At 31.5% G+C, this 124,990-nt stretch overlaps 4 protein-coding genes, 1 long non-coding RNA gene and 1 other non-coding gene across 6 annotated transcripts; 3 read left to right on the forward strand and 3 right to left on the reverse strand.

The window, feature by feature from the left end:
- Positions 1-1,409: 1,409 nt before the first annotated feature.
- On the reverse strand, positions 1,410-29,628 carry LOC134716139 (armadillo-like helical domain-containing protein 3). The gene is made up of 27 exons (XM_063578930.1): positions 29,531-29,628; positions 27,951-28,062; positions 27,064-27,120; positions 25,650-25,715; positions 24,481-24,561; positions 23,599-23,706; positions 23,069-23,161; positions 22,313-22,387; positions 21,141-21,227; positions 20,537-20,593; positions 20,160-20,203; positions 14,545-14,605; positions 13,376-13,422; positions 12,775-12,850; positions 12,269-12,344; positions 11,543-11,644; positions 10,746-10,804; positions 10,287-10,352; positions 9,752-9,821; positions 9,099-9,159; positions 8,577-8,665; positions 7,861-7,946; positions 7,273-7,399; positions 6,143-6,218; positions 5,929-6,007; positions 5,033-5,149; positions 1,410-3,554 (listed from the first exon to the last, which is right to left on the reverse strand). Exons 2-27 carry the CDS (start codon positions 28,056-28,058, stop codon positions 3,462-3,464), a joined length of 2,061 nt encoding a protein of 686 aa, XP_063435000.1. The 5' UTR covers positions 28,059-28,062; positions 29,531-29,628; the 3' UTR covers positions 1,410-3,461.
- On the reverse strand, positions 13,691-13,796 carry LOC134717370 (small nucleolar RNA U13). The gene has a single exon (XR_010107300.1). It is a non-coding gene; the product is annotated as a small nucleolar RNA U13 (small nucleolar RNA).
- Positions 29,629-29,785: 157 nt separating the features above from the next.
- Positions 29,786-64,959, forward strand: LOC134716140 (LRP2-binding protein-like). Its single transcript, XM_063578931.1, has 8 exons — positions 29,786-29,904; positions 39,113-39,328; positions 40,110-40,223; positions 42,134-42,279; positions 58,163-58,320; positions 59,123-59,294; positions 62,362-62,527; positions 63,158-64,959. Exons 2-8 carry the CDS (start codon positions 39,113-39,115, stop codon positions 63,221-63,223), a joined length of 1,038 nt encoding a protein of 345 aa, XP_063435001.1. The 5' UTR covers positions 29,786-29,904; the 3' UTR covers positions 63,224-64,959.
- On the forward strand, positions 33,688-36,736 carry LOC134716856 (uncharacterized). Its single transcript, XM_063579867.1, has 2 exons — positions 33,688-36,132; positions 36,716-36,736. Exons 1-2 carry the CDS (start codon positions 33,688-33,690, stop codon positions 36,734-36,736), a joined length of 2,466 nt encoding a protein of 821 aa, XP_063435937.1.
- A 20,825-nt stretch (positions 64,960-85,784) lies between the features above and the next one.
- Positions 85,785-100,198, reverse strand: LOC134714241 (uncharacterized). Its single transcript, XM_063575483.1, has 4 exons — positions 100,166-100,198; positions 88,699-88,796; positions 86,913-87,001; positions 85,785-86,192 (listed from the first exon to the last, which is right to left on the reverse strand). Exons 2-4 carry the CDS (start codon positions 88,748-88,750, stop codon positions 85,986-85,988), a joined length of 348 nt encoding a protein of 115 aa, XP_063431553.1. The 5' UTR covers positions 88,751-88,796; positions 100,166-100,198; the 3' UTR covers positions 85,785-85,985.
- A 14,182-nt stretch (positions 100,199-114,380) lies between these two features.
- On the forward strand, positions 114,381-117,363 carry LOC134716142 (uncharacterized). Its single transcript, XR_010106832.1, has 3 exons — positions 114,381-114,504; positions 115,702-115,773; positions 117,279-117,363. It is a non-coding gene; the product is annotated as an uncharacterized LOC134716142 (long non-coding RNA).
- The last annotated feature ends 7,627 nt before the right edge of the window (positions 117,364-124,990 follow it).

Raw genomic sequence — 124,990 nt, forward strand, 5'->3', positions numbered from 1 at the left:
CTTTGTTGAATTTATAAGCAAGAAAAAATCCAAGTACTTAACATTTTTTTATGAAAGTGGTGTAATAAAATCATCTGGCAATAGAAATTATGGAACTTCAGTCAAAGGTTTCAGAGCATTTGATTTACAAGGATATGCTTCAAATGCAAAGTATACAATTAATCTGTTGCATTCAAGATTTGGTGTGAACTATTTCAATGTTATTGATGGACCATCTAATAGTTTGTACTTGTTTGCCTTTGTAACTATTTTGATATGAGCGTCACTGGTGAGTCTTATGTATACGAAACGTGCATCTGTCGTATTAATTATAATTCTCATACCTTTGATAACTTTTGAAATTGAATATTTTTTTGCTGAGGCTATTGATATCAATAAAGATAAACTAGCTAATGAACATCAACCCCTGTTTGTACCTGGAGACACAATCATTATGGACAATTGTGCTTTTCACCATACACATATAGTCAACACTAACTTACCTCATCTGCTAAGACCAGCTGGAATTACCAACTATATCAACTCCCTTACCACCCTTGCCAGACACAATATAAAACATATTCCATTTTAATTCAAAATTTTCGTAACTAAAAATAAAATAACATTTGGAACAAGGGGGCAGCGAAAAAAGTCATCAGTTATAATGTATTGTAATGAGTCCTTTTAAACTGTTCATATGAATGTACAATAAATAAATGGGTTATGGATTTTTTTTCTTCTTAAAAGAAGGCATATCAAACAAGCATCAATTATTTGGTTGTTTTTTTAAAACAAATTCTTATTAAAAAATTTCTTCTCCCTGAATCATATTTTTTTTTTCTTCTTCAATGTTTTTCAGTAATAACTATAACCCCTCCCTCAGAATTTAATGGTTTTTCCCTTAATAACATAAATTTCAATAATTTTATACATGTTGATATGACGTTTAATACTTCAATATGTACTTTCTATATGTTCATTAACTTCAAGTACATTTACAATATATACTTTCTGAGACACAGACCTAATCAAGATATAATTACCGACTACTGATCCATGAAAATGAGGTCAGGGTACCATGAATCTTACTGGACAGACATGCACACCTTTAAATCAATCCATAAACCTAAAATAGTTTTCAAATAGTATCTGAGAAATACCTTAACACAAAAATCTAATCTTGACCATGTAATTGAGTTGAGCAATATCATCCCTTTCTAAATATTACCACTTTTTTGTGATTTTTCTACTCTTTTTCTTTCTACTTAAAAATTTTAAGAGATCTTAAAATCCATGAAATAAAATTGAGAATGGAAAAGGGGAATGTGCCAAAATGACAACAACCTGACCACGGAACAGACAACAGCAGAATGTCACCAATAGGTCTTCAATGAATGTATGTGGATGGGGTATTATATTCAAAAACAGTGTAGTAATAAAGACATTTATTTCCAAATAACACATTGCATCTTTTAATATTAACATCAATCCTCTAACCAAACAACAAGTAGGTACCTATATATATAACAACAATATTATAACATAAATAAGATTATTTATACATCTAAACAATACTAACCAATAGCATACAAACATTTAGCTATCAATCACTGTGAATTCAGAATTTTTTGTGTGCATTTGTTATGGTGATTGTCAAACAATGGACACAAATGCCATATTTATTACGATAATTTCAGAAAAATGATGCATATAAATGTAAACAATGCATTCATCATATAAAATGCACATTTTAATTGTGTGATATCTATCACGTCACTATTTATTAAAGTATCACAAAATGTCTAAATAAACAGAATTTTCAACTATCAGTTCTTCCATATGACTAGTATATCAATTTGCAGTTACCCTTTTAAATTATTCTTATGATTTGTGTCACTTATATATCATGATACTTTGAATTCACAAACTCATCCCAATCAACATCTGATATTCAACAAGTTTTATAAATAATAATAGGTCTCTTACTTTAAATATCTATTATCATGTGTTAACAAAAAATATACAATGTCATACTCACAAAATAATGGAGTATTGCTCACTCTTTGTCTGAAATTCTGATTAAGGAACTATTTATATGGTGAAATTCTCACTAAGGAATTATAAATTTGGAGACAATAGCTGAGTTAATATTTACATGGGGACAGGGGTGATCAATAGCCTTGATTACCCTGTAGGGTTACCCATGCATGGTCATTACTGACTGAAGTAAAAAAGCATCCCATAGTAAGGTCATAATTGAGAACATGATGTATAGAAAATAAAATAAATATGATAGATGCCACATGTCTACATCAAATTTGTCTACATATTTGTAATAACACACATTGTTTAATACAAATAACTTTTTGTTTACCCCTGGCAAGCACAGGAAACAATGATAAAACATAACTTGTTATAAACCCACAGTAAACAGGTAATTAAGGAACATAAACTAAGGAAAATGAACTAAACTTAGTAATTAGTAAGAAAGGTAAAAAATTCCCACGATATCTTCACTAAAATGTCAGAAATAAGGTTAAAAGATAACAGACATGAGCAAAATGAATAGACATATATGAGACAGCACCCAATTATGACATATCAAACCTGACACAAACAGACAACTAATTATATGACAAATGCCACAAGTAAAATATGAATGCATTGTTTTTAATGGAAATAGTGTCACTGGATGGTCAACTTGCTTGTTATCATTGTACACATCTGGTGAACTAAGTTAAATAACCTGTCCTCTTTAAACTGGTCAGTCCAAAATTTTTATTTTGTAACTTCAACAGTGAAATGGGGTTAACGTTATACTGCATCATCTAACTTTTTCTTAACTTTCATTTTCCAAAAAATCAAATGATAAGTTTGATTGTTTGCGTATGATGTCAATTTCATCAAACTTGGTAACATCATAGTTATCATTTTTTATTAGTGGGGGAAGTTCAAGAAACATGGAGAAAACTACTGATGTTTGGAATAATAAACCTTGGCAATCCAAGTCATTTCAGTCAAAAGAAGTGACCTGTATAGTTGCAGAAGTATCTAAAAAGAAATGAAGACAGAAACAAATTGTTTTTTTTCTTCATAATTGCTTTTAGAGAAACAACAACATTTTGCAATGATATTGTGTACCCAGATATTATCAAAGAGATAATTGTATCAGTCTAGTATATCTGTACTAATCCCAATCAAACTTTACACACCAATTACAATCTGATCTTAAATTATCTTATCCTTTCTGATTTGTGCTATTCTCAACTATTTTACATCATAAATATTTTAGGGACAGGGCTAAAGTTCATTATTTACGCCTTCTAATAACCAACAACTAACTAATGCCTACAGTTTTGTTATCTTAAAAAGGAACACATCTGAAAGACTAGCAGAATAAATCATACATTATTATGGCTGTGTTCATATATTTGAAGGTATTATATTGCATTAATATGGCTTGGTTCCTGAAATTCAGTAATTCATGTAATGGAAGACAGGCTATGAAGAACTTCTGTCTGTGTAGTCCAGATACTGTTTGTTGTTTTCCTTACTTCTACAGTGATTGATCTGACCTACAAAAGAAAATACAAATTGATTAATATAGATACAAGAAAAGAGCAGATATTTATTTCTTTAACTGCTGTCCACAGAATATTTTTAAAAACAAGAATGTGTCCTAAGTACACAATTGCCCTATCCACGCTATCATTTTCTATGTTCAGTGGACTGTGAAAATGAGGTAAAATCTCTAATTTGAAATTTAGATTGAAATCAGAAATATCATATCATAAGGAACATGTGTACTAAGTTTCAAGTTGATTGGACTTCAACTTCATCAAATACTACCTGGACCAAAAACTTTAACCTACCCGAACAAAAACTTTAACCTGGAGTGGGAAGAACGGACAGACAAACTGATGGATGAACGAATAGACATATACACAGACCAGAAAACACAATGCCTATAAATTGGGCATAATAACATATCATACTATTGTAATGAGGATTCCAATTTTATAATTTATCGTCAAGTTCATTTTTAGATAAGAAATGAAATAAGCTAAAATTATTGAGAGGTTATGGAAAAAAATAAGGATTCAGAGCATCTGACAAAAATTCCTTAAAGTCATCTCATTCCTACATCCTTAATAGTTGAACATCAATCTGAATCTTGACTTTTATAGTCTTCAATAATGTTTTTCAGGTAGTGATTATCCAAATCACATGGCTATGTGTTTGATATTTATGACATTTTTAATGAGTATGTGGTATAGGCTTGGCTCATTGTTGAAGGCTGTATGGTGACCTATAGCTGAGAATTTCTATGTCATTTGGACTCTTGTGGAGAGTTGTCTCATTGGCAATCATACCACATCTTCTTTTTTATATTCTATACATTTGTATATCAAATTGATACAGTTTTAATTAAACACTGTTACATTTGTTTTTAAATCGTTAAGCAGTTCCATGTTCTGAATGCCTAAATATATGATCAAATTATGCATACTTTCCCTTAACATGCAGATGGGACAACATCCCTAATGTGCCTCGAAATGAGGAACTCAAAAGTCACGTGTAAAGAAAAAATCTCTGTGTAGTGATATTGGACATGTTTCTATTTTTAACAAATGACTGAACTTAATTATTTGTGGTGATTAGGAAAGTAGAAGAACATAGAATAAATGTGTAAAAACTATGAAGCTATTGAATGTGTTCAAAGTATTAAATTTTCAAAGAACTTATTGTGTTAAAAAGGGGATATTTTACCACAAGGAGCTGCATCACAAAAGGATGTTCGGGGTTTGCTAATTTACGGAAAAAGTAATCTCACTTCGTACCCCTAAAATTTAACCACATATGTGAAAATGTCACAGCTTCGAAACGAGCTATCATACATATCCAAGTTTACGATATGGACTGAGCTACAGGAAAAAACGTTACCATTATCGCCTATGTAAAAACAATTAAAGATATTGAGCCAGATATCTTAAATGGAAATTTCTAATTTTTGCATTTTATTGCTGAATTGAATTGGCTACAAGAAAGTTACCAGCTGTGTAAAGTATCCCATTTCTCTTGGTTTCTCTGAATATCTATCAAACTGATCTAAGTTGTCCTGTAGTTTCAATGTCAAGGTATCATAGTTAGCTCTAACTACTTCTAACACCTGCAAACATAAAGTAGACAGTACTAGAATGTGCTTACTAGATTCTTATGATGTCCAAATGTTCAATAAAAGAAGTTTTATACCAAAATTTAAATTTATTTTGGTAACTTAAATTAGAGACTATAAATGAGGTAATCCTAAATAAAATATTTTACACTAATTTTCAATGCAATTTGAATGAAAATTATGTAGAAATAAAGTTTTAATGTTATTTAATATTAAATAAGTTCTCAGATTCTCAGATATTTTCATTGAAAAAAACCGGGGTACCTAATTCAATTTCATGCATTTATCAGACAACAATTATAGGTAAATGATTGATATGAAATATAGCAATATATTTTCAAAAATCCCTGTGAAAATAACAAAAATATTATCAATGATTTTTGTGATTATCCTGTTACTAACACACACATCCTGGAACTTACATTCAAACTTACAAAAATTGTGAGTTTTGTGATTATCCTGTTACTATCACACACATCCTGGAACTTACATTTAGAATTACAAAAATTGTAAGCTGTTCTTGCTTCTCATGTAGCATTTGGAGTTATCTCCCTTATTCCTGTGGCAGAAAATTCAAATATCTGGATATGTATTTAGGTTTGTCAAAAATTGAACCGGCAAAAGGATTTTTCTTGATCATGCAATTTTGTTTGGCCATATATTTTATTCAGAGCTAGTTTCCCTGTAATGCTTCTGGCATATTAATAAGGACGTCAGTATATTAGGCCCAATAAATTATGTACACAAGTTGTTAGACCTGAATAATAACATACCTGTTCTTCAGTTAAGGAAGACAATTGTTTGGCTGCAGACCAGGCATCTACTTTTGGAGTGAAGTGATTGACAATGGCCCTGTAAATATACAACTGGTTAGTATAAAATCACAAAAATAAATGCCCTATAACTGGCTAGAAAGTGCTTGACTTGACACAAATATGTTGGTTCACTTTAGTAAATAAAATATAACCTATAAGTATTTTAACCTACCTTATATTAACTAGATGATTTGTCAGTCTAGCAGCAGAATCTTTACTCTCACCATCATTGGTTGTGTAACGAAGAGCTATAACAAGGGAAATAAATATTATCATTCAGTTTCAAATTCACATTGGTAAAATTACAAAACCTTAACAGTTCAACTCAAACAGTGCTGTTTGATAGCTAATCATCTAAACTCATATAGTAAGGTGACATATGACATATGCCATATTCTTAATACATTGATTGTAATGGGGGTTTGAAAGTATTTTTATTAAAATTTGATCAACAGTGGTTATTTTAGGCAGTTAGCCTTAACAAATATATAAAATAATCAACTAAAATTTTATGAATGGCAGGGGTAAAATAAATGTGCCTTCTATTCCAAACGCCTACATTTATTTTAGGAAATAGCCCACCTGTTGACGCTCCCCTTCCCCCCTCCCCTATTCCTGTCAATTATTTTCATCATCATAGAAATCACACTTCTTTTGGGACAGTAACTTGTTCTTCTAGTTACAGGTGTTTGTTACATGAGCTGACTTGATCCTTAACTAAAAGGAATGTAATAAACGTCTGTACAATGTAACATAAGAATAGCAATGGGTCCCAAAGGTGATCCAATGAAAAGGGGAAGACCAGAAGATCAATTCAAAGGGAGGTAATCTAATGAGCTTCTTTGAGAAGAGGGTAATTGACAGTTTCTCTTATTTTAACTAACAGTTGTTCTAACTAACAGTTGTTTTAACTAACAGGTATTTTAAATAACAGTTATTTTAACTAACAGGTAGTTTAACTAACAGTTATTTTAACTAACAGGTATTTTAACTAAGTTATTTTAACTAACAGAACTTTCCTGGACCAGTTGATAATCAATTGAGGTTTCTTGTTCTTGCTCCTTAAAAATTGAGTAATGACACCAAATTTTATTGCTGTCATTGAATTTTCTCTTTTAGACATTATGGAATAATTAAAAAGATTCTACTGCTGAATCTCGCATGATACAATATTTATTTACTCTATGCAGATGTTTATTCTTATGATTCCATACTTCATTTTTATACTTTATTTAGTTGTAACAGAGGTGATCAGCATACTCATTCCGTGAAATAAGCTCATATTTTATCAGAAAAACTCACCCATTGAATAAATATTATCAAATACTTGATGCATTCTTATAATTTCATAATACAGTTCATCATAGCTGTTTGGGTTTGGCAGAAATGTGTCTCCATATGTGATGAAGGTGTTAAAAATATTCATTATCTGTAATGGAACAAAACATAAATTACTACACAATGGCTGTACTTTGAATAAAATTTTGAAAAAAAAACAAAAAAAGAATATAAATAGACAGCTGGATTCTTTAAGTCCAGTAACCAATATCATACAAGTTATATTATGACAAAAGGTGAAATAAGAAAGAACTAGGAAAGTATTCTGTTTCTCTCATTGTTTAAGACTGTATATTTGTATATAATTGCTTACATCCACTTTATTTGAACTCTTGTGGACAATTGTCTTATTGACAATCATATCACATCTACTTACTTTATACTGTTTGCTTGCACTTGAATTATTTCACATTTGGTCTACAAGGAATTTCATGGATAAAAGATGAATATCAAAGACATGGAAGGGCTGGACAAATGCTCCTACAAAGTTTGTAATATTGAATAATAATCTTAGGCTGGGATGAATTATCAATTAGATTCAAACATATTTACCTTAGAACTCAGATGGAATATATTGTTCTGTCTCTTTACCAGACTGCCTTCATTTGACAGAATGAACTTCAGTAAGTTAATCAAAGCTGTAAAATCAAAGAAGAATTTCTAAATTGACTGCAGAGATAGTACATGTGTATATAGTGTCAAGGAACAGTTATCTGTGTTTTCCTTTACTTTATATTGATCATTGTTATCACTAATTGATTGTTTTGTATAAATCTTTAATTTTCTATAGAAAAAGAGAAGTATATTTAAGTAAATTTTTCTAAGTCTAAGGACGATAACTCTTCATAAAATCATTAGACTGGAGCAGAATTTGAACTTGATAATTTGTAATTTGTCATGATAAAACTATATACCGATTTTTTAATCAATATCTTCAAGCATGACGAAAAAAGTGCTGAAAACTTTAATATAATTTGAGTGACGAAAAAAAAGGGAAAAAAGATTTGCGGGACAGACAGAGTTATTTCTCCCTGTCCAATTCAATTGTTAAACTTAATATAAAGTGCACAGAAGAATTTCATAACTGTTGTGTGTAGTGTTGTTTGTATATGCATTTTTTTTCTTACCTTTTCTAAACTGGTAATCTTCATTAAAAATTAAAACATATGAAAAATAGTTCAAGCAGACATCACATTTGAAGAATTTGAAGGATTCCTCCTATAAAACATTATATTGTCAATACCATAGAGGTAAACAAAATATCTTACCAGTCCATAACTCTTTCCATGGATACTGAATTCTGACTCTACATTTCTTCTGGTAACACAGCACCCTATGTGTAATCCCTAAACATTTTCTGTCAATACAAACAAACATATCAATACAACAATCAACTCTATACCAAACTTAGAGTCAAACTGGCACTAAATAAACTAAAAAAATCGCATCTGACTGCTTAAAAAATCATTTGCTATTTAATTTTTTTTTTACTGATTTAAAATGCAAGTGATGAGTAATTTATTTTCCATTACAAGATTATAGAATTTTTATGCACTTGCATTAACATGCACAAATTATCCATAATACATACATAATAAAAGAGATGCAAGAAAACTGTCAAGGACTTCTCTATGTGAAATTAGAGCTATTATGACAATATGACCTTCTTAAAATTGCCCTAGTTGTTTTCCAAAGCATTTCATATTGACTAGAAGTTGATTGCTTGTAGTCCATTTGCAAAAAATTTAATGTGTATTCAAGAAAAGAGGAAAAGTGACTTTATTACTTACAGATATAATTCTAATGGAAATGTTTTCATCATGTGACTCATTATAAATTCAACCATTAAATCTGAAATATAAAATTAAAAAAGATGTTATACTATATACTTTAATAAAATGGGAAGGAAAGGGGATAACACATGTTCAAAGTTTAAAGTATAACAACTGATTTCGTGCACCATAAAATCATTGTTTCTGATCAACTGTAAATTAATGAATTAGTCTGAGTTCTGAGGTTGGATCATTTTCTGAAAATTTTCTATGATCTCTTCTGATGTCATTTCAAAATTGATTAAATTATACCATCTTTTTTTTTTTACACATATAGTTATAACAAAATACTGAACTTTCCACTAATTGCAGTTCCAAACAATGTCAAGGACTTATTCATTTCACTTTTTTTCATCATTAGCATGATCCTATCAAACGTAAGATATGTGGTTAAATTGCCAACAAGACCCACCCCATCGTAAACAAGGAACATGGACATAAAACCATTTTAGTATAGATTTAAAGATTCTATTGGTGTTAGTATAGAGGAAAGAAACCAAGTTAAAGAAGACTTCAACTTGAAGAATCAATTGGCAATGCAATACATTGAAAATATAAATGAATGTCAATGTTTTTATGAAGCAGACATAATGAACCTACAGTAAACTAACCTAATACTGCACATACTAATGGTCTTGATGAAATATCCTTCTCTACTTTCATTTTCCTATGTCTCATGGGCTACAAAGAAGTCAAATCATATGAAGCTATTCAACATAATAAAAATAATTTTGATAATAGTGATTCTTTTAAATATGTTTCCAAATCATCATACATTGTTAATAAATTTTCAAACTTTTTGTATGGATGTAATTTTAGACCACAAGTTGTATCCTTGATTTGAAGGAACAGTCACTTTAATTATCTTGATGTATTGATTCAAATAACTTTAATTATTAATACTTATTATATCAACTATCATTTAGGAGCTTTAAATCAGTCTGCTGGTTTTCTCTTTTGAATTGTTTTACATTTTGTCATTCAAGGGTCTATAAAATTTTCTCACTGTGTTGAATGCACATTGGTGGCCTTCGGCTGTTGTCTGCTCTTTGGTCAGTTTGTTGTCTCTTTGACATATTCCCCATTTCCATTCTCAATTTTACATGTGTACAGAAAACTATTATAAACCATTATTAAATAACATACCATTCTGTGTAAAGGAACTCTGAAGTTCATATTGATGTCATGCATCAGTGAATTAGCATACTGGTCCTAAAAAACAATATTGTAAGATTAATAGTTTAACATGACATACAGTCTGTTTATGCTGTCATAGAAATAATTGTGGTGAATGGGGATATTTGAAGATACTTTACAACTGAAATTTGCTACAAATAGTTGGCCCCTGGATGATGCTGATTTTACTCAAGAAATCTTCAATAAGATCTTAAAAATTTAGATAAATCTATTCGTTAATCTTTAGTTTTTTTAATCTATTCTGTAGCCTCAAATGTTGACATCACTTTTCAACATATTAATTATCGTCAAATTTTCATATACATCATACATGGTAAATTCATAATAAAATAAACCCATATTTTGGTATTTTATATATTAGACCAAGGATTATTTTCTATTATGATTTTAAACTATACCCTAACTTACCTCAGATATACAAGTTAAAATAATTAAACATAGTTTGGCATTGTTGTGTTGTGTTTCATCTGCAATGAAGAAAAAATCAAATAAAAAGATCATGACACAAGCACTTAAAGATACTTTTCTATTTATATTCTTTGGCATTCCATTTGCATTAATGTTACATAATTTGGAAGGAATTTTTGTATTTGCTTATGGTAAACAATGGCTGATGCACTTTTGGACAGATGGTACTTCAAATAGAATCTTTAATATGAGAAGTGTGATAACTGTAACAATAATGAAATACAGGAAATATTAATGATAGTGTTAAGATAAGAGTTTGAGGTAAAATAACTGGCACAATGACTCTTTCATGAACTTTGGAATGATTCAGTCTGAGTAAATTTAGTGGCGGCCAAAGTATGTAAGGTAAATCACAATTGACATTTAAGGTTTTTGCTCCTCTGGCAAGCATATTTTGTGGTTTTTTTTATGGCTTCTTAGGTTGACAAATGTGAAGTTTTTTATTCTGTTATGCATCTAATACTAAGTATTAATGATAAGCTTAAAGTCTGATGGTCCAGACACTTGCATATAGTGTGTTGATGCTAGGGGTAATTTTCAGGAAGAAGCATTCAAAATACCATTTATAAACACTGGGGGAAACATACTCAGGCCATTTAAAGAGCGCTATTTCTACTGCAACATATTGTGGAATGATTTGCCAGCCAGCAAGTATGTTGAAAAGTTTTTTTTATTGTTGACACGTTCTGATATCACTGAAAATCAAATAAAATGAAGTCTAAATAAGTAATTCTGACCTTTGGTATCTTGGAGGACTACAGAACTATATTCCAGGAATGTAACCAGTAAATTTGTGGGCTGACATGTTGGTTCTAACAATGCAGGATCTGTTTTGGGCACTAAAAAGATAAAGAGATATTCAATAAAAAAAGGTAAAAGATCGGAAAAACAAAGATCATATATTTAGCAATTTCTTATACATTTTAAACCATCTCTTCATAAAAATATGTAGTTCCAATTTATTAAATGATTTAAACTGAATAAAAACTGAATACTATAACTTCAGAAATTATTGCGAAAAATGCAACAGGGTTGTCATCCCAATAATAAAAACTTGCATTTGGAATTTTTTTATATGAATCAAACAGGATTCTTCTGATTATCGAAAAAAATTAAAATCGCATTCAAGTCTAAAATGACAAAATCGCAATAATAAATGCATACAATAATTTCTGAATTTACAGTACAAAATATATCTAATTTTTTAGACACAACTCACTGAACACTCAGAAATCCTTTATAAATACTGTAATGAATATACCCAATCCCAACATTTAGGTGAACATATTTTAAAGACTACCCAGAATGCTTTAGATACTGAAAGGTAATATACATTGAAGGTTCAGCAACCATGTTAAGTTCCTATTCTTTAAATGTCTAAAACTTTCATATGACTTTTACTACACTAATTAAGAACTTTTTGCATAATGGAATTCTTGATTATAATAGATATAACAACCTACCTTGATTGAGTAAAGGATTTCCAGGTGAGAGTACAGGTGATGATGGGGGTGTGGCAGGTGTTGATGGGGTATGAGTCTGAAAGAGGAAAACAATAGATAAATAGTACAGCAATATTTCAAGGACTTTGAAGTTAAATTGTTTAGAATAATTATATGCTGCAACAGAACTGTAATTATATTTCAAAGCTGGTACAATGAACAGTTGTTCAACCTACAGGGTCTCTCAGTTTGCTCAAATGTCATTGTCATTGGGATCATTACCCAAAAGGCTAGGATAATATAATACAATTCCTGAACTGATCTGATAGATGATAAATTTTGCATTTCAAAAATTTATATCTACACTTGCTTTTCCAACTCCAGAAACTATTTGATTTAGTTACACAAATGAAAATTATCTTTAGAGATCATAATTTACAAAGGATGTCAGATTGTTCTAAAAATAAGTAATGTGATCAGTTCACCAAAACTGACATCAACTATTGTCTGATCTATGATTAACTTACATGAGTAAGAGCTGTAATGAAATTTCTGTTGAGATGAATAGCTTCATACAATGCCAGTAATATTGAGTCATTTGACCTGCAATAAATACAATTATTTATGGACAATCTGTTATAAGATATTTCATATACATGTACATCTATAATTTATATGTTTTAACATATAAAAAATAATGTGTGAAAGATGTTGACAAACAGGAAATAAACATTGTACACAAATTCGGCAGGGAATATTTCATCTCAATGATTAGGTTCCAACATACTTTTGCTCTTTTGATAATGCTTGAACAGTATCCTAATCTTAAAAGTATCAGATCCCTTTGATGTGACATTCAAATAACATTCAGAATCACCTTCCTGTTTTGTGTGGACAGTTTCAGTGTTTATGATTTCCTGACAGCCCATTATATCTAGGTCTGACCTTGACGCTAATTTTATTAGATTTCTCAGTCCTAAAATAATCATTTTCATATCAATGGTTTAAACTGCTTTCTTAACTTACATGTACTTCCTTCAAGATAACAAGCAACATAATTGTTCTTAACCGACTGACCCTATATTTTTTTTTATCAAGAAACCCTGAAACACATTCTTTTTGTCTTACCTAACTGCAGCAATTTGCTTTTCATCTGCTACAAACATGTTGCCAACCTAAAATAAATGTTTTAAAATATAATTATATTTTACCACAATTGTGCAGCAAGTGTACCTTAAAAACAATTTGTTTGCATATTGTAATTTCTATTCAAACTATTCAACTCAGTCAAGTGGATAGTTTACTATGGAAATATATAATAGTGTAAAGTTGCTAAGCATAGAATAAGCTATAAGATTTTTTTCAACTAGTTAAGGGAAATGGGCTGAAGACTTTAAAATTAGTTTATTAAGAAGTGCTGCACTTTGTAATGTTTCCTTGGTTATTCAGATGGGGAACATGCCTTCTGCGTAACAAGTTAGAAGGAGACATGTCTCATGCAGTCACATGATTACCCTATTCATCATTATGTATAAACCAGGAAGGCCATTACAAATCAGCAAATGTTTGAAAATATTATCTATACTTAGCACATATCTTACTGAAATAGGTGGAGAATAAACTAACAACTAGCTAAAAACTTTAAAAAATAACTACAAACTTTAGAAAGTTATATTTTTCTATAAAATAGAGATATTTTAAAGTAATTAATACAATTATTTTTGAGGTTTTGACTTGAAAATTCAATTTATTCCTTTTTTTGAAAATAAATCAAAGGGAGATAATTAATGTTTAAAAATTGATGTTTGACAAAGATTGTACATATAAACAAGGAATTGTATGTTTAAATATACAATTCTTTGGTATAAATTAGATCAAATATCAAAAATATTATCTATTTTCAGTGATAACAGAAATGTTCAACAATATTAATACTGGTTCCTCCTTCTTTTTAATGAAAAAAACCCACTTAAAATAGATTTAAATTTAAAATTATGTTTTGTGTTGTTGTTGCTATTAATAGCACATTTGATTATGTCCAAGCTCAAAATTAAACTGCTAGTAATATAAAAATAACTTGTATAAAATTGCATTTTATATGATGTTTAGTTAAACCTATTCTGCCCTGCTATCATATGGCTATTGAACATTTTCTTTCACTAGTTAGTAATTCAAATTATAAATAACAAATAGCAGCAAAAATTTGTAGTTGTGTTGAAGCATTATTTGAAACTAAGTAAAATAGAATATTTAAGCATACCCACTGTTCACAGAGTAAAATAGAATTATATACCCACCATTGAGGCTAATGCTGAAAACCATCCTCCTTGTGGCTCTATGTTCCGTACAGCAAAACTCCTGCAGAAGTAACAAAATTATCTTGGGACTTACGTTTTTGTTACTGTCTGTCCACTATTTCACTCTCTACTCATTCCCCTCAATCAGATGGTGTTTTAACTTATTTTAAATGCAAAATAATTCGGTTCAATAGCTTTAAGAAAAACTCATAAAAGATTTAAATATCTGCAAAAATTAAAGATTACCCTCCTTAAAAAATGGTCTTTTCTCTTGCATGTCTAGTTCTTAATTAACTCTTGTTGAAATCTTATGTCCCTCCTAAGATAGAAAACTCATACAAATGGATCTCTAATCACTGAGTCAATTGGCCCCTGAACACAGTTATTTTGTAATGCAATGCTTTTGGATAATAAAACTCAAATTAAAAAAAATTGCACCTGCTCTATCTCAAAAAGATTTTCACAGTGTAGTGTACTTCTATCGGGACAATTAATTACCAGTAATATCAAAATTATAGAAAAGTCTACCACCTTTAATTTCAAAATATGGACAACTCTATGTTAAGGGGGTCTGAAATTCAGTTTCACAGCTTCAGACATACCAATTTTTTGCCTTTTTTAACCTGTACCAAATTACTACTATATATAAAGATTCTGCAGCAAAATATTTTTAACCTGTAATTTCATCCCGTAACTTTATATTTCATGCATAATATATCAAGAAATAAAACAGGACAGTGTATGAAAAAAAATTGCAAGTTACACATTGTTCACACTAGGGCTTATATTTGTAGACAACAAAAACCAAACAACGATTACTCCTCGGACCAATTACAGAATTGGCAAATAGACTATATATAGCTACCAGTATTAAATGGCCTCAGTTCAACTAAGTTTTTTTATTTCAAATTCTTACGAAGTTATTTGCATATCATAACATCTGCTGGATAATAGGAAAGGATTTGCCTTTATCCAATCACTTTGTTATAATGTATATATATAGTTTGAACAATGAAATTATTTAACTGAATAAATGAATGAGTGTATAAAAAGAAAAAAAAAACATTGTAAATCTATGACAATGAATATCTGTTAAAAGTTTTATCCTTGTAATATCAAAATCAATATACAAAATAATGGCAAAAAATAATTCAAAACTCTCAACAAAGTCAATATCAATCGATCAATATATCATCAAATAATTCTAGTCATTTAAATGTTTACCTGTTATTTATAAACAAGTATGACCTTGTAAGCTGACATTTTGAAATAAAAAATCTTTTATACATCTAAATTCTAAAGCTGAAGTTACATTTTATTCAATGAAAGGTATGTGGTTGATAGAAAAATACCCGGTCATTTTATTTGGACAATAAAGACATTTACCTAATGATTCTTGATGATTGATAACAAGAATGTTTTGTTATTTACAAAATAATAGTACTTTCCCATTGATTCTATGTAATTGGATATTTTATGATTATGCAGCTTACATTGAATTGTCATATAGTATAATCCATTGTTTCAGACGTCTTGTTTTTTTCTTTTCAATACAGGGTAAAATATTTTGCCACATAACACCATTTTTTTAATTTCTTATAAGACTTCAATAGCTCAGTTACCACAATTTAAGCAGATCCTAGATTTCTTTTCCTTTAATTTGAGGCAGAAAAAATACCAATGCAATGTATAAGTCCAGGTCAGCATTTTCCCCTCTGTTTTTTAAAATTAAATTAAATACTGTAAATTCAGAAATTATTGTGTGCATTTAACAGTATCTCAGAAAGGATAAGGCTCCATAACCTATCAATATTTTAAGCTTAATTGTTTCTGCATTAGTGAACTTCTGACTTATAGTATCAATTTTAAATTTTTGATTTTTTTAATTTCACCTAAGTTCATAAGAAGATTAATGTATTATGATAGCCAATGTGACTTCTATCAATCAAAGTTCAATTGATATGGATTTAATCAACTTTAGGTCTTCATACAGCCTCCTATAATGATGTGGAGGCATCAACCAATAAACTGTAAAGAGATCATAAGCCAAAATTTTGCATAAGTCCACAAAAACCCTGGCTGTTTTGGCTGGATGAGTGTTAAAATATTCCTGGCAAAGCACATTTTAAACATAATTCCTTTTTAAACTTTTGAACTTGGATTTTTTAAGAATCAGAATTAAAACAAAACTGGTGAATATGAAATCTGTTCTACAATGGCCTAAAAAAGTTTGAAGCTAAAACTGCCTAAATCCACCACTGACAACAATCTAAAATCACCATAATACCTTGAACGTGTATGCATACTTTGGCAAAATTTTGCGGTTGCAAGTAAGAAAAACATATATACACAGAAATATTAAATAATGATAAAAAATAGTAAACTATCCTTTCACTTGAACCAGTATTTCTATCTTTCATTGAGAAAAAATCTAACCTGGACTGTTTCCTTGACCGTGCAATGATGAAATAACCAACCCAACCTCGGGTAGGGCACTTTCATGTACTTTGTGGGAAAGTGAGTTAAGGATGTTTTTGAACTTCGATTATCACAAAAATGTTTATGAAACCACAATGTAACAATTGCCTTTACTTTAAAAACAGCCTATAATATTTGTCGTCAAATGCCTCACCGCGTTCGAAACCTTCTTTTGAAGTATATTTATAGAACTAAAAGAAACCATCCATCAGTTGATTTGTAATCACGTTGATTCTGTTTAACATGTTTAACTGTTTTATAAATATACTTAGATATAGGAAGATGTGGTGTGAGTGCCAATGAGACAACTCTCCATCCAAATAACAATTTATAAAAGTAAACCATTAAACAGATGGAATGCAACAACATTAATATGGTAGCCTCAACAGATACTTTTATTAAGCTTAGGACAATCCATACTTTGCAAATTTGAGGGGGAGTGCATGCCCACCTTGCCCTGCCTAAATCTGTCCCTGGTACCATATAAAACATTGTCTCTAAGGTGACGTTCAGAGGGAGTGTGTTGGGCAGGGGAGGGGGCTTTTTCAATATCTTTAACTTGTAGTTATATTTCATAGCAACAATTAAATCTAAACCATGAAGACCTAGTTACAAGAGTTTTAAAAATAACCTATTTTTGTATGTTTAGGTCATGGCATCTTACATAAACAAGATGAAAATGAATATCGAGGAACAGATAAAGCTGAACATAATCACATGTATATGTGAGACCATTTGTCTTATGGATGGAAGAGTTATACTCGGTGAAGGAATCGGTTATGTTAACCTACTTACTGCCGATGGCAAATTTATTAAAAAGTTACCTATACCTGATGAAGCCTGGAGTACCACACAGATCAATCAAGACACTATTGCACTAACTTTTCCTCAAAAGAAAGTCATAAAGTTCTTCAACATGGAGAATGAAAAAGTTACCAAAGTTATCCCATTTGACAAACCATGTAATGGACTATCTTTCTCAAATAATTCTTTGGCTGTAGGTTTGGGTAAAGATGAAATCTGTATCATAGACTTGGATGGAAATACACTTAAGACAATAGAAATCGTGAGTACATCAGGACCAGAATACCTTGTTTACCGTGATGACAGAGTTATCTTTAGTGATTTTGAAGGCAAAACAGTATCCTGTTTTGATGAATCTGGTCAACAGATCTGGACATTTGACCAGGATTTAGAAGGACCAGCAGGACTTTGTATAGATACCTATGGTAATGCCATAGTAGTAGACTATTACGCTCGCAGAATAATAGTAATATCAAAAGATGGACAGGAAAGTAAAGTACTTGTTAGCGAAGAAGAGGATGGACTAAAAGAACTCAGATGTGTTTGTTTAAAAAATAATGAGTCTAAAGGTTATATTTGTCTGAACAATAGTGCTACAAACTTGGCAAAGTTCAGTTTATCTTATGAATAAAATTGGTTATGATAATATTTAGGTATATATAATGGAAAACAGGAATAAAAGTGCACTAACAAACAAATAAAGGATCCAAGTACTTGTTACAGCCAGTGAACAGCAAAAGAAAATATAAATTATTCTCTTTCCATCTTTCCATCAATTTCCTGATGGAACAACAGAACATGAAGTTTGGACAACATAATAACACTAGAACATTATGTTGTTAGCACATATTGTAAACAAGAAAGTTCCATTCTGATTCAACTTGATGCTCAGTGCTCCATTCTAACTGATTAACTTTGTATCATAGTTTTAAGGAGTAAAGAAAACCATTTACTTGTCATTGGGTTTCTTGAGTTTTTTTATTATGTGATTTTATGGAAAATCTATTACTGAAAATAAATGAGTAATGTGTCCATGGGACACAGATATACGGCACAACATGTAAAAAAAACCTCCCCCTTTTTTACAAAATACTCAGTCACTCAAAAATGAAATTTTGAATCATCATCAAAAAGTATACAGATCTTAAGATTAATATAACAAAGACATGTGTAAAGTTTGTAGCAATAATCATAAATCGATTTTGAGATATGGCGCGACATGTAAAAAAAACCTCCCCCTTTTTTACAAAATACTCAATAACTCAAAAATGAAATTTTGAATCATCACCAAAAAGTATACAGATATTCAGATTAATATAACTAAGAAGTGTTTTAAGTTTTAAGCCATAATCAAGAATCATTTTTAATACAGTGCGGCATGTGAAAAAAACACACTACTGTTTTAGTTACAAAGTGCCGTAAATCAAAAAGTTTAAATCTAATTTTCACCAAAAAGTATACAGATCATTTGACCATCATAAGAAACAACCATATTAAGTTTCATGAAATTTGGATAAGTCTTTCTCAAGTTACGGAGCCGGACAAACGGACAGACAGACGGACGGACAGACACCGGACATGTGTATACCATAATACGTCCCGTCGAAATTTTGACGGGCGTATAAAAATGTTTGGATAGGGACTTTTTTCTGAGTAAATTTTTTTGTTATTTAACTTTTTACATGTCAATAATACAACACATTCAAAGTATGAACCATGACTGAATAAGGGGGAGAAAAAACACTCTCCATGGAAATGAGATGAGCCATATATCACTGGCCCTCCAATAATAGTTCCCCTTTACCTAACCTTACCACAAACTTATACATCTAAACTAAAAAAAAGTTTCAATGTCAATAGAACATGACCGAGGGCACAGAGTCATATAATCTCCATGGAAATGAGATATGTCAATGTTTATACTGTTGGTTTCCCATAAACTGACCTACTCACATATCAATACATTGTTGACACTAGAAACAGCATACCTACGACTTGCATTTATCACTACGTCTAGACAAGACAAAAACTGGATACAAAGCAATGTTATACATCAGTTTTATTGCTATATTATTAAATTCATAATATAAAGGAGGCAAAACCATATGTTCCCCTTTCAAAATTGGTTAATGGCAAAGTCAATGATTTTACCAAGTATATATCAAAATACTTTATAAATATTGTGTGTCAAATGCACTTTTTTTATTTACCTTCTTCAGGGACTCAAAACCAGATATTTGAAAAAACTTGAATGTATTGATAATTTATGAGGATCTATATGACTAGGAGGTACATAAAAAGACTAGCCAAAAACTATCTAATAATTTACATACCTATTGAAATCAAACAATGCATTATGGACCACTTGTGCATATCCCTGAAAGACAAAAAAAAATAATTCAAATATGTTTATGAAATTTTCCTTTAAAGTATTTCAATAGCAATTTACTAAAATGTAAATCTGGTGGAATGAACCACCATCATTTGTCCATGACATTAATGATACATGTGTATTTATAATTAATATTTTCATCTCCACCAAAAATTTTCACAAGAATATATCTCTTGACTTTACATATTTTTTTATATCAAATTATTTCAATACTTAGACATGATTTTTTTTGTTGAAAATTGTATATATGATGGGCACTAAGCAGGATTTGTCAAAAATAAGCATGCAGCATTATTGTTAAAAATTACTTCAACTCACTGTAAGAGCTAGTTCATCATCCAATATGGACAACTTTACAATATACTGATTTGCAGACTGAAATAAAAAAAATATCAATTGTTTACTTAATACTAAAAGCAACTAATAAGGTCTATCTTTCTTTTGTAATACCAATATTTGCACAAAATTATACTCTGGGCAAAGAAAAACTGTTCATCCTGTTACCTTATAAAAAGTATTAAAAAAAAATTTGGGTGTTAGAAGAATAAGAAAAATTGGTTTTAACATTTTTTTTCTTAGTTACACAATAAAACTTCAGAAATTTTTACATCTTTAGGTATCTTTTTTATAAAAATCGCTCATACAGTTACTTCGTAATAATTTTTTGAAAAATATTGATTTTAGTTGAAATGAAAGGACTTTTTGGGACTGGGAACTCACTTTTGTCCAATGACTGTACATTAAATATTTGCCACACAATATTTAGTATACAATAATGAATATAATGATGTAATGATGAAGTGATAAAAGAGATATGGCCTTTCACATCCACTTACAAAGGAAAAAAAACATACCACAAATGAAACAAAATAAAACAATTATCAAGCACAAAATTCTTTTACCTGTAAATAAATTGCCATACCTCATACTTTCTGTACTGTATGAAAAGTGTAAGAACTAACACAGTGTCATGACCCAAAATCTGTCTTAATGCAGCATTTCCTAAAATCTACAAAAAATTATTCAATATAATTATAAATTAATCTCTTTCCATTGTTTTTGTGTTATAGATTGTTTGCATGGAATGTAATACAATATTATATAAATAACACATAGCTGAGAGGGTGATAGAGCAGATTGAAACCCCAAGAAAACATTGTCAACCGCGGCGAACCCAAGGTTGACAATGCCTTTTCAAGGGGTTCCAATCTGCTCTATCACCCTCTCAGCTATGTGTTATTTAATTTATTATACTGAATGTTTTGTTATTACTGTAGATTAAATTTAAATTTAAAGACATCTTGTACATAACCATCCGTATTTAATAAAGCGCACACTTGATCAAGTGTCTAGATGAAGGGTAATAAAGTAAATTGACACCCTCGTATTAGCCAATCAAAATCTGGCATTTTGACATGAAGTGTAATAAAATAGGTTATTATGCAGTATTTAGAATAATATAAATAAAACCATAATATGGAATGATATTTCAATGCAGATTATAACTGAAGGATGTTATCTTTTAATTGAAATAAACTTATTGAGTAGATATCGTTTAGCAGATTATTTTTGTGGGGTGTACATTTTTGCTTATTTTTGTGGATAGAAAAAAATCGCCAAAACAAATTCCACCAATTTAACACTTGTGAAAATAACCTGCTAAACAGTATTTGAACTGTTCAAAAGATGTCTTTGTTGTTGTCTATTCATCATGAAGAACCAGATGTTCAAGCTTCATAAAACTCCATGAAAGTTTTCAATGGCTCAAATACTAATGTAAGCCTCTGTCTAATATTTCTAAATGTTCACCTCAAAAACAGTCAATTAATTTACCAGTAAAATAGCGGAAAATAAATTTAAAAAAAAAAGTTTAATACTGACAACATAGATGGCAGAGTTAAGGATCTCTTAGTATGTCTAGTTATGTTGACTTTCTTCGCTAGTTATACAAAAAAGGACCAAAAGCAGATAAGAATATGATTTGCTCATGTTTCTAATGGCACTCAGTATATATATTTCTTAGCTCTTGTATGGTGAAAATATTTTTGTTTTACAATCATGTAGTAAAAACAATATTAATTCACAAATACTTACCTGGATCAAAGATTCAAATACACTGTTGATTAAAATATATTCTAAAAGAGTATTCTGGCTTATGTTATCTGTTGCCTACAAAAGAAAAATCATTATTTTAGAGTGGCATTCTTTTTTATGTTCCTAATTTGATTGATAAATTAGATAATATTTGCTTCATGTCAAGGGGCAAATATTTCATGTATATTCAGATTGACACTACTAATTTGAAGATCTATACATATACAGGTTTGGTTCTTATCAAGTAATTAATGATTTTTTTAAATCAACATTCTTTGAAAACCAATATAATTTTGATCTTGCCAAGGTTTCTTGTTAAAAATGTCAGGTATTTTGTTTTTGCAGATCTAGTACCTAAAAACATTTTTTGACAAGAACACATAATGTATTTCTTGAGTTATTTCCCCTTATCTATGATTGTACAACTTAAACCTATTTTATCTGTGATTGTACAACTTAAACCTCCAGTATCAGGTAAACAGTTTGTTTTAATTACTCTTAAACCTAAGCGTTAGTTTACAAACTTTGTTGAGTTTTTCTTTGACACAGCTGTATAATTCCAATACCAAAACAACAGAATCAGAATAAAATAGCAACTATTAAAAATAATAGGAGTTAAAGAAAAAATGCTAAGATGGCACCTTCATGTACATGATGTATATACATTTAGTTTTTCATAAACTACTTTATTTCTACTATTTCAATTGATAGCATGTGCCACTGCTGCCTCAGGTACTTAAAATGACATCAACTTACAGTAGCTAAAACTTGTAAAAACTTCAAAACTTGGAGCTTTAAAATGACTGGATATTCTTCTGTTAAAATTCTGTTTAAATTCTCTACCATTTGCTGTAATAAAAGGATAAATTTAAAATATCAGAAAAACCAAGTATAATTACCCATTACATAAGGTTCGATTTGTATCTGTGACAATCAAATTTTACATTCCAATTATTTTTTTATTATAATTCAAAATATAATTAAGCCTTTAAAAGTACTAGACTTTCTCTTCGAGTTTCTATACATATAAATAAACAAGACATGTACAGTCTTTTCATGCTTTCCATAAAAAAAACCAATTTACAGAATTTATTATTGTTAATTCATTGATTTAAGTGATTTTTTAATCATTGCAGAAGTTTCAGCAGGATAGGTTTAGTAAATATAAAACCTCTCATTTGGTATTTTGAAGGCATTATTTGTCTGTGCATTTTCTTAAAATTGCAATAATTTATCTTGTAATTTTAAAAGTGAAAAGCTATCCTCTAACATAAAACTATATTTACCTGCATTACTGTCTCAGCAGAATCAAATCCTATCAGGATATTAATTACATCAAATCCAAAATCACCTACACTCTTCTTAAACACACCTCTGATCAGGGCACATAATGTCTGAAAAAGTAGCAAATACAAGTATAAATCACCTACACTCTTCTTAAACACACCTCTGATCAGGGCACATAATGTCTGAAAACCAAATAAATACAAGTATAAATCACATACACTCTTCTTAAAAACACCTCTGATCAGGGCACATAATGTCTGAAAACCAAATAAATACAAGTATAAATCACATACACTCTTCTTAAACACACCTCTGATCAGGGCATATAATGTCTGAAAACCAAATAAATACAAGTATAAATCACATACATATTAACCCATATGTTAGATACTTACTTAAGAAATTATCCTGAAGTATCTAACAAATGGTCAATCAATATGTGCAATTCATATCAGGTAAGCAGTATTTTTATCATTTTCTTGATTTCAACTGTCCATGAAGAAACCGTGGGAAATGTATGATGGATTGTCTTAAAGCCAGGAGATTTCCTGTCTTTGATTATACATGTAAATGACCTGTAGAACTCTTTATTTTGACAATTTTGTTCGATATTGAATTGAAATTTGTCTTTTCTTTTGTAAAGTATCTAGTTGTTTGATTTAGGTCAGTTTTTTTCCTGAAGTCCTCCTCCACTGATGAAAACTGGCAGTGGAGAGTGGCCATAAACACTGAACAATGAGTAAATGATTTATCTGTGTTTGGCCTTCTATAAATCTTTCTTTTTTGCTCAATTTTAGTATTGGATATAATTATAAATTTTCATTTTATTTCTATTTATGATATTTAATCTTACACTGATTATCAGTATATTTTTGTCTTACATGTAATGCATTTATAGTTCTAATGGGATTTTCTTCTTTCAATGCCTGTACAGCTTTATAAAACAGCAAGTTTAAATTATCCTGCAAAGAAAAATGAAAATAATTTAATTCTTACAAAATTCCATTCTAGAAAAAACTAGAGGCTCTCAAGAGCCGATCACCTGATTCTACCTAGGTTTTTGAAATCATATAAAAAAAATATAAAATTTGGCTATTAAGTAACAACACTTGGCCAACACCTCATTAAGAAAGGAACATTAATGCTATGTTTGGTTTCATTCAATTCAGTGGTTCTCTAAAAGAAGATATTTGTATGTATTTCCCATAAGGTCCTATGTTAAACTAAGTCCCCCCCTGGCGGCCATCTTAGATGATGGATTGGCTACAAAGTAACAACACTTGGTCAGCACCTCATAAGAAACATTCATGCCAAGTTTGGTTTCATTCCATTAAGTGGTTCTCTAAAAGAAGTCATTTGAATGCATTTCCCATAAGGTCCTATGTTAAACTAAGTCCCCCACTGGAGGCCATCTTGGATGATTGCTCGGCTACAAAGTAACAACACTTGGTCAGCACCTCATAAGGAACATTCATGCCATGTTTGGTTTCATTCCATTAAGTGGTTCTCTAGAAGAAGTTCAAAATGTAAAATGTTAACGACGACGACGACAGATGACGGACGCCAAGTGATGAGAAAAGCTCACTTGGCCCTTCGGACCAGGTGAGCTAAAAAAAACATCAATTTCCAAAAAGAAAGTGCATGTCAATGATAATTAAAACTCTTTTCAAGCAGTTAATGGAATAGTCTGGGAGATATAACCATCTAGAAGTCAAGATGCAAACCAATTTTAGGACTCTCTGAGGCCCTGAAGTGTGCCTGTTAACAGGCAAAATGTCAAAAAGTTTCTGGTTCTGAATAAACATGAAATTATTGCCACTAAAGAAATTGGTTCTGTGAGTCATTGCACTCTTATCATATTCATTTACTCTTTTTTTCAATATTGAAAAGTACAATAGACTTACTGTCACAATCAAACTTTTCATTATTTTCATGTACAATGTATAAAAAAAATCCTGTGCTTGAGGATACATGTAGCCAAAACCTATTAGCAATATACTTGTACATGTACATAGAATTTTTTATTGGAAAGTATATTTTCAAATATTACCTTTAAACCAAGCAGGCTTTCATTAGACAATTTATCAAATTCACTCTCTATGTGACCAATGTTAACCTAAATAAAAATAAAAGATAATATTAAAAATTTGAGAAATAATTAGAAAAACAAACTTTTGACAACGCAAAAATTCAAATACATTTTTGATATTTTCGATACTTACAGAATGTAATATTTCACAGGAATTTTTGTAAGCTTTAAACAACATCACATGTTTATCTTAAATTACGTGTGATTTAGGATAATTGGTGTTAAATTCTAAATTCTTTCACAGTATGACCACTTGTTAAACACGAAAAGGAATAAAGTGATTTCTAGATATCATTCTTGGTGTAATTAAGATTTTCAAAAAAGTACAAACAGTTTTTTTTTTAAATACCTTGTCACTTAGCATATTTGATATTCTCTATTTCTTTTACTAATTAAATCCACGAAAAGATAATCAAATTGTGTTCTTGAATGCTTGAATATTAAAAAACTTAATTTTATCATACAAAATTTAGAATGAAAAGTCTAAACATATAATCTCCCTTTCAGCAAAATGTTCAGAGGAGCTGGAAAGAGGTGAATATTTGTAGTTTCATCATAATGTGTAAAAAAGAAATCAAACTTTTTTTCTTACTAACATGACTGAAATTCCTGCACTATCCTGTTATTTTTCCAAACTTATTTAAGCCTTTTCTACCTGTTCCTTGACTTTTTAAATCAATTGTTAAGTTCAAACGACTCAGGTCAGAATAAATATTTTGAGTTTAACCTCTTTTTTTATTATTAAAATATAGTTGTCCCAAATCTTTTATGGGACTTTTCTCTCCTAATGTTATTGATGATTGTATCTGAAATTCTTTTCAGTTGAACTTGTTAAATTAAATGCATCCAATCAAGGGAAAGACTTGCATATCAATATGTGATTGCTTCGCATCACGGAGCAGAGCTATTAGTTTCAGTAGACATACACATAAAAAAAAATTACTGATCACTGATTGGTTACTTCATGATACGGCTGTGAATCAGCAACAGCCATTGGTTGAAATGAGATAAAGAAATACAGACTTTTCTCATTCAGGATAAGTCATTAAAAGCCGGAAAATTAACTATGTGTATATCAGTTCCAGTCAACTGTCATTAATTCATGTTTGTTTTATTATGCATATATTGGACACTGAAATTCAATGTTGAAATATCAATTATCAATACAAGTTTATTTGCTTTGTCAATCTGCAATATGCACAATTTGTTTTGCTAAATAATGTTCCTATAAAGTAAAAACTTTTTCAAAAAAACATTATCTGTATTTTATAACTTCTGCTAATCTAGGCACACCTCCAGAGAGGCACACTCATAATGCACACTCTTAAAGTAAATCCATAGCTTTTAAGAAAGCTAAAGCTTGTATAGAACTTACTTTAAGAAGGAAAAATTCATCCCAGAAATTTGGTTTGTCACAGGATGGGTCATCTCCCTGAAATGTATTTTGGTTGTTCTTTGGATAAAAAAGTTAGTACAAAATGTAATATGTTCAATTCAATGCAAAAATATAATATCATGAATATGGATGAATATAGCAAATTATTAAACAGTTACATTTGGGTTATTATCTTAACCATAAACAAATTCAGAGGATTTAAAAAGGGGAGAAGAAAACCAAGGGCCTGAGGGGTAATCATTACACATAAGTGAGTAAAAAAAGAACTACATATATGTATGTAGCACATACAAAATGTACATTTCTATGACATGTATGATGGATTATGGTACCTTCAAAGATTGACATGTACTTTCTTTTTTATTTTACTTTTCCTTATATATATTTATACATGTATGTATTCTAATAAAAGTGAAATAACTTTGAATTCATTTTAAACAACAAAGTTAACTTATCATGTATCTTTACCCTGCAACATTCTTTATGTGCTAGTCCCAAGTCAGGACCCTGTAATCATGGTAATTGAGTGGTTTTCTTTGTTGCTGTATATCATATTTGTTTTTTTGTTTCTTGTTTTGCACATAATTCAGGCTGTCAGTTTTCTTGTTTGGATTGTTTTACATTAAACTTTGTCATCGCAGGGCCTTTTATAGCTTGCTACATGTATGTGGTATGGTTTTTGTTCATTGTTGAAGACTTAATGTGAACTACAGTTACTGGCTTCTATATCATTTGATCTCTGATGGAAAGCTGTTTTATTGGCAATCATGCCACATCTTCTGATTTATATATATCATGTATATGTTTTGGTTTCACCAAAAAACATCTTAAGAACTTTTATCAAATTGCTGTATAAGTTCTCTCACCTGAAAGAATATTTCATAAATCTGTACAACTTTTTCTTTCAGTCCCATCTTATTGGATGACGATCTCCTCAATAACCTTTTACTATCTGTTGCAGCTTCAGTTGCCATTATCCTTCAAAAAATAAGATTTTTCAAAATCTTTTGAAAATGTACAAATAATACTAAGACTACATCCATGGTGTATAAGGGATAAAGAGTTGTAAAGGTTGATATACTCATATATAATATCATGACAACAAAAATTATATGTTCTTACCAGTAAAAAGTTGAAGAAGTTAAATGTTGATTAGAAAATACAATTATAAAATAAACTTAAGGAATAATTCTTGAGAACCTACATGTACAAACTGATTAGATTGGGTATATTCTTAGAGGATAATAAAAACCTATATTTCAGAGGAAAAGCAGCACTTTGAATATTTATCTTTGCTAATTGAAGTAGACTTTTACAATGTTAATAATCACCATTGTCATAAAAAAAAATATGGTTAAAAATTAGTCATAACAAATCTTCTTTAGACTCCTGTACCAAGATCAGTTTCATTCTAACCAAAGAATTTATCACAGTGGTTCATTCTACATGCAGACTACAGATGGATACATGTATCAGCATCCCTAGACCTGAGGGCTAGTGGTCTTCCAGGACAAGAAATGGGACAAACATCGTCAACATAAACTCTTTTTGTACCCGGTAACCAATGATGAGGTACAGATTTATCTGATCATCAAAAATATAAAGATAAGAAAGACAAACATCACATTAACAGGAGTATTCCACTTGAATAACCAATAACGTTTTGAAAATACTCGTGATACATGTACCTTCCTCATGATCACCAGTTATTTTTTGTTATTGTTTGGTTTTGAATTTTTTGTTGATATTTCATTCAAATCATTGTGTCTCATTATATATTTTGAGTCTTAAGTCTTTAGAAGTGTCAACTTGACACTATAATCCCTCTGTAATTTGAATCACTCTAGTAATTTTATGTCGCTATTGTATATAACTCATTAGTACATTTGTATTTATGATGTGCAGCACTGCAGAAAAATAAAAAATAAATAAATAAATACTTAATTAAAAAAAAAAAAATTAAAACTAAATAAATAATTAACCTTATAAAACCTTAACTATCTATTTTGTGAACCTTCCAGTATCTTAAGAAAGACCTCTAACAAATGTTGAATATCCACAGGCACTTGTTTCTATCCATTGGAAGAACCACTATCAACGTATATTAAATATACGTTGATAGTGGTTCTTCCAATGGATAGAAACAAGTGCCTGTGTGAATATCCTCTATATGTGATGTTTGTAATTATCATTTTCTGTTGTTGCTTATAATACTTCTGATTCAAGTGATAGTTTTGATGTTATGAAGTAGAGTGCAGTGCGGGGTTTTTCTCTAGCCTCCTCATAATTTTCACATTTCCTGAATATCAATATTAATAATATGAAAATGTATCAACTTGTTTGAGGTAAACATTGACCTCTAGCTCTACTATTTTTACGAAATACGTCGCTAGAATAATGGGGAAAGTGAATACCACGGGCATATGGTTAATACACATCAGTTTACCATTAAAACAACGGTCCATAATAAATAATTAAGCTACAAATTCCTAAAGAAATATTTTGTTGACATGTGTCATCTGCAAAATTTACACTTCCGGGTACTCCGGGCTTCAAAATATAAAATATATCTTATAAAAATTTGATCATACGATTTAGTTTTTAATTGGTTGCTAATCTTATGCTCTGTCTGTACTTTTTTTCCCTCATAGGATAAGCTCTGTTTTTTTTGTTTTATATTTATTATGATTTTATATTAATTCACTGCTGTCCTAAGAACGGGGTCATGAACTTTGTCGCCAGGCACGCTTTGACAGACACAGTGCTATTGTTTTGGTGTGAAAAACTATGAAATTGACCAGATAAATAATAGATTCAGAGGTATATAATATCAGTCATGTCTTTTCTGCCAATTTGAGAACTGTCTGAAATATTCTAATTTACAAATTTAGTTTATTTATTTTAATCCCAAACAAATTACAAAAACTGATAAAATTTACTTTTAAAATGAGGGTTTGGATGGGGTTAAATGATTAAAGAATAATGCCCTTAAAAAATGAAGATTAGAGAATAACGGGCCAAAAAATAGAAGATTAGAGAATAAAAGGGTTAATTTTTGGAAGATTAAAGAAAAAAGGGGTTAATTTTTTAAAGATTAGAGAAAAAAGGGGTGAAAATTAAATGTTTACAGAATAACAGACCCCCCCATCCAGACCCTCTAAAATAGGAGAAGGATGGAATGCATCAACATTACAAAATATTTATGCTTGAGAGGTTTTCCTGGGCTGTTTACTACTATGCCACCACTAACTTATAAATATATAATGTGAGGGTACCCAAATTGCACCTATTTTGACAGATGTTTAACCTACTTTTATTTATGCTCTGGGCAGACAAAAATTTCCATTATGATTTTATTTTGTTGATGTATCATTATTTACTATATGGTTTCACTAATTTAATTTAGAGTCCATATTAAATCATAGAAAAATTGGCCTAAACTGACCTACAAATGGTCCATGATTGTATTATGAGGATCGAGTACCCAAATAACGGATACATGTCAACTCGTACTTTCGGCAACTCGTACTCAGCCAACTCGTACTTTCGGCAAATCGTACTTCTTCCAACTCGTACTTCTACTAAGTCGTACCCAATATTTTTTTAGCATTATAATATAAGTTTTCTACGTTTATATCCGTAGATGTGGATATTTTAACTCCTTGAAGTATCCCAGTGCACCCTGAGGTAGATCCATAGAATATGAAAAGGATATTTGTTGGTGAACATTGCGTTGAACATGTCTTAGTTTTTTCGTGTTAGTAGAACATATTTTTAACATTATAATGCTTCATATTTTATTATTTACCTACTGATTTATCTACTGATAGAATTTATATCTAAAAAAAAATCCTCAAGTGTCAAAGTGTGCTCGATCCTTAGAATATTTGAAGAGATTTTTTACTGAATATTGCGATAAACACGTTGTTTGTTGATGTGTTAACACTGTTTTTTTGTTCTTTTTTTTATATATAAGTATGGCAGTCAGTTCGTTTTCTCGTTTGAATTGTTTTACATGGTCATTTTATAGCTGACTACATGTATGTGGTATGGGTGGCTTTGCTCATGGTTGAAGACTGTACGATTACCTATAGTTGTTCATTTCTGTGTCATTTTTGGTCTCTTGTGAAGAGTTGTCTCATAAGCAATCATACGAGATCTTCTTGCCGAAAGTACGAGTTGTCGTGTACCCCAAATAACAGTCATGCTAAAATTTGCATCATCTAAAATCGAATAACAGATCATTTCAAATATTTTGAACAAAAAGATATAAGTCAATGCTTACTCTTTATTTTTTAAGAAATGAATGCTTGTAACATATTGTATTTGCTTCCTTTAAAAAGATGACCTTTTGATGACTTACATGTACAAAATGTATGGTGCATGGCGACATTTCCGTACATTTTATTTTTTTCTGTAAACACTTCATAGATCTGTAGATAAGTACTGTCAACAAAAATGGTGAACGTTTTGTGTAAACATAATAAGTAACATTGTATCTAAATATATTAACCTATGTTGAAAGAAGTGCATTAAGTATCAAATTATGATAAAACAAATTGTTTAGTCTCTATAGCTAGGAAAACATGTAAGATTTCCGCTGCTGTTTTCATAAAAAGATACAATTTAGGATTCAGTGCAATTTGGTTACTGTGACACTATATGTAACTTATTTTAAAAACATCTTAAATTAAGGAACTTGCATGGAAAAAATGAGAAACAAATTACAAAAAGAACAACCTATTAACATGAGCTTCCAATTTGTGCACTTTCCTGTAATCCCTTGAAGTAAGGACATTACTATTATATGAGATGCAAATTTCAAGAAAGAAACATTTTTTTTCCAAAACAAAAAGCGTTAAGTTTTTAATCTTAGGTACAAATTGGCAGATATTTACATTATTTGAAGAAACTTTTCCCAAAGAACAATACATCTTTCTGGTATAATTTTGACAAAAAATGTCCAAGATTTTTTTTATCACTCATGTACTTTACTCGTCTTTGATATTGAAAATCAAATCTTTAGAAAAGTTGTTCCAAATGAAATGAATTTCCCCCTTTTAAGTTTTTGGTGGGTTTCATCTTGCTTCGTCTTTAGTTTTCTATGCTGTGTCTTGTGTACTGTTATTTGTCTGTTTGTCTTTTTATTTTCAAACATGGCCGTGTTGAAGGCCGTACTTTAACCTATAATGGTTTAATTTTTAAATTGTTATTTGGATGGAGAGTTGTCTCATTGGCACTCACACCACATCTTCCTATATCTATGGCAATGTCAGTTTATTCTAAATCTATGAGTTTGACTAACCCTGTTGTGTCTTTAGCCTCTCTTTTCCTGCAAAATATTTAGTCACAATTATAGCATTTGACCTTTTAATTATTAGTGAGTACTGCATGATGTCAGAAGCCCAAATTCAGCTAAAACAGATACCAAAAATTAGTCAAGTGACAAGTTACCTTTTAATGTCTAGAAGCGCCAAGTAATGGGTCTCATTGGGGTTTAAATGTAATGCAGGTTTTGTATTTTTTATGTTAGTGTGAAATGTGAATTCGATGGTCAAATTATTTTACCTGAAAACAGGAGATGAAGTCTTACATTTAAAATTACAAGCAATACAAGTACAGTGCTAAGGGGGATACAGGAATCTGCCAAACTGTAAGCGGAATCTGAAATCATGTTTTCTCTCGAGATTTCATCTAAGATAATATGATAATAAAATTGAGTATGGAAATGGGGAATGTGTCAAAGAGACAACAACCCAATCATAGAGCAGAAATAGCCTGAAACCACCAAAGGGTATTCAACACAATGAGAAAGCCCTGCATCCTGAGGCAGGCTTCCGCTCACAGCCTCTACACAATAAACTATCAAACAACTCACTGCCATACATTGTAAGATTCCCAATCATGATTCAGGAGGATAATGGGAGACTTTTTTTTTCTTTCTTCCACATGAATGGAACTAAAATTAGACTTTCTGTGCTATATATCCTCAACTCAAGACATCATCAATTTAATTGAACATTTGTTTCTGAAATTCTGATGATGAATTCAAAGGATTTTTTGTGTTTTTAAATTGTTATATGAGTTTATAATCTTTTAATACATGTACCTGGAGATAAGAGAATACATAGATATTTGGGAAACATTATAGAATATGTCATCATGATCATCATATGCAACCTATTCGTTGTTAATGTCTGTGTCATTTTGGTCTCTTGTGGACAGTTGTCTTATTGGTAATCTTGTTTTTACCACATCTTCTTTTTATATGTATACATTGTATTAAAAACTACTAGTTTTTTGCTCAGCGCTTGCATGCAATTATCCAGCATGTCTAAATTAATGAGGGTTGTTAAGAAGAACTGGTGTATCTTATTAAAAACAGGAGGGAATAAAAAGCTGCAATGAACTTTAAAAAAAAATCCTCATAATAAAAAGTAAAATCACAAAAATACTGAACTCTGAGGAAAATTCAAAACGGAAATCAAATGGCAAAATTAAAAGCTCAAACACATCATGAGAATGCATAACAACTGGCATGTTCTTAAGTATCATTTTAACAAAAGTGAAAAAAACACCAAACTTAAACATTCTTCAAGTAGAATGGACAAATCTATTGGTAATTTTTCTAAAACTAGTATAAGTGATTTGAACAAGATAAATGCAATCATCAGTATGACTAATGCTGGAAATTTTACAGTGAATGACAATCTTTGTGTAGCGGTTACAGAATCTGATAATGTTACTTATGAATCTAATGATGAGGTAATTAATTTGCAATGTACTGATATGAATGTTTTATGCAATCCCCCTGAGGCCTTATCACCTGTTGATCTAAAGCTTTGTTTTTCTTTTGGATTAAGTGTATTATTGATAGCATGTTTATATGCCTTATTTAATAATAATTGTTATGAATTATTACCTAATTTACAAGAAACATCTGAAGAAAAGGATAATGTTTATGACTTTTCTTCAACAAAGGGTATAAAAATATGTTCACATAATGTCAACAGACTTGAACACAAGCTGGATGAAATCAAATACAATTTAATGTTTTCTGAAAATCCTCCTGACATATACTGTTGTTGTGAAACATTTTTGGACATTAACACCCAGGATAATTTTATACAAATTCCTGGGTTCATTTTAAACAGAAAAGATAGACTATTACGAGGTGGAGGTGGTTTGGTTGCTTATTTTTCAGAAAAAGTAACATTTAATAGAAAAGCTGAATTTGAAATAAGTGACATTGAAACAATGTGGTTTGAAATAAAACCAGTTCACAAAAAATCATTTTTATTATGTTCAGTATACAGACCTCCTAATTCACTAATTAATTGGATTGATGAATTTGAAAAAGAAATTACAACTGCTATTAATCATAATTCAGATATTATTTTAGTTGGTGATTTTAATATAGATTTTTTAAAACCTAATAAACAACCACAAAAATGGCTAAGTTTATTAGAAACCTACAACCTCAACCAGATAATTCAAGAGGCAACAAGAGTTACACCTGATTCTAGTACACTAATTGATCATGTTTATGTCACCAATAAAGATTTGATACTAGAATCACATGTTGCTAAATTTTCAATAAGTGATCATTATCCAGTTTGTTTAACTAGAAAAGAAAAAAATTCCACTTATATCAAAAAAGATATTCATACTACCATTTCTTACAGAAATTTTAAAAATTTCAATGAGGCTAATTTTCTAAGTGACTTAGCTATTGCACCTTTTGATAAAATTGAACATGAAAGTCACCCAAATACATGTATTCAGATGTGGTATGACATATTTAATGCAGTTCTAGATAAGCATGCACCAATTGTTACTAAACGAGTAAAAAGAGACAGACAACCTGAATGGTTCAATAATGAAATTGCATATGCCAGAAAAATGAGAGAAAAATACCATAAATTAGAAATGTGGTCCGAGTTCAAATTTTGGCGAAACAGGACAAAGCACATAATCGATGAATCAAAAAGAAATTTTTATTCAAAGATGGTAAAAGATTCAAAAGCATCTAAAGATTTGTGGAAATGTATTCACAGTCTTAACCCATCCCAACAAGAAAAGCCATATGAACTTTTAAATGAAGATGGTATTAAAACTAATAATGTCAGGGACATTTGTAATGTTTTTAATAAGTTTTTTACATCTTGTGTTGAAAACCTGAGGACTGACAGATGTATGAGCAAAAATAATGATTATGCAAAATTAAATAATTTTGTACAAAAGAAATTTACTAAGTCAGAACAAGTAAAATTTTCAATTCCACCAGTCACAATAAATGGTCTATTTAATGAGATGATCAAACTTGACATTAATAAATCCACCGGATCTGATAACATAGGACCAAAAATTTTAAAATTGAGTGCTCCTTTCATAACTTCATCTTTAACTTACATTTTTAACAGAATAATAGATACAAGTACATTTCCCTGTGTTTTAAAGAATGCAAGAGTAACCCCTGTTTTTAAAGCTGGTGAAAAATTCATGGCAACAAATTATAGACCAATTTCTGTACTTCCAGTTTTATCAAAACTTTTAGAAAAGCATGTTTCAAAACATTTGTTTGACTATCTTAAAAGATTAGATTTTTTACACCCAGCACAGTCTGGGTTTCGACAAGAACACTCTTGCCAAACTGCCCTTATCAATATCATAGATAAATGGATACAGGATATGAATGATGGTTATATCAACTTAGCAGTCCTGTTGGATTTTAAGAAAGCTTTTGATGTAGTAGATCATGATATCCTCTGTAAAAAACTTGAAATTTATGGATTTGATAATACTGCTGTTTCTTTTTTTCAATCGTATTTGAATGAAAGAACTCAACAAGTACAAATTGGTAATGCTCATTCTGAAAAACTTCATATCAAGTATGGTGTTCCCCAAGGCTCCATATTAGGCCCCCTTCTGTTTATATTATACATCAACGACCTTCCTATTTATATGAAAAATTGTTGCACTGATTTATATGCCGATGATTCAACCTTACATCTTTCTGGTAATTGTTATCAAACTCTTCAGTCAAAGGTACAAGAAGATTTACATGGTGTAGAGGCATGGTGCAATGATAACAATATGTTCATCAATAAAAATAAAACAAAATATATGATTATTGGAACGAAGCAAAGAGCAATGCCACATTACAATGAGAGTTGTTTAACTATTAACAATCAAGTGATACAATCTTCCACATGCGAAAGTCTTTTAGGCATTAAAATTGACCCTTCCCTCACATGGACAACCCAAATTGACTTGATCTGCTCAAAAATATCATCTAGACTATATCTACTATTAAAGATTAAAAAATTTCTAAATCTAGACTGCAGAAAATTATTCTATAATGGTTATATCTTGCCACTTATTGATTATTGTTGTATAGTGTGGAGTAGTTGTAGCAGTGAGGGTTTAAAAAGGATATTAAAATTACAAAAGAGGGCTGCTAGATTAATACTAGAAACAGACCCATTCGCTCCTTCTGCACCCTTATTCAAACACTTAAACTGGATGACAGTTGAACAGAGAATAAAATATCATAAGTTAGTGATGACATTTAAGTGTATTAATAATGATGCCCCATCATATCTTACTAACAAGTTTCATTATGTTTCAGACAGAAATCCGTACCCCTTGAGAAATGCTGTTCAAGGAAACCTCATACTCCCTAAACCAAAAACAGAATTATTCAAAAAATCTTTTATGTATTCTGGACCATTCTTGTGGAATAATTTGCCAATACCGTTAAGAAATATTACAAATATTAATTCTTTCAAATACAAAATAACAGATCATTTATTGAAATCAACCTAGCTGTATAAATAATATAAAAAACTGATCATGTCATCATGTTTATTTTTTCATCACATTTTATCAAGTTGTATTGAACATTATTATCACACTTGACTTTTTATGCTAATGTATGTATGCAATGTACTAGTATATGTTTGTGTTTTGTTTGATTTTTCATTACGAGGGCCTCAGGGAAGATTAGTTATATAGCTAACTGTGTAACCCTCTTAAAATAAAGTATTGTTGTTGTTGTTGTTGTTGTTGTTCTTGACTTGGTACAGCAAATGAATGAATGATCTAGATCTGTTTTTGTCTATTACACAAAATTTGGCCATAGAAAAGCCAAGAGGACATGTACAAATGTATTTATACTGACTATTAAACAGAGTACAAATGTATTTTTACTGACTATTAAACAGAGAAGTCACATTGCAAAGAGAAATTTTTAACTTATTCGGTTTTATAGTATTTTGTCTTATCACCCATACATTAGGAGGATGATAACTATAACTTAGTATAAAGGTTTATTTAATCAGTTTTGTAGCATGTCAACAGTCATCAAACTTTGCATGGAAGTATCTTAAACAAACAACCGTTGTTCAATATTTTTTTTAAATAAGAACTTTCTTTTCAATTAATTTAGTAAAGGATTTTATTTTAAGGTATTAACAACCCATTTTAAAATTAAATTACCACTTTTTAACTCACTAAAGTTGATTACTTCATGTAAATATTTGATTTTTTAAATTCAAAAGATATAGTAAATTCCAATAAAGTAACTTTAACTTTTAAATTTCATTATAACTCAATATCATAAAATTAGATTTAAATGGCAATGTTGCTACACTTGACATAAATACTTCGAAAAGAAAATTTATGCATTAAAATCGATGTGCTTTATTGACTTAAATCCTGACTAAAATGACATCTAATGTAATTTATATATGTTACAAACCATATTAAATATTTAAAAGGAACTTCTGTAACTATTAGTTTTAAAAAAGATTATTTTACTCTGCTTGGAGATATATAATACATGTATTGAATTGTACTGTAAAAGGTAACTTATATGTATATTTAATGTTTCATTTTGTTGTTTTGTGTAATTTTTACTCTTTTGAAAATTTATTTGTTCTATTATACATGTATATCATGTGTATAGTTTAATCTGTTTAATACAGTTGTATTATTTTCATGTAAAACCATTTTTGAATATATAATTGAACAGGAATGAGTAAAAGATTTTATTGATTTGACAACATATATCTAGTCATGCTATTAAAAGTAGAGAATTATAGCTTTAAATTATATAACAGTGAAATGACCATTTTATAATTGTTCATCATCAGTCTATTTATTGTCCTTTACGTCAAATTTCGTCAAGGGATAGTTTGTTGAACTCACTCTTAAACTTAAGGTTGTTTTTTTATTCAAAAGGTTCTGTTGAAGATACAGAAGATGTAGATCTTGTATATGTTTACATTAGTGTGTGAATAAAGTGGTGTGTTTAGTGTATTTAAATGTTAATGAGACAGTCATGTATAAGACATCTATATGTGGAAAAGTAAAGCTATGGTCATTATCAATAGACAATCAGATATTTTACTGATATGTCATATAATTGTAACCATCTATAAATTATAATTTGGTGCATCTGAATGAAGGACATCATATTAACAATTTCTATCTTTGGTATCATGAGCATGTATTTATTATTTATTATGTTATTTTTGGGGCCCTTTAAAGCTTGCTGTATGGTGTGAGTCAAGGCTCCGTGTTGAAGGTTGTACCTTGACCTATAATGGTTTACTCTTATAAATTGGTTATTTGGATGGTGAGTTGTCTCATTGGCACTCATACCACATCTTAATTCCTATATCTCATTGGCATGATCAACTTTTAACATTTCATGACCTAGCCATTTTGGTTTTTGATGATGATTATGCTGATGATTAAAGATTCAGACATTTGCATCACATTTACTACATGTATGATCAGGCATCTATTATACATGAACAGGGGCGGATCCAGCCATTTCAAAAAAGGTGGGGGGGGGGGGGGGGGGGGGGGGTCATAACCAAGGACAAAGGGGGAGTTCCAACTACATGTCCCCATTCAAATGCATTGATTGTCTAAAAAAAAAAAGGGGGGGGTTCCAACCCCCGGAACCCCCCCTCTGGATCCGCACCTGATGTACATGTACATTTGTTTTTACTCACAGATGGATATGAAGGGAACCTTGTCAGCGGAGAAAGTGCCATTCACAAAGGAAAAGAGTATACTGAATGACATTGCTCAGGAAACTAAGGATAAGCCTGGCTATGGAAACCTTACTGAAGAAGAACTTATGGAGAAAGTAGAAACTATACTGTTGGAGAGAATAAAAAATGGAGACAAAAAAGCTTATTTCCAGCTTGGATTATTTTATTATGAACAGGTATAAATTTTGAATTTAGATGAGTTTCATAATCTCAACAGATAACTAAATCTTGAATTGCAATTTGGAAAAATAAAAAGAATACTAATGTCATATTCATAGCTGCCATCAATGAAGATTAGTCTCAGGAAATATTTTGAGAGATTACATTTATAATTTAAGCTTCATTTTTCCTTGGATTAAATGCAAATCATCCAAATTTATATTTTATGGATGCACAACTTTAGTTTCTTTTGAACCAGTGTCTTTAAATGCAACTTTTAATATAATTTATGGACTTTGGTAAAAGATATTAAAACATTTATTTTCTTAATGTTAGTAGGAAAACGTTTAGATTTTCTGATTTGTCTGTCTGCTAGTCTTTCTGTCATGTAGCAGTTTAAAGGCAGTTTACCAGAAATCTGTGGTAGCATAAACTTAATACATACATATATGTTTATCGTTACAAAGTTTGTTTTTAAACAGCTAAAAAAAATGGTTGAAGTGTCAGCATTTTTTGAGGCATTAAGACTTAGAGCATACGAATATGAATATGAATAAAGAGACTACATGTATAAACCACAAACAGGAATTATTTTCAGTGTTAACAATATAGATGAATTGCTGTTTGCTTTATATTCTGACAGTGACTTATGTTTCATGTATTTCCTTAAAATACATGTTTATAAGCAACAACTCTGTTGTTAACTTGTTGAGTCCTGCAAACTGGGTATACTTGAATGAAGAACAGGATAAATGGACTTGGAGTTATTAATAGAAATAATCTGTTTTTACTCTGTAGGATATGTTTGAGAAGGCGAGGACATATTTTGAGAGATCTAAAGATTTTGATTACCAGTCCCTGTACATGCTATCATGTATGTTGTATGATGGAATTGGTGGAGAGGCTGATGAAGTAAGATATAAATAATTCAGGAGAAATAAAAGCTGAAAACATGGAGAGGATTTCATTTTTTGTTAATTACTCTTATGGAATTATATTTACAGATATATGTATTGGTTCTTAAAAGGGAAAAAAGTATTTACCATTTACTACTACATTTTGTATTTTAAGATTAATTTTTATACATTTGATTGATGATTACTAAAACTTGCACTAACTAGTGCAAAAATGATACACAGAGTTGATATAGCATTATTGCTAAAAAAAATGAGTTGTGCAATGCTGCAGGTGAAAATGATGCTGATGTTATTTGGAACTAAAGTACATATAGTGATATACTAAAGACTCTGTTTTATAGGAATCAATCATTTCCATATAAAGTGTCAAAACTAAGATATATAACTATCTAATGCATACAAATATATTTCTTCCATCTAGTATATTAATAATGTTGTATGCTTACAATTTGATGAAGAAGCACTTGCAAAATTTAAATATATAAAAAAAGTGTTCTGCAGGTTTATTTTTGCTCTTAACTTTTACAATATTTCAGGACTACTGTAAGGTTAGTTATGACAACAGTTTTTTTATGTACTATAAATAACACTAAATACCTGCTATTATTTCAGAGACCAACTATCTCTTATATAGAGTTATCACTGTTTTTGCATTATATTTGACTTAAATAATAGTTACTAAATCATCCATGTACATTTGTAGCTTTAATTATCCCCTCCACATATGTTTAAGTTTATTATTGAATATATCTTTCCCATATTAATTTCATATGAACTGCAGGGTTCATTTGACCTTTACCTAATTTTCATGGTTTATTTTCAAGTTTTGAAATATCGAGATATTTTGATAGAAAACTAATAGCTAACATAACATCTTTTTAGAAATGGTTAGACTTTAAAAAAAAATGAACTCAGTCTATGAGAACTTAATCTAGTTTACCATAAAATCACGAATACATAATAGGTTTTGTAAAAGTAGCATATTCACATAGTTTAATTTTTTTTCACCAAAAATTTAGGTTAACTTGTATTTATTAACAGGTATCTAATACTATATTCATCTACTGTAAATTTAAAGATTCATTCCAAAGAAAATTAAGTAATTATGCCCAATTAGGTTTGCTTATCTAAAATAAACTCCTAAGCGATTCTACCTTATAACCTTCATGAACTAATACTCTTTTTACTATAAGTTAAAAAATGCTTAGAACTTCAGGATGTTACCAGAATAAGGTGTAAAATATATACCAATTATGAAGGTATATTTTAGCTGCTAAATCATAGCTTACATCTTCCATGCATATGTCATCCTTTGGATATTTGGATGATCTGCTGACCATATACATTTTCAGCAAGGTATATTCAAGAAATCAATTTCCAAATATACTTAACAAATTGAGGAACAAATCTCTTCAGATTACTAGCTTACTACTTTAAAAATATTGATTTTGAATAAGTTTTAAATCCTTACACACAAATTATACTACCACCTCAAAGAAAGAAATATGTAAGTTGTTCAATTCTTTTAAAAGATAGATGACATAATTTTAGTCATTTTAAGTTTTCCTTGTAATTGAAAATAAATTGAAAAACAAAAATGGCTTAGTTCTACATTTTTCTGAGATAGATTCTATTTTGACTGTTGTGAGTATAAATCTCATCTTAGGGAGGTTAAACTTTTAAACCTTTAAAATGAGAAAAACATATGAATGATGAAAAAAATAGTTTAAATGTTTCAAATTGTGCGATTCTTTAATTTTAGATTTTACTACATTGTTAAATTTTGTCAAACTATTAAAGCTCTATTAATGACTCAATTACCCTGAGTCAGCTTTTTTTGTAAATCACATTTATGTCAAACATTGTGTGTCTTCATAATGCTGATAGCTTTCTCATAAATTACAGAAATGTGCAGTAGAGTATTTAAAGAAGATTGCCCATTCCGATTCCAGACAAACTCAACATATCAAAAGAGCAGCACAGTTTAATGTAGGGAGAGCTTTCTTTGAAGGATATGGGGTTGGTAGACAGTCTGATGAAGAGGCAGAAAGGTAAAGCCATGGGAGATAAACACTTTCTGTTTATATTTTATAAATGTAATAATACAATGGTTCTAAGTCTTTGCCATGATGCTCCTAATGTATCAGACTATATAAATTTTATGGTAACCATCAATATCAATTATAGCAAGAGCATTTTTTTAAACAGTGGCTTTAAAAATTCCATATTATCCTTTTATAAACCATTTTACTTTACAAATACATGAATGAATACATACATATATTCTCCACTCTGGTTGCAATTGAACAGTTACATTCCTGTTCATACCACAGACTGGGGCTACACAATGTTAATTTCTTAAATGACTGGATCTTAAAAACTGAAAGTCAATATGTTATTACAGTATAAAAAGAACATACATTGTTTTTAAATATAAAATATGTTTGTACTTGCTACAAAACTTGCTTTCAATTAGAAAAGTTTGACAAGCCAAATACTTCAATAGTATCTAAACTATAGTTCGAAAACAAGCAATTCCAGTTGTTTTAAAATCTTTGTCCTCTGGTCTTTGATGGATTTTTTTATAAGCTGGAATCATTTCACATACATGTATAACATCTCCTTATTTTTATATAAATTCTCTTTTAGAAAATTCCTAAGATTGGGGAAAACAAGAATACTGGTGCATACAAATTTCCCTAATTTTGCTTAAAAATGGCTATTGGTACTTTACGGAACGGAACGGAACGGAACGGAACGGAACAGAATTTCATTTAAGGTATCCAAAGGGGGCATTTATCAAAATTTCGAAAAATCTTTAAAACAAAACAAACTTTAAAATTTCTGTGTTTTACGGTTTTCCATATACAAATAACACAAATGTATACTTAATCTCATCTTCACAGGTGAAATGTGCAATAATGTATAACATCGGGAACTATTCTGTAAATGAATATGTCGGATTGTCCTGATAAATTATCATGAAATTAACGCATTTGCAAGTCATGCATTATGATATATAGACTGACCTCACGTCGTCCTTTCCGACGATGATTAGAAACATTGGTTCTGATTTTAACTTTTTAAATTTATTATTCCGTTCCGTTCCGTTCCGCAAAGTACCAATTGCTCTGAGGAATTGGTATTTAACGGAATCGAACGGAAACAGACATCTTTAATGTAATTAAAGCAGTATGATAAAAAAAAATTGTCTGACACCTCTTTTTGCATAAGTGGTATGTGTTTTATATAGCATTTTCGACTTGATCAATAATAAAAAAATTAACACAAAGGCAGGTTACACAAAAAGTCTTTCTCCTTCCATCGGTAATTATATTTTAAAAAAGAGGCCTACAACGTTCCGACGATGACTAGAGACAGCGATCAAGTTGAATCTGATTTAAACTTTTTAATTTATTATTCCGTTCCGTTCCGTTCCGTTCCGCAAAGTACCAATTGCTCTGAGGAATTGGTATTTAACGGAATCGAACGGAACCAGACATTTATAATGTAATAAAAGCAGTATGAAAAAAGAAAATGTGTCTGACACCCCTTTTTGCAGAAGAAATAAGTGTTTTAGATAGCATTCCCGACCAGATAAATAATTAAGAATTTAAAACAAAGGCAGCTTAGACAAAAAGTCTTACTCCTTCCTTTGGTAATTATATTTTTTAAAAGAGGCCTTCCACCTCTCGTGCAGACGAGGATTAGAAACAGTAATCAAGTTGAATCTGATTTAAACTTTTTAATTTATTATTCCGTTCCGTTCCGTTCTGCAAAGTACCAATTGCTCTGAGGAATTGGTATTTAACGGAATCGAACGGAACAGACATTTATGATCATTTATAATGTAATAAAAGCAGTATGATAAAACAAAAATGTGTCTGGCACCCCTTTTTGCACGAGAAATAAGTGTTTTAGATAGAATTCCCGACCTGATAAATAATTAAGAATTTAAAACAAAGGCAGCTTAGACAAAAAGTCTTACTCCTTCCTTTGGTAATTATATTTTTTAAAAGAGGCCTTCCACCTCTCGTGCAGACGAGGATTAGAAACAGTTATCAAGTTGAATCTGATTTAAACTTTTTAATTTATTATTCCGTTCCGTTCCGTTCCGCAAAGTACCAATTGCTCTGAGGAATTGGTATTTAACGGAATCGAACGGAACCAGACATTTATAATGTAATAAAAGCAGTATGATAAAAAAAAATGTGTCTGACACCCCTTTTTGCAGAAGAAATAAGTGTTTTAGATAGCATTCCCGACCAGATAAATAATTAAGAATTTAAAACAAAGGCAGCTTAGACAAAAAATCTTACTCCTTCCATTGATAATTATATTTTTTAAAAGAGGCCTTCCACCTCTCGTGCCGACGAGGATTAGAAACAGTAATCAAGTTGAATCTGATGTAAACTTTTTAATTTATTATTCCGTTCCGTTCCGTTCCGCAAAGTACCAATTGCTCTGAGGAATTGGTATTTAACGGAATCGAACGGAACCAGACATTTATAATGTAATAAAAGCAGTATGAGAAAAAAAATGTGTCTGACACCCCTTTTTGCAGAAGAAATAAGTGTTTTAGATAGCATTCCCGACCAGATAAATAATTAAGAATTTAAAACAAAGGCAGCTTAGACAAAAAATCTTACTCCTTCCATTGGTAATTATATTTTTTAAAAGAGGCCTTCCACCTCTCGTGCCGACGAGGATTAGAAACAGTAATCAAGTTGAATCTGATTTAAACTTTTTAATTTATTATTCCGTTCCGTTCCGTTCCGCAAAGTACCAATTGCTCTGAGGAATTGGTATTTAACGGAATCGAACGGAACCAGACATTTATAATGTAATAAAAGCAGTATGAAAAAAGAAAATGTGTCTGACACCCCTTTTTGCAGAAGAAATAAGTGTTTTAGATAGCATTCCCGACCAGATAAATAATTAAGAATTTAAAACAAAGGCAGCTTAGACAAAAAGTCTTACTCCTTCCTTTGGTAATTATATTTTTTAAAAGAGGCCTTCCACCTCTCGTGCAGACGAGGATTAGAAACAGTAATCAAGTTGAATCTGATTTAAACTTTTTAATTTATTATTCCGTTCCGTTCCGTTCCGCAAAGTACCAATTGCTCTGAGGAATTGGTATTTAACGGAATCGAACGGAACAGCAATTATGATCATTTATAATGTAATAAAAGCAGTATGATAAAACAAAAATGTGTCTGGCACCCCTTTTTGCACGAGAAATAAGTGTTTTAGATAGAATTCCCGACCTGATAAATAATTAAGAATTTAAAACAAAGGCAGCTTAGACAAAAAGTCTTACTCCTTCCTTTGGTAATTATATTTTTTAAAAGAGGCCTTCCATCTCTCGTGCAGACGAGGATTAGAAACAGTTATCAAGTTGAATCTGATTTAAACTTTTTAATTTATTATTCCGTTCCGTTCCGTTCCGCAAAGTACCAATTGCTCTGAGGAATTGGTATTTAACGGAATCGAACGGAACCAGACATTTATAATGTAATAAAAGCAGTATGATAAAAAAAAATGTGTCTGACACCCCTTTTTGCAGAAGAAATAAGTGTTTTAGATAGCATTCCCGACCAGATAAATAATTAAGAATTTAAAACAAAGGCAGCTTAGACAAAAAATCTTACTCCTTCCATTGATAATTATATTTTTTAAAAGAGGCCTTCCACCTCTCGTGCCGACGAGGATTAGAAACAGTAATCAAGTTGAATCTGATGTAAACTTTTTAATTTATTATTCCGTTCCGTTCCGTTCCGCAAAGTACCAATTGCTCTGAGGAATTGGTATTTAACGGAATCGAACGGAACCAGACATTTATAATGTAATAAAAGCAGTATGAGAAAAAAAATGTGTCTGACACCCCTTTTTGCAGAAGAAATAAGTGTTTTAGATAGCATTCCCGACCAGATAAATAATTAAGAATTTAAAACAAAGGCAGCTTAGACAAAAAATCTTACTCCTTCCATTGGTAATTATATTTTTTAAAAGAGGCCTTCCACCTCTCGTGCCGACGAGGATTAGAAACAGTAATCAAGTTGAATCTGATTTAAACTTTTTAATTTATTATTCCGTTCCGTTCCGTTCCGCAAAGTACCAATTGCTCTGAGGAATTGGTATTTAACGGAATCGAACGGAACCAGACATTTATAATGTAATAAAAGCAGTATGAAAAAAGAAAATGTGTCTGACACCCCTTTTTGCAGAAGAAATAAGTGTTTTAGATAGCATTCCCGACCAGATAAATAATTAAGAATTTAAAACAAAGGCAGCTTAGACAAAAAGTCTTACTCCTTCCTTTGGTAATTATATTTTTTAAAAGAGGCCTTCCACCTCTCGTGCAGACGAGGATTAGAAACAGTAATCAAGTTGAATCTGATTTAAACTTTTTAATTTATTATTCCGTTCCGTTCCGTTCCGCAAAGTACCAATTGCTCTGAGGAATTGGTATTTAACGGAATCGAACGGAACAGACATTTATGATCATTTATAATGTAATAAAAGCAGTATGATAAAACAAAAATGTGTCTGGCACCCCTTTTTGCACGAGAAATAAGTGTTTTAGATAGAATTCCCGACCTGATAAATAATTAAGAATTTAAAACAAAGGCAGCTTAGACAAAAAGTCTTACTCCTTCCTTTGGTAATTATATTTTTTAAAAGAGGCCTTCCACCTCTCGTGCAGACGAGGATTAGAAACAGTAATCAAGTTGAATCTGATTTAAACTTTTTAATTTATTATTCCGTTCCGTTCCGTTCCGCAAAGTACCAATTGCTCTGAGGAATTGGTATTTAACGGAATCGAACGGAACAGACATTTATGATCATTTATAATGTAATAAAAGCAGTATGATAAAACAAAAATGTGTCTGGCACCCCTTTTTGCACGAGAAATAAGTGTTTTAGATAGAATTCCCGACCTGATAAATAATTAAGAATTTAAAACAAAGGCAGCTTAGACAAAAAGTCTTACTCCTTCCTTTGGTAATTATATTTTTTAAAAGAGGCCTTCCACCTCTCGTGCAGACGAGGATTAGAAACAGTTATCAAGTTGAATCTGATTTAAACTTTTTAATTTATTATTCCGTTCCGTTCCGTTCCGCAAAGTACCAATTGCTCTGAGGAATTGGTATTTAACGGAATCGAACGGAACCAGACATTTATAATGTAATAAAAGCAGTATGATAAAAAAAAATGTGTCTGACACCCCTTTTTGCAGAAGAAATAAGTGTTTTAGATAGCATTCCCGACCAGATAAATAATTAAGAATTTAAAACAAAGGCAGCTTAGACAAAAAATCTTACTCCTTCCATTGACAATTATATTTTTTAAAAGAGGCCTTCCACCTCTCGTGCCGACGAGGATTAGAAACAGTAATCAAGTTGAATCTGATGTAAACTTTTTAATTTATTATTCCGTTCCGTTCCGTTCCGCAAAGTACCAATTGCTCTCAGGAATTGGTATTTAACGGAATCGAACGGAACCAGATATTTATAATGTAATGAAAGCAGTATGAGAAAAAAAATGTGTCTGACACCCCTTTTTGCAGAAGAAATAAGTGTTTTAGATGGCATTCCCGACCAGATAAATAATTAAGAATTTAACACAAAGGCCGGATAGACAAAAAGTCTTACTTCTTCCATTGGTAATTATATTTTTTAAAAGAGGCCTTCCATCTCTCGTTCCGACGAGGATTAGAAACAGTGATCAAGTTGAATCTGATTTAAACTTTTTAATTTATTATTCCGTTCCGTTCCGTTCCGTTCCGTTCCGCAAAGTACCAATTGCTCTGAGGAATTGGTATTTAACGGAATCGAACGGAACCAGACATTTATAATGTAATAAAAGCAGTATGAAAAAAGAAAATGTGTCTGACACCCCTTTTTGCAGAAGAAATAAGTGTTTTAGATAGCATTCCCGACCAGATAAATAATTAAGAATTTAAAACAAAGGCAGCTTAGACAAAAAGTATTACTCCTTCCATTGGTAATTATATTTTTTAAAAGAGGCCTTCCACCTCTCGTGCAGACGAGGATTAGAAACAGTTATCAAGTTGAATCTGATTTAAACTTTTTAATTTATTATTCCGTTCCGTTCCGTTCCGCAAAGTACCAATTGCTCTGAGGAATTGGTATTTAACGGAATCGAACGGAAACAGACATCTATAATGTAATAAAAACCTGTTCTTTATATTCCTTAGAAATTTTCTATTTGTAGACTGCCTACGGATTTATACGGGGGGGGGGGGGGGGAGGGGGGCTGAAAAAATATATTTGTTTTTTATTTCAAGTCCGATTTTGATGAGTTTTTTTACATTAAATTCCTGATAAAAAGCCATGCCTGCCGGGCATTTTTCACATTGCACGTTCCGCAAAGTACCAATTGGTCTGAGGAATTGGTATTTAACGGAATCGAACGGAAACAGACATCTACAAATGTAATAAAATCAGTATGATAAAAAAAAGGCTGACACTTCTTTTTTTGAATGAGTGGTAATTGTTTTAGATAGCATTCTCGACCTGATCATTAATAAATAATTTAACACAAATGCAGGTTACCCAAAATCCATCCATTCCTTATTATATTTTAAAATTTTCGGGAACAAAAATGATGATGAAATGGGCAAAAAAAAGTTGTCGTTAATTATTAAAGTTCGGAATGAGTTGCTACATTTGTATGTCTAAAGTAATGTTGATCCTCTTGGAATTCATTTGAATGTAAGTTTTAAATTGTGCTAATGAATATCATGCATGTGTATTTAAGTTAAAAAAAATGAAAAAAATGTCTTGAATAAAAACAAAGCTCTCGTAAATTATACCCGGCGTCATTACAGTGTTTACAAATGAAAATATCAAAATCAACCTTTTATTAAATTAGAAGTCCGCAACTTTGACAATATACAGTGCGAATGACATAAGCTTTTGATGTTGAAATACAAGTGTACTTAAACTATGACAGTGTCAATTTTTTAATTACTGTAACGGTTATTGGGTTCGGGATTGTGTACTTGTTTTTATGTTGTTCGTTCTGTAAATAAAGTTTGAGTACTGCAGACGTCTTTTTGTCACAGCCAAGCTTTTTGTAGATCTCTGCTATTTGTGGTGCCAAATAGGACCCACGTTGCTTGAGAAATGTTTCAGGCATCACACTGGTGTCAGAAGTGTCGACTATTGTGAATTTATTCGACTGAGAAGTTTGGAAATTCATCGGAAAGTTGCCAGTTTGGAAAACCACGTGAGTCGACGATTGGGCGATCCAGAAGCGGATCCCCGTCAATCACAACCCAAACATAATTATTCCGGTGAGATCGTATGATTTTTATACTTTAAATACTGAAAAATGTTTTAATTTTACAAAAAATTTAGCTGACGAAAATTTGCATTTGAAAAAAAATAATTCCGGTGGCTCCGATCTCGTCACCAAATTACCGGACATACAAAAACATTTTTATTTTTTAATTTTTATTTTATTTTAGTCAAGATTTGCATTTTGTATCATAATAATTTGCATATTTTTAGACTTTCATGTATTACGTGTTTTTTAAGTATTACAGATCGAATTTAGAAAATAAAGGACTTATGAGTGAAACTGATCTACACAACTATCTCAGGTCTATTCCACTCGTCATCACACAACAGACAAAATATTAATTTTCACCTGCTAAGAGACGGGCTTCATCCTAAAAGAATATGGGCACAAAAGTGGTTTAGAAGATTACCACTTGACATATGCCAAGAGTATTGGTTAGATAGGGAATCATTTTCAGTACACGTCGATCCACAGGATTGAAAATTACAATCTTTTATAAATTGCAATTTAATAATAAACATGAATGACGATACAGTAGTAGAGACGGGTTCTGATCGAAAAGTCAGCGAAGATTCCCCGCCAAATGGTGATCAGTTGGGCATAAAAATGCTTAACGTGTTAGAAAGAATGGGGAACGACATGGGAACCTTGGCTGACACCATGACATATGTTTAGAAAACAGGATGAGGTTTCTGCCAATACAATGCAGCTACTCTACCAACAAAGTAGAAGTATAGAAGAATTGAACAATACGTTTTTGCAGAACCGGGAGACATCGAAATCCGACATTAAGAGCACAGGAACTAATACTTCCGGTTACACAGTTGACGATTTTTCTGGGTCTTCTATTTGTCCAAAGTATGGATTATATGATGGAAATAATGAACACCTAGACCCTAAGTTAGGCGAAAACAAACCAGTTGACAGTTTTCAGGTTGGCCAAGAGAACAGTCACAGACAATCTCTGTTCGGTCAAGATAGCAAGCCGAAATCGGATTTACAGTTCGGTCGTGGAAACAGTCCCAGACCACCTTCATTTAGTTTAGATAATCAACCAATAGGATATTTGCAGTTCGGTCGAGGGAACAGTCCCAGGCCATCGTCCCAGAATACAGATGATGACATACAGACCGGAAGTTTGCAGTTTGGTCGCGGGAACAGTCCCAGACCAAATGCAAATTCACACACACCATTGTCATCAACACAAAGGGATACAACAACACAGAATTTAGATGATGACAGACAGAACGGGAGTTTGCAGTTTGGTCGCGGGAACAGTCCCAGACCAAATGCTAATTCACACACACCATTGTCATCAACACCAAGGGATACCACAACACTCCCCCCTTTTAAACCGTTGTTAAGCACTATAGAAAGATGGGAGTCTAGGTCGAGTTCTATGAACACAAATAATAGACAAGATTTGATAAGAAACATACAACCTTCGTTTTCTAGTGATATTGAAGCTATGCACAGTAGTAACAATACACAGCAGACAAGACAAAAAGTACCAAAGAGTGACGTTCCCCACCAAAAACTTCCAACATTCGACTGGAAGGATGATTATGAGGGGTTTATTATCCCATTCAACAGGGCAGCTAGGAGAAACGAATGGACAGAGGAGGAAAAGTTAGATAGGTACATTGAATGCCTGCGAGGACAGGCGAGTAAATTTATGACCGCAATTCCTCGACAGGAAAGAGATAGTTTTGAATCCATTTCGCGTCACATGGAAAACAGGTTCAACCGAAAAGAGCCCCCATCAACTGCACGAAAAAAACTATCTGATTTATGACAACACAATGAAAAGAATGAAGAGTTTGCCGAAGAAGTAAGACGATTAGTCTCAAGAGCATACCCAACAAGTAGTATCGAGTTACAAGAGGAACTTGCAGCGGAACACTTTTTGAAGGGCCACAAGAACGCCAAAATAGCATATGAAGCTTTAAACCACCAACCTAAGACTGTATCTTCAGCACTAGATATTGTTGTACAACTACAACACAATTATCATGCTACGTTGGGCAGGGATGTTGATTATAATACAAAACAAAGGACCAGACGCGTTACGTGGAAAGATGAAGAGGAAAACAGTACTGACCAATATGAAGGGATGGACAGCGTTAGGCAGTTGGTAAATTCATTTCGGAAACCAGATAATTAAACATTACAGAATGAAATCAAAGCACTAAGAGATCTTTTAGAAAGGGCCATGCTGCATGATTCAAAACCAGCTACCTTGACAGCACTGTCAACGGGATGTTATTTTTGTGGCGATAAAAGCCATTTCAAACGTGATTGTCCAAAAAGATCACGATCCCCCAGCCCTATGAGAAGACAAGATACTGGTGCTGATTGTGAAAGGAGATATATTATCAAATTGGCAGAGGACAAGATTTACTCATTCCAATTCAAGTCAATGGCAATAAGGTCGATGCTATTGTTGATACAGGAGCAGATGTAACGGTACTTTCAAGATCCTTTGCAAATTGTATTGGTTTGAGCGGTACTACCGGTATAAAAGCTTGCTTATTGAATGCAGAAAATGGGAAAGAAATGGAGGCTGACATGAATATTGTTGCAAAGCTTCAACAGGGTAAAAAGGAGATAATTTGGAAAGTATGTATTGCCCCCATAAGAGATGATATTTTGATTGGAATAGACTTACTGAAAGAAGTAGATGGTATCATAATGGCCAAACAAGGTGATCTGCTGATAAATAATGAGCTGATACCAGGACGGTATCGAAAAGAAAATGATTGCCAAATATCAAGAGTGACGGCTGAAATGGAACCCACTTTAGATACTTTAAAGCCCATGGACGAGACAGATGTATATGGAGGAGTTGAAAGTCTAAAAGAAAGTATTGTTAATGTTTTAGACCCAGCTTCCTTACAAGACAATAACAACACTGGGTCGGTTTTAGTGGAAACTCGCCTACAGGATAATCTTGAAAAAGATAATGTTTCAGACATGGACGAGGTAGGTGCGATTGGTTCAAATGTGCCACATGAGCCGAGGACACAGGCTCCAGACTCAGGTGGGTTTGAGAACAAGAATATTAAGCTATCGCAAGAATTTGTTGTCGAAATTTCAGATGCTTATGATGCGGCTAACGACGATAAATCTGATAGTTCAAAGAAAGAGAATTCACTATTTGAAGACTATATCATATGTTCATTAGAACAGACGATACAAAGTTTAGATTCGGGCAAGAATTCAACCAAACAAGATGATGAATCAGAACAGAAGGAGATTATATCACGTGATTCGGGGACACTGAGTCCAGTCTCAAGTGGTAGTAAGACCCATGCAAACGTAACCAAGAAGATAGGGTCTCTCAATGATGCCTTAAATCCAAAGATTTCACCCAAGATGGATGACAGTTCAGATTCCACTGAGTCGAGGACACAGGCTCCAGACTTACCTGGGAATCATCAGATGACAAAAGAAAAGCACCCACCTAAAATCAGTCCATATGGACGCAAAATAAACCAACCCTTACGTTTCAAAGATTGACAAAAACATTTGTGCAAAAAAATAAGAGATATTCTTATTGAGAACTGTCTGTTTATAAAGAAAAGGGGGGATAGTGTAACGGTTATTAGGTTCGGGATTGTGTACTTGTTTTTATGTTGTTCGTTCTATAAATAAAGTTTGAGTACTGCAGACGTCTCTTTGTCACAGCCAAGCTTTTTGTAGATCTCTGCTATTTTTGGTGCCAAATAGGACCCACGTTGCTTGAGAAGTGTTTCAGGCATCACATTACATTGTGTTAAACTCGCACGTCAATCTTTTGTCTGTCAAGTTTTGATCACTGTTTCTAATCATCTTCGGAAGGCCCCTTTTTTAATTTATAATTACCAATGGAAGTAGAAAGACCTTTTGTCTAACCTGTCTTAGTGTTATTTTTTATACGTCCGTCAATTTTGACGGGACGTATTATGGTATACAAATGTTCAGTGTCCGTCCGTCCGTCCGCCCGTCTGTCCGGTGTAAACATGTCGCACCGTAACTTGAGAACGACTTATCCAAATTTCATGAAACTTAACATAGTTGTTTCTTATGATGGTCAAATGATCTGTATACTTTTTTGTGAAAATAAGATTACAACTTTTTGAGTTACGGCACTTTGTAACTAAAACAGGGGTGTGTTTTTTTCACATGTCGCACCGTATCTCAAAAACGATTCTTGATTATGGCTTAAAACTTTAAATACTTCTTAGTTATATTTATCTTAATATCTGTATACTTTTTGGTGATGATTCAAAATTTAATTTTTGAGTTATTGAGTATTTTGTAAAAAAGGGGGAGGTTTTTTTTACATGTCGCACCATATCTCAAAAACGATTTATGATTATTACTTAAAACTTTACACATGTCTTTGTTATATTAATCTTAAGATCTGTATACGTTTTTGTGATGATTCAAAATTTCATTTTTGAGTTATTGAGTATTTTGTAAAAAAACAAGGGGGGTTTACATGTCGCACCATATCTCAAAAACGATTTATGATTATTGCTTAAAACTTTACACACTTCTTAGTTATATTAATCTAAAGATCTGTATACTTTTTGGTGATGATTCATTTTTATATTTTCGAGTTATTGAGTTTTTTGTAAAAAAAGAGGGTTTTTTTCACATGTTGCGCTGTATCTCTATTGCTTAAAACTTAACAGGCTAATGTTGCGTCGGGTTTCCAAATACATCTTGTACAATCTTCCTATTGAGCGGGAATAAGGAAGGAGTCAGGATATACTAAGCATGACATCCTGTACAACCCTGTGTTATTCAAAAAAGATTTATGTTTTTTTCACAAGACGACGGGCGTATCATGCGCTCATGGCGCAGCTGTTTATTTAAATATTGATCAAGTTGAAATGCTATCTAAAACACTTACCACTCATTCAAAAAAGAATGGTCTGACTTGTTTTTATCATACTGCTTTTATTACATTATAAATGTCTGGTTCCGTTCGATTCCGTTAAATACCAATTCCTCAGAGCAATTGGTACTTTGCGGAACGGAACGGAACGGAACGGAACGGAATAATAAATTAAAAAGTTTAAATCAGATTCAACTTGATCACTGTTTCTAATCCTCGTCGGAACGAGAGATGGAAGGCCTCTTTTAAAAAATATAATTACCAATGGAAGAAGTAAGACTTTTTGTCTATCCGGCCTTTGTGTTAAATTCTTAATTATTTATCTGGTCGGGAATGCCATCTAAAACACTTATTTCTTCTGCAAAAAGGGGTGTCAGACACATTTTTTTTCTCATACTGCTTTCATTACATTATAAATATCTGGTTCCGTTCGATTCCGTTAAATACCAATTCCTGAGAGCAATTGGTACTTTGCGGAACGGAACGGAACGGAATAATAAATTAAAAAGTTTACATCAGATTCAACTTGATTACTGTTTCTAATCCTCGTCGGCACGAGAGGTGGAAGGCCTCTTTTAAAAAATATAATTGTCAATGGAAGGAGTAAGATTTTTTGTCTAAGCTGCCTTTGTTTTAAATTCTTAATTATTTATCTGGTCGGGAATGCTATCTAAAACACTTATTTCTTCTGCAAAAAGGGGTGTCAGACACATTTTTTTTTATCATACTGCTTTTATTACATTATAAATGTCTGGTTCCGTTCGATTCCGTTAAATACCAATTCCTCAGAGCAATTGGTACTTTGCGGAACGGAACGGAACGGAATAATAAATTAAAAAGTTTAAATCAGATTCAACTTGATAACTGTTTCTAATCCTCGTCTGCACGAGAGGTGGAAGGCCTCTTTTAAAAAATATAATTACCAAAGGAAGGAGTAAGACTTTTTGTCTAAGCTGCCTTTGTTTTAAATTCTTAATTATTTATCAGGTCGGGAATTCTATCTAAAACACTTATTTCTCGTGCAAAAAGGGGTGCCAGACACATTTTTGTTTTATCATACTGCTTTTATTACATTATAAATGATCATAAATGTCTGTTCCGTTCGATTCCGTTAAATACCAATTCCTCAGAGCAATTGGTACTTTGCGGAACGGAACGGAACGGAATAATAAATTAAAAAGTTTAAATCAGATTCAACTTGATTACTGTTTCTAATCCTCGTCTGCACGAGAGGTGGAAGGCCTCTTTTAAAAAATATAATTACCAAAGGAAGGAGTAAGACTTTTTGTCTAAGCTGCCTTTGTTTTAAATTCTTAATTATTTATCTGGTCGGGAATGCTATCTAAAACACTTATTTCTTCTGCAAAAAGGGGTGTCAGACACATTTTCTTTTTTCATACTGCTTTTATTACATTATAAATGTCTGGTTCCGTTCGATTCCGTTAAATACCAATTCCTCAGAGCAATTGGTACTTTGCGGAACGGAACGGAACGGAATAATAAATTAAAAAGTTTAAATCAGATTCAACTTGATTACCGTTTCTAATCCTCGTCGGCACGAGAGGTGGAAGGCCTCTTTTAAAAAATATAATTACCAATGGAAGGAGTAAGATTTTTTGTCTAAGCTGCCTTTGTTTTAAATTCTTAATTATTTATCTGGTCGGGAATGCTATCTAAAACACTTATTTCTTCTGCAAAAAGGGGTGTCAGACACATTTTTTTTCTCATACTGCTTTTATTACATTATAAATGTCTGGTTCCGTTCGATTCCGTTAAATACCAATTCCTCAGAGCAATTGGTACTTTGCGGAACGGAACGGAACGGAATAATAAATTAAAAAGTTTACATCAGATTCAACTTGATTACTGTTTCTAATCCTCGTCGGCACGAGAGGTGGAAGGCCTCTTTTAAAAAATATAATTATCAATGGAAGGAGTAAGATTTTTTGTCTAAGCTGCCTTTGTTTTAAATTCTTAATTATTTATCTGGTCGGGAATGCTATCTAAAACACTTATTTCTTCTGCAAAAAGGGGTGTCAGACACATTTTTTTTTATCATACTGCTTTTATTACATTATAAATGTCTGGTTCCGTTCGATTCCGTTAAATACCAATTCCTCAGAGCAATTGGTACTTTGCGGAACGGAACGGAACGGAATAATAAATTAAAAAGTTTAAATCAGATTCAACTTGATAACTGTTTCTAATCCTCGTCTGCACGAGAGGTGGAAGGCCTCTTTTAAAAAATATAATTACCAATGGAAGGAGTAATACTTTTTGTCTAAGCTGCCTTTGTTTTAAATTCTTAATTATTTATCTGGTCGGGAATGCTATCTAAAACACTTATTTCTTCTGCAAAAAGGGGTGTCAGACACATTTTCTTTTTTCATACTGCTTTTATTACATTATAAATGTCTGGTTCCGTTCGATTCCGTTAAATACCAATTCCTCAGAGCAATTGGTACTTTGCGGAACGGAACGGAACGGAATAATAAATTAAAAAGTTTAAATCAGATTCAACTTGATAACTGTTTCTAATCCACGTCTGCACGAGAGGTGGAAGGCCTCTTTTAAAAAATATAATTACCGATGGAAATATAAAGACTTTTTGTGTAACCTGCCTTTGTGTTAAATTTTTTATTATTGATCAAGTCGAAAATGCTATCTAAAACACATACCACTCATGCAAAAAGAGGTGTCAGACAATTTTTTTTATCATACTGCTTTAATTACATTATAAATGTCTGTTTCCGTTCGATTCCGTTAAATACCAATTCCTCAGAGCAATTGGTACTTTGCGGAACGGAACGGAACGGAACGGAACGGAACGGAATAATAAATTAAAAAGTTTAAATCAGATTCAACTTGATCACTGTCTCTAGTCATCGTCGGAACGTTGTAGGCCTCTTTTTTAAAATATAATTACCGATGGAAGGAGAAAGACTTTTTGTGTAACCTGCCTTTGTGTTAAATTTTTTATTATTGATCAAGTCGAAAATGCTATCTAAAACACATACCACTTATGCAAAAAGAGGTGTCAGACAATTTTTTTTTATCATACTGCTTTAATTACATTAAAGATGTCTGTTTCCGTTCGATTCCGTTAAATACCAATTCCTCAGAGCAATTGGTACTTTGCGGAACGGAACGGAACGGAATAATAAATTTAAAAAGTTAAAATCAGAACCAATGTTTCTAATCATCGTCGGAAAGGACGACGTGAGGTCAGTCTATATATCATAATGCATGACTTGCAAATGCGTTAATTTCATGATAATTTATCAGGACAATCCGACATATTCATTTACAGAATAGTTCCCGATGTTATACATTATTGCACATTTCACCTGTGAAGATGAGATTAAGTATACATTTGTGTTATTTGTATATGGAAAACCGTAAAACACGGAAATTTTAAAGTTTGTTTTGTTTTAAAGATTTTTCGAAATTTTGATAAATGCCCCCTTTGGATACCTTAAATGAAATTCTGTTCCGTTCCGTTCCGTTCCGTTCCGTTCCGTAAAGTACCAATAGCCCTTAAAAATGCAAAATTGCTACCCTTCCATAACAGAGCTGCAATCTAATGTACAATGCACATTCTTCTGCTTCATTTGGTCCCTAGCAGAAAGTTAGATAAACATACCATATGACATATCTTTATACTTGTATTTAATTTGTCAAAAGTACAAACTACTATCTTGTAACAAATTGTGTTTTAGGTACTGGTTAATGGCAGCTGATGATGGAAATCCTAGAGCCAGTATACTTGCTCAGACTATATTAGGGATGTATTACTCACGTTCTGATACTCAGGATCTTAAGAAAGCTTTCTTCTGGCATTCAGAGGCTTGTGGAAATGGAAGTATTGAGTCTCAGGGCAAGTTTATACATAATTACATTTTTAAGACAAACATTCTGAGATCGTGGAACATTTACAAGCAAAAGTATAATCTTGATGGAAGAAGCAAAGAAAACAATTTGCACAACATCAACCCCAAAAGAACCTTAAAAATAAAGATATAGTCGACTTATACATGTGTTTGCTGTCTGAAAAGTCAGAGTTATTTTAAAATTATATTTGCACTTTATTCTCAACAGTTGCTGATCTACTTTATATAAGTACCTATCTACCAAAGACCAGTTTAAAATAAAATTGATATAAGAGCATGTTTGATGACATAAGAAGTACATTTGAAAAAAAGCCTTTTTGATGTGACAAAAAAGGGGTCTTGATAACAATGACAAGTAACAAGTTATTATTACTTAAGGAATAAGACCTTCGGAAAAATATCTTATGCATTTATAATGAGCAATGGAACATGTATATTAATATATTTTAGTTTTGGTTGAATTTTTGGGGAATATATGGGAGATAACCCAAAATAACTATGTTACATTACCAAATACAAACTCATTATACTGCTCATACTTCTGTTACTTATAATTTATGTATAAGTTATATCACTTCATCAATTAATAGCTAACAAAGCATACTTTTTGAATTATATTTTTTTTAAATGAGTGAGAATTGGATATCACTTAACATCAACCCAATTAATCTGTGTTCCCCTTATATATATGTAAAGTGGCAAAAATTAAGAGAATAATCAAATTTGAATCTGAGGTTTTGCTAAATTGTTTATTGCAGAGTTTTAAAACACATTACTTTTATATTCCAGGTTGTTTAGGGATTATGTATGAATTTGGAATTGGTGTGAAACAAGATATGGATTCAGCATATGTTTGTTTGAAGGAAGCTTCAGATCGTGGAAATGTTTACGCCATGGGAAATCTAGTCGGTCATTATTACAGAAGAAAACTCTATACCAAAGCTGCTGATTTGGCTTCAAGGTGCATAACTGTGAATTCATTTTTAGCTCACCTGGCCCAAAGGGCCAAGTGAGCTTTTCCCATCACTTGGCGCCCGGCGTCGGCGTCCGTCGTCGTTAGCTTTTACAAAAATCTTCTCCTCTGAAACTACTGGGCCAAATTAAACCAAACTTGGCCACAATCATCATTTGGGTATCTAGTTTAAAAAATGTGTGGCGTGACCCGGTCAACCAACCAAGATGGCTGCCACAGCTAAAAATAGAACATAGGGGTAAAATGCAGTTTTTGGCTTATAACTCAAAAACCAAAGCATTTAGAGCAAATCTGACATGGGCTATAACTGATCTATCTGCCCTGAAATTTTCAGATGAATCAACCTGTTGTTGGGTTGCTGCCCCTGAATTGGTAATTTTAAGGAAATTAAGGAAATTTTGCTGTTTTTGGTTATTATTTTGAATATTATTATAGATAGAGATAAACTTTAAACAGCAATAATGTTCAGCAAAGTTAGATTTACAAATAAGTCAACATGACTGAAATGGTCAGTTGACCCCTTTAGGAGTTATTGCCCTTTATAGTCAATTTTTAACAATTTTTCGTAAATCTTAGTTATCTTTTACAAAAATCTTCTCCTCTGAAACTACTGGGACAAATTAATCCAAACTTGGCAGCAATCATCTGTGGGGTATCTAGTTTAAAAAATGTGTGGCGTGACCTGGCCAACCAATCAAGATGGCCATGGGCTAAAAATAGAACATAGGGGTAAAATGCAGTTTTTGGCTTATAACTCAAAAACCAAAGCATTTAGTGCAAATCTGACATGGGGTTAAATTGTTTAGCAGATCAATATCTATCTGCCCTTCAGTTTTCAGATGAATCTGACAACCCGTTGTCGGGTTGCTGCCCGTGAATAGGTAATTTTAAGGAAATTTTGCTGTTTTTGGTTATTATCTTGAATATTATTATAGATAAAGATAAACTGTAAACAGCAATAATGTTCAGCAAAGTAAGATTTACAAATAAGTCAACATGACAGAAATGATCAATTGACCCCCTAAGGATTTATTTTCCTTTATAGTCAATTTTTAACAATTTTCATAAAATTTGTAAATTTTTATTAGCATTTTCACTGATACTACTGGGCCAATTCATTATAGATAGAGATAATTGTAAGCAGCAAGACTGTTTAGTAAAGTAAGATTTACAAACACATCACCATCATCAAATCACAATTTTGTCATGAATCCATCTGCTTCCTTTGTTTAATATTCACATATACCAAGGTGAGGGACACAGGCTCTTTAGAGCCTCTAGTTGGTTATTATCTTGAATATTATTATAGATGGAGATAAACTGTAAACAGCAATAATGTTCAGCAAAGTAAGATTTACAAATAAGTCAACATGACCAAAATGGTCAGTTGACCCCTTTAGGAGTTATTGCCCTTTATAGTCAATTTTTAACCATTTTTCGTAAATATCCATGATCTTTTACAAAAATCTTATCCTCTGAAACTACCGGGCCAAATTAAACCAAACTTGGCCACAATCATCATTTGGGTATCTAGTTTAAAGTTTGTGTTTTTTTACCCGGCCAACCACCCAAGATGGCTGCCATGGCTAAAAATAGAACATAGGGGTAAAATGCAGTTTTTGGCTTACAACTCAAAAACCAAAGCATTTAGAGCAAATCTGACATGGGGTAAAATTGTCAGGTCAACATCTATCTGCCCTAAAATTTTCAGATGAATCAGACAACCCATTGTTGGGTTGCTGCCCCTAAATTGGTTATTTTGAGGAAATTTTACTGTTTTTGGTTATTATCTTGAATATTATTATAGATGGAGATAAACTGTAAACAGCAATAATGGTCAGCAAAGTAAGATTTACAAATAAGTCAATATGACCAAAATGGTCAGTTGACCCCTTTAGGAGTTATTGCCCTTTATAGTCAATTTTTAACCATTTTTCGTAAATATCCATGATCTTTTACAAAAATCTTCTCCTCTGAAACTACCGGGCCAAATTAATCCAAACTTGGCCACAATCATCATTAATGTATGTAGTTTAAAAATTGTGTTTTTTGACCCGGCGAACCTACCAAGATGGCCGCCACGGTTACAAATAGAACATGGAGGTTAAATGCAGTTTTTGGTTATTACTCAAAAACCAAAGCATTTAGAGCAAATCTGACAAGGGGTAAAATTGTTTATCTGGTCAAGATCTATCTGCCCTGAAATTTTAAGAAGAATGGGACAACTCGTTGTTAGAGTGCTGCCCCTAAATTGGTAATTTTAAGGAAATTTTGCGGTTTTGGGTTATTATCTTGAATATTATTATAGATAGAGATAAACTGTAAACAGCAATAATGTACAGCAATTTAAGACTCAAAAATAAGTCAAAATGACCAAAATGTTCAATTGACCCCCTAGAAGTTATTGTCCTTTATAATCAATTTTTAAAAATAACAATTTTCATAAAATTTGTAAATTTTTACTAACATTTTCCACTGAAACTACACGGACAAGTTCATTATAGATAGAGATAATTGTAAGCAGCAAGAATTTTCAGTAAAGTAAGATGTACAAACACATCACAATCACCTAAACACAATTTTGTCATGAACTGTCTGCTTCCTTTGTTTAATTCACAATATATACCAAGGTGAGCGACACAGGCTCTTTAGAGCCTCTAGTTTTATTGTGAGGGCTAATTTTCATAGATTGAGTAAAACTTTTTTGAGCATTTAGATTTGTGGTTCACTTGTACCCACAAAACCTATGAAAATTGGTATCTTCTGAATGATTATAAATACGCAGTATGCATAAAGGTCCAGATATTATTCACTATCATTTTGGGATAAAACGCTACATTTGGAATTATGTTGGACATTTAGATATGTTTACTTAATCACTTAATAAAAAAACCTTCAGATTTTAAAACCTCAACTTCAATAAACCTCTATTAGATTTTACAAAAAAAATATAGAAATCATTAATTTTTTTTGGTATGATATATCTACGCGTTAATTGATTTATTTTAATTTTACCTAAAGTAGAATATCATTATTTAGAATAATTTTTTTACAGAGTTGCTCAGTTCCATGATGTTCCATTACTGTCCAATGAAACTGGCTGTCTACCTGGTTATATTTCTAAGGGCATTGCTTTGGGATGTTTTTACTATGCTAGGTGTTTACATGAAGGACATGGAGTCAAGAAAGAACCTGCTGATGCCCAAAAGTATTACTCAAAAGTATGTATTGCACTAATAAGTAGTGTTTTGCTATATCTTTTTATTGCTCAACTTTAGTGGACATGACCTTACATTGTAATAATCAATCAACACAGAATCTTGGTGAATTTGAAAAATAGATGAGATGATGGACATTCAATGTTTGTATTCTTTTTTTAAATTCCCATTCGTTTCTATTTCTTAAATAAGCATTGTCATTACAGTTATTACATTATTAAATTATTCTTTCAGTATCAACTAACACTATTACCCTCCTGTATATTGTACTCTTTTTTACAATTTCTTTTCCTTGCATTTATGCTTTGCGGTTGAAGAAGTTTTGTCAAACGGTCTTTGTGGTTAACTTGTCACTGTATAGGAAAAGATATTGGCAAATTACTTCAGTACTGGAAGACAATTTAATTCAATAGCAGCACATTTCTGAAAAAAAATTATAAAGGAATTTATAGTAAAACAGACACCACAGTGAGACTTGATGCTTGTTTGAATTGTCAACTATGTTCAGGTTTCAAGAAGTAGTCAAAGTTTATTGATTCAGGTCAAAACTTATCAAACTTCATGCTTTAAATGCACACATAAGAAGTAAATACTGTAGTGTGAAATTGTTATCATTATTTTCTTATATTTCAGTCTTATCAATATGACCCAGATGTTTGTGCAAGGCTACAAAACATTACTCAACATGGGGTTATATAGAATAACAACAGTCTATTCCTGCACCACTCAAGATATAGGAGGAATTATCATACAGATCACTGCCTTACCTTCATGTATGAATGATGTGTGATGAGAACTCAGGTTATTAGATGGATGGCAACAGAAGATGATTTCTTTGTTAATGGTGCATGTCTGATTTAAACATTTAGTATACAATTGCATAATGTATTAATGAATCTTCATTAGATATTGATCTGGCTGTTTTTTGGATTTGAGTTTTTATGGATTTTAAGTCAAAATTTCTGAAACAGTAAAAATTTATGACTGAATTTATTTCAAAGCATTGAATTATCAGTGTGAATTGTTTTGTTGGACCTTAATTGAAACATGAGGTATCATTTGCTGAAGAGATAAAAGTAAGCATAAATGGTCTATATAAAACAATGTCTATAAATGCATATAAAATTTATTATGTTATTATTTTCATTATTTTTTCTCTGACATATTGTTATTTGATTTATTACTGTGATATTGTTAACGTTAAGTTTTTGATATGCTTAAATGCAGCATTATAGCTATACTTTCCTCATTGTGGAATGATGTGTCTCCCCAAAGTATTGCACAATGGAACAATTTTTATCTAGAACTTCTAGGCATAGATGGTTTTTATCATCACTTCTAAATTCTGTATTCAGTTCTGACAGAATTTTTGTGATTTTACTTTTTTCTATTAATTATTGTAACTTGAGAATCATTTTTTATTTCTTTTTTCTTTGTTTGGTGGTTTATTTTCTGAAATATTCTGAGCAAAATGTATGTATGTTTTAACCATGATTTAATCACATTTGACTATAGTTTAAAAACAGTAATATTAACACCAAAAAATAAATTATCAGCAAAATTTGCAAAGGTAAAATGATTATAAGAGACACTTTTTTTTGTGTGAAGAATTCTGAATTTTGGCAAAAGTAGTATCATCTTTTTTTTTAAATTTGATTAAAACAGTTGTTTCCTTTTTAAAAATGCAGTTTATATTCAAATACTTCATCTTCACAGATAATGAGATATTTAATCATCTCTGTATTGAACATTCACTGATTATATAGAAATGGCTGTTGTACTTAAATGACAAATTAAGCAGCACTTTAGTTTTGCAGATTTTAATTCCTCTATGTTTTTATATGACATGTACATTTTTAGGGGATATTTGGATATAATCTTATAAAGAGAAATATATATTAATTAATGTTTTAAGTATAATTTTTTTTGTTATAATCCTTCATGGTGATTGTTGTTTTTCATTAACTAAGTTTGCCAAATATTGCTGTGATTTTGACTTCAGATTCTGCTGTGATTTAACATTTAATTTTTATGATAAGATTTTGCTAAACTGGTTCTATGAGATTTACAATAAATGTTGTGTCAAATGATTTACTGCTGAGAAACTAATTATTTTATGTGCAATTTATTTGTATAGATTTTGATATTTACATGAAGGCTGAAAGTTTAGACTAATATTTAGCTTGTAAAACATTATTTATTTTTGTTTATTTTAGCAAAATAAATGTGAGAATAAGTTGATAATGGCTCATATGTCATCATTACTGATATTATTCCTTGTAACATGTAAATATAAATGTCTACTTATCTCAATTTAAGTTTTAAAACCCTTCACAGAATGAGGAGTAAAAAGTTGTTTTGTATAGATTTTACATTTTTCAATTATCTATATTGATTTGTTGCTATAGTATATTGGTCAGTATGCATTCTAGTACTTTTTAGCTCACCTGGCCCGAAGGGCCAAGTGAGCTTTTCCCATCACTTTGCGTCCGTCGTCCGTCGTCGTTGTTAACTTTTACAAAAATCTTCTCCTCTGAAACTACTGGGCCAAATCAAACCAAACTTGGCCACAATCATCATTGGGGTATCTAGTTCAAAAAATGTGTGGCGTGACCCGGTCAACCAACCAAGATGGCCGCCAGGGCTAAAAATAGAACATAGGGGTAAAATGCAGTTTTTGGCTTATAACTCAAAAACCAAATCATTTAGAGCAAATCTGACATGGGGGTAAATATGTTTATCAGGTCAAGATCTATCTGCCCTGAAATTTTCAGATGAATTGGTCAATCGGTTGTTGGGTTGCTGCCCCTGAATTGGTAATTTTAAGGAAATTTTGCTGTTTTTGGTTTTTATCTTGAATATTATTATAGATAGAGATAAACTGTAAACAGCAATAATGTTCAGCAAAGTAAGATCTACAAATAATTCAACATGACCAAAATGGTCAGTTGACCCGTTTAGGAGTTATTGCCCTTTATAGTAAATTTTTAACCATTTTTCGTAAATTAAAGTAATCTTTTACAAAAATCTTCTCCTCTGAAACTACTGGGCCAAGCTAATCCAAACTTGGCCACAATCATCTTTAGGGTATCTAGTTTTAAAAATGTGTGGCGTGACCTGGTCAACCAACCAAGATGGCCGCCACGGCTAAAAATAGAACATAGGGGTAAAATGCAGTTTTTGGCTTATAACTCAAAAACCAAAACCTTTTGAGGAAATTTGACATGAGATAAAAATGTTTATCAGGTCAAGATCTATCTGCCCTGAAATTTTCAGATGAATCAGTCAATTGGTTGTTAGGTTGCTGCTCCTGAATTGGTAATTTTAAGGAAATTTTGCTGTTTTTGGTTTTTATCTTGAATATTATTATAGATAGAGATAAACTGTAAACAGCAATAATGTTCAACAAAGTATTATCTACAAATAAGTCAACATGACCGAAATGGTCAGTTGACCCGTTTAGGAGTTATTGCCCTTTATAGTCAATTTTTAACCATTTTTTCGTAAATCTTAGTTATCTTTACAAAAATCTTCTCCTCTGAAACTACTGGGCCAAATTAATCCAAACTTGGCAACAATCATCTTTGGGGTATCTAGTTTTAAAAATGTGTGGCGTGACCAGGTCAACCAACCAAGATGGCCACAAAGGCTAAAAATAGAACATAGGGGTAAAATGCAGTTTTTGGCTTATAACTCAAAACCAAAGCATTTAGAGCAATCTGACTTGGGGTGAATTTGTTTATCAGATCAATATCTATCTGCCCTGTAATTGGAAGATGAATCTGACAACCTGTTGTTGGGTTGCTGCCCGTGAATCGGTAATTTTAAGGAAATTTTGCTGTTTTTGGTTATCATCTTGAATATTATTATAGATAAAGATAAACTGTAAACAGCAATAATGTTCAGCAAAGTAGGATCTATAAATAAGTCAACATGACCAAAATGGTCAATTGACCCCCTAAGGAGTTATTGTCCTTTATAGTCAATTTTTAACAATTTTCATAAAATTTGTAAATTTTTAATTAACATTTCCACTGATACTACTGGGCCAATTTCATTATAGATAGAGATAATTGTAAGCAGCAAGACTGTTTAGTAAAGTAAGATTTAAAAACACATCACCATCAACAAAACACAATTTTGTCATGAATTCATCTGCTTCCTTTGTTTAATATTCACATATACAAGGTGAGCGACACAGGCTCTTTAGAGCCTCTAGTTACATGTTGTAAGAAGTTTGTATTTTATTTGAATGAAATCTACTTGTAATTTCAACTTAAAAATTCTGTGTTTAGGCTCTTTTTAAAAACTTGAATAGACTGGATTTTATTTTCATTTAAAAAAAAAACCTGAATTTTATATATATCTATATGTACTATGTCTAGAAATATTAAAATGAATTATTTGGCTTAAAAGAATATTATTTTTCAAGAACAAGTTTTAATATTTAAGAAATATTAGATATGTTATCAATTTTAAATAGGAAATTAAAAAAGAAAAATAAATTACAATTTATTTGACTGTTTTTGGAATTGAAAAGAAGAATAGCATGATTATGCAAGATGTCTAGATTGGTGGTCTCCATTATGTTTGTGTCAAATAGCTCAATCTTACTTTGAAGAATGTGATTAACTTTTTACTCTTTTGGACATAAAAGAAGATTAGAAAAGAATGGAGTTTGAACAGATTTTGTAGTAAAAATTGCAACTTAGTCGACATACTCATAAACAGAATTAAAAAGTCTGAAAGGATTCAAATGTTATTTATTTTTGCTTTCCTTTCAATCTTATCTTCAAAAACTTTTTCAAAATTCAGATATTGAAAATGCATAGGCATTTGTATGGGATAACCTAAAAGCATTAAAGTATTGAAATCACATCCAGTACAAAATTAATGCTTGTTACAGCATATTTCTTGATAATGGTGTATTGTAAATATATGCTATGTTTCATTGTATGTAGTTTAATGAAAATAAGTATTTTATTATTGTATGAATAATGTGATATTGACTGTGATATTTGTTTTATTTATTAAATATATACAAACTCAAATCATTTCAAATTATTAGCCTATTTTTATCTTTTTAAAAATGAGGAAAATACAACAAAAGCCATTGTATGGCACTTGAAAAAAAATATTAGAAAATCCTTTCACAAAAATTTTGATTCTATTCATGATTATATAGAACGATATAATCTGAACACCTTAAAAAAATAGTTTGTTGTAAGGTCACTATGATATCATTAATGTTGTTATGACATGTTTGATTAAAATGACCATTGTAGATATATTATAATTAGAGATTAGCCAGTGCATCCTCATCCAAGAAAAATGTTTATTCACATGGATTTCTTTGCATAAAATAACTTGTTGCAAAATTTCTTAGATACCATTTTTATGACTCGCCTATTATAGTAAGAAAGCATTAGCTGTCTTTCTTTTAATTTAAATCAACTTCATGTCAAGCTTGATGAAATAGTTGGCAATCATACCACATTTCCTTACTTTTTTAATCACTTGGCATCTGATGTAATCTGTTAACTTTTATAAAAACCTTATCATCTGAAACTGCTGTGCCAATTAAAAAATGTTTGCCACAATCATCAGTAGGGTATTCACTTTAAAAAAAGAGTTATTTCCCCTTAAATGGCTTATTTGAAAAAAATAATTCTTTAAATACAAATATTTGGTATTTGTTAAAAACATTTTTCGATATTGCAATGGTTTTTTGTCGAGCCTGCAACTTTTTTGCAGAAAGCTCGACATAGAAATAGTGATCCGGCGGCGGCGGTGTTAGCTCACTTCTTAAAAGCTTTATATTTTAGAAGGTAGAAGACCTGGATGCTTCCAATCTTATTAAAATAAGTTCTCATCACTTGCTCCTCGATTTTTTTTATGTCGCCCACGGCGACATAAAAAAAAGTGGGCGACAGAGCAAGTGATGAGAACTTATTTTAATAAGATTGGGATGCTTCATACTTTGTATATAGATGCCTCATGTTGCGAACTTTCCGTCAGTCACATGTCTAATGTCCTTGACCTCATTTTCATGGTTCAGTGACTACTTGAAAAAAAAGTTCAGATTTATTGTAATGTTAAATTCTCTCTTATTATAAGTAATTGAATAACTATATTTGGTATGTGCATACCTTGCAAGGTCCTCATGTCTGTCAGACAGTTTTCACTTGACCTCGACTTCATTTCATGGATCAGTGAACAAGGTTAAGTTTTCGTGGTCAAGTCCATATCTTAGATACTGTAAGCAATAGGTCTAGTATATTTGGTGTATGGAAGAACTGTAAGGTGTTCATGTCCAACTGGCAGGTGTCATCTGACCTTGACCTCATTTTCAGGGTTCAGTGGTTATAGTTAAGTTTTTCTGTTTTGGTTTGTTTTTCTCATGCTAAATGCAATAGGTCTACTATATTTGTTGTATGGAATGATTGTAAGGTGAACATGTCTAGCGGGAAGATGTCATCTGACCTTGACCTCATTTTCATGGTTCAGTGGTCAAAGTTAAGTTTTATTAGTTTTGGTCTATTTTTCTAATACTTTATGCATGAGGTCAACTATATTTGGTGTATGGAAATATTTTATGATCTAAATGTTGGTTACGCAGATTTTATTTGACCTTGACCTCATTTTCAGGGTCCATTGCTAAGTTTTAAGTGTTTGTGTTTTGGTCTGTTTTTCTTTATTTATAAGCAATAAGTCAACTACATGTATATTTGTTGTATTGAAGAATTGTTAGCTGTACATGTCTGCCTGGCATGGTTCATCTGACCTTGACCTCATTTTCATGGTTTATTGGTTTTGTTTAGCTATCTTGGTTAATGTTAAGTTTATGTGACAGTTGTAATAAAGCTTTATGCTTAGGACTATCAACATTATATCAATGATTAGTAAAGAAGGCAACACATTTCAGTGTGTGCACTCTTGTTTACATAAGAAAATGCATGTACCAAGTCAGGAATATGACAGTTGTTATCCATTCGTTTAATGTGTTAGAGCTTTTGATTTTGCCATTTGATAAAGTACCTTTTGTTTTGAATTTCCATAAGAGTTTGGTATTTTTGTGATTTTACTTTAAGCATAAGAGTTATTAATCTGCATATTTTATTTTTTATTTTTACTTAAATTAAAGTCATCTTGTTTTCTTTTATTGTCTTTCTTTTTTTTTCCTTTCTTATGATTCATACCTGCCAACTGTCACTATTTGCGGGGGATTTCCCCCATGGAGGCTCCCAAATTGAAATTTTAAAAGAGCAATTTTGTCCACAATTTAAACAACAATTAATTTTACAATGACTTTAGGCTTATGAAAGTATGGAGAAGTCAAAAACAACATTTAAATGTAAATGTATTTGCAGGCCCCCTTGAAGGTTTTTTAGGACTATGTCAGCCATCTTGCAGGCAAAACCCCCATGGGCATTTTGAAAAGTTGGCAGGTATGATGATTATTTTTATTACATTCATCTTTTATTTCAGTTGTATAATCAAACGTCATTTTCCAATTGAATTGTTTCAAGTTGTATCCATGTTCTAATTCAAACTTTTTTAATTTGATATAATCCACATTTTCGACTTTAAGATCATGATCCAGCCGCTTCGCCGAACTATCTGTTTCAAATAATTTATCTATGGCCATTTTTTGTATAATTCATACTCTCATAGATACTTTCATTATATATTTTGATCTGAATGTCACTGATGAGTATTATATAGACAAAACGCATGTCTGGCGAATTAGAATAATCCTGGTACATTTGATAACTATTCAAATCACTTTTTAGATGTTTAGCAAGCAACACTTTTTCCTCTTTTCTTTTTAGTTTCCAACGCTTCTAATGGTCTAATCCACCATTTAATAAATAGGAAATTGCCTGTAATAAGTCAGGAAGAGTGACAGTTGTGATCTATTTGTTTGATGTGTTTGAGCTTTTGATTTTGTGATTTGAATATAAACTTTCCTTTTTCAATTTCCTCGGAGTATAGTTTTATTATGATTTAATTTTTACCAGGTCTGGTGTTTTCAAAAATTTATAAGCATCAAATTCCTTTTATTCAATTTTTTTGGGGGCTAATTCTGATGAAATAAATTCTGAAAAAAATAAATCTGATACTAACATTATCCCTACTGAACCCCCATTTTTTATGCTACAGCTAGAAATCAGCTTTAAATTGTAGCCCATAAAAGACACAAACAATTAATAGATTTACAGTAGCAAAATACAAAAGCAACTAAATATTATCAAAATTTCATTTTTTGCTGATTCTATTACTTCTTAATATTCCATAACCACAGAAGAAGAAAAAATATTTACATATATTGTACTGTTCATGAGTTTTGATGATAATTAGTTGTATGAACAAATACACGTTTCTGACTGAAACAAGATAAGAACTTGTGGGCAGTACTTTGTGGTTAATCAATAGAAGCATTTGATAGCTTTATGACCACCAACCAGCAAATAACAGTTATGAAAAAGGTGGATTAGGGTTTAATGGAGAAATGAATTTCAAATAAAAAATCCATTCTATATTTGAACTGCCAGGAGAAAAACCAAAACAACAATTTGGAGATATAAAGGGAATCACAATACAAATATATAATATCAAAGAAATGTGATTGTACTGCAATTTTTAAAGAAAATGCGAATTGAATATTTCATTTTCAAATTGCAAAAATAAAACATATCTACTTTGTGTAAAGCACCGTGTTGTCATTGTATACAATTATATTTTTAGATATCGCCATAAGTATCCCGTAGACTGACAAATTGGCCATTTTGAGTCCACATTCATAACTTACTTTTTGTAACAATGAAAAAAACTAAATATATTATTTTATGTACTAAATGAATAAAATCCATCTTGAAAAAAGTAAATGCAATGTCATTTTATTTATGTGTAACTAAACTTCTGAGATCATTTATAGTAAAGGTTTATCATGGTGGGAGGAGTTTTGACCATATCAGTAGCAATTGAATTACAGCAAGGTCAATAATGATATAACATCTCCCGCCAGATCTGATTTCTAATGCATAGGGTGTGCTCTTTATACCCCTACTACGATAGTAGGCATTATGTTTTCTTGTCTGTGCTTCCGTTCGTTTGTCCGTGTGTCTGTACGTCCATTCGGTCAAGGTAGTTTCTGATGAAGTTGAAGTCCAATCAACTTGAAACTTAGTACACATGTTCCCTATGATATGATCTTTCTAATGGATATGTCAAATTAGAGTATTTACCCAAATTTCACGGTCAACTGAACACAGAAAATGATAGTGCGAGTGGGGCATCCGTGTACCGGGGACACATTCTTGTTCTTTATATACTGAAATGAATACTTTCTTACTGGTCAAAACCTAATTGATCTACGATTAAAGGTCAATCCTAAAGTATCCCCACGGTATATGTGTGAATTATATTGAAGTTAATGGGGTACAAGAAGGAAAATCATTGTTCATTTAATTGTGACACATTCGTTTTAGTCCCGAAAATGTAGTTAAAATGAATTTAGCTCCTTGATTGGTGACCTATACGCATGATTTTCACACATGTTGTTCCTTGCCCAGTTATCTTCAAAAGGTGTCTTAGATTTTCAAAAAAATCAATAGAACATACCCAATTAAATTTAGTGATCTCTCATGATTTGAGGTTGCACACTTCATTGAAGGTTTATGAGAGAATAATAAAATATGAAAAAATCTGAGACACCCTTTTGAAGGTCAAACTGTGTAATACAAGAATCTATAAAATACTTTTGGGATGCTACGAATAACAGAGAAGCTAATACCGTTCAAATGTGGACATCACAATATAGCAATAAAATATAGAATAAATAATTATGTATTGATAATGTCATTATGAAATCATCACCATTAGAAAGATAAGTCTATCTTCTTTCTTTTGGTACCTCATTTAAAGAATTATAGGTATACAAAATTAAATTTAGGGATCTCTTATGATTTGAGGTTGCAAACTTCATTGAAGGTTTATGAGAGAAAGAAATACAATATGAAAAATCTGAGACACTCTTTTGAAGGTCAAACTGTGAATCTATAAAATATGTTTGGGATGCTACGAATAACAAAGAAGCTAATACCTTAAAGTGTGGACATTACAATATAGCAATTAAATATAAAATAATTAATTATACACTTATTAAGTTATTATAAAATCATCACCATTTGAAAGATTAGTCTATCTTCTTTCTTTTGATACCTCATTTAAAGAATTTAAAGCTCGATGAAAAGAATTAAATCAGTTTAAAGTTGTCTGATTTTTTTTTTTGATTTTTTTTTTTGGGAGGGGTCTTGATCTTTGATTTAGTTATACCTTAAAGAAGAATTATTTTATAATTTTACAAGAAATTTTCACAAGAAAAAAATGTCAACTTAACTGTTTCAATGCATGTCAGGTCCTTTGTATTTTCTTTATCTGAAATTCTTCTGTAAATGGAGGAAACTTATTAAACTCTGTAGAAGTTTAAATAACTCTTCGTCGATTATGATCAATTTGGAATCGTTATGTGAGTAAGACAATAACAATCAAAACCAAGGAACAAACAAAGACTCACAAAACTAAAATACATTTCACTCAACAGTTATAAATAATAAATAAGGAACAACACGAACTCCACTAACCGGGAGTTAAATCAGGTGCTCCGGAGGATAAGCATTTCTTGCACCGTATACGGCACCCGTTGTGGAATTTCTTTGTTCAGTTTATGGACAATAGTAGTACCCTGATAATTTAATCACATATGTGAAATGTCTCATGCAGCTTCGAAACGAGCCATCATACATATCGAAGTTATCGATATGGACTGAGCTACAGAAGAAATCGTTAACATTACCGCCTCTGGAGAAACAATTGCGCACATTGCCCATTTTATCAGATACGGGAACCTTTAATGATGTAAAGGAAAGTGTCAGAAAGGTCTATATAATCATGGTGGTCTTGTTTTCTTGCCAGCTCCTAATACAAACACAAACAGGCTACAGCTTGTTATTGTCATCGTTAGATGAATAAACATCCACAACCGTTTTAGTGGTGACAATCTGTTCAACAATCATTTTGTTCGCAGCTTGATAATTTTTTAACAAAAATAAAGGACCATCAACACGGAGATTAGGACGAACACCAACAACAAGCCTGGCAAATAAATCTGACTTCAAGTTAATACGATGGAGGGAAACATCATTACAACATCTATTCTCACCTCGAAGCAAAATTGATGAGTAGTATTAACAAAAAGTAAAATCACAAAAATACTGAACTCAGAGGAAAATCAATTAGGAAAGTCCATAATCACATGGCAAAATCAAAAAACAAAACGCATCAAAAACGAATGGACAAGAACTGTCATATTCCTGACTTGGTACAGGCATTTTCAAATGTAGAAAATGTATCAATAGAAACAACTCATCATACATAAAGGGTATATTTCTTCGCCTAACTCGGCTGTGCCTTTTTATATGCTATTTTAGGTTGTTTTGTGTAAAACTATCCGTTTTTATTCTGTACTAAGTCAACACTCGGTATTATCATGTATATCTATTATATGGTCATTTTTATGAATTTACTGTCTGCAAAAGTATGAATTATTGCAAATACAAAGAATGTTCTTATAAAATTAACGGTACCAATTTTCTTGCACCAGATGCGCATTTCGATTCTTATCCTAGGCAGATATCCTTAGCCGTATTAGGCACAACTTTTTGGAACTTTTGATCCTCAATGCTCTTCAACTTTGTACTTGTTTTGGATTTCGAATTTGTTTTATCTGAGCGTCACTGATAAGTCCTGTGTAGACGAAACGCGCGTCTGGCGTATCAAATTATAAACCTGGTACCTTTTGATAGCTATTATTTGTGTGTTTCTCTGTACTATATGATCTACCATTTATTTGTATTGAATTCCTGTTATGTAGTGTTGTCATTTTAATGTTTTATTTACCATTGCCATAAAAGCGCCACAAAACCAGGTTCAACCCATTTTTGTTTCTCAAAATGTCCTGTACCAAGTCAGGAAAATGGCCATTGTTATATCATAGCCCGTTTCTGTATTGTGTTTCTGTTGTGTCGTAGTTCTTCTCTTATATTTGATGTGTTTCCCTCAGTTTTAGTTTGTACCCTGGACTTGTTACTAAACTTAAAATCCTGACCACCTGATTTCGCCATGACTGCTCCACGATTGTTTTGAACATGTTCAAAGTTGGCCACGCCCAAAGTTAATCACAATCATGAAGACCTCACAACAACCATACCACGACCTCCCTACGATCTTCACGTTCGAACTACGATCGCAAAAAATGCATTATTAGTTAGAGATAGTAGTGCGATCGTGACCTATTGTGAAATTGATACTTTAACTCTTGAAACGTTCAACCAAAGTGTGGCAAATTATAAGTCCTGTATACCTTGAAGAATTGAAACATATTTCTAGAATAATATACAAAAGCAATGCACACGACCAAATGTTCAGGAAGTCAGGAAACCAAAAGGCTTAAGACATAACAACCAATATAGAGTAACAAAAAAAAGTTGATTGGTCTATATAGCTACTCCATGAGGCACTAGCGACTTTTTTCCGTAGTTATGATATCTTCAAACATCAACTGGTCACAATGTTTATGCACTAGTCAACAATTAAGACCAACACAGTGGGAAAGCCACGGATCGATTCTGCGCCTCCTTCCATATGACGTAAAGGCCAGAAAATCAAGGGCGACAATCGCGATTTTTCATAGAGGGCGAAAGTATCGCGCCATCGCGGCAATTTGTTTACATCGTGTACGTGTGATTTTTCGAGAAATTTATCATTAAAGACAATTAAACTTGTGTCATTTCATCATCAATTAGTTATATAGGTAAGTTTTACAGGTGACCATGCTATTTTTTCTTCTTAGAAGATTTTATTTTACAAGAAACGAACATCTGAAAGTGGCAAGTGACGTTGTTAATTTGGGAGATAAAAATATGGCGGGTGTTTTCCCCTTCTGAAAATAACTGACACATTTGCATCCTATTGGCTATTTAAATATAAAATGACAAAAAATAGTATCTTTGATGATAGGAGTCCCTAAATATTTGCATAAATACCCATCACTCCGTGTCAAATTGTAACTGAGGCTGCGAAAAGGAAGCACACAAATCGACGCCATTTTTCAACAGATTAAGGTTTCTGAGCTCACGAAATCCTAGTATTATTCCTTTTAATGGTTAGTAGAAAGATATTAATACTATCCATAACATAATTTATTGATCTGATCGGGTTATGGCTACATGTTTGCATCTTTTCGATTCTTAAATCCAGTAAATTTCCGTAGACCACATGTAAATAAACGCCCCTTTTCCAGCGTGAGACTTCAATTTGAATAAAACTTCAATTTTGGCAGGTCAATGTTAGCATTTAAATTTTAATTAAAGTTTTGCAGTTGTGTAATGCATATGTGCTGATTTGTTTGGTTGTCTCGAATAGTAAAAAGGTGAATATTTTTATTTTTGAACCCAAAAAGTGTGACAAAAAACACAAAAAACAAACAAAATAAAAATATATGAAAAAAATAACTACCCCAGGACAAAGAGGGGTTCCAACTATATGTCCCCATTCAAATGCATTGATCGTCCCCAAAAAGGGAGATTCCAATCCCTGGAACCCTATCCCTGGATCTGCGACTGGGAACTATGATTATTAAAACGTATAAAGAATTGGAGAATTATTACTATAGGAACAAGAATAGAGAAAATTTACCATAAAATAAGTAAAAAATAGAGCAAATCACATGCTAGTCCAAATTATTATGAAGTCTGACAAGACTACTTTTTTTTCTGGGACGACTTCCTATGCATCCCAGAAAAAAATCTAAATATTCTTAGCAGCAAGCCTTAGGTCTGGTCATAATCATTTTGAACTACTGTAAATTCAGAAACTATTGCGTGCACTTATTATTGTGATTTTGTCATTTTAAACTTGAATGCAATTTTAATTTTTACGATTTTGAGAAAAGTCATGCTTAATTCAGTTAAAATATTACAAAATGCAAGTTTTAATTATTGCGTTTACAACTCTGTCGCATTTTTCGCAATAATAAAAACCTCGCAATAATTTCTGAATTTACAGTATTGATGTGCTAATTTATATATTGAGGAAAGAGAAATTATGGACAAAAAGTATAAAAAAAAATAGAGACCAATGAACTAAAAGATTAAATGATAAAGAAATGCAGAACACCCCATCCAGACCCTTGTCTATGTGAACAACAGTACTATTATTTTTGCTGAATAGTGCATATGGGCATGTAAAATATCTTTTAAAAGATTTCAGGCATATGAAATATTCACCAGTAGGAAAGTATAAATTCTGTCCCTCCTTCCATGCTAAAAATAAAATTATGTGATTTATTGTTGAATTTTATTGCCACCTTCAGTATTGGCTTGGTGTTTTGGCCAGGTTTTATTGGCGTTGGATACATTTATTATCAATTACTGGTATGAAGAATTAAAGATATGAATGATTGAATGAAAAGTTATCTTTTAAATAACAGATACCTGTAAGATAATTTAATGTTGCATATTACGTTATACTTTATTAAAACATTATTCATATCTTTTAAAAAGGTTGATATGTTATTATGGTGATGAATTTTAAATACTAAGTAAATGAATTTATAAGTAAAAAAAAATTCCAAACATCTGTTGGTGTGTATAAGTATTACCTTTTCTAGAGAACCTTTATCGGGATGTCTGGATTGGGTAATTTTATAGCTCAGGATTTCGAGATTGATCCTTCGGATTCCAGTATTTCCTTTCAACATTTTTTTTTTTAATTGGGACCTCAGAAGATCATGTTTTTTTCAGTAGACAATTAAAATATATCATAATTTACCGATCATATAGCAAATTTAGAGAAGTTTGAAATTATATTCATTTGATAATATCATCTGCATAAATTATATATTTTCAGATAACAATAGAAATAAGAAGAGCAGGATTTCTATATTGAGGATTTACATGTATGGGACAGAGGACTATTTGACTTGATTTTACTTTAAAAAACTTCTTAATTTTAACAATAGTTCTCCTTAACTCTTTATCTACCACTGACGGATATATACGCGGTAATTTTCACCGTTTAGTTCGTAGTGACTGATAAATCCGCTTGCCAGGTCACCTGTGTATTCGCAGTGACTGATATATCCGCTGTAAACAATGCATGCGCAGTCGCGTTGACGGATATTCCCGTAAAATATACCACTGTTAAAACTCTTTAGATTGGACAATACCTAAGGGGAATCCCAAAATGAACCAATCAAATTCGGTTTTACAAATGAATAAGCTTTCAATTCGTATATTCTTTTTCATTGAAAGGTAATATGTTTACATTAAAATACATTGTTTTTAACACGTGTTTTCGTTTGAGAATTGCGATTGAAACAATGGACGATCAATGGGCTTCATTCTTCGAATCGGAGGAAGAAGATGAAGGGTTTTAGTGTTTTAAGCAGTCTGATATAGATGAAAAAGAAGTTTGAAGTGTCGGCAGTGATATCAGTTATCCGAAAATAGCGAAACGAGGAACCGGAGTTAGATAACGGCATTGGACAAATAATTTGTTTTTCAACATATTTTACTGGATTAATTAGTGAACATAATTAGATCAAAATCAGAAATATAAAAATTCAAACAATTGAGAATTAATTACATTTTTTATTTTTAATTTCTATACAGTAATTGCTTAATAATTTCATATTTGATTGCACCCCCGTAAAAATTTCCACACTGCAAATTATCTCTGGTAGTTAACCTACAAATCAGCTGCAGTAGCTAACTAATAAGATGTGTGTAGTAGTGAACTCTATGATCGCCTGTGGTAGATAAGAAGTTAAATGTTTAAAATACTTTTTACATATTTTTCATTTTAACATTATTTTTATGACTGTATTTATTCATCATTTAATAAACTTTTATTTCTAAACATTTTTATATTTTCAAATATACATACAATGTGAAACACTCCACCATTTTATATTGATAACGTGGGGTAAATGTACATGAGACACTATACTGTTGCAATACAATATTACTTAATGTCATTGAAAAACCTGAGATTCATTGATGCAAAGCAAGCATATTCATAGGGCCCCCCTTTCATAGGAAAAAAATGGTTGATTAAATAGGAAATCACTGGAGCGGGTCCCTCCTAAGTTAGTCAGCAGCAGCAACCACTTACCCCCCCAAAAAATAGAAAAAGTTCTGGATCAGTCACTGGTATCAGAAATATACATGTATGTACTGTAGTATTTGAGACATGAGAAAAAAAAAAGATATAAAAAGTCAAAATGATGGTCTTTTATTCTTTATAAGGTTTGAATGACTTAAATGGAAAGTTTCTAGAATTGTTCACTTCTCCTAGACATAGTGAGGTCTCTCAATTAGCCTATCATGACATGACTTTTCACTGTTTTGCTTCCATGTAGATTTCAAAGTTTGGTTACCCCTGCACCTAAATAAATCATTTTCAGTAGATACATATCTCTTTTTTCAGACTTTTTGATGAAAAGTTTAAACTAATATACAAATTAGAAAAAAGAAAACTGATCAACTTGAACCCACAACATATAATTGATCGCATTTGCTCTGAAAGAATAAGCAGATCCTGCTCCTTGTGTAGTATTATGAATGAGATGTCTATGTACCCTTTTCCTAGATATGTAACACATGATTTTGCAAATTATTGCAATTGTGTGCTTTTAGAATGGAGTAAAATGTGTGAAAAGGTATTCTATTGCAGAAAAATCAGCACACATATATAGGAATGGTATGATTCTTAATAAAGAAAAGATCCTGTGTCCAAGATTTGTTTTCTTGTAAACTGGTGTAAAATAAAAATGTGGGTCAAGCAGATATATCAATGCAACAAAACAGGATCACCAAAATCAGAGTGAGACATTCATATACCAGACCTTGGAAGTGATATAGCTTTTTGTTAATGCTTTAAATGGTCATATACATGTAGCTCTAACATGTATTAAGAATTTGATGTACTAGGCATTGGGCATTTCTATTGAATGTTAATCTCAAGTTCTCAAGAGTTAAATATGCCCCAGGGCCCAGAAACACTCAAACATGAATAGTTGGTCACAGTGTACACCAGGTTGATTGATAAGCATAATAGGGACAGACATTTATAAACATGTGTGAGTGTTTAGGCAGGCAATTTTTGTTGATTGGTACATGTACTTTTTAAAATTGACAAGTTGAAACATTTTCAGATTTATAATTATTTACAGAATCAAAGAATGACTGTAACCATTACCCTAAAAATTGGCTTAAAACATAGACTAGCTGAGTGCTTACACTTTGCACTTTTGCATGCTTATTCAGACAACAACTTTTGACTAACTGAATTTTTTTTTTGTTGAAAAAAGGGGGGTAGGTCTACTTCCAGACAATGGAAGTTGTTTATATGGACAAATCGTTCATAGATTAAATCAGTTTCAATGTAATACATAAATCTCGCCCATAAATCTGTTATACATCACCAGCATAATTAAATAACTACAGAAAATGTGATACGAGGAGTTTGAGCAAATTGTCAACATCAACAAATGACGTTGTAAAGCCGTCAACCACTCAACGTTTTAAGAAAAATATATTTAAAATCCTGAAAACATCATCACCCTTCGTTGTCTCAATCAAATTTGTGCTTACAATCTGTAAAATGTGACATAATTTGCTTGATTTTGCACCGAAATAACTCCCAAAACGTCTGAAAAATGTTGAATTTTGACCTCCGGTTGAAGTATTTATTATGTAAACTAGACTCAGAGTGACGGGGAATCCTGTACATAGTCATGTGCCCATATGTTTCTAGGTCACATTTATTTATATCTCGACCAATGAAAAGCTTTAGGATGCATTTGTGTCAGTTGTTTGTAGTCGTGGGGATTACCCGCGGTTTTTTGGAAATCAACGGAGGTAGTCTTTTGGATTATCATATTTCAGTAACGGAGCACTTATTTGAATACCGAATTTGGCAGTCGTGTGACAAAATCTATTCTAATGAAAAATTAAACTCAAATACTGATGGATGATAAGTTGTTTTAATAGATTTATTGTCTGAAGCGCAGGCTACGTTTTTGTTTACACGCTGGTTACAGCGCCACCTCAAAATTTTTAGATTATGTCCCCTTTCCCGCGGGACTACCGGAAGTAGCTCTTCAATGTCACTGGCTTTCCCACTGAACAGTAAAACAGCTAGTTCCTTTGTTTAGAAAAAAAGAAGTTAAAAGTTTTCCAAATTACTTAGCTGTTAATAATAAAAGGTTACTTTTCAAAATAAATTGTAATTTAAATGTAGTTGTTTATTGCTTCATGTTTACACTTGGGTTTCTTTTGTAAAGATAAGTCTAATTTCTTTAATCGTATAATTATCCTGCAGAGAAATCAAAACACATAAAATTATGCAAGTTAGTTGTTAAACTTTTTGTTTTTGTTTTAGCCCTGTTAAAAGACACGGACAACAGATAAACTATCATGAAGAGAGTACCTTGAATATTTATGCAGTGTTCATCAACCTTCTATAATGACAACTAGTGTTTTCGTTTTTATGTTTTTCTGCCTTATACATATATGCTTTGTTTATAATGTGTTGCAGTATGAGCTAATGCATATTAACAATGACTGTAACAAATATACATAAACTTATACATATTGGTTTGGAAGTTAGATTATTCATTTAGTAATATGTTACAAACAGGATTTCATACTTATTGCTATGGTGATGTTATTTATAGAATCCGAAAATTTAGAAATTGTTCATATGAATTTATCTTTCATTTAAATAAACATGTTTTTTTTTAAATTATTACAGGTTGCAATTCTGCAAATATAGACAATGCATTTTCCCATTAGTACATGTTGTACTCCCACTGCGGCAACATTTGTGCCACTTTTCCTTTGAGGTTTCGTGAAATTATATTCCCAACGGAAAGTACTACCATTTTATTCAAAAGGCAAAATATAGGGCTGTGCAGCATATTTTAAAAATGTTTATGCCCTGAATCTCCAAGAGAATAACAATCAAAACCAAGGAGTAAACAAAGACTTACAAAACCAAAGGACATTTACATAAACAGTTATAAATAATAATTAAGAAACAACACGAACTCCACTAAAAACAGGAGTGAAATCAGGTGTTCCGGAAGGGTAAGCATTTCCTGCACCGTATACGGCACCTGTCGTGTTATTTCTTTGTTCAGTTCGGTAATGATGGAAGGTTCTTATGACTGAGGAAGAATATCAGATAGCTGATGATTGCAACCGTAAAATGTTTTGAGCGATGACCTTAATTTAATTGGTGCATAGCCATGTCTTAGCAACTTCAGAGGAAGCAGTATTCCTCTTTTAACAAAACCAACGTACTTTGAGCTAGCTCTAGAGTAACGTATCTTTTGAGACACATACACTTCATATGCATGTGCTGCTATGATGTTGCCACACAGAAATGGAAAGTTGACTATATGAGGATGCAGAAGAATGTGTACCCGTGCTTGATGTGTATGCCCTTATATTTTTCAGTTATTGGTTGTTTCCCCGTGAGAGAGCTTTCACATGTTTAAATCTTTATTGTTTATTCATAATTATTTGTCATAAAATTTGGTTTTCAACCTATCATACGTAGTTTTTGTTTTAGCCCTGTTAAAAGACACGGACAGCCTAACACTCATGAAGAGAGTATCTTGAATCTTTAGGCAGTGTTCATCAATCTTCTATAATGACAACTAATGTTTTAGTTTCTATATTTTTCTGTCTTATACAAATATGTTTAAAATGACACTAAAATTCTAAACAACCCCTACTTCCATCCTTGGACCTTCTAAGAATCCAATTTTAGGCGCTACCATGATATCTATACTGGTAAAATCCCTACGTTATGTCTCTATGAAATCATATATGAGAACCAGAACGTTAACTTATAATAATATCGCTGAATACTTGCATTTTATTTCTTCACAAAAGAGGCTTGTGAAACAGGCTGTAATTACAAAGTGCAATCTACATTAATTCAGTGGCAATAATTATATTATCAATAATTTTAAGCACAACTAAATATGTATTCAAATAGTGTTATGAGTGTCTTCTGTCCTAAATCCTGTAGTACTATATTTTGGCTTTGCATCAGGCCAATCTGTTATATGGAATGTTTAAACTTTTGTTTTGTTTATGCAGCAAATAAAGTTCATTAGTGATACAAACGTTATTTTATTTGAGCCAGAATAAAACATTTCATTTGCACTGATAATACAGGTTTACAGTATAAATAATAGATATATTTTGATTATAATTACAGTGTGACATGATAGTTTGATAGCAGAATACTAAACTCATTTGAAAATAAAAGATTGTAATGGCAAATCTTTATTTTTGTTGTTGTATACATAACTTTATATAAATATAGACTGAACATTGTTCTATACTTGTGTTTTGCTATTCTAGTTTTTTTTGCGTTTTGCTGTTATATTGGCGTATACCCTCGCACACTTTTTATTTGTGATCTTGAATAATACTATTAAAAAGCTAACATGATGAGAAAGATACCAAAGGAATCATCAATAAACAGGAGAGGAATCAGACTTTGCACTACCACTGTCTGAGTAAAACGAACGCTAATGAATTGATATGCAAACTCATAAGTCGAAACAATTTGACAATGCAAAAGTAAGAAAAAACCCCGCATCATGAAATAACGTAAAACAAGGCAAAAAGAACACCACTAAAAACTATGAATTATGAAAGGGTACATAGATTTTGCTCCACATATTGCACCCATCGTATTTCTTTTAATAAGTTTATTTCAGTACGACTCATTGAGGGAGAAAGAGACGGGAATATTGTTTCTTCAATTGAAAGTAGTTATCAAAGGTACCAGGATTAGAATTAAATACGCCAGACGCGCGTTTCGTCTACACAAAACTCAGTACAAAGTTGAACAGCAGTGAGGACCCAAAATCAAAACGTTGTGCCAAATAAGGATAAGGTAATCTATTCCTAGGATAAAAAAATCCTTATATCACTCTTCGTTTGTGACATTAAGTGTCGGTTTGATCTTGTTTATACATATTTATGATACGTTTGGTAGTAAATGCAGTAGTTTTGAATATTTGATAAACAGCCTGCTGTTTAATCAATATCGCGCAACTTTGATGCATACCCTATATCGCATACCCTTTATCACACCTTTACCCTTTATCACACCCTTAGTTTTTTTTTACATACTAGTAGTCAGTTTTTATTTGTTTTTTTATTTTATTTTTTGCTTACGAAATATTTTTCCTCAAATAGGTACGGTCATTCGTGCATGACCCAATTTATTGAATGACGTCATTGTTTGGTATGTACATGTGACGTCAAGAATGTCAAGTTTTCATATTATGGCACACTAAATGCAACTATAAAAAGTACAAAACACACAAAAATATTATAATAAACAAAATATTTTTTTAAAACAACAGCACGCAATTGTAAGGTAACCCAGGTGCTTTGGATAGTAATTCTTTTAAGTCTTTTAAAACAAGACAAAAGTAGAACTGAAGGTAAACCAATGAACAGTTCATGTAATATAACTCTCCTGATGAAATATATGATAAAGCGTATACAACATGGCAAAATCCTTATCACATGCCGTATCACCCTCGACCCATATCATCCCTCGGATCTAAAGGCCCTTGGGCTGATATTGGTGTCTCGGAATGATACGACATATGAAACAAATTTTGCCATGTATTATTCTCTATATATAACACATGTTCGATGATTTCAAAGGTTAAATAAGAACTCTTATGAAAAAATCAAAACTCGAAATCCCTACATAGACGGCAAAATCAAAAGCTAAAACACACTTATCCATGTATTGATAACAACTATCATATTCCTGACTTGGTACATGAATTTTTCCTATGTATAAAATGGTGGATCACATTTGGTTTTATAGCTAGCTAAACCTCTCACTTGTTTGACAGTCGCAAAAAATGCATAGAATCGGGGAAGAGAGAATGGGACTCTTGCTAGGACATTTAGAACATATCCGTTATCATCTATGACAATGGTATTCCCTTACTAAAATGACACATGCTAACCATCAGTGTGCTCAGAGGATTGATGTCAACTTGAATAAAATCTAGAATCCCGATGCAAAATCATCCTATTGTGTTGCGAATCTCTACCAAGAAAATACAAGCTTTAGAATATCGTTCAAACTTAACGTTTAGGCATTGATGAAATATTGCTATATAGAAATTGATAGCTAGAAACTGACAGTATCCATGTTGTTATAATGTTTTGTACGCAAAAAATCCTCATGTCAATTTCATCCTTCCCATAACAAACACCAAACACAAAAACAAAAACTTAAAATAGATAAACATTGATATAAGCCATAAGCTGATTTGCCATTATGACAAAAGTGTGTCAGAAATCATATCTGATATTCTTCCTCAGTCATAATAACCCTTCCATCATTACCGAACTGAACAAAGAAATAACAGGACGGGTGCCGTATACGGTACAGGAAACGCTTATTCTTCCGAAGCACATGATTTCAGTCCCGGTTTTATGGATTTTGAATTGTTTCTTAATTATTAGTTATAACTGTTGATGTAAATGTCCTTTGGTTTTGTGAGTCTTTGTTTACTCCTTGGTTTTGATTGTTATTGTCTTTGTTTTTGTAATTTTTTTTCAATCGACCACATACTCTTTTTGATGATTTCTTTTAGTAAATCATAAAACAACAAAAAGAAGAACGAACTTAACATTTGGATAGGCCATTTAAAGTATACTTGAAATGAAAGAAGGGTTTTCATCTGAATGAATCATATAAGAATATTGAGGGTAAATTCAATACCTATTTATCACTTATTTTAGACCAAATTAGATTCTGCTATTGTTGTTACAAAGCGCACAGCAGTCTCTATTGTTTATCTTAGCAACACATATGGTAACTAGTATTAAAAAGAGGCTAAATGCTGAATTTTCCCAAAACAATAAACATTACAGAAAAAAAAGTGAAGGAAATATTATAGAATTTTGTTTTTTTTTACATTTTAGATGACTTAATGATCAAGAAATCAATTCTAGAATCCAAAAATTTAGAGATAAAAAACGGTTAGGTAAATACTTAAATAAATCATCTTTGTTGTTGATCGATCTGAAATACTGCTAAAATAAAAATAAATGCCGAATATATTGTCCAATTTTGGCTTTATTATGTACGGTTACCAGTATTTGTGCAATATTTCGAGATGAATAAATTATTGAATATATATAGATTTACTACAGCAGTAGTAGATGTACAATGAAAATTGCTTCATGTCCTATGTAAATTAATAAAAATGGGGAAAAATATACTTTGAATAAACATAATATAAGAAAAGAATGATTAATAAATGATGGTTTTTCTATACATAATACTGAATGTCTTTCTTTTTCAACTTCAAAAATAAATTATCTAGACATTGTTCGATTGCACAACCCTTACTGCTATTGATCGTCGTAGAAGATTCCCCTGTGCATTGGTCTATGCATGTTCCAATCTGTTTCCATTCCAATCCCATCAGCATTCCTTGAAACTTCCAAGTAATAGCACAATCGTTTGTACGATTAATCTTAAAAAAAAAAAAAAACCTGCTATACGCCTGTTTACATACGGGTATTTATATCTAGATTTTAACTTTTAAGGTAAACTGAATTCCGCCATCATAATCTATTAAAAAATCTTAGATTTTATCTTTGCAATCATCATCTAAGTAGAACAAACTCATATCATTAAATGTACATATTGCAATAAATGTAGAATTCCCTTCATTTTGCTGTACCAGTTATAAGGGAACTATAACTCCAAAATGTGTAAGACCAAATGAGCAATATAACGATTGTGTAATTTCTTGCAAGTATCTAAATGTATGTGGGGTCTGTGAATTTGCGAGAGTAACTTTTGAACTTATGTAATGATCATAAATTTTGGATCATTAACTCATTCTAGTAAACAGTACTAGTGCTAGTTATGATAGTACATATAATCGGAAACGACATGTGGTACATCGACATCAAATAAATTAAAAATGAGATGGTTAATTCAAATCGTTTTTCCCCGTTTATTTCAGTTTAAATCGTCTAATTCGATCAATCAGTTATTTCTACAAATAGACAATAGTGACTGTTTTCATAAACAAATATTAAGCTGATTTGTTATGACAATAATACATTTAGCATGCTGAATTGGCATGAAAAGATCAACAGTAAGTATATATTTATGAAGTGGAAATGAAAACAATCATAGTTTTGTTTTATTCGGATATTTTTCATAACTGAAAATGTTTCTATACCTGACCGGTGCCAGTTGTTCCTGAAAGTGCATTAGAAATGTCCATTGCATGTTGTCGTAATTGGCTGACGTCATTAAACTTTACAGCAGCTGTTATTAGAGAAAAAGTTACATGATTCATGCAAATACTCATAAATATTATATTGAAAAAAGATACTGATGACTCATCCGATTTTTACCTTAAAAGAACAATTCGCTTGGTCTCTGTGTTTAATTGGCAAAACTTAAATAATAAGGTAATTTTTAGTCTGTGTTGCTATTTTAACATCACATGAAAAGGCAATATGCCTGATGACGTGTTTTATATTTTGATCTCTGGTATCACCAAACAGACATTCATTGTCGAATGGTGCCTCAAGTTCACGAATATTAATACCGTTTATTTCATTACAGGAAGAATACGATCTTTGATCTTTTGCAGATTTTTATAAAAAAAAAAGTACATTGTTATCTACTGATCGTCTTAAAAACACGAGGATAACAGGTTTCCTTTCTCTTTCTAGTGGGATTAGATATTTATCTATCAAGCCAAGACGAATTTAGTTTCGGAATTTTCAACACCCCCCCCCCCCCCCCCCCACACACACACCTAAGTGGCAATATACCAACTTCATCATTCTGCATATGGGACATACATTTACCAAATCATTTAGCAAACAAGAGCAAGTACTCAGACTTTTATAAAACGCCACCAGTGTTTGAGCCAAAAGTTGATGAACCAGGGTTTTTTTCAAAATACGTCTCGTCCTTTTTCTAAAATATCATTGAAAGGTTCATATACCTTGTTGATAAATATTCTGTGTCAACTTCACCAGTACTACACAATGGGTTTCACGTATTTATTAAGGGGGTCGACGTTGTTTGTCATCTTAATAAAGTGTATTAGTATTGTCCTTTTTGTCTTTATAAATATAACTTTCTTTGTCAATTTAATGGAATTTAAAACGAATGTAATACAAGCGAGAGGTTAAGCTAGCTATAAAACCAAGTTGAGTCCACCATTTTTCTACATAAGAAAATGTCTGTACCAAGTCAGGAATATGACAATTGTTATTCATTCGTATAATTTGTTTGAGCTATTGGTTTTGCCATATGATGAAGGACTTTCCGTTCTGAATTTTCCTATGAATTCATTTTTTTTTATTTAACTATTCAATGTCGATTTAAATTGTTATTTTCCTGAACTACACCTTGATGATAAACTGGATAAAGTTTTCATTTCGAATCCATGAAAAATAAATCTGTATATAAAGCACTTAGTAATGGATGAGTTATCTCGTTTATTTCACATTAAACCCTTATTGTCTTATTGTGTTGACAAAATTGAACAAAGATACTTTTTCTCTTATAACATTAACGTTACATATGAAGAATGCGACAAATAAGTTCTTTTCGATAATGCCCAAGGACAACAACCAATTCATTGTTAGTATTATCAGTATGATAAGTAACCGTAAAAATATCTGTGTTTAACTTTAGTCGTTTCTTTTTTTTTCATCTAACTGAACTTCATTTTTTTAGAAAGCAAATGATTATACTCATTTCACCTCTTTAAAATATAAAAAAAGATATTAATGTACAAAATTAAAACGTGAACAATTTATTGATGTCTTCTCTAAATAAGTTCTAGTGCTTAGGAATCAAAAAAAACTTATAACTTGGTAAACAATTACCAGAAGCAGTACATATGGTCAGTACAAAGGTTAAAAAGAATACTAGCAATAATAAAATGGAATAATATAAATATTGTCGCCATTTCGTCCATTATATTATATTGATATACTCACAACAAACTGTGATAAGGAAACAGGATGAAACTCTAACTAGAACATATACCATTTCAGGATAATTATTTCAATGCGTTATGTGTTGAACATAAATAACCCTGAAAACATATGCATCATGTAAAAAAGACTACGTAGACAACTTTAACGAATGTATACATAACTTGGTTTGAATTTGTTACATGTTGGGTCCCTGTCAATTATATCAGCTATTCAGCGTTGTATTAGGTTTTCAATTGTCAAATATTTTGGACTCGTTTATCACTTTGGAGATCGAAGATGAACCAGACTAATGATCAGTAAATATTTAGCCTGTATATATTTGGTTTCCTGGTATGTTAATGATTTTCTCGTTACAGATTTAATACTAACACAGAAGCAATTCAAGCAATTAAACCTATTTAAAACGTTAAAGTCGACGTTATTCCTTTGACAAATTGTCATTTTCGCTGTAGGTTTGGCTAGTCATTAAACCTGAAATGAGCGTCACTGATGAGTCTTGTGTAGACGAAACGCGCGTCTGGCGTACTAAATCACAATCCTGGTACCTTTGATAACTTTTTACACCACTTGGTCGATGCCACTGCTGGCGGACGTTTCGTCCCCGATGGTATCACCAGCCCAGTAGTCAACGGTGTTGACATGAATATCAATAATGTGGTCATTTTAATAAATTTTCTGTTACAAAACTTTGAATTTTTTCGAAAAACTAAGAATTTTCTTAGCCCAGGCATATATTACCTTAGCCGTATTTGGCACAACGTTTTGGAATTTTGAATCCTCAATACTCTTCATTTATGTACTTGTTTGGCTTTATATATATTTTGATATGGGCGTCACTAATGAGTCTTATGTAGACGAAACGCGCGTCTGGCATATTAAATTATAATCCTGGTACCATTGATAACAAACTATTTAACTAGGTTCAACCCAGAAAGTTTATCTTGAAATGTCCTGTTCAAATTTTCTACCTTAGTTGATGTTGTTTCCCGGATTTAATTTCGCTTGAACGAATTGTGATTATAAAAAGCGGTATATTACTGTTGCTTTTATTAGTCATATGTCATGATCATATATCGAACATATCGTCCATCGTTTTATGTGTATAGCTTTGTCTTTCCCTAATAAATGTAACTCTAGAAATATATTTCAAAATTCATTCACAGGAGAGGATCCTGACATTATCAGCGATTTTATTTTCACTGTTCTGTCAGATAATTTCAATTGTTTAAAAACTTTTTTGTCTTATTTGTTGTCTCAAATTACTTGCATCGTGTTTGAATCTTTCAGATATTAAGATGCTAATATGGTCGTCTGACCTGTACCTGGTTAAGTCCTATTCGTATAAGTCGGGTAATACGATACATTCATAAAACAAGACATGTTATTTTCGCGACGTCAAACTGTGACATATCAGGAAAAGATGCATTTTTCGACTGATTTTTATCATTCAAACTGATTTTATTTGAAAACGAGTTAATGGACCCCTTTTTTTCAAAACAGCAATTTTTTTCATTTTGCAGGGAGATTATGTGACCCAAAGTTTATAGATCTGTAAACAGAGGATTTGTTTTAATTTTGATAAACATTCAGCAAAAAATGACGTATTTTCCTCAATTCATGAACATTTGATAAAAATGGGTTATTTCTGAATAAAAAAAATGCATAATGTTTTAGAATACTTATGAAATACAGAAATTACCGATTATTTAACAAAAACGTATTTGTGTTTATCTTTTATAACAAAAACGTTAAGTTCAAAAAAGAAATTACGGCCACAAATCTGAATTTTGAGCAAAAATACAAAATTTCGACCTCATTTTACTCAAAAAGTAGCACATGAAGGTATATTTTTTATTACTTATTTGATTTAATCATGTAAAAAATAGCCTATATGCAATTTTTCACGAATTTGTAAATACAGGATCAAAATTATATCGTATGCCCTTAATGCGATTACCCCTCTTATTGTTTGTTACTTTGATTTGCTATTCATGATCGATAAAACGAATCAAATAAGTTAGTAATAACAATGTATGGTGTTGTGCTCATCAAAATCTGTATTTAAACAAAAATGTAAACCAAAATCATCAAAGATACCAGGATAAAAAAAAATTACGCCACACGATATGATAAGGCTTTTACTGTGCTACTGTTTTTACTTCATTTTTGAACAACACTTATCAAAACTTTACTCACTAAAGGGTATTATTATAACAATTGTGTTGAATAGGTGATTGGAACTTCCAATCACTAGAACATATACCATGTACCATGCAGAGCTTATAGCTTCTCTCGTGTGAAATTATTAAATACAAATATTTGTTCCCATAATAAATGTAACTTTTTGTTTTCATTTAATAAGTTCATTTACATTAAAAAACATACTGAAAGTAATAAATCACAGTTATTGTATGTTTGACACCGGTACAATGTATAGTCAATCGCATTGTGTTGGTGACCACACTAATCATATACTGTCGATTTCAGTAGTTTTTCATATTAATGCATGTACTTAAATCCTCCTCATCAATCTAATTGATTTCTTTTTTGTGAGAAGCATGGTCTTTTGATGTTAGAATGAACTGTGCAACGTTTTACTTGGAACACGTACACACCATGTTGGGCAGAGTGTTTATTAGTACCGAGAAAGTTGACAGTCCACAAAATGATAACCGTTTACAGAAGATATATGCATATATAGAGCGTTCGAAACCTTCTGTAGTTGGGTTAACAAATGATTTTAAGAGAGATAATAATCCCGATTTCAGAACTCATTGACATGAAAAAAAATAATAATGTATATTGTTAGTCATGGTCAACGTACTGTCAACTGAAATTGCTTCACACATTTCAAAATAACAGGAATTTAAGAATTCCTCTCTTTCTTTTCTGAAAATCGACAAAAATATATTCACATCATTTTGCCTTAAACGCCGATAAATCTATTAAAACGATAAAAAAAAATAAGGAAATATGAAAAAAAATATCGTAAGTATACCAAGCATAGAGATTAAATTCCATATAGTTTGTAAATAATAATAAATCATCAAAATAGGGAATCAGATATAGGATCTTCTGACAATGGTTGGATTCTTTGCACTGTTTTCAATTTACAATGTTTTGTCCTATTTCGTTTTTACAGCTCTTTTTTTAATACGGTTTATATTAGTATCTTGATTTCGAAAATGACTGATGATATATTAATTGTTCTAAAGCGCTTCTTCTGCAATAACTGTATATGTTATTACCTTTTAGTTAAAACAGTATCAATTTTCCGAATCGTGTGTGTGTTTGCAGTAAATACTAGTATAATGCTCAGACATAAGTTTAAAATCCATATATATTCAACCATTTCAAATCATCAAGCAAATATAAAAAACAAATGTTAATTCAGAAACAAATGACAATACATTTTGAAAATACATATATTGAGACTGCAATTCATAAATATCCCATTCCAAGATCATTTGTTGTACAAAAAATCCCATAAAAATTAAAATAAAAGAAAGCAAATATACATAATTACACTTTTTTGATGTATCAGGAGTTATATTCACATTGGAAGAAGTGGAAACAGACATTTCAAATTCATCATTAAATTGCTGAATACAACTTATTAGACGGCTTTTAAAAAGTTTTGTAGTTGAAATATCACTTTTTGAACGATTTCTGTGAAAACAGACCTTACGATATGTCTGAAAAAGAAATGTACTGACTAGAAATGTGTACATATCGATATTTTGAGATTGAAATTGATAGATATCTCTTAATACCCAAAAGGTAAGTCCAGCTGGCACCATACGAATAATAAGTGACGATAACTCGGACCAAATTGTCCCTATAAATCTATGAAACGATAATTCTGAAATCATAATAATTTTGCAAACAAAATTTGATGTAACACTTCTATTTCCATAATTGTCATAAAATAACATCACACCCGAATGTGTTATGTAAGTTTCTTTCAAAGTACTCGTGGAATTTTGATTTGCCTCGCCAGCCAAAAAAGCAACCCTTTTTTGATTTTCAGCGTTATCTGCAATATTCCGAAAACAGTCTTTCATATCAGTTTCATTGACAAAATGGGATTCTATATATATTAAAACACTTTTTAAGAATATACTATACTTGTGATGATACTCTATAAAGATATCTTTCAAGTAAGACAGAAGCAGAAATATGAAAGGAATCCAAATCTTATAAGAATATATAACTGGAACATAACTGAAATAATAATCAGTAATGTACTTCAAGCACCAATAGAGTATAGGATATATCATGATCATTAAATGGTACCATAAAAAACACCGAAAAGTTATGTTACAAATAGTATACAAAGTAATGTTTAAAGTAAAATAATATATGGCTGTTGAAATACAAAATAGGACGAAAAATGTACGACTATTAATTTTTGGAAATCTGCCAATAAATAAATAAAGAAAAACAATTAAGAGAATCAGTTTGAATATGAATTTACATGCAGAGAAACATTGTATTATTTGTCTTTTTCTCATGTATGAAGTTAATTTAATCTGTAAAACTTGAATATTCCAAAGTATTGAGGATAATGGTATCATTGCTGCAAAAGCTTCTGTTGGTTCAGGTATAAGAATAACATTTTCGTTACAGAATTTCAATTGATTTATTATTAATTCGAGAGTGAAAAATGAAAATACTATTAAAAAGTACAGCATGCATAAAAATTGTTCGTATACAAAAATGCGAAATATGATGTCATCTTCGCTTAAAGATATAAACAAAACAGTGCGAACATAGGAAAAACACGCACATGCTGTGATATAACTGCTTCCAACAGAATAAAATTTTCTGAAGCAAGCTATTTTCAAAAAATAATCTGCCAATGTTTTATTGGTTGATATAAGAGAAGGACTCCATACATAGGTTGGAAGTTTTTCTGAAGGTATTTTAGATTTGCAGCAAAAAGAATACATGTTTCCTAATGTTAGCATCTGCCTTGTCAAACCCCAAACAGTGTAAGCTATGTATAGGAGCAAAAAGTAGACAGAAAAACGGAAAAGAATCCAGTCACTTAGGTACGTCATATCGTCATCACTGACAAATGTCTTTCCTCCGAAAAAAGCTTGTTCAATAGATAAGTTTGTGTGCGATGGTGATGTGTTTGAGAACTCATAGCAACCAGTTTTGAAATCGATAGCTGCAACAAAGGTTAACAATTCACTAAATATCTTACTGGGGAAACAATCAGATTTGTTTGCGCCAAACAATTGAAATACCAATGAACGGGTCAAAAGCTCCTGATTTTCAATGAAATGACGAATAGAAAAAATTGTGGACTGCTTTCTTACTGTTTCACTCCTATACTTGAAATCGTTTTTAAATATAGACAAGTATGGTGAACTAGTATTTCGAAGTTCGTTTTTCCGCTGAACAGCGTGTGTTGAAGGATCGTGGAAGAAGTATTCAACTTCCCTATTTTCTTTTTTATACTTTAGGTATTCAGATGCACATTGCTCAAAATTAGCATGAAGAAAATAACTACCATACATGTTATTTGTTATCCACATTTCATTTTGATTATAATGAATACTATTGTCACTTATATCTATCAACGTAACTCTCAATGGATAAGTGCAATTTTTTTCGACCACAAATGGACACAAAATCTTTTTCCATGTTTTAAAATCTAATGGGTTACGTCGATGCAAGTTATTCCAGCGCTCAGTGCAGGATATGTCACATATTGTTCCAGCATATTTATATATCCAACAGCTCAACCAAGCAAATACTATAAAAATAATTGTTATTGAGACCAATATGCCCAAAACTGAAAGAATAAAGAAGAAAAACATTCATTATGACTAAACATCGGAAATACACGTTCTATCCAACTAAAAGAAATACGTTTGAAATTAATTTGCCCCCAAAGATAATGTTTAGCATATTTTGTTGTCAAATACCATTTTGATGAGAAACATATTTTACATGGATTTGAAAGGAGATATATTATTTTGGATTTTGTCTTGTTTTTTCCCACTGTTAGTAAATCAATCGGTAATATAAACATAAAAAACAAGGCATTTAGTGATCAATACGTATGTACTCAAATTTTACAGATTTTTTTTACCCACCATTTTCCCTAAACATGTCCTGTACCAAGTCAGGATTATGACAGTTGTTATCAAACAATATCTTAAATACCCGGATTAAATTTTGTATTTACGCCAGACGCGGGTTTCAACTATAAAAGACTCACCAGTGTCGCTCGAATTCAGAAAAGATAAGAAGACCAAATAAAGTATACAGTTAAAGAGCACTGAGGAATAAAATTTTGAAAGTTTTGCCAAATACAGCTAATGTAATCTATTCCTGAAGTAGAAAATCCTTAGAAGAAAAACTCACTTTTTATCACTCTTTGTATCTGCACATCAGCGTGATCTAGTCTTTTCCGCCCAATAGGAACTGGTTCTTCTGCATCATGTCTTTGTCGTTCGTCCGTCGCAGCACGTCGTTGTCGTTCCCTCGAATTTCCAATATTTTCTTGAAGCGCCCCCTCTAATAGTCTACTAATTTTTCGTCTGTAGGCAATACCTGCCAGTTCTATAGATTGTATTAATCTAGTTCTTGTTCTTGGCATGTAAAAAGATAAAACAAAAATCAGTTAAACTAAATACTACATTAAATATGATGTGATTTGCGATGAGAAAACAATGCAAAACAAAACAGTTTATTGTTAGTATATTAACAGTTTATTGTTAGTATACTATTTATTTAAAATTACAAATATTGATATTTAATAACAATGCCATGTCGTATATTGGTTTTTAGTTCTCAATTCTGTTTTGATACATATATATTAACATTCTAAATAAACACGCAAAGATATCGGCACGCATTTGTGTATTCGTGTGTGCGAGTTGGGGTAACCTTTATTATCATAACAAATCTTCATAACATTAACCAAATGAAGATGCAATTATTATTCCTAAATATGTTATTACTATCGAATATTGTTAGTTCAAGTTTAGACCATAACAAAATGAACACATCAATGAATAATACATCAAACGATTAACTCGATTTGAATCACAATAACATATTCAAACGTTTGATAAAAATCTTATTATGTATTTGGAATGCACTGTCCTAATAGACTAAACTCTTTTTTAATAACGACTGTTCCAAATATTAAGTAAATTTGCTAGAACCCATGAATACTTAAATGTTAAGTCCCGCTCATTGTTTTGTTAGTTGGGGTTTAAATCAAAATCCATAGATTTTTTTTTTAAATTCGTCAAAATGTAGTTTATAACAATTTTTTTTATCATAAAATATTATAAAGTTTGGGGAACCTGTTTTGTTGCATGCTACAGTCTGTTCTAAACTGTCAGATTTTGTATAGATGGAAACTACACCATAGAATTTTAAGATATTAGCAGATAACTCTAATAATATGAGCAGATAGCTCTTATGATATGCTTTCAGATGAGAAAAAGAAAAAAAAATGACACCGGTAAATTCACAATAGTTTAGTACTAAATTTACTTTAACTGAGTTATCTCCTTGAGATAGCAAAGTTGTATACAATGAATTAATTAAAAAAATATACAGTGATAAATATTGAAAAACACATACTCTTCTTTATTAGCAAGAATAGAATTACATATGGACTGCATACTATTGACTATCTAAGACCTATTGTAATCTGCTATTGTAAAATCCAAGATATAGGAAGATACCACAGCTACCTTAAGTACATTTACGAATGAGACATTTTACTGAACAATGTTTATGTTTGACGAATTGGAATGTTTGAATATACTTATCTTGTTTAGTGTATTCTGATATTTCCTCAACACTGTACTAACGAGGTATCCACTATGGAAAAGTAAATCGTTGATATTTATGATATTATTTTTCTGCTTAACCTGCACGTGCATGTGTCTTTCTCAAGACTTATACTGATCACGTCTCCGAAACGGAAACTTAAATAATCGAATTAGTACCTTAAGCCTCAGTCACACCTTTAAGGATAGCTCGAATGTATACATAATGGCTATTTTTTCTTAATCCGTTTATGACCGTGAGACGTCCGTTCTTACCCGTTAGACGTTCGTCCATATCCGTTTCGTGTCCGTTTAGCGTACGCTTTTTTCGTGGCCGTCCGTTTTGTCTAGTGGAAAATTTGGAGCATGTTCGAAACCAGGGTTTCCCCTGGGTCAATTATTTTTTTCGCCACCTCTTTCGCCAAAACAATATATTTTTCGCCACTTTAATATTTTTTTCGCCAAGTAACACAAATATATATATTTTTTTTTAATTTTCCTTTTTTTCCAGCCCCCCTCCTAAATAAGAAGTGGTTTTTACAACAAAACGAAGCATTTTATCACTTAATTGGAATTGATCCCTCATGTAAGGTGTAGTCATTAAATATAAGGGTTACTCTCATGCCAACCTTTTGAATAGGTTTCTTCATAACGACATTTTTCTTTTCTAGACCATCGTAAATAAGTAAAACTATATGCTTGAAACATGTGTGTCACTGAAACGATTTGAAGTACCCACTCAAATCAATGATCTAAATGAAAGTTAAATGATAAAGTTTTAAATCAGAGACCTTTCTTGCTTTTGATCATATTTCGTCATATTAACAACAATTTTCTTTTCTGGACTTTCATTATAAGAAGGAGAAAAAGCGTAAAAATTTTGCTTCAAACACGTGCGTCAAAAAGTGGTTCATAAATCCCTTTTGTGACATGTGAGAGAAGCCATTTAACCATATAATTTTGTCATATCATATAATCAACGCCTTTATTAATTAGTCCGTTGATGTCGATAGCTATGAATGCAATCAGCTGATTATTGATTATCTGTCAAAATCTTAACGAGTTCAAGGTGAATTCCGAGTATTGTCTGATCGGTAAAGTCAGAGAAACCCGAAAAAAAGTAAATAAACAAGATGGCTGAAAATAAATCGTTGTAGATATTTGTTTCGCCAAATTCTTTCGCCAATGACGAATTTTAATCGCCACAATTAATATTTTTTCGCAAATTGCGAAAATGGCGACCGCCAGCGGAAACCCTGTTCGAAACTTTATACGGACGTCCAACGAATGAAGTGTCCGTTGAATGTCCGAAAGACGTTCTTTTTGTACGGTACTCGTCCGTTTCGTTACTGTTTTGTATCCGTGACTTGTCTGTTAAACATCCGTTGGAGGTTTGTTAGACATATTCACCAACAAACGTCTACCGGATGTTAAACGAATGAAACGAATGTTGACCAAATGTGAAACGGACTTCTAATGGACGTATATGGATGGATGAAACGAATAAATGCCAATTGAAAATTTCGTGTCAGAAATGTCAATTGTTAGTTTGTCAGATTTCTTGAGTGTCATGCATTCTTATTATTCATAATCGATCTTAGAGTAAGTGCACGTCTTCACAATCAAGCAGCTCTTATTCAGACCAGACACAACCCTTTGGTGGCATTTTAAAGTTACACCGAAACTTTTTGAATATTTTTGGATTTACATGTATTATTATTGTCTCCTTTTGATTTTTCTGTATATTTTGTTCATCCGTTTCATCCAGTACGCTTCCGTTAGGTGGCCGTTTTATGTGGTTCTCTTCCGTTGGATGTACGGTAGACATCCGTTCTGGCCGGTATTTTTCCGTTCCTCGTACGTTGGATATTCGGTCTGTTTTATTTGGTCAGTACATCAACGGACTTCAAACGGATAACAATTTTGTCAACGGACAATCTTTTTTTTCATCAGTTAGGCGTCCGTTCGTGCTATCCGGTAATGTGTGATCACAGCTTAACGGATAAGTTTTTTCAATTCGTTCATGTCCGTTCTTATCCGTTAAATTTCCGTCCATATCCATCGCATGTCCGTTTAGCGTACGTTTTATTCGTCGACGTCCGTTCTGTCCGGTGGAAATTGTGGCATGTTCCAAACTTTGAACGGACGATCAACGGATAAAATGTACGTTGAACGTCCGGTAGGAGCCCGTTTTGTACGGTACTCGTCCGTTTCGTTTTCGTTTTGTATCCGTTACGAGTCTGTTATACATCCGTTGGAGGTATGACAGATAAATTCACCAACGGACTTCAAACGGACGTCTAGCGAATGAAAGCCAGTTACACAGAAGCATTTTGAATATTTATGCGATTTACATGTATTATTATTGTCGCTTTTGATTTTTCCGTATATCTTTGTACATCCGTTTTATCCCTTATGCTTCCGTGAGGGGTCCGTTTTATGCGGTTCTCGACCATTGGGCGTACGTTCGACATCCGTTCTGTCCGATACGTTTCCGTTTATCGTACGTTGCATGGTGTCCGTTATGCGTCAGTTTTATTTGGTCAGTACATCAACGGACTCCCAACGGATAACAATTTTGTTAACGGACTAATTTTATTTTCATCCGTTTAGCGTCCATTCGTGCTCTCCGGTAAGGTGTGACCAAGGCTTTACATTGTGGACTTAAAATATAGGTTAGGGATTGAGTTTAAACAACAGACTGCAATTCAGTCCAATCAATGGAATTTATACATAGAAAACATAAACTTTACACATTTATTGCACCAGATGCGTATTTTGACAATTACAATCTTTTCAGTGATGAACGAAGTCATACTGGTAACTTTAAAACTTATACAAACTTGGAAGAGTTGATAATTAAAAACATATGATATGAAATTTATCAAACACATGTGATTTTATTGGAACTAAATAAAGGAGAAGGTCCGGTAAGGACTCATTTTGGCCTCAAATTTCAGTTTCATCTGACGAAAGATTTTGACTACTTTTTAAACACTTAAGTGTCTATTTCACTTGATTCAATTAGTTTTTGTGAAAGATTTTAACTAATTTAGTCATTAAAAACGATCCGATTCAAGCTCAAATATGAAAAATATCTCAAATATGCCAAAAAACGTCACTTTTCAGATGGTTTTTGTCAAAAATGAAAGTGGCCGCATCCGTGTTCATCCACAACCTTTATATATGTTATGTATTATCATAAAATACAACTTACATTTCAATATTAAGGATGAACACGAATGCGGCCACTTTCTTTTTACACGGAAACCGTCTAAAATTTAACTAAAATGATAGAATTTTGAAGATTTCAGTAATTTAGCATGACTTAATGGTGCTACAACCCGATATATGTGCATTGTATTGTCAAAACCAGCCCATATTTATGTAGCAGAAGCATTCAACTGTCCAATAAATAACTAAAAGTTTACATTTTAGCAATATTGTAAAACTGTTATATTTTGGGGCCAAAAAGGGGTCTTACCGGACCTACTCCTTTGTCAATAGCACTGAAATTATAGGAGAAAAGGGTGCTTCTGTAACACTTGACTGCTTTCAAAGTCAAAATTGAAATATTTTTATAAGGCTTATATTTTTGTTTATTTCAAATTTTAAGTATTCTGCACTTATAAAATAAGGTCAATAAATTGTAAAAATCCTACCTCTATCTATATATATTTTCTTTTAAAACACTGAAATGAATATATAATTGATGTTACTATAAGTAAGGATATGAAGTAAACAATGATATAGTATGTATATGTACCTACAATGAGATCATACTGGTACCAAATACAAAGTCTGAATATTAATAGCAGCTGAAATAAACCTCATGTTTTGATGTGATTTGTGATATAAGTTTTTAAGGTAATGTATTTTCGTTTTTGTCTTAAACATGACATTGGAAGTTTCTTTTTAATTTAATTTTCTTTTATGGCATCTTTTAGATTTGTTTTCCCAATTTCTTATGACACAGATTTCATTTCCTCAAGTTTTAAGTCTAACATAATGTTTGTTCTATCGATGTAACTTAATAATTTGATATATTTTTATCAGCGATAACCCATAAAAAAATTTGATGGAAATATTTCCTTTGAATAAAGATAATTTTCAAAACGACTGAAGTGAAACAGTGATTTGACAGATCGAGATAACAGACGACGTAAAAGGTCACAAGGACATTTGTTTAGTAGTTTTATTTTTTTTACTCTAAAATGTTAAAATTGTCTATATCTTTTCTTTATCGAAAGATTAAAAAAAAAAAATTTAATGTTTTTATTTTCCTTAACATTATCTTTTTTATCTTGTTATCGTATCTATTAAAACTTGTGTATTTTTGCAAATAATTCTTCCTTACCGGATTTATTTTTATCACAATCATGATATTTCACAAAATCTGTAACAAATCTTATTCAGCGGTTTTTATATATGGTAAAATATCTTGCAGTATTGGAACAAATATAAACAAATATGATCCATCAAAAATATATTTTTTTACACTACAACATATTTTTTTGTCTAAGTTATATAATTATAAAATTTATATAATTATAAGAGACAGGCAACACATACTGATAGGAATTCAATTTATAAGTCGAAAATAAACTGATAAGGTCATAGTTTATGAAATAATCTGAAATGGTTTCCACCACGCGGTTCACATAATTATTTCGACATGTTTAAAAAGTCAAATGAATGTTGAAATTTAAGCATTTGTTACAGACTGATTCTGTAATTGATCAGATAGTAAATTAACTCTTGGCTTTTAAACATTTCGTATAACCAAGATAAAAGCAATAAACAGCTACTATTACATGTAACGTACTTCTATTCGTGTGGTACCAATTTTCGTGGTTTTCATGGATGGTTCTATCCATGTCCAATGAAATATAAAAAAAAACTGTCTTATTTCAGAGATGGAGGGATCCCACTTTAAGAATTAAATATACATATGTTTGGTTCTCCAGTCCGAATTTACCTATTATTTGATATAAAAAAAATACAAAAAAACAAAACCATTTTGATTTTCATAGAATATAATATTGATTGATGGAAGTAAGATTTAATGTTAGGATATGCATTTCCTTGATTAATACAATTTATAATAGATTTAAGAAAATTTGATATGAATTTTGAGTTGTATGAGTGCCAATGAGACATTTCTCAATCCAAGACAACATTTGTAAAAGTATTAACCATTATAGGTCAAGGTATGGTCTTCAGCACGGAGCCTTGGCTCACACCGAACAGCAAGCTTAAAAAGGCCACACAATGACGTGTAAAACCATTCAAACGGGAACACCAGCGGTCTAGTCTATATATAAAACGAGAAACGTGAAAAAAAATTATAAACCACATCAACAAACGACAACCACTGAACATCAGGTTCCTGACTTAAGACAGTTGCAAACATATGCAATAGGTTTAAACTTTTTGATAGTTATTAACCTTCACATTTAATTGAAACAATAGTGTTACATCACAACATAGACAGATACACCATATTATATCAATTGAAATGGATTGCTGAAACCACGCGAAATTTCATACCAACTTATTCATGTATTTTAGTTTTATACAACAAAAAATTATTTTATAAATTGAAGGATAAGTTATGCTTCAAGTTGAATGAACGACTAAGTTATTGTTTTTTATCTTATAACACGCTGTTCTTAGAAGTGATCGGAAAGTCGTTTGTGATATTTATAGTACGAAATGAGAATCATGGATGCAGATTGACATTTTGTATTAGTTTTGTGTGTGTGTTTTGTTTATCTCAAACAAATGATTGTTTTAATCTCCAAAATCATTTATTTCAAAAAAACATTTTACTGTGGAAGTAGTTATATAAACTGTTGTGCCTTTTAAACCATACCTTGTTCATTAAGAGTTCATTCAGTGCAATGGTGTCGTGATGTTTATTTTGACCATTGATGGATGAATTTATGTATAGCATAATACTAGTGATAAAAAACTATTAACACATGTAAACATTTGATAGTATAATGGGCATATGGATGTTTATCTTACCTCCTATACATTTGTAGTAGTATGATTGGTTAAGAGCAACCGCATCGAGATCGTGTATTTTCCATATTAGATGAATAGGGTCCCATATTATGTTAGATTAGTAGAAAGGTTATTTCCTATTATAAATCATACACGGTGTTACGGCAAAATCTAAACGGTTTTAACAAAGGAATTGATAATAAACGATTCAAATTAATTCATTACATCACAGCGAAAGCTAACAAGTTGTTATTGTTGGAATATGTTTTTATATAGACCAATGGAAGTAGGTTCTTAATACAATCGGTATAGAAGAGGGACGAAAGATACCAAAGTGACAGTCAAACTCATAAATCTAAAATAAACTGACAACGCCATGGCTTAACATGAAAAAGACAAACAATAGTACACATGACCCAACATAGAAAACTAAAGAATAAACAACACGAACCCCACCAAAAACTAGGGGTGATCTCATGTGCTCCGGAAGGATAAACAGATCCTGCTCCACATGTGGCACCCGTCGTGATGCTTACGTGATAACAAATCCGGTAAATAGTTTAATTCGGTAGGTCACATTCATGAAGGGAAGGGAATTGTAGTTACGACGTAAGGAACATATCCGATATAATTTTTGAAACGGTTATTTCATTACGGTCATCCAACTCGTGATGGCGTCAGTAAAATTTACGAAGGGAGGAATTCAAGTTCACTATTTGGAACTCTTGGTTCAATAGCTTCCTTGTGAGAAGCAACCCTCTATCAAGAAAATCATGATATGAAATGCAAGCACGGGAATATCGTATCAATTGGGAGATATATACCCCGTATGCAGGTGCTGCTGGAATGTTGCTTCTTATTATTGGAAAGTTCACAATAGACCACTAGTCTTAACACCACATGTTGAAGATATTCGGTAAGACAAATTCGTTACAAAGTGAGCCAGTAACCTAATACGATATATCTAGGGTCAGTCAGTTTGTTAAATCGGACCTTATATGGAACTTTCTAACCCCATATATATCTGGTATTAGATCACTAGCACACTATGTAAGTGAACCAATATAATTTTATAACTATTGTGTAAAAACCACTAATGTATAAATGTTTTGTTCAATATAATAATGGTGAAAATCGACCAATATTCTAAACCTGACACCTGAAAAAATACTCATTATATTGATTGATTGATGGTTGGTTGCTTAACGTGCAGTCGCAAATATTTCATGCATATTCAGGACGAAATACTCATTATTAAAAACAATTAAAAGAATATATTTGATTAATTTTCTTTTTTATTGTTTTTATATTTTGATATTGCTTTTTAATCATATTCAAGAACGTTATAATGTTGAAAATTATCTTTTTCTAGTAAAAAAATAATTAATCTACTAGCAATTGAAAAGAACATAAACAGACTAAGACATAATCAATATTTCATAAGTTACAGCAGATAATAATCACTTGAGCAGAAATACAGTTTGTTGGCATTTATTGCAAATAAGCCAAAAGACTGTAAGTTAAAATTTAAAGTAATAGTATAAGTAATCTTATGATAACATAGTGGTCTGTAGATTCTGCATTAAGTAATCTACAGTTAGGAAAATAACGTGACGTCAGGGAAATGGGTTGAACAGCGATACCCAAACTTCCTTCTGATTATATTCTTGTAATTTAAGGTACATCATAGGTAAAAGTTTCCCGAGATGGAATATTCTTATTCTTTGCCATAATGACTATGCTCTTTTCAAATATATAATATGCATGGATAGCTCACCGTGCTTTTTTTTCAAGCTATGAGAAAATGACAATTGCATAAATTTGCTTAGAATGATCATTAAAAGAAATATATGGGATAGAATTTGAAATAAATTGTGAGAAGATTTCAATATGTTTTCAGAAAGAAAAAAAAAGAAAAAAATGGTGTCATCGAACTTGTTTTTTTGCAACAAGTAAAAATAAAAATATCTCTATCATCGCACTTTAATTTTCACTAAAATTGTAATTTCCCCTTGAATGTCTTTATTAAAAAAAATGATTCTGAAACTGAAATGTTTTGTATTCGTTTACATATTTTGATAAGTGCAATAAATCAGCAAATTTTCTGTATATAAACAAACATTCTAACCAATAAAACGTAAAAAACTAGACCGGGTGTGTACTGCGAGAGCACAAGTCAAGATGGCAGTATACCATGAATCTACCTTAAGGAAAACTTGGTTTTTGTGTTAAAACAGATTTCTTTTTACAGCTGACAAAATGTTTTTGACTTCAAATGGGTCTTTTACACCAGGATTCGTTAGTCAAACTAAATATTCAATTCGGGTAGTTAAGGTGGTACCTAACACTACAGGGAGATAGTACTGTAAAATCAGCAGAACGTTTTAATGACGTTGTGTTTATAAGGGAATATTAAGCTTCTCAATGATCAAAATAAGTGTTTGTCAAACTGCTATATAACCAGTGTAATTTTTTCTGATTAAACGGTTGGTTTAAATTTTTTTAAATTCTTATATTTTTGTCAAAGGGTCAACGTAAATACTTTATCAAAATGTTTAGAAAATTAAACGAGCCAAATTAACTTTAGTTAAAGTGTTAGGTACCACCTTAAAAAGGAATAGTAATATATCCACTCCTATTTTAAATTCTTAATTTTAAGGATGCTAACAGCTAAATGATTTGGTTTCAATTCAGGTTTTACAAATGTTCAATAAATTCTTATTGTTCACTCACATACACCCATATATGAAAATAAGATGTGAATCAGGCTTTTGCAAAGAGCTTACCTGTGTCCTTTTCGGTATATCAGGAGACTATGAGCTGGAAGTAAAGCAAAGACGATATTATATGACAGGCAAGTTATTCTGAACAACCAATGAATGAAGGATTAACTGAACAGCGAATGAAATAAAAAAAAATATATGTATTTCAAACCGAAGTACATATTTCGATAACGACTTTCAAAAAATCCAACTATATAAAAATTCTTCCGTATGATTCAATTCTTATAGTTTTAAAATTTTAGAAGGATTCCGTCTTTTATTAAAACACGAATTTGTGCATGTTTTTTATTGACACCATTATGAAAATATAAGTATGTCTTTGTCTTTGTTTTAATGGTCTATGAATATGTTATGATATCAACACATTGATATTCGAATAAAGTCATCATAGAAACCAGGATTAACAGTGTGTACGTAAGACGCCAGTTTTATCTAACAAGACAAATAAGTGACGAATGAAACCAAAAAGTTAACAAATACATAAACGGAGAAGTTAAGGAGCATTGAGTACCAAAAGTTCTGCTGTAAAAGAGTAGGCAACGAACAATGTCATGTTTTTTCTGACTGTCAATGAAGTCTTTACAAGAAATCCACTCGATATTATTAACTGACTGATTGCACTGACTGATATTCTAGTCTTAGATACATGATATCTTTGATAATCTTTGATATCTTTAGTAATAGCGAGTCTTCTCAGATTTGTACTTTTTGTCTTTCGTGTTGTAATTGATGTATAAATAACTTTCCAATTCAGATCTTGTTTTTAGCTCGGTGATTTCTGCTATGCATCGATTTGACAAGTTAAGCCCCCTTTAATTGATATTTATAGAAGAGGGACGAAAGATACCAAAGGGACAGTCAAACTCGTAAATCTAAAACAAACTGACAACACCATGGCTAAAAATGAAAGAGACAAACAGAAAAAAACAAAAGTACACATGACACAACATAGAAAACTAAAGAATAAACAACACGAACCCCACCAAAAACTAGGGGTGATCTCAGGTGCTCCGGAAGGGTAAGCAGATCCTGCTCCACATGCGGCACTCGTCGTGTTGCTTATGTGATTACAAATCCGGTAAATAGTCTAATTCGATAGGTCAAATTCATGAAAGGGAAGTGGATTGTAGTTACGACGTAAGGAACATATCCGATATCATTTGTGAAACGGTTATCCCATAACGGTCAACCAACTCGTGATGGCGTCCGTAGAATTTACGAAGGGATGTCTTATGACGTACTGTCTCAAATAAGCGGTCTGTAGTTCAGTGGATGTCGTTAAGTTTTAGATTAGGCTGTTTATTTTTTCAATTGAATTGTTTCATATTTTATGTCGGAGCTTGTTATATGACAATAAGACATTGCTTTTTTTCGTTGTTGGAGACCATACGTATGTCTGTAATTTCTAAAATCCGATTTTTTTTATATATCTAGTGGATATCTGTCAAATTGACGACCATACTACATTTGCTTATTTTTATATAAAGGTAAGCTATTCCTTGTGCAGACATTTCATTATTTCGAAGGCTTCAAAGTTTTGTCAATATTTAATTTACAATTATGACTATATTCATAACACTTTCTGTCAACACAGAATTGCTGACTACTGGGATGGTGATACATTCGAGGAAGGTACCTTCAACAGCAGTTGTATAGCACTATAAACTCGTCATGCATATCATAATCATATTTGGTACTACAGACGCGCTTTTTGTTAAACAATCACTTATCAGTGACGCTCGAATATAACTCGAACGCGCCTTATCGCTCACCTATTTACTGATGCTTTGAAAATCATTTAAAATAAGTTTAAAATCATGATTAATAGTATTAGTTATTAAATATTATAATGAAATAAGATAATAACAAAAAAACTACAAACGTTCCTTAACATTACTAACTCAGAAGGCAGCAACCCAATAAAAGTTTGTCGGATTCGTCTGAAAACTTCATGACAGATATATATAAATATAATGAACATTTTAACCACTTGCCATATTTGCTCTAAATGGTTTAGTTTCAGGGAAATAAACCAAAAACGTCATTTTAACCCATATGTTGTATTTTTAACTATGTCGGCCATGATGGTTAGAAGGCGGGGTAATCGGAAACATTTTTTTAAACTTTATACCCTCATAAAGATATGGCCAAGTATGGTTAAATTTAGTAGTCTCAGAGAAGAATAAAGGCAACAGTAGTATACCGCTGTTCAAAACTCGTAAATCCACGAACAAAAACCAAAATCGAGGGAACAAACTAAAACTGTGGAAAACGCTTAAAATATAAACAACGACACAACATAAAAATGTAACACACACAGAAACAAAATAAGCATAAGGCAAAATCCGATGAGAATAACAAATATGACACCAAAACTAAATACACGAGTTTGGGAATTTGTCGGCTTATAGTACTGTGAATGCACACTCAAACACAAGAGAAAACAAACGACACGACGGAAACACAACATTAAAATGTAACACACACAGAAACGAACTATAATATAACAATGGCCATATTCCTGACTTGGCACAGAACATTTTTAAAGAAACACATGCATAATAGCATCAGGTTTAAAATTCAATAAGCCAGAAACGCGCCGTCCACACAAGCCTCACCAACGCGAAGATATAAAAGTTTGAAAGGCAGAAAAAGTACAAAGTTGTACAGCACTGAGGAACAAAAGTTCAAAAAGGTTGTGCCAAATACGGCCAGGGTTTTCTGCTTGGGACAAGAACATCCTAATAATTTAGAACTTACTGCAAATAGTAAGTTTTATCAAATGATTATTAAAGATATACATGATAAAACTGAAATATTAACTTATTACAGAAAACAAAAAAAAACAAAAAAAAACAAAAAAAAAACAAGATACATACATTAACCAACACACAAAAGAGACACATCCGACTTAGTTTAGACCTCAACGCAAAAAGTGAAAAAGGTGACGTCACATACGAAGTTGTGAAAAGGCACACACATTACGTCACATAAGTTGAAATTCTGAAACAGCACAAACTATATTTCAAAAATAAGATTTGATTATGATTGATTTAAGAATATATTTGAACTAAATACTGATATTACATTTAATAACAATGCACATTGCAATACTTATTTTTATCAAACGAAGGTAGCAATTAACTATAATATATAGCTATGTACGGTCTGTTTTGAATTCAACTTCAAACGTAAAACATTGTTAAAAATTGACCTATAAATAATCTCATCATAGATACCAGGACTGAGTAAAGGGCAATAACTCATAAAGGTGTCGACTGACAATGTTTGTCATGCCGTCTTATTAGTAGATCTTACTTTGCTAATCATAATTGCAGTCTACAGATTAGCACTATCTATAATAATAATCAAGATAATTACCAAAAACTGCCAAATTTCCTTAAAAATATACCAAGACAGGGGCAGCAACCCAACAATGTTATGTTGGATTCATCTGATAAGGTAAGGGCGTTTAGATTTTAACCTAATCAACATTTTTACACACAAGTCAGATAATGCTTAAGTTTAGAGAAATAAACCAAAAATTGCATGCAAAACTTATGTTCTATTTTTAGTTATGTCGGACTCATTGCATCGGACACATTATTTTAAACTTAATACCCTAGTGATTATTGTGACAAAGTTTTGTTGAATTTGGGCCATTAGTTTTAGAGAAAAAGATCCTTGTAAAAGTTAACACACGACGACGACGACGGACGAATAATGATAAGAAAAGTTCACTTGACCTTTCGGGTCAGGTTAGCTAAAAAAAAGTTTAAAAGGCAAAATAAAGCACCAACCTGAAAACTGTTGGCCAAAATTTTGAAAAAGGTTTGCTAAGATTATATATGACTGATATAGAAACCCTCAACACTTCGATTAATACAAAAGTTTTGTAAATAGTTATTATACAATTATGCTGGACTGATGGTAACCTCATCTGAAAGTGGTTTCCACCCAATAGTTATAAATGAGTTTTATGTACAAAACCTCATAAAAGCAATTGAAAATTTTCGTATCATTTTTGTGATCATTAGACAAATTAAAGGCTTTTTGGGCGGATTGTATTCTCATAGGTTAACAACCTGTTGTTACGGCACCAACAGACAAGATCCGTCTTCTGTTTTTAGAATATACGGACTATATACGTTTATGTAAAATGTCGTGTCTGTATCTCATTAATCAATACAGTAGATCGAATCGGGGTTAAACATAAACTTAGGAATTTGCTTTTCTAAAGTTTTCTAAAAGAAGCAAAGCCGGGTGAGTCGACTGAAGAAGCGTGTCGGTATACGCTTACGTTATCAGTAATACGCATCTTCATTTTGTCGAAAGTAAATAACCGGACGCTTTAGATTTTACAATTTTAAACTGCCAAAAAAAATGTAAACACATCGGAGTATTGTCAGTGTCATACAATGGGGCAGAAGATATTTCACAGTTGGAAATTGAAAGCTGAAATCATTACGTTTGTCATTGATTTGTTTTAAGTCGTTGATATGTTCAATAGAACCGTTTTCCCCTGCGTTGCGCATACTTATTTTAACCAAGGGCAATAACTGAAAAAAAAATGTTTTTGTTCTCTCTAGCTTTTTGATATAACATATGTTTTCAATTGGTATAACTCTTTTCAAAAATAAAACTTCTGCACTGAATAAAGTTTCATAAAAATCGGACAAGAATTGACAGCTGATAACGGATATTTTCCTAGTGTCTTCACTACAATCCCGTCCACTTTTTCAATTTACCATACCGAATTTGACTTATCATCGGGTTACATAAGCACGATGGGTGAACAATCGGAACAGGATCTAGTTACCCATTAAGAGCAATTGAGATCATCCCAGTTTTTGTTGAGGTTCGTGTTACCAGGTCCTTAGTTTCCTATGTTGTGTTTTGTGAATAATTGTTTGTCTGTAAGTTTTTTCTGTTTTATCCATGGCATTGTCAGTTTATTCCTACTATAAAAAGATATTGGAAGATGTAGGATGAGTGCCAATGAGACAACTCTCCATCCAAATACAATACTATACAGATTGTATGTCCTTCAGGTATCGTACGACTTTCTTTGGTAGCGATAAAAATGCTTATATTTTAAAAAGACAACTCTTTTAAAACAAACGGTCTGACAGACAGACACAAAACCGTTATTTCTATGTCCCCAGCAATGCGAAGCATGTGTCTGTAGTGTTGCTGATTAAGTATCCATTGTAATACGGTCTTTCGTTTCTCATAATATCAATCTTAAAAAAAACATTTCCATTAGTCAAAATGTATATCAATGTCTAGCATTTTGGTAATATCTTCCAAGGTGTACTTTTTAGTTGGAATGAAAGTAGTTCTTCAGAAGTTAGTTATTTGAAGACATAAAAATGTAAATAACACTATTCAAATTTTATTTAAATAACGATGTATAGCCTGCTCACCTAGATATTTGATCAGCTAAACGTTTTCTTTTTAAATACTATTTTCCTTTAAAAAATCGCTTTTCTAGATAACCATCTTCATTAAGAACGCTGATAGCCAAATACTTGAAAGCAAAAAATACATAAGAACCGACACAAGACATAAATAAACATACCATAATTGTCAAATCCATCAAGGGTAAACTTTATTAGGAGGAGTTGGAACTCTTTAATTTCTCTATTCTACACACGTTCAATTAAGATGGTAAATTTAGTTACCGAAGCACTGGCCACTTAATAATTGAATTGTATCTAAGATTTCCATTTTTTAGAAAGTTTAATGAACTGGTGATTTCAATCATCTAATCGCACATTGGGAATAGCAGTGTACGTGAAGGAAATAACGGAGCCATCCGAAAAAGTGTGAAGATTTTGATTGAAGAATCAAACTTTTGCTGAAACCAATTCGACTGAAACTACCATATTGAATAAGGTGCATCCCAATGTTTTCGAAGGGTAAAAGTCAATATTTTAGAAAGACATTTAGCTGATTAACCATCTAGGCGAGCAGGCTATATATTGTTCTTTAAAGAAATAATGTGAGAAGTTGAGGTGTTTAATGTGCCCTCAAGTGATAGAACATAAGCTCAGCAATATCTCAGGTCTACCAGTTGATGTGTTTCTGATATCTAATAAATAATAGCTCATGGCTAATTTAGGTGTCGAAGATGATACTTCAAAATGTTCTACATCTAGTGTCCTTGTTAGACAATTTATATGAAGGTAAATGATGTTTTATTAATACGAACATTTGTTACAAACAAATCTTCGTAATGAATCTTATGCCTTTGATTAGGTTTTAAAATTAAAATAATTTGCGAACATTTCTTTTTAATCTTTTAAATTATGTTGTTATACGGCAAATAAATTGGATATTTGCCAAAATATCTTTATCTACGCTGTTTAAAAGGGTATTGATCGCGTGTTCAGTGTAATGGCCTGTATGGTACATGTATTTGATTATTATATAGTTCTTTCGACCGATTTTTTTAAGAACATTTGTCTGCGGAAACATTTCATCACAGTATGCATCATTTTGACGATAACGAAATATTCGACATATTAACCCTTAGTACACATTTCCCTGTTTCGAGTAAGTCTTATCATTTCAAAATTTATGTTATCTTAATAGCCTTTGTTGTTTGCTTTAGTGAATGAAATAATCATTAAATTCTTGACATACTTGTCAAACTTAAAAAACGTGATCTCTCACCAAAAGTGTCCATATGGGTCAATATCCCTAATGCGTCTCAAACTGAGGAAAATACAAGTTGGATGTAAACCAAATAGCTCTGTATAGTGATATCGGACATGTTTCTGGCATGTCTTATATCAGTACACAGAGATAATCACATATGTTGTCAAATGTTCGGGTTATGACGTGAACCTTTTTTTCCGTAATTTAGCATACCCCAAATATCCTTTCGTGATGCGGGTCCTTTAACACAAAAAGTTCTTTGAAGATTTAATACTTTGAATACACCCAATAGATCCTTAGTTTTTTAAAAAAATATTGTATGTTACTTTACCTTTGTAATTAACACAAGTAGTTCATGTGAATGTCTCAGCTTCGAAACCAGCCATTATGCATATCCAAGTTTACGATATGGACTGAGCTACAGTAGAAAACGTTACCATTACTGCCTAAGGAGAAACAGTTGGGCAAAATGTCCCATATTATGTTACTGAACTCTCACTGGTCACTGATGAGTCTTTTGTAGACGAAACGAGCGTCTGGCGTATTAATATAAAATTTCAATTCTGGTATCTTTAATATTATTTTTACCTTAACATGTCTAGTTGATGCGGGACGTCGAAACGCCGTGTCCTAATCATTAATGTATACACCTGTTCATATTTCCAAAACGCCCGAAAGTCTCCCTCTTAATTAAAAAGTGCTTCTGATCAAAATTGTTGTTTGAAATCAAACTCGGTGTAGATTATCACAGGGGCCTTTTACTTCAGTAAACAAAAACACCGTTTGTGCAATGGTTTATTCCAATGGTTGCTTGAAAGCATATGTTGTCATTTGTATAAAAGGGGACATATACATACCAAGTTATATCTTCAACTCCTTCAAAAAATTTTGATGATTATATTTAAACACACATATATATTATTTTTAAAAGATTAATGACGGCTCCAAGTTTGTACAACGGACGGTGAGGTTAGGTAACAAATTGGAAAATCTCTAGCTTGCATCATTTCCTACGTATCAGTTACGTTCGGTACCGTTAGTGTTTTCATTCATCAGGATTAAATATAAAAAATCGAATTGCATGTAAGTAAACACTATCGTAGATCATTTAGTTAATACATACGTCCATCAATCAAACTGGCATTACGCTAGTATTAACTGGGGGGATGTGGATACAATTAATTCGGAATATTGATTTGCGTTTCTGTGTTGTTGTTTTTTTACGATAGAAAATAAAATACATTTGATTTTTCTCTTGTATATCATACATTTGTAATTTCGAATCATTAAAATACTGTCTATGGACGACTTTCTGAAAGATGTTGTGAACTGTTGCGTTAGTTTCTCATCAGATAAAAAAAAGAAAATTTGTCATATACTTTTAGAAAATTGCACTGAATATCTTGATGACTATTTAACTTATGGCTGTATCACAGGTGGGTGATCTAAAGCTGGTAACACAAAGGGCGGTCCATTTAGCAAAATTTCAGAATCAGCAGCTGGGATATCTATAGTCTGCATAAGATAAAGTAAATTTCGTTCCGGTTTTGTGATGGTGCTTCAATAATTCATCGTGTTGACATGACGAAACTTTGTATGAAGAGTTCATTTGAAAATGAATAAAACTAACAGTAAACAAAGTTCTATTTATTAGGGTGGTAGAGGATGTTTCTTAATTTTTCAAATTCATATTAGCTTGTTTTTCAAGGCAAAGTGTGTCTTTTTATATTTTGATGTTACACTATTGTTTCCGATAAGGGATATGGTTGGATACCATTAAAACCCGCTATAATTGTTAATGGCTAACTTTTTTAAATTGTGACTTGAATGGAAAGTTGTCTCATTGACACTCATAGTGCATCTGCTTATAGCTTTAAGTGACAGGTAAATACATGGAGTTTTACGGCTAAACTTACACATGCTCCAATTAGCATAATAGTAGAAGGAACGGACGACTTGATTTGTATGTTCGCAGTACACATATATGTTAATTCATTAGACGAATTTATTTTCCATCTAATATTATTTTCAAATATTGTAAATGTGCATGAACTGGCAGTCTTTATTTATAAAATATTTGAAAATAATTTAAGTGAAACTAAACTTGTATTCCTAGTATTTCTAAATAGCAATAAGTATCATGTAAGTAATTTCGGTTATATCTGGAATTCAAATAAAAAGATTTATCTACTTTTTTGTCTTTGTAATCAAATTCCTTCATTGTGTATTATGTCTTTTATTTATTTTTTCAATCTTAATCATCATCAAATAAATTAAAATTTAAATAAGAATTATAATGTGTAATTACATTAATAATTTTGTGAACCATCAATACAGTGGTAGGCGAGATAACCCGACCTTTAACAACATGGTGAACTTATATTTATACTAGCAAATCATCAATTTGTTTATTGGATATATAGTTTATGTCACGGACCAATGAAATAATGTTAATTTAAACGTGAAAGTTGTTTAATAATTTTACTGATCGGTCATACAGAAGTAATGGAAATAAAATTTGTTAAATGGGTGTTTGTGCACAACAGGTAGGTAAACAAAATCTCTTTTTATTGATATAAAGTACGGAAAAGAATTTAGATTATTTAAGTATAAAAAAAAATCATAATCATTTTATTTTCATCAGTAAATGCTTCAAATAGCTTTTCTCTTTTAAATAGAAGAAGGAAAACCCAATATGATTTGTAAAATAACCAACTGTATCTATTTTGAATTCACCATAATTGTAACAGTATTGATGTCTTTTGGTATTGACAAAAATAGGTATATACTAAGGCTATATTATAGTTGCATAAAATATAATTTAATGAAACCTCAGCTTTATGTTTCAAAAGGTAAAATGTAACCCTTAGCTATATACGGCAAAATGTTTAGTAATTGGTGGTCCCCAAACTTTATGTGGCCTTTTTTTTAACGTTTTATTTTTTAAATCAAGCGTCTTTTGTAGATGAAACGCGCATCTGGCGCAAATATTTTTTTTAATCCTGGTATCTATGATGAGTTTATGTAACAGAGTTAGTTCTGTTTTACTCCATCATGTTAAAAATATTTTCAAAAAAGTTTATAACAGATCACACTTTATCTACTTGTATATATTATAACATTACAAAGTATTACTACACTTAGTAGATTTTATTCAAACAACTTTGTACTTGATGAATCGCATACAGACAGGAAACACTTAAAATTAATGTAATAAAATTTTTTAAATTCGTGGTAATATGTTACTCACTCTTTGCTTTTATTTTTGTTTTTATATATATATTCTTTTTGCTTTTATTCTTGTTTTTATATTCTATTCTTAACTATAAACATTAGATTCTATTATTAAATATATAATCCTACTAAAATTTAAGATTTCCAAGTATTCCTGTCTGTTCTGCTGTGACCCTTGTCAGGAAGCTTTTCTTTTTAAAAAGGAAGGAAGTGGTTTTCTAGCTGTGGAAAATAACAGGAAAATGTTTTAACAAAGAATAAGCGGCTCTTGTTGGCAAAACTGGCCCAACTTCCGAATCTATTGATATTCCTTTTAATTTATAGACATTGACGATTATAAACATGTGTAAAGCCATAAATAATAAATAAAATAATATATATAAGTTTTTATGTATTATGTTTCAAAAGTTTTCAACTCTCTATTTTCGATGCTATTTAAAACGAAAAATAATGTTTGTATTTATGAAAATGATCGGATTATGACTAATGCATAAACAACTATTTTTCAGGCACTTGTACAGCAATCAGATGAGAACGTTAAATGCAAATTTATACCAAGGTTTGACTTCTCTTCAAGACTTGTAAGTAAATCAAATTAAAAAAAATTATCTCCTTTCATGTTTTGCTTGTCCTTAAATCGTAATCTTTACAACGTTTTACGTTTTACCAAGAAATACTTGTATTTCATTTATAAATTAATCTTCTGTTTAAGGTATGCCATAACTGTCATTAATGAATGAATAAAAATACATATATAATTTCGAGCAAATAGACAAGATTTTTTTAATTGTACGAATTAAGTCAATACACATGATTCATTGTTTGAAAAATTAGCGAGAAAGACCTGGCTTTTTTTAATTGCAATCAGGTCTTCAAAAAGGAAAATAATATTATCAATTTGCTGATATACACCCTATGTATGTAAGTAATTAATAACATTAACGGTACCAATTGTTCTGCACTAGATGCGCATTTAAAAAAATCCATGTCTCTTCAATGATGCTCGAGGCCAAAATAAATGAAAATCTAAAGCCACTCATCTACATTTTCAACTATAACTTGCAAATAGGGGTCAGTTAATGACACAACTTAAGGATAGCATAGATGATTTTTAATTTTATACTCAGAATTTTCATACTGGACATTTCATATATTGCCTATTTGATACAATATTTCAGAGTTTGCGTTTCCTATTGCTTGTATAATGATTTTGGTGACTGTTCGTTCTGCTTACATAGAAGTTATTGAACCAAGGGTTCAAAGTGATAAAGTTGACATTATCACTTTGGAGGTTTTACGATCGTCGATGAACCGGTTCATAGATGGTACAATTGTGTCGGATATGATACGAATATGTTCTTAATGTCATAACCACTATCTTGTCATGTTTTTTTTTCTTCGATTGTGACATTACGTTATGATACATCACCGAAATTTAACTAACAATGAGCATCACCAGTGATGCGTATTGAGCAATTATTGCCTTCTCTACTGGATTATCTGTGATCATCCCCGAGTTTAAGTAATGCACAGTCTTTAATTTTGTTTCTAGTGTTGTATAGATTATTCGGCAGTGTTTCGTGTTATGTTGTCATGGCTTTGCCAGGTCTCTTCGACTTTCGGGTTTAGAATGTTCATGTGGTATCTTCCTCCTCTTTGTCACATGTTTCATTGTGGAATACAGGTATACTTTATATTTGTAGGTACGACAACTTGTATCAAAGGTTATAAACATCATGTTAAGACTTCTTTTGATATATTTCTTCAATTTATTTTCAAAGTCAGATGATACCGGAGAAATTCAGATTTTTCAAAATATCAAAACCAAACAGAGAACTCAATTGCAAACTTTAAAAAAATCTTGAAAAGAAAAACCATGAGATGGTATCTGAGCGTCACTGAAGAGTCTTATGTAGACGAAACGCGCGTCTGGCGTATAAAATTATAATCCTGGTACTTTTGATAACTATATACCGCTAATAAATACAGTCACACATGAGTAAGAATTTTTAATCAAAAAGCTAAATAAATTTTATGAATATCACCAATGAAATGCAGAAATGATTTTCAAAAACATTATGTTCAGGAACTTGAACAGAAAACTGATCACCATTGTTGCAAATTTTTTCCAATGGTCGACGGCTCTTGGAATCTTGTAAGTAAATTTGTTCACAATTGTTTCCTTGAATAATGTGCATGTTTTCTTAATCTGTTTCTTTTTTATTTATTCTTAAATTTTATGAAAGGGAAATGAAAATGAGAGTTGGAAAACATTTATGGGAATGTTATTTTGAAAAAAGTTTCTAAAGTTTCCTAGAAATAATAAAATATTCCTTATTATTATCATGAACTTTCACGTTAAATTGTATCATTTCTAAGAAAAATAAGACTGCTTTGAATCTTGAAAAACCATTGTTTATATATTTTGTCGTCCGATTATTTTGGATGGTTCCTATATACGGCAACTGAGATAACAAGATGAGTGAAAACCTGGTTGTTATTATTTTGACACCAAACCTCCTTAAAGGGATATATCATAATCAATTAGACACTATATCATCTTTGAAGTAAACAAAGAAAACAATGCCAGCGGACCAATCAAAATGATTTTTTTTATGTAATGCAAATTAAATGCAAATTACTCGCAGTTACACTACATTTATCTCAAAAGATTTTCTATTTTTACTATATAATATTATTTGAGCTAAAGAAGAAGGTGGAATGAGGACTTTTTTGCCCTTTATTTTAACATTTGTTGGATGTATTCACACAAAGTGGAAATATTTAGGTATTAAAGAAATAAATTATTATATTGAATTTTCTTTGCCAGGAAACGCAGAGTTAGTCGTAAAGATGTCACTAAAACCAAAGGAAAAGCTACCTATAGTTGATGGCGGTGAATTCTAGAGAAAACATGTATAACATTACCAAGCAACATGTACTAAAATAATTCAATGTTTTAACTTCCATTGTAAATGTTTGTGTATTCTGTATTAGTGAGTGAATGATATTAAATGTTTTAGAAATAAAATGTACAGTATCGTTGATATGAGTTCTAGGAATCTTTATTTTTAAATGTGTAATTGATATTTGATTTCTGTGATAATCTAATTGAGAAGTTATAGCCTTCGCTTAATTTTCTGAGTCTGTATTACAACTATATTAGAATATATTGCTTCGTTAACACTCCCGCCTTCAGACGTAGTAAATGTGTTTCATAGTTTAAGGATGGTGTTTTTAGTATTGTTTAAAGCATTTATTTTAGTACTGTTTCAGTCATTATTGTTATGACATTTTCGATATTCAGATGCAGTTCAATACGTATACACAAGATGAGTGCAAAATTATATCGATGTTTGTCCTCTAGGTTTCCCATTAATGTACCCGTTTCCTTAATGAAGTTTCGGCATAAACCTAATCAAATTGTAGCAGTGATCGCCGTGAAGAAGAAGCTAGGAAAAGCAAATACACTTTACTTATAATATAAGTGTATTCATATAGTATACAGGAGGCTTCAAGCCACACTTAATTCCCTTAAGGTTTGTTCGTGGTCTTGGAATATAGTTCCCAACTATTGGGTCATGCTTCCAACGTATTCTGTCTACTGTTTTCTGTGAAATGTTCACTATTTAAGGGGTCATATCAGTTGCATATATATTGAAATAAGTAAAACATTTGGCAAAAATGTATTGTTGAAAGTGAAAGTAGTCATTTCGCCAAAATGAAAGAAGGGAAGAAATTAGCCGTAGTCGTCATTTATTCAAGGTTCAAATTTTACCATTTGCTGTATAATCGGGCCCTCAAACGAGAAAGCACTGATTGATTGTCCAAGAGGCATTTTTCATTAGAATAAAAATGGTCTTTAAGCAGTTACATTTATTTCATGTTTGAAGCAGTTCAATTTTTTAAATTTAATATGACTTATAACCAAAAAAAATGCAATGTAGCAAAAAGGAAGAATAATTGTGGTATGAGACAAGAAACGCGAAAATAATGGTATTAAGCAGAAAGAAAATAAATAATGGACTTTGGTAAAACAAAATAAGGGGAAAGGGCTTTTAAACTTTTTCTTAAATTCTTCAGACAAATCTTCTGACATAAATTTTTCCTATTACAGGTTACAAGCTGTATATGCCCGCAATTTTGCGGGTCTGTTCTAGTATATTTAACGTGATAGGAGCCAAATTTAATGTTGTCGTCATTAATACATCGAGCTTGTGGTTAAATATGGTCACTATCAAAATGTTTTCCTTATTTCAATTACTCAATATCCTTTGCGATTAAACTAGCTCCAGACCTCAATTAGTTACTTATATTGTTGATGGTTCACAACTATATTGTTTCCTTGAAAAGTGTGCATGTTTTCTTAAAGTGATCTTTTTAGCTCACCTGGCCCAAAGAGCAAAGCGAGCTTTTCTCATCACTTTGCGTCCGTCGTCCGTCGTCGTCGTCGTCGTCGTCGTCGTCGTCGTCGTTGTCTGTTAACTTACAAAAATTTCCTCCTCTGAAACTACTGGGTCAAATTTAACAAAACTTGGCCAAAATCATGGGGTATCTTGTTTAAAAAATATGTCCGGTGACCTGGCTAACAAACCAAGATGGCCGCCACGGCTTAAAATAGAACATAGGGGCAAATGTATATTTTGGCTTATAACTCTGAAACCAAAGCATTTAGAGCAAATGACATGAGGTAAAATTGTTAATCAAGTAAAGATCTATCTGACCTGAAATTTTCAGATTAATCGGACAATGGGTTGTTGGGTTGCTGCCTTGTTATCTTGAAAATTATTATAGATAGAGATACACTGTAAACAACAGTAATGATTAGCAAAGTAAGATCTACAAATAAGTCAACATTATCAAAATGGTCAGTTGACCCCTCAAGGAGTAATTGCCCTTAATAGTATTTTTTTACCAATTTTTCATAAATTTTTGTAATCTTTTTCAAAAATCTTCTCCTCTAAAACAATTGGACCAAATTTAACAAAACTTAGCTACAATCATTATTAGGGTATCTTGTTTTAAAAAAAAATGTGTGCGGTGACTCAGCCAACCAAACAAGATGGCCGCCGTAGCTAAAAATAGAACATAGGGGTGAATGTAGATTTTGGCTTATAACTCTGAAACCAAAGCATTTAAAGCAAATCTTACTATGTTCTGAGTTAACTTGTTTATCTAGTAAATATCTTTCTTCCCTGAAATTTTTAGTCGAATCGGACAACTGGTTGTTGGGTTGCTGTTCCCCAATTGGTAATTTTTAAAGAAATTTATCCGTTTTTAGTTTTATTTCGCAAATTACTTTTTAAAAATTGTACCGGAGTCTCTAATGTTAGCTTAAACTGTTTTTGTTTTGTATAAATTTCAAGATGGTGATAGTTCTATAATTAGATTAGACATGATTCATTTTACATCGCGATCATACTGATAAAGGATATCTGTTATTCAAGATATCTAACATTTGTTCATTGTATTGTTATTTTTGGTGATATTGTTCCCTTTTAGACTGATAGATATAATTCGTCTAAACATCAGCCAAGCAATGTCAGATCTGTTAATTTGTTTTCGCAAATACAATGTATTTTGTTCTTTCTTTGCTGGGATACTGAGATATCGTGACATCAAATCGCCTGCATTGTAGCTTAATAAATTATGTTTAAGGGAAACTACCTACATGTTACGGGGCGCCGAATGGGACTCTTGTGGTTTTGTACTCAAAATTCAATTTTGTACGGACAAAAGTGACTTTTGTTCAACAAAAATGAGTTCAGTTTAACAAAATTTGTATCCTTCTACAAATTTAAAATTTTGTCATACAAAATTATCTATCAGCGGACAAAAGTCACTTTTGTCATGACAAAATTCATTTTTGTTACACAGACTTGACTTTTGTTACCTATTTTGAAAATTGGGCGACAAAAGTCAATTTTGCATTCAAATTAGTTTAGTTTGGTTTCTGTGATTTAATTTGCATACAAAATCGACTTTTGTTACACAAAATTGACTTTTGTGAGACAAAATTGTCTTTTGTGAGACAAAATTGACTTTTGTGAGACAAAATTGACTTTTGTGAGACAAAATTGACTTTTGTGAGACAAAATTGACTTTTGTGAGACAAAATTGACTTTTGTGAGACAAAATTGACATGTAGATACTAGTATTTATAGATTTACATATTTTTAATTTTTCAGGGGTCAAGGTGAAGGAGGAAGAAAAGAAGTCTTTCGAAAGTGGTTTGGTAATATTGGGGAATTGAGATCTCTATTTCCAGAGGCTACAATACTGGTTTTGAGTGAAACTTGCACAGTCAAAATGTACATCCGCCAAAAAGTTATGAAACTTTTGCAATTAACTGGTGATACAAAAGAAATAAATATGTTGCCCAACAAATCTAACATCAAACTTGTGTTCTCAAAAATTAAAAATTAAATCGAGATGGGTATGACATGGTTTGTAGGTGCCTTAGAGGAAAAGTAAAGAGGTTTTCCAAGAACTATATTAGGATTGACATTGCAAAAAATTAACTTTCTTTTCAAGTAGTCACATATGAACCATGAAAATGAGGCTAAAGTCATTAGTCATATGACGGGTGGAAAGTTAGTAACATAGGACATCTATATACAAAGTATGAAGCATCAAGCCTACCTTTAATAATTATAAGTTCAAGTTACATGTATCGCCATTGCGCATCACTATCCCTAAGTTTTGCTTTCTGCTGAAGAAGACTCCGACCAGACAAAAAATAAAATTTGGTCCAAGTTGAAACCCTATGTTTGCATATATAGTTCATAATTATGTGCTTTTCATTTATTGTTGTGATCAAACGTCTTTCCTGTTTGATTTGTTATACACAGATTTTTGGACCCTTTACCAGTTTGATGTGAGGCAACTTGACGAAGTGACCTATGATTGTTGACTTTAACTAAATGGTGTCTTTGATCAAGAGATGTTTTATTTGTAATCATACCACATCTTCCATTCACTAAATTAACAAAAAGACTTTAACCTTGTTGTGGTAAGCAGGCCGTACAAAAGAACAAGTAAACACACCAAAGGCACATAGACTACATAAATGTCTGCCATTGTACAAGTGAGCTGAACCCCAAAAAATATATCAAATGCATTTTATAATCAGAAACTAATAAAGCAATAACACTGACATGATATTATTATTGGATTTAAATCTTCCAGTTGATCATTGTTAAAGGTAGTATTGTTAACTTTTTATGGTCATAGCATGAATGTACTAGTATTGTTACCTATTCATGGTCTCTTTTGGGTAATTGTCCTATTAACAATCATATCTATAATACGGCATGTTTGGATATTTCAAGACTCATTTACTTATAACCAGAGAGCATGCATTGTTCATTCTTTGCTGAAAATTCATAAGAAAACATCTAATGCAAATTCAGGACAATCATTTAATGAATTCATTAGAAGTGGTCACTGTAAAAACAGAACAAATATGTTTTCTGTTTGAACAAATTATATCATGCATTGAAGAAGATTTTAACTAAGTTCAAATGTGTGTGTTACGAAGGTACGGAAGTCTATAAGGGCCATTCAAAAATTATATGTCGTTATTACGACATCGCTATGTCGTAATTTCGACATAACATGTCGTTATAACGACATCGCTATGTCGTAATTTCCACATTACATGTCGTGATAACGACATCACTACGTTGTAATAACGACATCACTATATATAAAAGAATATGTATTATGATTGGCAAGAAACTAAAATACACAGAAATTAACAACTATAGGTCATCATAATGCCCCCAATATTTCAAAAAGCCTCCACATAATCAGCTATAAAAGAGGGAGGAAAGATACCAGAGGGAGAGTCCCCGAAATGCTGTGTGGCAGACAGTGTTATTAATTGTTAGCTCCCTTTGGTAAAACTCCAAATTTCATATTTAATATGTATTGCATGTCAAATAATTTACATGAAGGTTAATAAGTACTATATATTTTTAGCTCACCTGGCCCTTTATTAAACCAGATTGTTGGGTTGCTGCCCTTGAATTTGTAATTTTAGGGAAATTTTGCTGTTTTTGGTTATTATCTTGAATATTATTATAGATAGAGATAAACTGTAAACAGCAATAATGTTCAGCAAAGTAAGATTTACAAATAAGTCAACATGACCAAAATGGTCAGTTGACCCCTTTAGGAGTTATTGTCCTTTTAAGTCAATTTTTAACCATTTTTCATAAATTTTATATATCTTTTACAAAAATCCTTTCCTCTGAACCTGCTGGGCTAAATTTATCCAAACTTGGCCCCAATCATCTTTGCCAAAATATAAAAGAAAATACTACATGTAGGACTTTAAATTTGAGATTTATAAAAACTGCATATTCTAAGTTATTCTATGTAATTTAAAACCACGTTTTTGTTTTGTTAAAATGAACGAAAATATTTGTTTGCATTGTTCATTTAAGAACGTTAGATGCAGATTTATTCCAAGGTTTGACTGCTCATCAATACTTGTAAGTAAAGGTGTAAATTAGACATACGAATTTTTACTACTGTGATTTCACTTAATTTTATTGGATTGAAAGAAACTTTTCTTTTTATCGATATTTGTTTTCTTGGTATTGTGAAATCTTTAGAATATATGTAACATTTGAATTGGAGTTTGCCTATACCCACAAAATCCACAAATATTAATTATCCCACAGTAAGGAACAGTAAGTCTTACTTAGAATCTTCTATCTGGTTTCATGAATCTGAGTATACCGTATGTATGCAAGTCAACAAATGGTTGAAATACTGTTTAGCCATTGTTGGGCAAAGCATTGGAAAGCAGTCCTGAAGCATAAAACGAAATTACCAACAAAATATCAGTTGAGTTCTTGGCCTTGTCGTGATGCAGTTTTTCCGATTAAGATACAATAGCTAACAAACTGACCGATAGATTGAAAGACTGTGCGAATATAACAATACCAGCGGGTAGCATAAATCCTAAAACTAAGAAGTATTGGTCAGGATAAATAAAAACAAGCACATACAGCTGAACGTTTGTCTAGCAGGAAATGGGTGCACCAAGGCAGACCCAAGGGGGTGAACTTCTCACATTAAATACAAATCTGCGAAAAAAACGATTTCCGGATTAAAGTTTTACATACAATGGCTACATGGCCAGTACTTACCGTGAAATCGACGAAGCAGCTGCGTGTGATGTTAAACTCTTTTATTCGCTTAATTTCTGTCAGAAAACCCGTAAAACTAACCAAATTTCGGAAATACTATATAACAACCGATAACGTAAATATCATAAAGCTAATGTTCTTACTGACTTTTATGCCGACATTTATATACCAAACAAAAATTCTAAATTTGACAGTGATTTTATTGCCTATGTGACTGAATTCGTAGATAGCACACTCGAGTCATGTGCAACAAATAATGGCCTCCTCTAAGGAGGTAAAATATCCTTGTACGAATTCCAAACAATGATTAGAAATGTCAAGCTACGAAAGGCACCAGGATACGATAAGCTGCAAAATGACCAAATATCAGAAACATGCCGACAAGGTGGTGTACAATCTTCTTTTCTTTACTTGGTTTACATTGATGACCTATCAAATGAATATGATTTAGTTGGAACTGCAAATATTTCTATAATTCGTACAATTAATCTATCATTTGCTGGCGATTTAGTTTGTATTGGTACTTAACCAAAAGGACTCCAAATTATGTTGAATTATTCGTACGATTATTCACTTAATTGGATTTAGTTTAATCCTCTGAAATCTGTTATTTTATGCTACAAAACTGAACTAGACC

The sequence above is a fragment of the Mytilus trossulus genome, chromosome 4, assembly GCF_036588685.1.
Source record: "Mytilus trossulus isolate FHL-02 chromosome 4, PNRI_Mtr1.1.1.hap1, whole genome shotgun sequence".
NCBI classification, from domain to species: Eukaryota; Metazoa; Mollusca; class Bivalvia; order Mytilida; family Mytilidae; genus Mytilus; species Mytilus trossulus.

What these genes read in the sequence shown, in the direction of transcription:
- LOC134716139 (XM_063578930.1), bottom strand. Translation starts at nt 28,058, where the DNA reads ATGGCAACTGAAGCTGCAACAGATAGTAAAAGGTTATTGAGGAGATCG. An exon ending in AAATCCTTTACTCAATCAAG is followed by an intron (nt 11,645 to 12,268) that starts GTAGGTTGTTAT and finishes TTATCTTTTTAG; the next exon opens with TGCCCAAAACAGATCCTGCA. An exon ending in TGATAATATTTATTCAATGG is followed by an intron (nt 6,219 to 7,272) that starts GTGAGTTTTTCT and finishes CCCTTGTTATAG; the next exon opens with CTCTTCGTTACACAACCAAT.
- LOC134716856 (XM_063579867.1), top strand. Translation starts at nt 33,688, where the DNA reads ATGGACAAATCTATTGGTAATTTTTCTAAAACTAGTATAAGTGATTTG. An exon ending in ATCAAACTCTTCAGTCAAAG is followed by an intron (nt 36,133 to 36,715) that starts GTACAAGAAGAT and finishes ATTATGTTTCAG; the next exon opens with ACAGAAATCCGTACCCCTTG.
- LOC134716140 (XM_063578931.1), top strand. Translation starts at nt 39,113, where the DNA reads ATGGATATGAAGGGAACCTTGTCAGCGGAGAAAGTGCCATTCACAAAG. An exon ending in GATTATTTTATTATGAACAG is followed by an intron (nt 39,329 to 40,109) that starts GTATAAATTTTG and finishes TTTACTCTGTAG; the next exon opens with GATATGTTTGAGAAGGCGAG. An exon ending in TTGGTGGAGAGGCTGATGAA is followed by an intron (nt 40,224 to 42,133) that starts GTAAGATATAAA and finishes CATAAATTACAG; the next exon opens with AAATGTGCAGTAGAGTATTT.
- LOC134714241 (XM_063575483.1), bottom strand. Translation starts at nt 88,750, where the DNA reads ATGGTATATGTTCTAGTTAGAGTTTCATCCTGTTTCCTTATCACAGTT. An exon ending in TTTCCTTATCACAGTTTGTT is followed by an intron (nt 87,002 to 88,698) that starts GTGAGTATATCA and finishes CTCTAATAACAG; the next exon opens with CTGCTGTAAAGTTTAATGAC. An exon ending in GAACAACTGGCACCGGTCAG is followed by an intron (nt 86,193 to 86,912) that starts GTATAGAAACAT and finishes TTTTTTTTTAAG; the next exon opens with ATTAATCGTACAAACGATTG.